This window comes from Leptopilina boulardi, unplaced genomic scaffold (genome assembly GCF_019393585.1).
Source record: "Leptopilina boulardi isolate dan_hultmark-lab unplaced genomic scaffold, ZJU_Lbou_2.1 LbouV2_352, whole genome shotgun sequence".
Taxonomy (NCBI): domain Eukaryota; kingdom Metazoa; phylum Arthropoda; class Insecta; order Hymenoptera; family Figitidae; genus Leptopilina; species Leptopilina boulardi.
The window spans coordinates 1122290-1266468 of record NW_026137921.1 but is presented as its reverse complement, the minus strand read 5'-3'; the positions used below and the strand labels follow the sequence as shown (position 1 = coordinate 1266468).

Here is a 144179-nt window from a genome sequence, read left to right as displayed (position 1 = left end):
TTTCTTTTCTTGAATTATGTAAAATACAAATTTTTTCCCTCGTTCTGAGGTGAAAACCTGGTAGAAAAACCACCGGAGAACCCGTGACAAGACAGACTTTTGTCGCTGACAAAGATTCTTTACAGAAAACCAAATTTAAAAATCCTACTTTCTTTCTTTTCTTGAATTATGTAAAATACAAATTTTTCCCTCGTTCTGAGGTGAAAACCTGGTAGAAAAACCACCGGAGAACCCGTGACAAGACAGACTTTTGTCGCTGACAAAGATTCTTTACAGAAAACCAAATTTAAAAATCCTACTTTCTTTCTTTTCTTGAATTATGTAAAATACAAATTTTTCCCCTCGTTCTGAGGTGAAAACCTGGTAGAAAAACCACCGGAGAACCCGTGACAAGACAGACTTTTGTCGCTGACAAAGATTCTTTACAGAAAACCAAATTTAAAAATCCTACTTTCTTTCTTTTCTTGAATTATGTAAAATACTAATTTTTTCCCTCGTTCTGAGGTGAAAACCTGGTAGAAAAACCACCGGAGAACCCGTGACAAGACAGACTTTTGTCGCTGACAAAGATTCTTTACAGAAAACCAAATTTAAAAATCCTACTTTCTTTCTTTTCTTGAATTATGTAAAATACAAATTTTTCCCCTCGTTCTGAGGTGAAAACCTGGTAGAAAAACCACCGGAGAACCCGTGACAAGACAGACTTTTGTCGCTGACAAAGATTCTTTACAGAAAACCAAATTTAAAAATCCTACTTTCTTTCTTTTCTTGAATTATGTAAAATACTAATTTTTTCCCTCGTTCTGAGGTGAAAACCTGGTAGAAAAACCACCGGAGAACCCGTGACAAGACAGACTTTTGTCGCTGACAAAGATTCTTTACAGAAAACCAAATTTAAAAATCCTACTTTCTTTCTTTTCTTGAATTATGTAAAATACTAATTTTTCCCCTCGTTCTGAGGTGAAAACCTGGTAGAAAAACCACCGGAGAACCCGTGACAAGACAGACTTTTGTCGCTGACAAAGATTCTTTACAGAAAACCAAATTTAAAAATCCTACTTTCTTTCTTTTCTTGAATTATGTAAAATACTAATTTTTTCCCTCGTTCTGAGGTGAAAACCTGGTAGAAAAACCACCGGAGAACCCGTGACAAGACAGACTTTTGTCGCTGACAAAGATTCTTTACAGAAAACCAAATTTAAAAATCCTACTTTCTTTCTTTTCTTGAATTATGTAAAATACTAATTTTTTCCCTCGTTCTGAGGTGAAAACCTGGTAGAAAAACCACCGGAGAACCCGTGACAAGACAGACTTTTGTCGCTGACAAAGATTCTTTACAGAAAACCAAATTTAAAAATCCTACTTTCTTTCTTTTCTTGAATTATGTAAAATACAAATTTTTCCCCTCGTTCTGAGGTGAAAACCTGGTAGAAAAACCACCGGAGAACCCGTGACAAGACAGACTTTTGTCGCTGACAAAGATTCTTTACAGAAAACCAAATTTAAAAATCCTACTTTCTTTCTTTTCTTGAATTATGTAAAATACAAATTTTTCCCCTCGTTCTGAGGTGAAAACCTGGTAGAAAAACCACCGGAGAACCCGTGACAAGACAGACTTTTGTCGCTGACAAAGATTCTTTACAGAAAACCAAATTTAAAAATCCTACTTTCTTTCTTTTCTTGAATTATGTAAAATACAAATTTTTCCCCTCGTTCTGAGGTGAAAACCTGGTAGAAAAACCACCGGAGAACCCGTGACAAGACAGACTTTTGTCGCTGACAAAGATTCTTTACAGAAAACCAAATTTAAAAATCCTACTTTCTTTCTTTTCTTGAATTATGTAAAATACAAATTTTTCCCCTCGTTCTGAGGTGAAAACCTGGTAGAAAAACCACCGGAGAACCCGTGACAAGACAGACTTTTGTCGCTGACAAAGATTCTTTACAGAAAACCAAATTTAAAAATCCTACTTTCTTTCTTTTCTTGAATTATGTAAAATACAAATTTTTCCCTCGTTCTGAGGTGAAAACCTGGTAGAAAAACCACCGGAGAACCCGTGACAAGACAGACTTTTGTCGCTGACAAAGATTCTTTACAGAAAACCAAATTTAAAAATCCTACTTTCTTTCTTTTCTTGAATTATGTAAAATACAAATTTTTCCCCTCGTTCTGAGGTGAAAACCTGGTAGAAAAACCACCGGAGAACCCGTGACAAGACAGACTTTTGTCGCTGACAAAGATTCTTTACAGAAAACCAAATTTAAAAATCCTACTTTCTTTCTTTTCTTGAATTATGTAAAATACAAATTTTTCCCCTCGTTCTGAGGTGAAAACCTGGTAGAAAAACCACCGGAGAACCCGTGACAAGACAGACTTTTGTCGCTGACAAAGATTCTTTACAGAAAACCAAATTTAAAAATCCTACTTTCTTTCTTTTCTTGAATTATGTAAAATACAAATTTTTCCCCTCGTTCTGAGGTGAAAACCTGGTAGAAAAACCACCGGAGAACCCGTGACAAGACAGACTTTTGTCACTGACAAAGATTCTTTACAGAAAACCAAATTTAAAAATCCTATTTTCTTTCTTTTCTTGAATTATGTAAAATACAAATTTTTTCCCTCGTTCTGAGGTGAAAACCTGGTAGAAAAACCACCGGAGAACCCGTGACAAGACAGACTTTTGTCGCTGACAAAGATTCTTTACAGAAAACCAAATTTAAAAATCCTACTTTCTTTCTTTTCTTGAATTATGTAAAATACAAATTTTTCCCCTCGTTCTGAGGTGAAAACCTGGTAGAAAAACCACCGGAGAACCCGTGACAAGACAGACTTTTGTCGCTGACAAAGATTCTTTACAGAAAACCAAATTTAAAAATCCTACTTTCTTTCTTTTCTTGAATTATGTAAAATACTAATTTTTCCCCTCGTTCTGAGGTGAAAACCTGGTAGAAAAACCACCGGAGAACCCGTGACAAGACAGACTTTTGTCGCTGACAAAGATTCTTTACAGAAAACCAAATTTAAAAATCCTACTTTCTTTCTTTTCTTGAATTATGTAAAATACTAATTTTTCCCCTCGTTCTGAGGTGAAAACCTGGTAGAAAAACCACCGGAGAACCCGTGACAAGACAGACTTTTGTCGCTGACAAAGATTCTTTACAGAAAACCAAATTTAAAAATCCTACTTTCTTTCTTTTCTTGAATTATGTAAAATACTAATTTTTTCCCTCGTTCTGAGGTGAAAACCTGGTAGAAAAACCACCGGAGAACCCGTGACAAGACAGACTTTTGTCGCTGACAAAGATTCTTTACAGAAAACCAAATTTAAAAATCCTACTTTCTTTCTTTTCTTGAATTATGTAAAATACAAATTTTTTCCCTCGTTCTGAGGTGAAAACCTGGTAGAAAAACCACCGGAGAACCCGTGACAAGACAGACTTTTGTCGCTGACAAAGATTCTTTACAGAAAACCAAATTTAAAAATCCTACTTTCTTTCTTTTCTTGAATTATGTAAAATACTAATTTTTCCCCTCGTTCTGAGGTGAAAACCTGGTAGAAAAACCACCGGAGAACCCGTGACAAGACAGACTTTTGTCGCTGACAAAGATTCTTTACAGAAAACCAAATTTAAAAATCCTACTTTCTTTCTTTTCTTGAATTATGTAAAATACAAATTTTTTCCCTCGTTCTGAGGTGAAAACCTGGTAGAAAAACCACCGGAGAACCCGTGACAAGACAGACTTTTGTCGCTGACAAAGATTCTTTACAGAAAACCAAATTTAAAAATCCTACTTTCTTTCTTTTCTTGAATTATGTAAAATACTAATTTTTTCCCTCGTTCTGAGGTGAAAACCTGGTAGAAAAACCACCGGAGAACCCGTGACAAGACAGACTTTTGTCGCTGACAAAGATTCTTTACAGAAAACCAAATTTAAAAATCCTACTTTCTTTCTTTTCTTGAATTATGTAAAATACAAATTTTTCCCCTCGTTCTGAGGTGAAAACCTGGTAGAAAAACCACCGGAGAACCCGTGACAAGACAGACTTTTGTCGCTGACAAAGATTCTTTACAGAAAACCAAATTTAAAAATCCTACTTTCTTTCTTTTCTTGAATTATGTAAAATACAAATTTTTCCCCTCGTTCTGAGGTGAAAACCTGGTAGAAAAACCACCGGAGAACCCGTGACAAGACAGACTTTTGTCGCTGACAAAGATTCTTTACAGAAAACCAAATTTAAAAATCCTACTTTCTTTCTTTTCTTGAATTATGTAAAATACAAATTTTTCCCCTCGTTCTGAGGTGAAAACCTGGTAGAAAAACCACCGGAGAACCCGTGACAAGACAGACTTTTGTCGCTGACAAAGATTCTTTACAGAAAACCAAATTTAAAAATCCTACTTTCTTTCTTTTCTTGAATTATGTAAAATACAAATTTTTCCCCTCGTTCTGAGGTGAAAACCTGGTAGAAAAACCACCGGAGAACCCGTGACAAGACAGACTTTTGTCGCTGACAAAGATTCTTTACAGAAAACCAAATTTAAAAATCCTACTTTCTTTCTTTTCTTGAATTATGTAAAATACTAATTTTTTCCCTCGTTCTGAGGTGAAAACCTGGTAGAAAAACCACCGGAGAACCCGTGACAAGACAGACTTTTGTCGCTGACAAAGATTCTTTACAGAAAACCAAATTTAAAAATCCTACTTTCTTTCTTTTCTTGAATTATGTAAAATACAAATTTTTCCCCTCGTTCTGAGGTGAAAACCTGGTAGAAAAACCACCGGAGAACCCGTGACAAGACAGACTTTTGTCGCTGACAAAGATTCTTTACAGAAAACCAAATTTAAAAATCCTACTTTCTTTCTTTTCTTGAATTATGTAAAATACAAATTTTTCCCCTCGTTCTGAGGTGAAAACCTGGTAGAAAAACCACCGGAGAACCCGTGACAAGACAGACTTTTGTCGCTGACAAAGATTCTTTACAGAAAACCAAATTTAAAAATCCTACTTTCTTTCTTTTCTTGAATTATGTAAAATACTAATTTTTCCCCTCGTTCTGAGGTGAAAACCTGGTAGAAAAACCACCGGAGAACCCGTGACAAGACAGACTTTTGTCGCTGACAAAGATTCTTTACAGAAAACCAAATTTAAAAATCCTACTTTCTTTCTTTTCTTGAATTATGTAAAATACTAATTTTTCCCTCGTTCTGAGGTGAAAACCTGGTAGAAAAACCACCGGAGAACCCGTGACAAGACAGACTTTTGTCGCTGACAAAGATTCTTTTCAGAAAACCAAATTTAAAAATCCTATTTTCTTTCTTTTCTTGAATTATGTAAAATACAAATTTTTTCCCTCGTTCTGAGGTGAAAACCTGGTAGAGAAACCACCGGAGAACCCGTGACAAGACAGACTTTTGTCGCTGACAAAGATTCTTTACAGAAAACCAAATTTAAAAATCCTACTTTCTTTCTTTTCTTGAATTATGTAAAATACAAATTTTTCCCCTCGTTCTGAGGTGAAAACCTGGTAGAAAAACCACCGGAGAACCCGTGACAAGACAGACTTTTGTCGCTGACAAAGATTCTTTACAGAAAACCAAATTTAAAAATCCTACTTTCTTTCTTTTCTTGAATTATGTAAAATACAAATTTTTCCCCTCGTTCTGAGGTGAAAACCTGGTAGAAAAACCACCGGAGAACCCGTGACAAGACAGACTTTTGTCGCTGACAAAGATTCTTTACAGAAAACCAAATTTAAAAATCCTACTTTCTTTCTTTTCTTGAATTATGTAAAATACAAATTTTTCCCCTCGTTCTGAGGTGAAAACCTGGTAGAAAAACCACCGGAGAACCCGTGACAAGACAGACTTTTGTCGCTGACAAAGATTCTTTACAGAAAACCAAATTTAAAAATCCTACTTTCTTTCTTTTCTTGAATTATGTAAAATACAAATTTTTCCCCTCGTTCTGAGGTGAAAACCTGGTAGAAAAACCACCGGAGAACCCGTGACAAGACAGACTTTTGTCGCTGACAAAGATTCTTTACAGAAAACCAAATTTAAAAATCCTACTTTCTTTCTTTTCTTGAATTATGTAAAATACTAATTTTTCCCCTCGTTCTGAGGTGAAAACCTGGTAGAAAAACCACCGGAGAACCCGTGACAAGACAGACTTTTGTCGCTGACAAAGATTCTTTACAGAAAACCAAATTTAAAAATCCTACTTTCTTTCTTTTCTTGAATTATGTAAAATACAAATTTTTCCCCTCGTTCTGAGGTGAAAACCTGGTAGAAAAACCACCGGAGAACCCGTGACAAGACAGACTTTTGTCGCTGACAAAGATTCTTTACAGAAAACCAAATTTAAAAATCCTACTTTCTTTCTTTTCTTGAATTATGTAAAATACAAATTTTTCCCCTCGTTCTGAGGTGAAAACCTGGTAGAAAAACCACCGGAGAACCCGTGACAAGACAGACTTTTGTCGCTGACAAAGATTCTTTACAGAAAACCAAATTTAAAAATCCTACTTTCTTTCTTTTCTTGAATTATGTAAAATACAAATTTTTCCCCTCGTTCTGAGGTGAAAACCTGGTAGAAAAACCACCGGAGAACCCGTGACAAGACAGACTTTTGTCGCTGACAAAGATTCTTTACAGAAAACCAAATTTAAAAATCCTACTTTCTTTCTTTTCTTGAATTATGTAAAATACAAATTTTTCCCTCGTTCTGAGGTGAAAACCTGGTAGAAAAACCACCGGAGAACCCGTGACAAGACAGACTTTTGTCGCTGACAAAGATTCTTTACAGAAAACCAAATTTAAAAATCCTACTTTCTTTCTTTTCTTGAATTATGTAAAATACTAATTTTTTCCCTCGTTCTGAGGTGAAAACCTGGTAGAAAAACCACCGGAGAACCCGTGACAAGACAGACTTTTGTCGCTGACAAAGATTCTTTACAGAAAACCAAATTTAAAAATCCTACTTTCTTTCTTTTCTTGAATTATGTAAAATACTAATTTTTCCCCTCGTTCTGAGGTGAAAACCTGGTAGAAAAACCACCGGAGAACCCGTGACAAGACAGACTTTTGTCGCTGACAAAGATTCTTTACAGAAAACCAAATTTAAAAATCCTACTTTCTTTCTTTTCTTGAATTATGTAAAATACTAATTTTTTCCCTCGTTCTGAGGTGAAAACCTGGTAGAAAAACCACCGGAGAACCCGTGACAAGACAGACTTTTGTCGCTGACAAAGATTCTTTACAGAAAACCAAATTTAAAAATCCTACTTTCTTTCTTTTCTTGAATTATGTAAAATACAAATTTTTCCCCTCGTTCTGAGGTGAAAACCTGGTAGAAAAACCACCGGAGAACCCGTGACAAGACAGACTTTTGTCGCTGACAAAGATTCTTTACAGAAAACCAAATTTAAAAATCCTACTTTCTTTCTTTTCTTGAATTATGTAAAATACAAATTTTTTCCCTCGTTCTGAGGTGAAAACCTGGTAGAAAAACCACCGGAGAACCCGTGACAAGACAGACTTTTGTCGCTGACAAAGATTCTTTACAGAAAACCAAATTTAAAAATCCTACTTTCTTTCTTTTCTTGAATTATGTAAAATACTAATTTTTCCCCTCGTTCTGAGGTGAAAACCTGGTAGAAAAACCACCGGAGAACCCGTGACAAGACAGACTTTTGTCGCTGACAAAGATTCTTTACAGAAAACCAAATTTAAAAATCCTACTTTCTTTCTTTTCTTGAATTATGTAAAATACAAATTTTTCCCTCTTTCTGAGGTGAAAACCTGGTAGAAAAACCACCGGAGAACCCGTGACAAGACAGACTTTTGTCGCTGACAAAGATTCTTTACAGAAAACCAAATTTAAAAATCCTACTTTCTTTCTTTTCTTGAATTATGTAAAATACTAATTTTTTCCCTCGTTCTGAGGTGAAAACCTGGTAGAAAAACCACCGGAGAACCCGTGACAAGACAGACTTTTGTCGCTGACAAAGATTCTTTACAGAAAACCAAATTTAAAAATCCTACTTTCTTTCTTTTCTTGAATTATGTAAAATACAAATTTTTTCCCTCGTTCTGAGGTGAAAACCTGGTAGAAAAACCACCGGAGAACCCGTGACAAGACAGACTTTTGTCGCTGACAAAGATTCTTTACAGAAAACCAAATTTAAAAATCCTACTTTCTTTCTTTTCTTGAATTATGTAAAATACTAATTTTTTCCCTCGTTCTGAGGTGAAAACCTGGTAGAAAAACCACCGGAGAACCCGTGACAAGACAGACTTTTGTCGCTGACAAAGATTCTTTACAGAAAACCAAATTTAAAAATCCTACTTTCTTTCTTTTCTTGAATTATGTAAAATACTAATTTTTTCCCTCGTTCTGAGGTGAAAACCTGGTAGAAAAACCACCGGAGAACCCGTGACAAGACAGACTTTTGTCGCTGACAAAGATTCTTTACAGAAAACCAAATTTAAAAATCCTACTTTCTTTCTTTTCTTGAATTATGTAAAATACAAATTTTTCCCCTCGTTCTGAGGTGAAAACCTGGTAGAAAAACCACCGGAGAACCCGTGACAAGACAGACTTTTGTCGCTGACAAAGATTCTTTACAGAAAACCAAATTTAAAAATCCTACTTTCTTTCTTTTCTTGAATTATGTAAAATACTAATTTTTCCCCTCGTTCTGAGGTGAAAACCTGGTAGAAAAACCACCGGAGAACCCGTGACAAGACAGACTTTTGTCGCTGACAAAGATTCTTTACAGAAAACCAAATTTAAAAATCCTACTTTCTTTCTTTTCTTGAATTATGTAAAATACTAATTTTTTCCCTCGTTCTGAGGTGAAAACCTGGTAGAAAAACCACCGGAGAACCCGTGACAAGACAGACTTTTGTCGCTGACAAAGATTCTTTACAGAAAACCAAATTTAAAAATCCTACTTTCTTTCTTTTCTTGAATTATGTAAAATACTAATTTTTCCCCTCGTTCTGAGGTGAAAACCTGGTAGAAAAACCACCGGAGAACCCGTGACAAGACAGACTTTTGTCGCTGACAAAGATTCTTTACAGAAAACCAAATTTAAAAATCCTACTTTCTTTCTTTTCTTGAATTATGTAAAATACTAATTTTTTCCCTCGTTCTGAGGTGAAAACCTGGTAGAAAAACCACCGGAGAACCCGTGACAAGACAGACTTTTGTCGCTGACAAAGATTCTTTACAGAAAACCAAATTTAAAAATCCTACTTTCTTTCTTTTCTTGAATTATGTAAAATACAAATTTTTCCCTCGTTCTGAGGTGAAAACCTGGTAGAAAAACCACCGGAGAACCCGTGACAAGACAGACTTTTGTCGCTGACAAAGATTCTTTACAGAAAACCAAATTTAAAAATCCTACTTTCTTTCTTTTCTTGAATTATGTAAAATACTAATTTTTTCCCTCGTTCTGAGGTGAAAACCTGGTAGAAAAACCACCGGAGAACCCGTGACAAGACAGACTTTTGTCGCTGACAAAGATTCTTTACAGAAAACCAAATTTAAAAATCCTACTTTCTTTCTTTTCTTGAATTATGTAAAATACTAATTTTTCCCCTCGTTCTGAGGTGAAAACCTGGTAGAAAAACCACCGGAGAACCCGTGACAAGACAGACTTTTGTCGCTGACAAAGATTCTTTACAGAAAACCAAATTTAAAAATCCTACTTTCTTTCTTTTCTTGAATTATGTAAAATACTAATTTTTTCCCTCGTTCTGAGGTGAAAACCTGGTAGAAAAACCACCGGAGAACCCGTGACAAGACAGACTTTTGTCGCTGACAAAGATTCTTTACAGAAAACCAAATTTAAAAATCCTACTTTCTTTCTTTTCTTGAATTATGTAAAATACTAATTTTTCCCTCGTTCTGAGGTGAAAACCTGGTAGAAAAACCACCGGAGAACCCGTGACAAGACAGACTTTTGTCGCTGACAAAGATTCTTTACAGAAAACCAAATTTAAAAATCCTACTTTCTTTCTTTTCTTGAATTATGTAAAATACTAATTTTTTCCCTCGTTCTGAGGTGAAAACCTGGTAGAAAAACCACCGGAGAACCCGTGACAAGACAGACTTTTGTCGCTGACAAAGATTCTTTACAGAAAACCAAATTTAAAAATCCTACTTTCTTTCTTTTCTTGAATTATGTAAAATACAAATTTTTCCCCTCGTTCTGAGGTGAAAACCTGGTAGAAAAACCACCGGAGAACCCGTGACAAGACAGACTTTTGTCGCTGACAAAGATTCTTTACAGAAAACCAAATTTAAAAATCCTACTTTCTTTCTTTTCTTGAATTATGTAAAATACTAATTTTTCCCCTCGTTCTGAGGTGAAAACCTGGTAGAAAAACCACCGGAGAACCCGTGACAAGACAGACTTTTGTCGCTGACAAAGATTCTTTACAGAAAACCAAATTTAAAAATCCTACTTTCTTTCTTTTCTTGAATTATGTAAAATACTAATTTTTTCCCTCGTTCTGAGGTGAAAACCTGGTAGAAAAACCACCGGAGAACCCGTGACAAGACAGACTTTTGTCGCTGACAAAGATTCTTTACAGAAAACCAAATTTAAAAATCCTACTTTCTTTCTTTTCTTGAATTATGTAAAATACTAATTTTTTCCCTCGTTCTGAGGTGAAAACCTGGTAGAAAAACCACCGGAGAACCCGTGACAAGACAGACTTTTGTCGCTGACAAAGATTCTTTACAGAAAACCAAATTTAAAAATCCTACTTTCTTTCTTTTCTTGAATTATGTAAAATACAAATTTTTTCCCTCGTTCTGAGGTGAAAACCTGGTAGAAAAACCACCGGAGAACCCGTGACAAGACAGACTTTTGTCGCTGACAAAGATTCTTTACAGAAAACCAAATTTAAAAATCCTACTTTCTTTCTTTTCTTGAATTATGTAAATTACTAATTTGTTCCCTCGTTCTGAGGTGAAAACCTGGTAGAAAAACCACCGGAGAACCCGTGACAAGACCGACTTTTGTCGCTGACAAAGATTCTTTACAGAAAACCAAATTTAAAAATCCTACTATCTTTCTTTTCTTGAATTATGTAAAATACTAATTTTTTCCCTCGTTCTGAGGTAAAAACCTGGTAGAAAAACCACCGGAGAACCCGTGACAACACAGACTTTTGTCGCTGACAAAGATTCTTTACAGAAAACCAAATTTAAAAATCCTACTTTCTTTCTTTTCTTGAATTATGTAAATTACTAATTTTTTCCCTCGTTCTGAGGTGAAAACCTGGTAGAAAAACCACCGGAGAACCCGTGACAAGACCGACTTTTGTCGCTGACAAAGATTCTTTACAGAAAACCAAATTTAAAAATCCTATTTTCTTTCTTTTCTTGAATTATGTAAAATACAAATTTTTCCCCTCGATCTGAGGTAAAAACCTGGTAGAAAAACCACCGGAGAACCCGTGACAAGACAGACTTTTGTCGCTGACAAAGATTCTTTACAGAAAACCAAATTTAAAAATCCTATTTTCTTTCTTTTCTTGAATTATGTAAAATACAAATTTTTCCCCTCGTTCTGAGGTGAAAACCTGGTAGAAAAACCACCGGAGAACCCGTGACAACACAGACTTTTGTCGCTGACAAAGATTCTTTACAGAAAACCAAATTTAAAAATCCTACTTTCTTTCTTATCTTGAATTATGTAAAATACTAATTTTTCCCCTCGTTCTGAGGTGAAAACCTGGTAGAAAAACCACCGGAGAACCAGTGACAAGACAGACTTTTGTCGCTGACAAAGATTCTTTACAGAGAACCAAATTTAAAAATCCTACTTTCTTTCATTTCTTGAATTATGTAAATTACTAATTTTTTCCCTTGTTCTGAGGTGAAAACCTGGTAGAAAAACCACCGGAGAACCCGTGACAAGACCGACTTTTGTCGCTGACAAAGATTCTTTACAGAAAACCAAATTTAAAAATCCTACTATCTTTCTTTTCTTGAATTATGTAAAATACTAATTTTTCCCCTCGTTTTGAGGTGAAAACCCGGTAGAAAAACCACCGGAGAACCCGTGACAAGACAGACTTTTGTCGCTGACAAAGATTCTTTACAGAGAACCAAATTTAAAAATCCTACTTTCTTTCTTTTCTTGAATTATGTAAAATACTTATTTTTTCCCTCGTTCTGAGGTGAAAACCTGGTAGAAAAACCACCGGAGAACCCGTGACAACACAGACTTTTGTCGCTGACAAAGATTCTTTACAGAAAACCAAATTTAAAAATCCTATTTTCTTTCTTTTCTTGAATTATGTAAAATACAAATTTTTCCCCTCGTTCTGAGGTGAAAACCTGGTAGAAAAACCACCGGAGAACCCGTGACAAGACAGACTTTTGTCGCTGACAAAGATTCTTTACAGAGAACCAAATTCAAAAATCCTACTTTCTTTCTTTTCTTGAATTATGTAAATTACTAATTTTTTCCCTCGTTCTGAGGTGAAAACCTGGTAGAAAAACCACCGGAGAACCCGTGACAAGACAGACTTTTGTCGCTGACAAAGATTCTTTACAGAAAACCAAATTTAAAAATCCTACTTTCTTTCTTATCTTGAATTATGTAAAATACTAATTTTTCCCCTCGTTCTGAGGTGAAAACCTGGTAGAAAAACCACCGGAGAACCAGTGACAAGACAGACTTTTGTCGCTGACAAAGATTCTTTACAGAGAACCAAATTTAAAAATCCTACTTTCTTTCATTTCTTGAATTATGTAAATTACTAATTTTTTCCCTTGTTCTGAGGTGAAAACCTGGTAGAAAAACCACCGGAGAACCCGTGACAAGACCGACTTTTGTCGCTGACAAAGATTCTTTACAGAAAACCAAATTTAAAAATCCTACTATCTTTCTTTTCTTGAATTATGTAAAATACTAATTTTTCCCCTCGTTTTGAGGTGAAAACCCGGTAGAAAAACCACCGGAGAACCCGTGACAAGACAGACTTTTGTCGCTGACAAAGATTCTTTACAGAGAACCAAATTTAAAAATCCTACTTTCTTTCTTTTCTTGAATTATGTAAAATACTTATTTTTTCCCTCGTTCTGAGGTGAAAACCTGGTAGAAAAACCACCGGAGAACCCGTGACAACACAGACTTTTGTCGCTGACAAAGATTCTTTACAGAAAACCAAATTTAAAAATCCTATTTTCTTTCTTTTCTTGAATTATGTAAAATACAAATTTTTCCCCTCGTTCTGAGGTGAAAACCTGGTAGAAAAACCACCGGAGAACCCGTGACAAGACAGACTTTTGTCGCTGACAAAGATTCTTTACAGAGAACCAAATTCAAAAATCCTACTTTCTTTCTTTTCTTGAATTATGTAAATTACTAATTTTTTCCCTCGTTCTGAGGTGAAAACCTGGTAGAAAAACCACCGGAGAACCCGTGACAAGACAGACTTTTGTCGCTGACAAAGATTCTTTACAGAAAACCAAATTTAAAAATCCTACTTTCTTTCTTATCTTGAATTATGTAAAATACTAATTTTTCCCCTCGTTCTGAGGTGAAAACCTGGTAGAAAAACCACCGGAGAACCCGTGACAAGACCGACTTTTGTCGCTGACAAAGATTCTTTACAGAAAACCAAATTTAAAAATCCTACTTTCTTTCTTTTCTTGAATTATGTAAATTACTAATTTGTTCCCTCGTTCTGAGGTGAAAACCTGGTAGAAAAACCACCGGAGAACCCGTGACAAGACCGACTTTTGTCGCTGACAAAGATTCTTTACAGAAAACCAAATTTAAAAATCCTACTATCTTTCTTTTCTTGAATTATGTAAAATACTAATTTTTCCCCTCGTTTTGAGGTGAAAACCCGGTAGAAAATCCACCGGAGAACCCGTGACAAGACAGACTTTTGTCGCTGACAAAGATTCTTTACAGAGAACCAAATTTAAAAATCCTACTTTCTTTCTTTTCTTGAATTATGTAAAATACAAATTTTTTCCCTCGTTTTGAGGTGAAAACCCGGTAGAAAATCCACCGGAGAACCCGTGACAAGACAGACTTTTGTCGCTGACAAAGATTCTTTACAGAGAACCAAATTTAAAAATCCTACTTTCTTTCTTTTCTTGAATTATGTAAAATACAAATTTTTTCCCTCGTTTTGAGGTGAAAACCCGGTAGAAAATCCACCGGAGAACCCGTGACAAGACCGACTTTTGTCGCTGACAAAGATTCTTTACAGAAAACCAAATTTAAAAATCCTACTATCTTTCTTTTCTTGAATTATGTAAAATACTAATTTGTTCCCTCGTTGTAAGGTGAAAACCTGGTAGAAAAACCACCCGAGAACCCGTGACAAGACCGACTTTTGTCGCTGACAAAGATTCTTTACAGAGAACCAAATTTAAAAATCCTACTTTCTTTCTTTTCTTGAATTATGTAAAATACTAATTTTTTCCCTCGTTCTGAGGTGAAAACCTGGTAGAAAAACCACCGGAGAACCCGTGACAAGACCGACTTTTGTCGCTGACAAAGATTCTTTACAGAAAACCAAATTTAAAAATCCTACTTTCTTTCTTATCTTGAATTATGTAAAATACTAATTTTTCCCCTCGTTCTGAGGTGAAAACCTGGTAGAAAAACCACCGGAGAACCCGTGACAAGACCGACTTTTGTCGCTGACAAAGATTCTTTACAGAAAACCAAATTTAAAAATCCTACTTTCTTTCTTATCTTGAATTATGTAAAATACTAATTTTTCCCCTCGTTCTGAGGTGAAAACCTGGTAGAAAAACCACCGGAGAACCCGTGACAAGACAGACTTTTGTCGCTGACAAAGATTCTTTACAGAAAACCAAATTTAAAAATCCTACTTTCTTTCTTTTCTTGAATTATGTAAAATACAAATTTTTCCCCTCGTTCTGAGGTGAAAACCTGGTAGAAAAACCACCGGAGAACCCGTGACAAGACCGACTTTTGTCGCTGACAAAGATTCTTTACAGAAAACCAAATTTAAAAATCCTACTTTCTTTCTTATCTTGAATTATGTAAAATACTAATTTTTCCCCTCGTTCTGAGGTGAAAACCTGGTAGAAAAACCACCGGAGAACCCGTGACAAGACAGACTTTTGTCGCTGACAAAGATTCTTTACAGAAAACCAAATTTAAAAATCCTACTTTCTTTCTTTTCTTGAATTATGTAAAATACTAATTTTTTCCCTCGTTCTGAGGTGAAAACCTGGTAGAAAAACCACCGGAGAACCCGTGACAAGACAGACTTTTGTCGCTGACAAAGATTTTTTTCAGAAAACCAAATTTAAAAATCCTACTTTCTTTCTTTTCTTGAATTATGTAAAATACAAATTTTTTCCCTCGTTGTAAGGTGAAAACCTGGTAGAAAAACCACCCGAGAACCCGTGACAAGACCGACTTTTGTCGCTGACAAAGATTCTTTACAGAAAACCAAATTTAAAAATCCTACTTTCTTTCTTTTCTTGAATTATGTAAAATACAAATTTTTTCTCTTGTTCTGAGGTGAAAACCTGGTAGAAAAACCACCGGAGAACCCGTGACAAGACCGACTTTTGTCGCTGACAAAGATTCTTTACAGAAAACCAAATTTAAAAATCCTACTATCTTTCTTTTCTTGAATTATGTAAAATACTAATTTTTTCCCTCGTTCTGAGGTGAAAACCTGGTAGAAAAACCACCGGAGAACCCGTGACAACACAGACTTTTGTCGCTGACAAAGATTCTTTACAGAAAACCAAATTTAAAAATCCTACTTTCTGTCTTATCTTGAATTATGTAAAATACAAATTTTTCCCCTCGTTCTGAGGTGAAAACCTGGTAGAAAAACCACCGGAGAACCCGTGACAAGACAGACTTTTGTCGCTGACAAAGATTCTTTACAGAGAACCAAATTTAAAAATCCTACTTTCTTTCTTTTCTTGAATTATGTAAAATACTAATTTTTTCCCTCGTTCTGAGGTGAAAACCTGGTAGAAAAACCGCCGGAGAACCCGTGACAAGACAGACTTTTGTCGCTGACAAAGATTCTTTACAGAAAACCAAATTTAAAAATCCTACTTTCTTTCTTTTCTTGAATTATGTAAAATACTAATTTTTTCCCTCGTTCTGAGGTGAAAACCTGGTAGAAAAACCACCGGAGAACCCGTGACAAGACAGACTTTTGTCGCTGACAAAGATTTTTTTCAGAAAACCAAATTTAAAAATCCTACTTTCTTTCTTTTCTTGAATTATGTAAAATACAAATTTTTTCCCTCGTTGTAAGGTGAAAACCTGGTAGAAAAACCACCCGAGAACCCGTGACAAGACCGACTTTTGTCGCTGACAAAGATTCTTTACAGAAAACCAAATTTAAAAATCCTACTTTCTTTCTTTTCTTGAATTATGTAAAATACTAATTTTTTCCCTCGTTCTGAGGTGAAAACCTGGTAGAAAAACCACCGGAGAACCCGTGACAACACAGACTTTTGTCGCTGACAAAGATTCTTTACAGAAAACCAAATTTAAAAATCCTACTTTCTGTCTTATCTTGAATTATGTAAAATACTAATTTTTCCCCTCGTTCTGAGGTGAAAACCTGGTAGAAAAACCACCGGAGAACCCGTGACAAGACAGACTTTTGTCGGTGACAAAGATTCTTTACAGAAAACCAAATTTAAAAATCCTACTTTCTTTCTTATCTTGAATTATGTAAAATACTAATTTTTCCCCTCGTTCTGAGGTGAAAACCTGGTAGAAAAACCACCGGAGAACCCGTGACAAGACAGACTTTTGTCGCTGACAAAGATTCTTTACAGAGAACCAAATTTAAAAATCCTACTTTCTTTCTTTTCTTGAATTATGTAAATTACTAATTTTTTCCCTCGTTCTGAGGTGAAAACCTGGTAGAAAAACCACCGGAGAACCCGTGACAAGACAGACTTTTGTCGCTGACAAAGATTCTTTACAGAGAACCAAATTTAAAAATCCTACTTTCTTTCTTTTCTTGAATTATGTAAATTACTAATTTGTTCCCTCGTTGTAAGGTGAAAACCTGGTAGAAAAACCACCCGAGAACCCGTGACAAGACCGACTTTTGTCGCTGACAAAGATTCTTTACAGAAAACCAAATTTAAAAATCCTACTTTCTTTCTTTTCTTGAATTATGTAAAATACTAATTTTTTCCCTCGTTCTGAGGTGAAAACTTGGTAGAAAAACCACCGGAGAACCCGTGACAAGACAGACTTTTGTCGCTGACAAAGATTCTCTACAGAAAACCAAATTTAAAAATCCTACTTTCTTTCTTTTCTTGAATTATGTAAAATACTAATTTTTCCCCTCGTTCTGAGGTGAAAACCTGGTAGAAAAACCACCGGAGAACCCGTGACAAGACCGACTTTTGTCGCTGACAAAGATTCTTTACAGAAAACCAAATTTAAAAATCCTACTTTCTGTCTTATCTTGAATTATGTAAAATACTAATTTTTCCCCTCGTTCTGAGGTGAAAACCTGGTAGAAAAACCACCGGAGAACCCGTGACAAGACAGACTTTTGTCGGTGACAAAGATTCTTTACAGAAAACCAAATTTAAAAATCCTACTTTCTTTCTTATCTTGAATTATGTAAAATACTAATTTTTCCCCTCGTTCTGAGGTGAAAACCTGGTAGAAAAACCACCGGAGAACCCGTGACAAGACAGACTTTTGTCGCTGACAAAGATTCTTTACAGAGAACCAAATTTAAAAATCCTACTTTCTTTCTTTTCTTGAATTATGTAAATTACTAATTTGTTCCCTCGTTGTAAGGTGAAAACCTGGTAGAAAAACCACCCGAGAACCCGTGACAAGACCGACTTTTGTCGCTGACAAAGATTCTTTACAGAAAACCAAATTTAAAAATCCTACTTTCTTTCTTTTCTTGAATTATGTAAATTACTAATTTTTCCCCTCGTTCTGAGGTGAAAACCTGGTAGAAAAACCACCGGAGAACCCGTGACAAGACCGACTTTTGTCGCTGACAAAGATTCTTTACAGAAAACCAAATTTAAAAATCCTACTTTCTTTCTTTTCTTGAATTATGTAAAATACTAATTTTTCCCCTCGTTCTGAGGTGAAAACCTGGTAGAAAAACCACCGGAGAACCCGTGACAAGACAGACTTTTGTCGCTGACAAAGATTCTTTACAGAAAACCAAATTTAAAAATCCTACTTTCTTTCTTATCTTGAATTATGTAAAATACTAATTTTTCCCCTCGTTCTGAGGTGAAAACCCGGTAGAAAAACCACCGGAGAACCCGTGACAAGACAGACTTTTGTCGCTGACAAAGATTCTTTTCAGAAAACCAAATTTAAAAATCCTACTTTCTTTCTTTTCTTGAATTATGTAAAATACAAGTTTTTCCCCTGGTTCTGAGGTGAAAACATGGTAGAAAAACCACCGGAGAACCCGTGACAAGACAGACTTTTGTCGCTGACAAAAATTCTTTAGAGAAAACCAAATTTAAAAATCCTACTTTCTTTCTTTTCTTGAATTATGTAAAATACAAGTTTTTCCCCTGGTTCTGAGGTGAAAACATGGTAGAAAAACCACCGGAGAACCCGTGACAAGACAGACTTTTGTCGCTGACAAAAATTCTTTAGAGAAAGCCAAATTTAAAAATCCTACTTTCTTTCTTTTAATTCATTTCATTCTTTTTCATTTTAAAAAATTATTTCTTTAAAAATCGTTTATCATAAACGTTGCGTACTTCAGCTTCGTAATTATTTATTAATATGTCCTTAAATTTTAATATATACTGAAAAATTGAGTAAAATAATTGATTGCTTACCTGTTATGATATATTTATTTGTGTCAATTAACCTCCATGAAGATGGCTTCGATGCTAAGCATCTAAATTTTTTTTTTTTTTTTTCGTAGGATCAAAAAAATTAAATAATTTTTTCAAATATTTTATGTGATTTAATTATAGGTATACAAGAGTTTAAAATGTGCAATAATACATATTGTACCTAAAACCTTTTGTAAAATGATTTAATGTTTGGTCCTGTTAACCCCTTGATTGTCGATGGCCCATATATGTCCAAAAAAAAGTCGCGCCACCTTTGTGATTGAGTCAATGTGTATACTAAGGTTTTCGGGGTCGCTGAATCCGAATTTGAGGTCAGATTAAAAAAATTCAAATTGGCGGACCCAATATGGTGTCCAAAAAATTTTTAAATTGACTTGTTTTTCAAAAAAAATGGTTTCTTAAGGGTTTTTGAGGTCGCTAAATCCAAATTTGAGGTCAGATTTAAAAAATTAAAAATGGCGGACCTAATATGGCGGAAAATCACGTATTCCTAAAGAAGTTAAATATGGAAATATATGTGCAAATACTAGTGGTGATATTGCTAATTGTTTTTGCTCACATTTTAGCTTAGTTTACAATCCGCCCTCTACTGGTATCCCCATGACTAATTCAAGTTACTCAAATAATTCTAATATTAACACTCACGAAATTTTAAAAGAAATGATATTATTAAAACTAAAAAATTTAAAAATCAATAAAGGGGCTGGACCTGATCACATTCCTCCCAATATTTTAAAGTCATGTAGCTCTGTTTTTGTTTATCCGCTATACATTTTATTTAACAGATCCTTAAAGTTGTGTGCATTTCCATTTGAATGGAAGAGAGGAATAATTGTACCGGTTTACAAAGATGGAGATAAAAAAAATGTTACTAACTACCGTCCAATTACCTTACTAAGTGCTGTATCTAAGGTCTTTGAGAGTATATTTTTTGATATGATCTATGAGCAAGTTGAACATTTGATAATTGATGAACAGCATGGATTCATGCGGCGTAGATCAGTATTAACAAACTTAGTTTTATTTACTAATTTTATATCATCGAATCTTGAAAAGGGAATACAAGTTGATACTGTTTACACTGACTTTTCTAAAGCCTTCGATAAGGTTGATCATGCTATTCTAGTGGGAAAGCTTGTATCTTTGGGTTTTTCTTGTAATTTAATTAGTTGGATAAAAAGCTATCTTACTGACAGATATTCGTCAGTGCGTATTGAACATGAATTTTCAAATGTTTTCCTAGCAACTTCTGGTGTTCCCCAGGGATCGAATCTTGGGCCTTTATTTTTTCTACTTTTTATAAACGACACAAACACTATATTTAAACATAGTTTATTCCTCTTGTTTGCTGATGACCTTAAATTATACAAAGCAATAACATGTGATCAAGATGCTCTTGATCTCCAATCAGATCTGAATGAATTAACAAAATGGTCAATAAATAACAAACTTCTTCTCAACATTAAAAAATGCAGTATAATTACCTTCAGTAAACTTCAGCTAATTAAAGAGTATCAATACAATATTGGTATTGATGTTCTCTCTAGAGCATCAGTGGTGCGTGACCTGGGAGTTACACTAGACTCAGAATTGGATTTTGGAAAACATATTTTAAATGTTGTCAATAACGCGACTAGAGTGTTGGGCTTTGTCACTAGAAATGCATCGCGATTTAAGAATATAATAGCGTTAAAGGTCTTATATTTTTCATTAGTTCGACCAATACTTGAATTTGCTTCATTGATTTGGTCACCTTACCAAGAATACTTATTGATGGCACTGGAACGGGTGCAAAATAAATTTATGCGTTTTGTTGCTAGGCAGACGGGGATACCATTTGATAGATTTAGTCATGACTATACTGAACTGAGAAGGATTCTGGGTATTCCTCTATTAAGAAACAGATTCTTATTTACTGATTTACTATTTATGTTTAAAACTATTAACGGCATTATTAACTGCCCTCCACTCTTATCTTTGCTAAATTTTGCTGTTCCTTTTAGACCAACCAGAAATCCAACTCTGTTCAGACAGTCTTTTCAAAGAACAAACTATGTAATAAATTCTGTTATAAATAGGATAACAAGAGAAGCTAATGAGTACCATAACAACCTTGATTTTTATGGTATTTCTTTAAGTAAATTTGTATGTAAGCTACGCTCTAAAATTTTTGATACTGCTTGAGAAATAACAAAACATTGTTTCGCACTGTCATTTTTCTTATGTTCTTTTTTTTTATATACTTTAGTACTCTTGTACGAAAGGGCATTGCCCGTATATATATGTAAATAAATAAATAAATAAATAAAATTTAAAATTTATTCGATTCGTTTGAAATTCGGTTCTCGGGGGTTTTTCTGATCGCTGAATCCAAATTTGAGGTCAGATTTGGATTCAGCGACCCAAAAAAACCCCCAAGTACCGAATTTTAAACGAATCGAATCAATTTAAAAATTTTTCCGATATATTGAGTGGACATATTGGGTCCGCCATTTTAAAATTTTAAAATCTGACCTCAAATTCGGATTCAGCGACCCCAAAAACCTTTAATATGATGATATAAAATTTTTTTGGACCGTTTTGGGCCCACAAACGATTTTTCTCCTCGACTGCGAAGGGGTTAAAAAAACTTTTTTGACGCTGATCGTCGAAATCATATTCATAAAGGTGTTAATTAAATAATTTAGTATACGATTCCTGGAATAAGTGTAAATTATGAAAAAAATTTTACATTACATTATTTGAATATTTTTTAAAATGTTAATCACAATTTTTTATTAAATATTGAAATAAAAATATTTGTATAAAAGAATATTAAAATTTTTTTGAAAAATTAAAAAAGTAATGGACACGTCATTATTAAAAACAAATTAATTAAATATTTATTAGTTTATTAAGAATTTAAATAATCTGCTTTTTATATCTTCAAATTGAGGTATTTAAAATTATAATATATAATAACAATAATAATAATAATATAATAATAATAATAGTAATGAAATGATATTAAACAATAATGAAATTATGTAAGGAGTGTTTTTATTTTTTCGCCAATATATGAACTGAGTTACATGATAATAATTGAGGCTTCTGTACATGTATATAAATTTTTTTCTACGGAGAAAATTCTCGGCCTAGTCTCGCAATATTAATAATAATAATAATTAATAACGATGACCATAAATGTTGTTAAGTACTTGGAGCGAGACTCCACCGAGTCTTTTTTTGATTCGATTATTATTATTATTTTATAATTTTAATTCTATGCGAAGACTACTTTGCGGACGGTGAGTGATAACAAAAGTGAGATTATTTAACTAAAATTCAGTGGTCGAATTAACGAACCAAGAATAACAATCGATAAACTACAAAAAACATAACTCTACTGAGCTTTTAATGTTAATTTTTGACAAAGTGAGAAGCGGACGCTTCCTTTTCAAATCTCAAACTTTTTTTTTTCATTCTCCTTATTTTCCATATTTTATATTATTATAAAGTCGAATCGTTAAATTGGAATGAGTTTTATCAATTTTTATTCTCCTCAAGACTAATTATAATATAGCAGTAAAAATTTTTTTTTTAATGAAGTAATTAAATATATTGATATTTTAATTGATGTTTTTATAGATAAATATTCATTCCAATTGAAAGAAATTGAAATTCTTTTTTTCTTACAGAGACTTTTGGATTTATTTACATTCGACGTTGATTTAATTTGAAACCTGAAAGACATAAAAAAAAAGGAATAAGAAATATTAGGTTTTAACAATTTATTACGGATATTGAAAATAAAATTAAAAAAAAATTTATAAATCATTGGACAAAAAGTGAGTCTAAGGTGAGTTAATTAATTATTGCATTAAAATTAATTATTTAAAATAACCACATTTTTTAAAAGTAAGAACAAAAATTTAGTGAAACTAATTTTTTTTTTAGATAAAATTAATTTGGTTTAAAATTATATCATTCGAGTCGAATTTATCCTCAAGTCATTGATAAAACAATCAGAAAAAAAGTATTATTCTGTTTTATTCTTTATGAGCAACTTTTTTCTCGGTGTCTGATTATTATTATTAAATAAATAATGAATTAAAATCATCTTTTGAACATCACTCTCTAGATAAGTAAAATTTCGAATTCTAAATTACAATTATTTTGAGTGTTTTTTTTTTTTTTTTTTTCTTGACAAAAGATGAATAATTAATTCTTTAAACTTACATACATTTATATATAATAATAATTATATATTGCAAAAACGTTATAATAAGTTTCGATTTGTCAGAAAATACGTTTTCTAAATTTTCTTTTGGTACAATATATATATAATTTAAAAATGTTTTTATTTTTTCACGTGAAATTAAATTGAAATCTTTTTTTTGTGAAAAGCTCATAAAGTTTAAATAAGAGCTAAATTTTTTATGAATTAAATTTGAAAAAGAATTTTATTTTGATTTATAATTGAAAAATTTAATTTAAAATAATATTGCATAGAAAATAAAAACAAAAATATTTTAAAAACTGCTTTCTTTTCTCGTGCAATATAATAATAATAATGATAATAATAATAATAATAATAATAATGCAATAGTAAAAAGTGAAAATATAAAAAAACTTGGTGCAAAATTGGAATGTTTAAAGCCACGATTTTTTTTCTATTTTTTTTTTTTAATAAAATAAAATTTATCCAAGTACTTAATATTGTAATTTCCACGTAAACAAATTCAGTGTTTTTTTATTAAAATTGACAGAAACTTTTTTCAATTTAAAGAATTAGATTCTATGACATATTTTTTGGACATAAATTCGAAAAAAGCTTTGTCAAAAATTCATTTTTTGGAATTTTTTTTTTAAAAATTCTATTATCTCAAATTAAAAAATAGTTTATATATGTGGAATTAAATTTTATATAATTTTTTTTTTGCTCTTATAAAATGTTTTTTAATTTGATGTTTTGTTAAAAAAAAAAAGTAATTCATAATGTGAATTTTGAATTTGCTTACGTGGAAAATATCAGAATATGAGTGAAAGACAATAAATAATTGAATTACTGTTTTGTTATACCAAGGGGTTTTACGGCTTTCTACAAATATATTCAAACTTATTATGGATTATAATAATGAATATTAATATCTCGTAACGAAATTCAATTTTTTTTTGTTTGTTACAAGTAATATATTCAATACTCCTTTCTAAATCTAAAAAGCGTTTGGGAGTCACTGATGATGATAGTATACAAATCTCATTACCAAATTTAGCGAATATAAGGACATTAACATGTGTACAATATGTTTCAATGTATTTGCTGCATTAATTCTATAACATATTTATTTACCACAATGACCATATGTTTATTATTTATTTATTTTTTTTTTACTTTTTTTTCGTGTATTCCCTTTTTTTCTCGCTCGCTTTATTCTCTCATTATAATATACCTAAATTTTCACCCATAAATGAGTTTTAATTTAATATTTTATAACACTGCTGTTTACGGGCTCTTTAAAGATTTTCATTTTTTTTTCTTTTTTTTTTTTTTTTATTCTCTCTGTTAATTAACTACGCAAAAGCATGTTTTTTTTCGCTATTAATAATAGCGAATATTTAATTGAATATGAAAATTTGCTACACACATTATCTTCGGATCTCTACGTGCTCTGGCTTTTTTTTTATGGTGTGCATTCACTGATAAATTCTACTAAAAGAGACAAAATATAACTGTTATATTATATATATATGCTGTTATATTTTTTATATATAACAATCAGATGAAAAATTGTTAGGCAGTTGCTACTGACTAATTTATTTTGTATTTTTATTATACTACATTTATTCAATTTTTGGTTCGATCAGGAAATTATGTAATTGCATATATATGTATGATTTTAAATAAAAGAGAAAATCAACATTTATCAAAATGTTTATCTTCAAACTGAATTAATAATTTATATATACTAATAATATTTCCAAAAAAAAGATTTTAATAAGAAAAATAATTTGATTATTTGGTAAAAAAAAAAAGTTAAATAATAAAATAAAATTTTTCTAATCAAAAAAATTATTAACATTTTTTATTTTTATTACCATCATATTATCATATTATTTATTACCATTACATATATTAATTAAAATTAGATAAAAAAACTCATTGAATTTTTTTAAAAATATTATATTTAAGCTTAATTGGAAAAATATATATATTTTTTGCACTATTTTAAGCAAAATATTTTTGAAAAAATTCCAACGAGATGGAAAATTATAAACAAAAATGTAAAAATTAGATGACAAAAATAAAAAAAAAAATTTGAAAAACAAAATTTTTAGATAAATTTTTTTCTTGTTTAAATGTTATGAGAATAAAAAATAATTTTTGAGATTAAAAAATTAAGTGTCTTCGAGCGTTAAAATATATATTGCATCTAGTACCTGAACTATAGTAATAATAAAAAAAAATTTATTAATTTATTACTTGGAATAAGTAATAAAATTTTAAATTACTAAATACTGAAATATTATTTGAGAATTAAAATTATTATTCAGTTCCAAGATTCCGTATGGTAAATGTTTTAATAAAAATAAAAAAAAAATTGTAAGAGACGCACTTGAATGTGACTGACCCGAAGGCAATCGGTGCAACACAAATATAATTTTATACGTAGGAAACAGCAGGGTTAATTTAAAAAAAATTTTAAATTATAATGAGTATTTCTTGTACGTTTAGGATTATTAATAATAATATGACATAATTTTATGTATCATATGGAGTGTATATGGGTGATTCTCCAGAAACAGGTCACTTTTGATTCTTTGATTAATTAGTTAATAAATATTATCTAGAATTGGTTTATTTTTTTTTTAATTTCTTCATTTTAATGATCTTTAATAAACTCATTATCAATATAATGATATTTTACTTCCCAAAATTTATTTTGTCATCTAAAATATGCTAAAAATATACTTTTGCTCGTTCCACACATGGATTTTGCTATTTTTGAATAAGATTTTTGACATTAAAATTAAAAAAATAAAATTTGTCATTATAGTCATTTTAAAGTATTGCTGAAAAACTGTTATTCCCTAAAAGGGTTTTTAATTTTTCGTCCATTTAAATAAAAAAATGTTTATTTATAATGTTTCTTCGTAAATTTTTTTCTGGATCCGGAGTTGAGAATTTGACTAGTTTTTCGAGGTTTTGCTTGTTATTTTCATTGTAACTAAAGCAATTTTTTGATAAATATGTGTAAAAATCCCAATTGAATAAAAATCAACGGTACTAATTAACTAATTAACTTTTAAATTTATATTATTAAACAATACAATTTGCGTATTTTTATTATGTCTCAACTCCGAACCTGTTTAAAACAATCGTTTTTCAAAATAATTTTGAATTTCAACCTATAGTATCGATAAAAGTAATAAAATTGTATAAAATCCCTAAAGGATTTTTTATTTAGTCCTTAATTAACAAAGTAATTAATGTTTTTCATTTGTTTCTCAACTCCAGCTCTCTCAACTCCGGCCCCCGAAATTTTATTGAGCATGCGCAAGCTTCGCGCGAGCAGAAACGACACTCAACTACAGGGCCGTCATTCAGCTTTTCAGTTCCCTTGCGTTTAAGAAACTTAATTTTTTTTCTCTATTTTTATAAAAAAAAGCCGAGATAAATTTCTACAAAACAATTAATTTTTGCAAAGAAATTATTGTTTTGTTCTCGAAAAATTAAATATTAAAAATTTAATTACATGTCTGCGCAAAAACAATGGTGCCTGGGGCCCCGGCCGCCCTTGCTACGCTATTGCGCTGAAAGTACTACAATACATATTTATCGTTAAAATTACATTAAAAACGGTTTTTAAGCTCAAATATTTATTAGAATCACTTGTTCCAATCATAATTAATAAAAAGGATGCAATAAACATGTATTTTTAAATAATTTTGAAAAAAAATTCCTTATTCAAAAGTGACCCGTTTCTGGAGAATCACCCATATAATACGTCTTCTTAAAATCATTTTTCTTTTTGTCATTTTTTCCGTTCATTCAATTTTCATTTATACTCATACATTGTTTTTTTTCATCTTACACTCTGCGATTCTCTAATTTTACATGCTTGTATTTTTTTTTTTTAATTGTATTTTCTTTATAGACAAATTACGCATGGAGGTATCCCGATGGGTACAAAAAATTCTCCAATGTGAAAAAGTGTTTTTTTTTTTTTGGAAGAATTGCGTCAATGCGTTTCATATGAATGAAAACATTTTTTGCAATGTGAAGAAATGCAATGATTTAAGTGCGAAAAAAAAAATTGCATTATTTTGTCAATCGTGCTTATAAATATGTGGAACGGTATATGAGAAAGAAAATATATATGAAAAATTCTATATATTTATGTATATAGAAAAGGTATGTAATATATGTATATAAACTTGTAGTAATTTCTGTAGAAATTTTTTTTTCGCGAATGTAGGAAAATTGTTATAAAATTATGTAATGATAAATATATTTTATCCAAATATGCTTTTTCTTTTAAACACAAATTTAATTTTTTTTTTCGAATCAGGAAAATTATATTAATTTAAGTATTTTTTACATTGCCTAAACGATAATGAAATATAAATTCAAAAGTGATTCGAAACATATTTTAAATTTATATTTCATTATCGTTTAAGTTTATGTAAAAAATACGTAAATAAAAACGGAAAACGAGTATAAAAAAAAAATGATCAACAAAATTATATTAAAATGTGACTAAAATTATATACTTGGTGCTTTTATGACACAATAAGTAAATTAAAAAAAAAAGATATATTAATATTTGCAAAAAGAAATTATTTTTCATATAATTTTCGTGCATTCGCTTAAATAAAAAAAAAAATATTGGAATTTTTTCAGTAATGTTCCTTTTTTTTGTAAGGGATTTTTAAAAAAATAGTTTTTAAGTATTTTCACCATGTTGTAGTTATTAATACTGTCGAACTTTCTGTGTATGGGGTTTTGTAGATATAAGAAAATAGTTTCTAGCAATAGTAGCTTGTTAAAAGTATAGTTATTTTGCGTGAATTGTCAACATAGGAGATAAAAGAAGTATATTTATAGTTTTTTTATAATCATCGATTCGATGTTATTAGGCGCATTGTACATATAAGACACCTCCAATTATAATAGCAATAATATAAACGAGGCCAGCCAGTTAGGTAGACATTTTGCTCTATTGCAAATTGTCAATGAAAAAATTGTCCAATTACTGTGCTTGGCATCAAAAATTTTTTTTTGAATATTATAATATAACTAAAAATCGAGGGTTTGATCCGCTGATCCTTCAAGATCTTGGATCGAGTCTTCATCGTCATCTAAATCTACACCATTTGTCTTGAGTCCACCATTATTTATCTTGTTTATAATTGCATCTGCAAGTAGAAATGTTTTATTGAAATATATGAAAAGTTTCCAGTGAAATACACTTATATTTCAATTTTTCAACTTCCCTCAACGAGAAGCTGAGGATCCTATATAAATTTACCGTAGAATTTTTTTTTTTTGAAAATATCTATAATATTAATTTTATTTGCAAATTTTTGTGATTGATTCTTTATTTATTTACTTACCACAATCTGGCTTAGTGCCATGAACTCTTGTGCCTGCAAATTCAACTCCATGTAGATCAACACACCAACAGAGACCAAGTCCTCGATGACATTGAACATTTTTGTAATAACCTCTGGAATCACATGTGGGTGCAACGTCTGGTGCAAGACGCTTACGAACTGCTGCACAGGGTCTCTCAGCTTTTGAAAAACATCCACACCATTCTGGACCACTTATGAAAATGTCCCTGGAAAAAAAATTATTTTTAATTCACCTTTAAATTGCTAGATGCCAAAAAAAATCACGTTTACTGCTTTCTCGGTCTGTCAGACCGGGAAATGAAATCCCTACGGGTTAGTACACTGACTTTCATCTAATAGTGGTTGCGACCAAATTTTTAAAAAATCTAGTTTTAATATATGTGAAACTCGATGATTCCCTGAGTTCATTAACCATAATATTATGGTAAAAATTTTATTCCCTTTAAAAATATTAAATATCAAAAGTAGGAGGTTCACAATGTGATTTTGTAACCTTAAATTTTTCAATTTTTTTAAAAACCCTATTATTAAAAAACTATTAAAAATTAGATGTTGGAACTCACCAAAAACATAAATCACTTTATTCTGCACAGAGGAACGAAAGAATTATTGCAAAAATTTATTATTTTTGGATGATATACGATTTTAAAAAAAATTTTATTTAAATATTCTCAAGATTTTTATTTACTTATAACTTTTTTGTCGGTGCTCCGAAAAAATTGAGGTTTTGCACAAAGATTTTTTATAATATTATTTACCTTTCTTTAAAATCTTACGAAGGTGTTTTGCTTCGTTTTCGAGATATTAATTTTCAAAATTTTTTATTTAAAAAGGTTAATTAAAAGACTTGAAGTCAACTGACCAATTTCAAATCGCTACACTTTAATATATTTTTATAAAAAATGGAGCAGTTTGAATTTAGTTAGTTAACTTCAAGTCTTTTAATTAACCTTTTTAAATAAAAAATTTTGAAAATTAATATCTCGAAAACGAAGCAAAACACCTTCGTAAGATTTTAATAGAAGGTAAAGAATATTATAAAAAATCTTTGTGCAAAACCTCAATTTTTTCGGAGCACCGACAAAAAAGTTATAAGTAAATAAAAATCTTGAGAATATTTAAATAAAATTTTTTTTAAAATCGTATATCATCCAAAAATAATAAATTTTTGCAATAATTCTTTCGTTCCTCTGTGCAGAATAAAGTGATTTATGTTTTTGGTGAGTTCCAACATCTAATTTTTAATAGTTTTTTAATAATAGGGTTTTTAAAAAAATTGAAAAATTTAAGGTTACAAAATCACATTGTGAACCTCCTACTTTTGATATTTAATATTTTTAAAGGGAATAAAATTTTTACCATAATATTATGGTTAATGAACTCAGGGAATCATCGAGTTTCACATATATTAAAACTAGATTTTTTAAAAATTTGGTCGCAACCACTATTAGACGAAAGTCAGTGGACTAACCCCTACACATTACTAGAGATTTTTAGTTATATCTATTTATTATAATGATAAATATGTACAGAGTTTTCAAAAAGTATGAAAACTTGTAAATATCTCGAAAAGTACGAATTTTTGCAAAAAAAAATTTCAAGACAAAAGTTGTTCCAAACAAAAAAAATTTTTGTGTTTAAATATGTAGATCTTTTTGTTGGCAACAACTTTTGTATTGCACATTTTTTACCAAAATTCGTATTTTTCGAGATATTTACAAGTTTCCATACTTTTTGAACACCCTGTATAATAATTGTTTACTGTATTCTATTTTCCGTTCGCGAATATTTATTCTGCGTTAGCCATAACCAAAGTTTTGTTATTATTATTATTATTAAATTTATAATTCGAATAAAATCTCAAGTCTGAGAATGTAATATAATAATGTAAACTAAGGATAACTTCAAATAAAAATTCTTAATTATATTCAAAAATCAATGAAGAAAGCTTTTTAATCTTCGAAACTTTAATATTTTTATTAAAATAAAGAATTCTTTTGAAGTTATCATTATTTTAGTTTATTATATTTAATTCTCAAGATTTAGTCGACTTTCAATCGCAGCGCCTACATTGGTGGCGGATTCAGAAAGCTTTTTTTTTGCTGCAATGCGCGCGCCTTGACTAAACCATCTATGTATATTCTATGTCCTCGTTAAAACTATGTTTTTGATTGGTTGGTAATATTTCTTAAAAATTTTTTAGGTATCAGGAGAAGAAGTATTATTAAAAATGTGAAATTATTTTTACCATAAATCAGAAGAAATAATAATAAAAAAAAAAAAAAAACTAGAAAAATAGTGCCCGATAACGAATAATAAAAAGTGCCGAGAATTGGTTATATACGAAGCCAACACAACAGGTAAATATGTCATAACAATTTTCGTATCCTTTTCTTCATTCGTAATTTTTTTCATTTTATTTATGTATGTGAAGTTTATAGTATATCTATATATATTTTGGAAAAATTTAATCATTCACGCGTATAAGAAATACTTAAATCTGAGATAATTGATATAAACTTATTGATATATTTATTATGATATCTTTATAATATTTTTTTTTAATATCCATAGAAGTTGATTTGTGAAAGAAATCTATACTACACAAAAAAAAATACTTTACAAACTTTTTAAATCTTGAAGCATTTAGCTGTATAGCTATTTACGCAGATTTCATTTAAATTAATTTTAGAGCATAAAAGAGATTTTTAGTAAATTTTTAGAAGCCATTTTGTTGGTTTCCATATTTTATAAATTGAGTTTCACTTACTATTAACCGCCCCTTGACTAAACATAATTTGAATTGAGTCTCAATGTGTATACTAAGGTTTTCGGGGTCGCTGAATCCGAATTTGAGGTCAGATTTAAAAAATTCAAAATGTCGGACCCAATATGGCGTCCAAAAAAATTTTAAAATTGATTTGGTTTTCAAAAAAATGGTTCCTTAAGGGTTTTTTGGGGTCGCTAAATCCAAATTTGAGGTCAGATTTAAAAAATTCAAAATGGCGGACCCAATATGGTGATCCAATATGGCGGAAGAATTTAAAATTTATTCAATTCGTTCAAAATTCGGTACTTGGGGGTTTTTGGGGTCGCTGAATCCAAATTTGAGGTCAGATTTGGATTCAGCGACCCCAAAAACCCCCGAGTACCGAATTTTGAACGAATCGAATCAATTTTAAATTTTTCTGCCATATTTTTGGAAACTTTTTTTGGACCGTTTTGGATCCACAAACAATTTTTCTACTCGACTGCGAAGGGGTTAATTAATTTAAATTTTTCCATAATATTTGTAAACTAAGAAAATTATAATTTTGTAAAATAACATAAGACTAAAATGGAAAATAAATCAAAAATTAAATTTAATTAATTAAAATAGGGTAAGTGTACCAATTACGGCGCGTTCATAAAAAATAACTATTATTGCTATTCTATTTAATATAACTGTTGCCAAATAATTTAAAAAAATTCTTTCAATCTTTTTTTGATACAGTTACTTATAAAGATGCACGTTTAAACAATTATTAATTTAATTATTTGAGATTAAATTTTTTTCCGCGCCGCAATTGAAACATTTTTCAGATTTCCATTGGCTCCAATTTCGGCGGGCAAAGTATCATCAAAATACACGTAATTTTGGTCACCGAAACTGATACAAACACGCCGCAATAGAAAATTACGGTATTAGTTTTAATTTCACATATTTGTTTAAATAATCGCTTTTTATAAAGTTAAATTTTTTTTTTATATCTTAATAACATAAGCTTTTAGTTTAATAAATCTTAAATTGACTTTATAAAATAGAAATGTCGAATTTTCTATTTCAAAGGTGTTTTGACTCGAATCGCGCCGCAATTAGTGCATTTACCCTAAAAGGATTAAAAGAAAAGAATTAAAAAAAAAAAATTCTAAATAATTTTGTAGAGAAGTTTTAAGTAATTTTTTTTTTAAATTTCAAGAAAATTTTCAATTGACTTATTATATTTGAAAAAATGGTTTCCTAGTGCTTTAAAAATGCATATTACAAAGTTTGTAAAAAATAATTCCATATTCAAAAAATCATATTTTTTAAACTTTCTTTTTAAATAAACAATTGTAATTTTTATCAATTTTTTACAATGGAAACCTTATTTTTTGTTTGTTTTGGTTAAATAATATTTTTTTAAAAAAATATAAAAATTAAAAATTTTATATGCTCAATAACTTTTGAAGAAATCATTGTTAATAAAATTAAACAAACAAAATTGTATTGAATCTTTCAAAAAAATAAAATAAGCTATTATTTGTAAAAAAAAAAAAATTGGATAAAACTCATAATTGTTTATTAATTTTAAACAAAAGAATCAAAAATTTAAATAATTATTATTGATTTTGATTCAATTTTTTTTTTTAATTGAATAATTGAATTTTCCTATTTATTTTATTTTAAAGGTTTCTTTGTAATTAAAAAACTTAATTTTCCTCTGCCTTGTAAAATTAGCAGTAAAAAGTTTTTTTAAAAAGAATTAAATATACATTTTTTTTAAAGAATTATACGATTTCCATTATTAACTTTTGTAAGAGGGAGAATAATCATTGAACCAACTAATTTCACTAGTAACTTAATAATTATCTAATAATAATTATTTTTATAGTGAAAATGATAATTGTAATGTATATATTTAGTGTTAGAATTTTTTTTTAGACTTTTGAATAGAAATTCTTATGATATTCTAAAAGTATAAAAATAGAATATCGAACTATTTTCTGCATATATATTATGTTTTCGTATTGAATAAATTATATAAACATCAAAGAACTTACCCATCTGTATCACATGAATCAAAGAACGGTTTTAGACAAGGTTCGTTTTGATCGTGTTCTAATTGGTAAAGTTCCGAAAGTGAAATTAGACCACTACTGTCAGAGTCCAAATGACCGAACATCCACCTCACTTCGCTTTGGCATCCTGGTGGGAAATGTCCTATAAATTGAAAACAAAATACGATTTTGTCAGTTACTATATAATTTATATGAAGGGTTTCAGGTGAATTTATTTTTTATTTTAGTATAAATGTTATTTTACGAAATTAGTTTTTTTAGTTTACAAATTATTGAAAATTTAAATTAATTCGTTGTGAGGAAAAGTTAATTTACAAAATATTGAAACTCACAAAGTTGCTTCTACAAATTTTATGAAAAATTTTTTTTGAGCTTAAAAATTAGTTTAAATAAAACTTGCATAAAAAGTGCATCTGAGCTAAAAGTTGTAATAATTTACGAAGCTGAAGTACGCAACGTTTATGATAAACGTTTTTTAAAGAAATAATTTTTTAAAATGAAAAATTCAATAATTCTTTGCCTAAAAAATATTTTTTGTAGTTTTTGTTAATCAACAAATTATAAAAAAAATATTTTTTAGGGAAAAAATTATAAAATTTTTCATTTTAAAAATTATTTCTTTAAACATTGTTTATAATAAACGTTGCGTATTTCAGCTTCGTAATAATTTGTAAAAAAAAATATTTAACTGATTTTAATTTATGTTAATTAACATTTAATATGTATATAAACTTTTTTATCTTAAAATATCTTTTATTTTTTAGAGAATATTATTTTAAATTTATCACCCGGCGGTATTGAATAAATTAAGATGATGATATCGAACACTTCGATTCAGGTTAAATTGAAGAAATAAAAGATATTTTTTTTTTTTTTTAATTTAACCTGACTCTGAGTGATTGATATCATCATCTTAATTATTAATTTTTTAGAGTTTTTTGGAATTTTTAAAATTTGACTTTTGTTTATAATTAGCGAATCAAAAAAAATAAATAAATAAATAAGTTTCAAGCGAATCTGAGTAAATTTTGGAAAAGTACGGCATTTTGAATTTGTGTCATATTTTAAACTTTTGGTAACGTTTCCAAAAACACCTGGAAAATAAGTTTCATTCTTAGTGGAAATTTTTGAAAAATTCTTTTGATCTTCTGAAATTTTTTGGAATTTTGATTTTTGAAGTTATATCTCTGTATTAACATACTCTCTAAATCTGAATTAGTAAAAATTTTAACTAATTTGAATTAATTATTGACTTTTTACTTTCGAATTAATAAAATTGTACTAATAGTAAAAATAAAAATTTTTCTACCAGGGAATTGGTAAAATTTAATTAATTCAAAAGCAAAAAGTAAATTACTAATTCAAATTAGTTAAAAAATTTTCATCTAGTGACCTATATATATATTAAAAAAAAAGTCGCCGAAATTGGAGATAAAATTCGATTCGCTTTGTCATTAATGGGTCAATCCATTTATAAATATATGTTGGTTTTAAAGTTAATATTTAATGTATACACCTTTGTATATTTTTAGACATCAGAAAGTGGTTGCAGATGTAGCTTTTAACCCTTTTAAATTTTTCATTAAGCGACAAATATAGTAGTTGAAAAGGATTCATTTTTGAATATTGTAATATATATATTGTATTCTACGCTAAAGTGTAAGTTCATCTGGAATTGCATCTCCGATTTTTTTGAGATTTTTTTTTCTTTTAGTACTAATTGAGACTAGCTTCCATGAATTTTTTCAAATTTTTTTAGCAAGCCGTTTTCGAATTATGGAATTTTGAAAATTGGAGAATTTTCATGACTTTTAATTTTTGAATACTCATAACTTCCTTTAAATGCATCAATTTTAAAAGTATTTTTTTCAAAATGTGTGTTTTAAAACGTACCTTTCAACAAAAAAAAAATTGAAAATTTTTTTTAAACGATATTACTATCAAATTTTTGAGTTTTAATGATAAAAAGTCATTTTTCTCATTTAACGTACTGATGAATTTTTTTCAAAAAAACTACTTCTTTTTACGAAACTTTTAAGCCTAGCCCGATAATGGGCAAACGATTTTTACAATATTTTCCGAATTTTTCAAAAATATTTTTGGTTTTTTTTTTATACTACGTACTTTTTTGTATTTTGATGCGCTGATTACGAAAATCATAGTGACAATACCCAATAATTTGATTTTTATGGTGAAAACCATAAAAAAAGTCCATAAATTTATGGTTTTTTTTCGTTTATTAGGAAAAATATGCAAAATTAAAAAAAAAATGCATCAGATATAAAAAATGTATTTTAATAAGATCTATAACTTTTGTTTGAACATTTTTTTTTAATTTTGCATATTTTACCCAATAAACGAAAAAACCATAAATTTTGGAACTTTTTTATGGTTTTCATTATAAAAATCAAATTATTGGGTATTGTCAGTATGATTTTCGTAATCAGCGCATCAAAATACATAAAAGTACGTGGTATAAAAAAAAACCAAAAATATTTTTGAAAAATTCAAAATTAAAAAATTTTTGAAAAATTCCGAAAATATTGTCAAAATCGTTTGCCCATTATCGGGCTAGGCTTAAAAGTTTCGTAAAAAGAAGTAGTTTTTTTAAAAAAAATTTTGAAAAAAATCGATCAGTACGTCAAATGAGAAAAATGACTTTTTATCATTAAAACTCAAAAATTTAATAGTAATATCGTATGGTATGGTTTTTATTACCATTTGTTACTACCATTAGAAATTAATTTATTGTTAAATATGTCAGTAACCATATTTTTGTCCAAAGAAAGCAGAAATAAGGTTATTAAAAAGTCAGGGAAAAATCGAAAAATGTCAGGGAGGAGTCAGGGAAAAGTCAGGGAATTTTTTTCTCAATTCTTATTAGACACCCTAATATATATCTTTTTGGTGAATTGTAATTCACAAAAAAAAAAATTATAGAAAAAAAAATCGATTTACCTTTTGGTTTTGAAAAGGGACGACGATGTTGTTTTGCGTCAGTCATTAGAACCGAAAACCAATCAAGAAGACGATTGGCCATTGCCGGTTTAGAAGCAGGCGAGCAATCTTCATCTTTTGTAAAGTCCATATCATAAGCCGGTTTTAGAGGCGGTAATGATGTCTTTTCCGTAATCTCGTTGCTCGTAAACTGCTTGTCGTCGTATCGTTTCATTGAAGCGAGTGCCTGTAAGTCAAAGAAAAAGTTGAAAAGCTTTATTATATCTTCCCTCATTCTTTTTCTCTACTTTCAACTTTTGACAGAAAAGAAGACTATATACTTTCTTCTACGGTAACTCCATCATAATTTGACACAATCCTTCTCTTCCTCTTCTTCTTCTTCTTCTTTTCATTCTCATCGTAATAAAGACTTACACGTATATATATATATATATATATATATATATATATATTTCTTATTTGTGATGTAGTTCCGGATATTATTTTTAGAGTAGCTGTTTTCCTCAAGATAAAAAAAAGAAAATAAAAGTTATATGTTCCTCCATGATATCTATAATTATTCAACGTCATTTTGGAAGGAAAATTGAAAATATATTTCTTATAGCTTTAGAAAGTCATTTCATTAAGATCAAAGAAATTTGTTTTCTTAGTTTTTTTTTTTTTTTTTTTAATGGGTGCAAGTGTAATCAATTTTGGTGAATTTTTTTAAGGCATAATTTTCAGTATCAGTACAAAAGGTCCAATACTTAGAATGTCCAAAATACAAAAAAATATATATAATGTATATTTTTAAATACTGTGAATTGTAAACAATTTTTCATATATATTTAAGAGGAGGGACCACTGAAATTTCAACCTTTCGAAATTTTATTATTTTTTAACGATAATTTTTTTGTAGGCTTTTTTCATAATTCTGAACAATTATTCGTATGAATTTTTAAAGATTGTAATATTTGCAAAAAATAAAATTTCTAAAATGGTAAAAAAAATTTTTTTTTAAATTTTGACAATTCACAATAATTTTAGATCCCAAATAATGCCAGAATAAAAATTGACACCCCTTAACAACATTAATTTCGATGAATTAAAATTACACCGGTCCCTCTCCTTAAATGACAAAAATAGTTTTAAAAAAAATTTAAACCCTTCTTTTTTAAAATTAAAACTATTTTAATTGTTTAACTTAATTGGACAATAATTTTTACTCTTTTTTCTGTTTTTATTGGAAAGCTGAGATTTTTGTGATTAAAAAGTATAAAAGTTAAAAAGTTATAAGTATGATAAAAATTTATGTATTTTTTAATCTTTTTTCGAAACCCAATCGAAATTCCAAATACATCTTTATACATATATTTTATTGGATAAAATCTCAGCTTTCCAATTAAAGTAAAAAATTGAAAAAATATTGTTCTTTTGGATCAAAACTAAAAAATAAATACTAAAAAAAAGTTAAAAAGTTCTTTTTTACAAATATTTCTCTATAAAGTATTGAAAATTACATAAAAAAGTTTACAAAAAAATAAGTTATATAAAAATAAAAAAAATAAATAAATTTATGTTAATCATAAGATCCGAATATCTGTAATATAAATTTTATTGATTTTAATTTTTATCGAGTTATTTGAAGGATTTTTCAATTTTACGCAATCGGACAATATTTTCTTTTTTTTCTTTATTTCCATTCGAAGCTAATATTATTTTTAATAACATAATGTATAAATGAAACTGAGACGGTAATGAATTTGCGAAAAAATCCAAGGGAAATATAATAAAAGCTTTAAGCGAAGGGACCAGTGAAATTTTAATTCTTCAATTTATTGTTGTCTATTTACAACAATTTTTTTCTGGCATTATTTATGATCTAAAATTGTTTTAAATTATTGAAATTAAAGAAAAATATTTTTATCAATCATAGAATTTGTATTTTTTTTAAAAATTGAAAATATTAAAAACCCATACGAATGATTGTTTAGAACCATAAAAAAGTATATATAAAAAAATGTCAGTGAAAGATAATTAAAATTGTAAGAGAAGATCAAATTTTAAGTTTTTAAGAATTTCGAGTTCTATTTAAAAAATTATTAACTGAGTTATATGTTATTTTAATTTTTCATAACATATTATATTTTTAAATATTCAATATTGTCAGAAAATAAATTAACAGCCCTAAACAGCATAAATTTCGATAGATTGAAATTTCACCTGTTTCTCTCCCCTTAATTTTTTACACATTTGATTGAAAAAATCTCAGCTTTCTAATAGAAATAAAAAAAAGTTAAATTATTTGTCTAATTGGGTGAAAACTGAAATATAATTCGATAAAAATTAAAATCTGTAATTTATTATTTTTGTCATAGTTATATGAATTTGTAAATGATTGTGTCACTTAAAACGTCAAAACTTTAACCCTATTATTATTTTCTATAATTTTTTTTTAATTTATTAATATTTTTGAAATTTTTCATCCTCACATATAGGGAAGAGATTTACCAATGTTTCAAGCCAATTCAATAACTTTTAATTTTCAACTGGTATACGTTTGAGAAAAATTGTCCCATATATTATGTTTTTAATGCTTTTTTATTTAGTTTCATAAAACTCTTCTATTTTTTAGTTTAAAATTTTCGGTGAAAATTATTTCAAAACTGAAAAAACCCCGGGGATTTTAAATTATTTAACTACTAAATACAATTTCCAGTCAAAAAGTATATATGTGAGGCAAAATTTCTGAAGTGATCCAACTTTAAAATTGAAGATTTTCAGATCGGCCTGAAATTTGCACAAACTTTAGTACTATGAGTGAGTACTTCACCCACAAATTATTATTAAATTTCATGCAAAACTGTAGAGGGGGGAGAGGATTACAATTTTGGCATTGCATTTTTTGAAAAATCATAACTATTGTATAACAGGATGAAAAAAATTTTCACCTGTATGATTTCGAAAGATTTTTTCCTGCTCTTTCGAATGGTGGAAATTTTTTTTTTTTAAATTCAAAATTTACCCTTTTTTTGAAAATCAAAAATATTTCTAACTTTTTTTAATAAAGAACATTATTTTTTTTTTTGACCCTCAAAATGAAGCTTAATGAAATATACTTTCGATACCAAAAAAAAACAAGAATCACAAAAAAAACCTAGTCTCATTTTTGTTGCAACTCAAAATGAGCTAATGCTAAACGACATAGACAGTGGCGCCACCAACCTAGTACATTTTTGTTGCACTTCAAAATGAGTAGCGTACCGTACTCATGTTGAGACCAGGTTTTTTCTGTGATGTCGTTTTTTTTTGTTTTCGAGATATTAATTAATTAATTTTTATAACAAATGATGTATTTTACAAACAAAGTTACCGTAATTCTGAAGTTACCAATTGAAAGTTAACGTAATTCCGCATCCAACGAGCCCTATATGTTATGATTTTTCAAAAATGCAATGCTCACATTTTGGCAATTGGATCACTTCAGGAATTTCGCCCCATGTATAATTAATAAAGGGTCATAAAATAAAATCTTAATTTAATGTATAAATAATAATAAGAATTAATACCCTTGATAATCGAATTTTGCATAATATTAATAAATTTTGTACTTCATAATTTATGTCAAGACAAAATTGTGGATGATAATAGGAATCGTAACTGTTAATTTGATTATAGTAGTTATACATACTTTAGAACTTCTAAAAATTTAACATCCTAAAACCTTTGAATATTCAGATTCATTGTCGAAATGGATATTGCTCAGTCAAATTGAAATAGATTCCTGTGGGTCGTATATATATATATATATATATATATTCCCCAATTCTCGCTTGACAAATTATACATTTGTCTGAATTTACATTTATCTGAATTTTCATTTGTCAAAAATTATATATATTATATTCGTTATAAACATTTTAGTGTGACTTTAAAAATTAACTAATTACAATTTTCATTAATTTTAAAATTTCCTTTAAATTGCTTATCTATACGCTAAGAAAAATATGCTATTGAATCAACAATATTTCTGCTAAAAGTATAAAAAAATATTGTTTCAAAAGCACATGACATGGAATATATATCATGTTTTCTATAGAATATGCTTTTCAATCAATAATTTTATGCCTTTGGCGAAAGAGCTTTAGATTCAACAGCATATTTTTCATTTTGAGTTATGAAGTTATGAAAACCCATATTCTAGTACTAAAAATTTTCAAATTCAATTTTTTTTTATATATCCATATTTTTTGACACCAGGAACACAAAAATCACATTTTCAAAAAAATGTTATATTTATACATTAATTTTTCATAAATATCTCGAGTTCCTTAAAAGCTAAAGGAGTTATTTTTTTTTTAAATTGTAGGTCTCTCTGGGGGAAGAAAAAATGAGAGTATTTTGATCCCGATTAATCAAGTATAAATATATATATTTTTTTTGAGCTTCTCATTTCTCGAAAAAACGTTTTTTGACTATGACTAAAAAAATGTTTCTTCCATGTTATACAATTTTTTGAGACGCATCTTTTGATCTGTTACAGCCATGCAATCCAAAGTTATTAATATTTTAAGAATAATAAATTGTGAAAAAAGCGACTGAATTTTTTTGTCATTAAATTTTGATGTAAGTTTAAATATATTGCATACATTTTATAGACGCTTTAAAAATTTATCGATTGACCTATTTTTCAACTTTTTTTGATCTAAAATTTATTGACTTAAAAATTTTTTAAATAAGTTCCATTTTTAAGAGTTTTAGTTTTTATTTCTTATTTAAACTTTAATATGATTAAAGAATAAAAAAAAAATCTCCATGGCGAAGTAAAGTGTGTTTATGAAACGAATACAAAAATTCATATTTCAATTTGTTATCAATTTTTGAGATTTAGGTCAAAAGTTTCAAATTTTTTAGTCATTAATTACTAATTTCGAGTCAGGTTTAAAAAATTCAATAAGACGTATCAGATTATTTCTTTGTAATTTTGAATAAATGAAAATTCTGATGTACAGAAATTTGGGACAAATGAAATGTGTTTTGGTAGTATACATCTTATTCTAAAACGAGAAAAGATTTTTATCTAAAATTTTCAGGGATGATAGATTTGGGTACAAGGAATCTCACTGTTCTCCGAAAAATACATAATTTTGCGTTAAATTATTAAAAAAATGAAGTTTAAAAAGTGGCATTTTTAAACGAAAATGAATGAACTATGATAAAACACATTATTTTACTATTTATTGCTTTTTTTATTATTTTTGCGTTAAGTTGTAATAAATGAGTAGAACAGCGAGATTCCTTGTACCAATTTCTCCAAAATTTTAACAAAAAATTATTTTTTATTTCAGTGAAAGTTTCAAACCACAAAAAAACGTCCTTTGCCCACATACCCTTAATTGAAAAAATTACACTGTTACAAAAAAAAATATGACTTCAAAAACTTCTTATCGGACCTAGTAGAGTTTGTAGAGCATACAAAACTGAAAAGAATGGTGTATATTTAATTGCTTATATACATTCTCAAAATTTGATTTTAGAGACGAAAAACCATTTGTTGTTAAAAAATCCATGTAAATTCCTTATTTTTTGCCCTATTTCAAATTTTCTTTTTTAATTTTTAAGCTGAAAAACAGATCTTTGCCACTGTATAAAGGATTTTTGTTATATCTTCTCAATTGATGACGATAAAGACCAAATACTTTAAAAAATTTCGATTTTTTATTGATTTTTCAACTTTTTGTTCAATTTGTAACTGTTATCTGATGAAATATAGGGAGACTGGGGCTATTTTACGCAGGGGTTGCTTGGCGCACTTGAGTTTATTCAAAAGTGTTAAGTTACATTAATTTTTCTCTTTATTCTGCTTAAAGTACTTGATGAACTGTAAGTTTGTACAAAATTTCATTAATATTCATTAATTATTGTGGAGTATAGATTAAAATAACTGATTTTGGCACTCCAAAGTAATTTTTTAACCTCTTCATTTTTTTGTGATATCTCTTTAAAAAATTAATTTTAGAAGAGCTCAAATATTAAGTTTTGAGCTCTTTACATTTGTTATTAAGAAACAAAAAAAATTTTTTGATTTATATTAATAGTTTTTATAAAAAATTAATAAATATTTCAAAAGTACATTCGGGGTTAGGGGCCATACTTTAATTACGTAACGCTTTTTCTTTGAAAATTGAACCCCCTCCCCCCGTATGTAATAGATTTTTGTATACATTAGCGCCATTTTTTTGCTGTGTGTAACAACTATAGCTTGACCCCCCCTCCCCTAAAAAGCGTTACATAATTAAAGTATGGTCCCTTAGGTGGCGCGGTTATCTGAAAATTTCGTTAAATATTATAATAAAATGAAGTTTATTATATGAAATTTACACATTAATGAGCACCAATAACAATCCTATTCAAAAAAATTTAACCAAATAATGGTTTTTAAATATTCACAGCGTTATTATAAAAAAAAATATATTTTTTGGTAATTTTACGATTTAATTTAAATGAAATTTTCTAATTTTTAAATTTAAAATAATTTTATTGTAAAATTACAGTACAATACTTATTTTGTTAAGTCTTATATTATTTAAACTTTAAATCATATAATTTAATTTTAATTCCACACCTGCGCCATGCAATCCCGGGCCGGGGTTTTTCACAGCTTCAAATAAAGTGGTATAAAAATAAAAGTATTAAATATATTTCAACTTTCTTTTTTTTTTAATTAAAGCTGATATGTTACAACAAGTTTTCTATGCATTAACTTTTTAAAAAAAGCAAAAATGAGTGAGTTACACAACAAAGAGTAAAAAGTGCGCCAAGTAACCCCGGTCGCCCCTACCTTCTTTCCTTTTACACATCGAAAGTGTAGTCAATTCTGCTTCAAATGACCCCTAATCGGTTAGAATTAATTAAAATTTGTCTAAGTTAGCAGACTTTTTATTTTATAGTCACATTAGGTTTCATGCGTGATTTATAGTTTTTTTTAATTTTTATAAAATTTAATAGATGTGACTACAAAATTAAAAGTCTGCTAACTTAGACAAATTTTAATGAATTCTAACCGATTAGGGGTCATTTGAAGCAGAATTGACTACATTTTCGATGTGTAAAAGGAAAGAAGGTATATTTCATCAGATAACAGTTACAAATTGATCAAAAAGTTGAAAAATCAATAAAAAATCGAAATTTTTGAAACTATTTTGTCTTTATCGTCATCAAAATTCTTTATACAGTGGCAAAGATCTGGTTTTCAGCTTAAAAATTAAAAAAGAAAATTTTGAAATAGGACAAAAAATAAGGAATTTACAAGGATTTTTTCACAAAAAATGGTTTTTCGTCTCTAAAATCAAATTTTGAAGGTGTATATAAGCAATTAAATATACACCATTCTTTTCAATTTTGTATGCTCTACAAACTCGACTAGGTCCGATAAGAAATTTTTGAAGTAATATTTTTTTTGTAACACAGTGTTTTCTAAGCATGAGCACCCATCTGAAATGACACGTTTTTCTTTCACCTTGATTTCACTTCACATGAAATCCCCATATATAAATGATTACACATTGTATCTTTCGAATAATTATAAATTTTTTAATTAATGGAATTATTAACTATATGTTTTTGTTACCTTGGCACGTTTGGAGTATTTGAGGTACTTATAATGATGATTGTCATAGTTGAAGTCACGTGGCGTTAGAGTGATGTCACGATCTCGATTCATCTTGCCAAGTAGAGATTGCTTTTGTAGTTGTAATTTTTGCATTTTCTTCAAGTGTGAAGGCAATGGATGGACGGACTCTATAGTTAAAGAATAATTACAAATTTATGTAGTACATGAAAAATCTTTTTGTATATATATATAAATATCAAAAAGAAAATTTTCTATAGCTTTTAAAGCCAATGTTAAACATTGAATTTTTTCATTTGAACATTTTTTTTTTTTGTTTTATTGTTTGAAAAAAAAGATACCTTTACACGGACAGAATCCTTTGCAACCCAAGTAAACATATGTGCGATGTATACAATTATGATATTCTATACGACAAAGCGAGCTGTAGGTTCGATTGTCACTACCGCAGATGAATGAGGGCTTCACAACGGGACAATCTTGACACCTAAAAAAGAATGGTGTAAATAGTTATTGTTTGGGAATTTCAAAAAAATAGAGCTGATTTTTTTTTTTTTTTTCTTTTTGTAGTCGAAATCAAAATATTTTGATATATGTATGAATATTTTAATTAATTAATTTCTTATTATTAATTTTAATAAAGAATTATTATTAGGTTGATCATTTTTATATAATATCTGAAATAATTTTAATTATTTTTAATGAGGCATTAGTCTCATTTCTCATTTTATAAGTTAATATAATATTATGAGGAATTCTATTTTAATCGTTCCGTTTTGTTGAACCTTTTTTAAAAAAATTGTAATGCTTATATTGAAACCCACATTGGGAGGAAACTAATTAAATAAATTTATTATATATAATTTTTATAATTCGAATTATATATTTTTTAGTAATATTAATGAATAATGAAAACTGTTTTACATATGAATAAAAAGAATATTAAATTAAAAAGGCAAAAGGAAGGATTTTTAAAAATAATAAAGTATTAAATCTATACTTGATTATATAATAAATTTTTTATATATTCAGAAAACTTAGGGGAGGGATTCACAATTTTTTAAATTTATATATTTTTTTAATTTTCTACTTTAAATGTAAAAAAAGTTCTTTTTTGTAAATTGTAATTTTTATATTAAAAGGTTCAATTAAAAGACGATTGTAGGGAGAACGAAATTTATTTATTTATTTTTTTTTTAATTAATTTTATTTTATAACAATGAAATTATTTATAATTTTTTAAACATTATTTCGAAAGAGAATTTAATACTCTTTGAATTGCTATTCTAACATTTTAAAATTTTTCTCAATTTCATAAAGAAATTCTAGTTTGAAATTTAAAATACTTGATATCTCAAAACACTCTTCTCCCCTATTTACTTAAAATCTATATAAAAAATAAGCTTTAGATTTTCTAGTTTCTAGTTCCATATATTTTATTATGGACATTTTCGATGATTGAAACATTTAAATGATGGAAATAAGGATTTTTTGAAAAATTTCACAAGTTGAATTGAAGTTGAATTCCAATTTATGTCCAAGTCGATTTTCATTGTATTTTTTTATAATTTGGAAACGAAATACAATCTGTATGAAAATAATAAATTTACAGAGAAGAGAAATATGAAATCAACTTTATTCCACTATTTTTTTTACAGTAATTCTGGTAGATTAAATTTCAAATTCACTGTTCAAAATTAATTGCCTTTTTTTATTGACAAAATGAATAAAAAAGAGCCGCTGAAATTCGACTCTGGCGTAGATTAAAATTCAAAAACTCCTTTTTTTGGATCATTTATAATTTTTGAATTATTTAACATGTCTAGAATAAATGGTATGAAACTAGAAAATAGAAAATTTAAAGCTTCCTTTTCATATAAATTTCAAGTAAAAGGAGAAGAAAAGTATTTTGACATATCAAGCATTTTAAATTTCAAACTATAATTTTTTTTATGAAATTGAGAAAAATTTTAAAAAGTGAAAATATCCATTTAAAGAGCACTAAATTCTCTTGCAAAATAGTATATAACATATTATAAATAATTTCATTTTTATAAAATAAAATTCAATGAAAAAACGTTCTCTTTGCAATCGTCTTTTATAGATGAAACAGTTTGATATAGAATGCCTTATATATCTTTAAAAAATAAATAAATAAAATAATTTTAGATATAAAATTATGATTCTTACTTTGATTCGTCTTGATCTTCTTCATCATCCTCCGAATCAAAAAATGCATCATCATCATCCTCTGTATCTTCTGATGATTCCGTTCGCATTCTTCGTTCCTGAAGAACTCGTGATTTAGGGATCACTACATCTCTGAAATATATTGAAAAATTGGTTAATTTTAAAAAAACATTATTATAAAAGATATAGATACGATTGGATTAAAATTTTTTAAAATAATTTTTTCATATTTAGTAGGATTTTATTTTTTTTATTCAGTTGACCTTCCAAAGGTCTAAGAATTTCTAAAATTTTTAGCAATTCACTCTGCACAAAATGAACAGAATTGTTCTTTCGCTTAAGTTTATTGAAACCAGAATTTTCTACATTTTGGTATTCTGATTAAAATAAAAAAAAAATTCTACCGTTTCATTAAATTGAGACGCACGAATAAGTTGTAAAAATTATTTTTTTTTTAATTTTCAATTGACAAAATTTTATTACCTAAAATTTACTTTTAGCAGAATTTTTATTTCTTCGAATTATTATTTAACAGAAATTCCATTTAACCGAATTATTATTTAACATAATTTTTAATTAATTAAATGAATTTTCGGTTCAGTAAAAATTCATTTAAATGGAATTTCTGTTAAATAATAATTCGAAAAAATCAAAATTCAGTTTAAAGTTAATTGTAATAAGTATAATAAAATTCTGTATTTTGAAAATTCTACCAAATTATTTTTAGAGTTTATTTATGCGCCTCAATAAATTTGGGGCGCATGATTATCCAATAAAAATCATTAGTTAGAATTTTCATTTTCAGCAAATTTATTAGATATAATTATTTTTTAGACAAATTTTCATTTTTCGAATTAGTCAGAATTTATTATTTTTTTTTAAGAATTTTTAATTAACAGAATTTTTAGGCACCGAATTTTTATTTGGTACAATTCTTAAAACGCCAAATTTTTATTTGTCGGAAATTGCAAATGGCCGAACAAACAATCGACAGAAATTTTCGGCGCGATTTATAAAATCCACCAATCACAATTTTCTTGACAATTTTTGATTGGTGAATTTTAAACATCACACCGTAATCTTTCTGTCGATTATTTGTTCGGACAAATAAAAATTCGATTCATAAGAATTCTATTAAGTGAAAATTTGTTAAAAAAAAAATTTTGTCAAATGTTAATTGGAAAAATAAAAATTTGTCTAAAAAATAATAATATCTAATAAAATTATTTAAAATGAAAATTTTAACTAATGATTTTTATGGGATAATTTTGCGCTCCATAAATTTAAGGCCATGTGGGAAAAATACGTTTTTCAGAACTCAAAAATTTTCTCTAAAATAAAAAAAGATTATGGGTTAAAATTTTTGAGGAATGATAGAGAACGGTAGCAGTAAATAGTGCGGGGCCCTTTATCAAATGTATTAAAAAAAAATTTTTTTTAATAAATTTAATAAAAAATAATTAAAATAATTTTTTTTAATTTAAAAGTAAATATATAAAAAATTTTATTTAATTAAAAACTTGAAAATTGGTTATAAATTTTTGTTAAGCATTTAAAATAAAAAAAAATTAACATCCATTATGTAAATTGTTTTTTTGTAGACGTATAAAGTGAAGAAATTTTTTGTTTTATATGAAATATTGTTTGATAAAAATTATATGTATGTAAAACATCAAAGGAAAAAATAAAAACTAGTTGACTGTTATATACATATATATATACAGTCAATAAATTCTCAACATATTCCGAGTTCTCAAACATTGGAAAACTTTAGTCGAATACAAATTTTATTTTGAAAAACATAGTTTACCCTGATTTGTGAAGTTCCTTTTTAGAGACGCATACTGCTGTGAATGAGTCTGCCAAAAGGCAAATTTCCTTCTTTTTACAGTTGAGCGGACGACAAAGTTCACCTGATTTATAAGAAAAAGAAACAAAATTCGTTACATCTTGTATGAGTTCAGTATTTTTTTTTTTTTTTTTTTTTACAAAAACGATATTTCTGAAGTTTTAAAATTTTCAAGTGAAAATAAAAATTTTCACAATATATAATTTTGTATAATTTTAATAAGAATTTTATAATAAATTTATATAATAATAATTTATATAATATATAGATTATAATAAATTTATATAATAATTTTAATATAAATTTATGTATATAAAATATAAATTTTTTTTTATTATGAGTAATTTCATCAACATTAGAACTCAAAGAATACCAAATATTTGTAAAAAAGAAAACTTTTTTTTGATAAACTAAATTATTTGGAATAATTATTGTTCAAAAAGTTAAAAGATTAAATTTTTTTTTTAAATTGTAATTTTTTTTAAATATTGAAAAATGTTTAATATTTATATTAGAAACTTTTTAAAGTTTATAGTACTTTATAAATGTCAAATATTATGTTTCCTTTTCAAAAAACATGAATAATCGTTAAATGTTTGTAAAGTTTGAATATATAGAAATTTTAAGTTCTTGACATTTGCCAAGTAAAGTTATAAGAAACAACTTACTGTTTGGATCGTATATCCATCGTTTTTTATCGCCTGATTTTACAATTCGTGTATCATCCTGAAAAACATAAAAAAAGTGGTTGAATACAAAGTGACTGGATTTTATTCACTGTAGATGGATCAATGTCGTTTTATTGTTGTCTATATTCTAAAAATACTTTACAATAAAAAAAAAATGACAATCACAGGAGAAACTCTATAGACAATTTTTTGTTTGCATAAACGATGACACAATTTACATTCACATGCAAATATTAAAATTAACTTTTAAATCCAATTTTGTGTGAAATTTGACAAAAAAAAATGTATACATTATAAAATGAAGAATGTACGTTTTAAAATGTTTTGATTCACTACGGTGCACCAGAAGGAGGTTTAAATAAAAATGAATTGGCACCTAAAAATTCTCTTTGATTATGGTTCTAAGATGAATAAAAAACTTTTCTTAATAGGTTTTAAAATCAGCTTACGTGCCCAATTTAAAACAAATTGAGTTTTAAATATTTAAAAATAGTGTTTTATGAGGAACCAGAATTTATTTAATGTATATTTATATGCGTATAGATAATAGATGTTTTAGATTTGGGTTCATATAAATTTATTAACAATGAAGTTATTTTCTTGTTTCGTTTTTATATTTATGCATTAAGAGTGTCGAACGGTATCTGAAATTCTTTGGCAAGAAGAGAGCTTTAATTATCGCTTTCAACGTGAAATAGTATTGATTTTAAAATACTTTTTTCTCGAAACACGAACACTTTTAACAAAATCGGACAAAATCCTCATCTTATAAATTTCCTAAATCCAAAAGACTGTACGAATCCATAGAAAAACATGGTTGCAAAACAAAAAGTAGAAAAGTAATCTAATAACAGCTGCGACTTTGTGCGCCCTGCATGCTGCTGCCATCTGACGGCGGCAGGAGGTAATGAACCCCTGATTATATTACTTTTCGTTTTGCAATCGTGTTTTTGTATGAATTCGTATAATCTTTCGGATTTAGGAAATTTATATAAAATAAGGATCTCTAGCTGCTTTTGTAAAAAGTGTCCGTCTTTCGAGAAGAAAGTATTTTAAAATCAATGTTTATCATTTTCACGTTTAGTGCCGTATTTATAGAGCGATAATAATTAAAGGTCTCTTCTTGCCAAAAAAATTTCAGAGATCATTCGACTCTCTTAAATAAATTTTATCACTCTTAAAATCGTTCTTTTAACATTAAAATTTAATTTTTCAAAATTGAACACAAACACTACAGCAATATAATTATTTATATGTAAAATTGAAAATAAGTAATTATTTTATCATTTATTACAGTATTTATTAGATTAAATAAATTCTGATTCCCCATTATCATTTGTCCGAATTTGCAAATGTCCGAACAAACAATCGACAGAAAGATTTCGGCGCGAATTTTAAAATCAACCAATCAAAAATTATCCATAAAATTGTGATGGGTTGATTTTTTTAAAATCGCGCCGAAATCATTCTGTCGATTATTCGTTCGGCCATTTGCAATTTGGAATAAATGAAAATTCTATCAATTAGAAATTTTGTTAAATGATTTTTTGGTTAAGTAAAAATTCTGTAGTATGAAAAATCGGTTATATGGAAATTATATGAAATAATAATTCGAACAAATGAAAATTGATCTGAAAGAAAATTCTATGCAATGAATTTCTACCCAAATAAAAATTCTTTAAAATGCCTATTACGTTAAATGAAAATTTGAGCAAATAAAAATTCTGACAAATAAAAATTCAAACAAATAAAAATTCTGTGAAGTGAATTTTTGGTTATATAAAAATTCTGTAATATAGAAAATCGGTTTGATGAAAATTCTGCACAATACTAATTCGAAAAAATAAAAATTCGGCTCATAAATAATTATGATAAATGAAATTCCATAAAATGAAAATTCTAACGAATGATTTTCAGAACATAATCATGCGTTCCTTTATATAAGGCTCATATGCGATAAATTTTATTTGATGTATTTCCTATTTGACATAAGTCATATTTGGCATAAAACTCACTTATCACAATTTTCATTTGAAATGAATTTTATTTATCTTGACTTTTATTTTGACATAAATATTAGTTGTTATAGTAATAACCTATTTGCCATAAACGTATTCATATAAATTTATTGCAACTAAAATTTATGTCGTTAGATAAGTTTTATGTCAAGTTACATTTATGGATATTATCGTGATTTTTGGTAAATTGAGTATTAATACTAAATATAAGTGAGTTTTATTATGTCAAATAATACTTAAGTTGAAAATGTTTATGTCCAATGAGTTTTATGTCAAACGATATTTATGTCATATTAAATTTATGTACCGAATAAATTATGTCAAATGATATTTATGCCAATTAAAATTCATGTCAAATGAAATTTATGCCGAATAAGTTATGTCAAGTGAGAATTACGACAAATGATTTCTACACTAAATAAAGTTTATGTAAAATATGATTTGTACCAAGTGAAATTTATGCTAAATTAGACTATTGCTAAATAAATTTTTATGTCAAGTGCGAATAGTTTCAAATGAGATTTATTTGGGCGCACATGAATTTCACATAAAAATTGTTAATTAGAATTTTTATTTTAAAGTATTTTATTAGAAATAATTATTTTTTTTAGACGAATTTTTGAATTTTCGAATTAAAATTTAACATATTTTCTTTTTATACAAATTTTGACATAACAAAATTTTTAGGTACCAAATTTTCATTTGTCAGAATTTTTATATTACAGTCATTTAATTTACATAACTTTTTATTTAAGAGAATTTTTATTCAACAGAATTGCTCATTCAATCGAATTTTATGTGATTCGAATTTTTAATTGACAGAAATTCCAATTCACCGAATTTTGAATTTGGCCGAACAAACAATGGACAGAAAGATTTCGGTGGAATTTTAAAAATTGACCAATTGATAATTATTATAATTTAATCCGTGATTGATCAATTTTAAAAATTGCGTCGAAATCTATTTGTCGATTGTTTGTTTGGTCATTTGTAATTTCGGACAAATGAAAATTCGGCGTCTTAAAAATTCTATTAATTAAAAATTCGTAAAAAATGTAAATTCAGTGAATTGAAATTTCTGTCTTTTAAAAATATTTAAATCACATAAAAGTTGATTGAATAAAAATTCTGTTAAATTAAAATTCTCTTAAATAAAAAAAGTATGTAAATTAAGTGACTTGAAAATAAAAATTAGTAAAATGCTGATACGCCTCTTTGTCATTCACAGCAAAAAGAGAAATTAGTTAAAGGATGAGAAAAAAATTAACACACATTTTCTGCTAAATTTTCAAAAATATCATTAAGATGAAAATTAAAAAAAAAAAAGAAAACTTTTGTAATATTACAAAACAATTAAGAAAAGAAATTTGAAATTTTTTATTTTATTTTTCAATTAACAGTTACATTTTTAATGATTCGTTCTAGTAAAAGATAAAATTGGTTTATAAGCTTTCACGAAAACACATTTAATTAGAAAACTTGAGTTCTCTTTGCAGAGTTGTTATACGTTTCACGTGAATTCTACAATATAGACATAGAGTAATTTATTTTGAAACTGGAAATTGAACTTTCTTCGCATAAATATGAGAATATTAATATTGATGAATTTTAGTTTGCCATAGTTTTTTTTTATTTTTACACACGATTTATTTACCTCGAAAAGGTGAATTTTTTTTTTTTTTTTGTTCACTTGTTCTAATATTATTTTTTGTTTTTAAAGAACAACTTTATTTTACAAAATGAGATGACTAATTTAGTCATAAATTCTTTAAAGCTTTGCTGTACGTATGTATTTAATATTTATAAACTTAAATACATGCTAAGAACTTTTAGTTAAAATTTTAGTCTAAGCTCATAACGCTCTGATTATTTAATGTCTGTTTTATCATAAGACTTGAGTATTTAAGACTTTTATCTGTGAATTTTTTTATGAAAAAAAATTTGTTAAAATCCTGTTGTTATAAAAATTTGCTTTTAGACTATTTTTGTTTTAAATTTTTTAATTAAAAATTCCTATTTATTCAATTCCGTTTTGAAAAGTTAGTGAAGAAAAATTCTGTAAAATAAAAAAAATTACTACCTAAAAATGTTATTAAGTGAAAATTTGAAATTCTGTCAAATTTTAATTCGAAAAATGATAATTCGTGTAAAAAATAATTATATCTAATAACATTATTTTTTTTTTGTAAATGAAAATTTTAACTAATGATTTTTGTGTGAAATTCATGCGTCTCGCAGATGAATGAGAATTTTTAATTTTTCCTCCAAAGACATGTGCCCCTTTAAATATGAAAATTTCATTATTTTCAACTGCAATCTTTCAACTTTGAAACTATCCAAAGTTGGTAAATAATTACGTATCGTCACGTACATTAGATATACCCATAAAATGTAATACAATCTGACAATTTCATAATTTAAGACATTAAATTTATTGGATACTCAAAAGTGGAACTTACATATATATATATGTGTGTGTATTGTTCTGTACTTTTCTTTACGAGGTCATAAAATAATAATGAAAATGTCAACTTTTATGTTTTTTTTTCCTGTTCTGATACCTGAGGGATTATGTTCCAGTAGAGGGACAAGGATAACTATTATTTTATAGTCTGCCCTTACTTTAATTTTAAAAAAAGAAAGTAATTACAATCAAAATTAATATAGATTTTGAAATTTAAATTCAATCATATATATAGTAGTAGAAAATTGCACAACGCAATGAGAAGAGATGTTGGAGTTGAAAACGATCGATAACAAACAGCTCGGACCCCTGCGACGCCAAAAACACAAACTAACCCCTGAAACTTTCTTCAAAATTTTTTACGTTACATTTTCTTTCATTATTATATTTAAAGATAAAAAAAAATTTACGCCTCTTAAAATAATCTTTACGTATTTAAGAATAATTTTACTTTTTTTTTTTTTTCGTTTTTCGTACTGATAAATGTATACCTATAGTGTATATAATGATGTGTATAACCATATACATATATACATATATAGCGAGCAAACATGAAATGTGTGTTGAAGGAGACTCACTAATTGCTGCCTCCTTTGTTTATAAAGGCACATAAAAAGTGTAACTACCCGTTTTTATTTTTTTTTGCTTTTTATACTCTGAGCAAAGATTTGATTACACAGAAAATAGACGTGAATTTTATTTAATGGTGCAATTAAAACTTATTGTCAACCGAATGGGGTCATATATGTAGAATTAACACCTGGAGAAAAAAAAAGAACATTTGTTTCAGAGAGTTTGAATATATATTTGGATTTCAAATAAATTTTAATTTGAATGCAATGAAAAATATTAATTCATAGAATATAATATAATTATGTTATTATTATTATACAAAGTGCGTTAAAATTTATATAATATACCTAATAATAATTTTATTTTCATTTTATACCTTTTCAGGCCTTTACAATTTCCTTAATCTAATTATAAACATTCTTAAAAAGTAAACTTTACAACATATAAAATTTATAATATATATACCCAAGTAGAAATATCCGTAGCTCGCCGTAATTAAACACCGGCATGGTACTGATCCAATACTGACTGTCGGTATTGACTTTCAGTACTGGCAGTGTACTGACTAATACACCGAATCAGTACTATGTCGGAGGTAAAAAAATATTAAAACCAGTACTGGCTGTACACTGTCATTCACACCGAATCAGTACTATGTCGGTGATAAAAAACATTAAATGAAAAAGTCTTTAAATTATTCCAATAGGTAGAAAACGATGATTTTTTATTTTAAAAAATGTATATTAATTTCTTTCGAATACTTTCACTCAAAATTTTGGATGTAATTGTAATGTATTATTATATACCTATATAAAATATATTTATGTTTTTTTAGTTATTTTAGTATACTCATTGAAATATGTGCATTAAGTTATTTATCATGCATACAATAACAATAAGTTGAGAATTTTTTTCTAATAGTTTTAAAAATAAAGCAAATGTAATTTTTAAATATTATTAATAATTAAATATTAAATTTTAAAAATTTTTCACCATTCATATTTTACAGTCGTCTTTTATTAACTTATTTTTAATTATGTAATTCATCAATCATTTTTGTCTGTTTTAATATTATTTACGGTAAAAATAATTTATTAAAAATATTTAACTGAAATTGATATCCAGTTTTATTTCATTAAATCTTTGTAAAAATTGAAAAAATTTTGTGAGTTTAAAAAATTTAAGAATAAATTCATTTTATTTTCGTGATCAATAGATAATACAAACTTTGAAATCAAAACTTTTGTATTAGGTGAACTACTTCAAGTCAGCACTTCAAGCCAGCGCGGCTGTGCGGTATGCGTATCTGACTTGCGTTCTAAGGGTTTAGGGTTCGATCCCCCATGCGTGCGAGATTTTTCGTTCTTAGTTTTAAGTGTTATAAGTACAATATTTGTTCATGTGTAATATCAATTATTAAATAATTATTAAATGAAGTATAAGTGCAAAGTAAAAAAAATTAAATATTATGAATTTAAAAAAATAAAAAAATTTACAACACAAATTATTTTTTGTAAAATAATTTATTAAAAAAAAAATAATTTAATTAATATAAATGATAATTATTATTTTAATTATTTATTGTTAATAATATTTTATATATTCTAAATAACATTAACTATTATTGGCTTCACATTACCTGTTCGTGGTAAAAATGGGAGTAATAAGCTAATAAGGCTGAAATTTGCATTGGAAAGCGTGTTTTAGCATTTTGTAAAAAAGTGAGATTTTAAGTCCGGATGAGTACTTTGCCAGTATTATGCCAGTATTATTCTAGTACTACGTTAGTACTGGTGAGCGGGACAAAATCAGTACTGGACAGCGTTACCAGCCAGGGTTGGTCCACTACTGGCCCAGTACGGCAGTCAGTACTGTTATACTGACTGGCAGTGTTGGGTCAGTACTATGCCAGTGGCACATTTCTACTTGGGTAATATTCAATTTTATTTATGTCAAATGCAAAAATTGGGACGCATGAATATTCCCTTCATTAGACTTGACGGAATTTTTGTGGTGTCAAATTTAAAATTATCGAATTTACATTCAGTAGAATTTAAAAAAAAAGATTTTATAATGAGCCTAATTTTAATAATGAAAAATTTCTATTTAACAAAATTCTAATTTTGTAGAATTTCTATTTAACTGAACTTAGATAAAGCAGATTTTCTTATATATCGAATTTTCAAATAACACAATTTCCATTTAATAAAATTGATATCTAGAAAAATTTTCATAAAAAAGAATTTTTATTTATCAGAATTGATTATTTGTCGAATTTCTATTTATCCGAATATTAACTTAAAATTATTTTAATTAACAGAATTTCCAATTAAAATAATTTCTATATAACAAAATTCTCATTTAACAAAAGTTTTATTTAAAAAATTTCTATACTATCTAATTTTTTTTAATAGTATTGTCATTTAACAGAAATTCTTCTTAGCTAAATTTTTAAGACAGAGAATTTCTATTTCGCCGATACTTTATTTGACCAAAGTTTCACTTATCCGAATTTTCATTAGATAGAAATGTTAAAATGTCGAATTTCCATTTGATCGAATTTTCATATGATTATCCACTTGGTATACAAATATCATCGGGAATTTTAAAATCAACCAATTAAAAATTATTAAGAAAATTGTGATTGGTTGATTTTAAAACTCCCGCTGAAATTTGTATACCAAGTGGATAATCATATGAAAATTCGATCAAATGGAAATTCGACATTTTAACATTTCTATCAAATGAAAATTCGGAGAAGTGAAACTTCGGTCAAATAAAGTATCGGTGAAATAGAAATTCTCTGTCTTAAAAATTTAGCTAAGAAGAATTTCTGTTAAATGACAATACTATTAAAAAAAATTAGATAGTATAGAAATTTGTTGAATAAAACTTTTGTTAAATGAGAATTTTGTTTTATAGAAATTATTTTAATTGGAAATTCTGTTAATTAAAATAATTTTAAGTTAATATTCGGATAAATAGAAATTCGACAAATAATCAATTCTGATAAATAAAAATTCTTTTTTATGAAAATTTTTCTAGATATCAATTTTATTAAATGGAAATTGTGTTATTTGAAAATTCGATATATTAGAAAATCTGCTTTATCTAAGTTCAGTTAAATATAGAAATTCTACAAAATCAGAATTTTGTTAAATAGAAATTTTTCATTATTAAAATTAGGCTCATTATAAAATCTATTTTTTAAAATTCTACTGAATGTAAATTCGATAATTTTTAATTTGACACCACAAAAATTCCGTCAAGTCTAATGAAGGGAATATTAATGCGTCCCGAAAAATTTTATTTGTACTAAATGTAAAATTTTTATTAGAAACAAATAAATATGTTTTTTAGATCTGAGATAAAAATATATTTGGGACGTATATAAAAATACTTTTTGTATAATAAACGAATTTCTATTTAGCAGAATTTTATAATGTTAACTTTATTATTCAACCGAATTTTCATATCGAATATTTTTTATTTAATAGAATTTTGTTTTATATTTAGCGAAATTTTGAATTAATATTCCTACTTATCTAATGATTTTATTCCTTTACAAAAACATTTTATATTTTATTTATTTAATATTATACAACAAATTCAATTTAAAATTTTTTCAATATAAAATCTTGTATTTGTGGTACGCTCTACTATCCGAGTTTGGCCGTGAGGATTCTCATTGAATTTTAAAACATAAATTGTCGTAACTTTGACAAATATTAATGAATATCCTTGAAATTTTGTGTACATACGCATTTGGATCCATAGAAGGTGACAAAACTATAAAAATGTTAAAAATCATTCATTGTTTTATAATTTTTAATTGCAAATAGAGTTATATCGGTAATTTTTGTTTTCTTACGTTTGTCGACAAAAAGTCTGCAGGGAAATTTTATATAGTTAAAAAAAATTTCCGATAATAACATTTAATTATATATTCATTAATATTTGTCAAAATTACGAAAATTTATGTTTTAAAATTCAATTGAATTTTAGAATAAAAATCTTTGGCCTTTTTAATTTCTTATGGTTTTAAAAATAAAAATTTCGAATTTAAATTTTTTTCTCCTATTTTGTTTGTTTGAAGTTTTAAAAGAAAACTAGTAATACTTCTTTTCTTAAAAAAAAAGAGAAAAAATACTGAATGGAAATTTTATGACCTACAAATCCTGAAAATTTGTAAAGAAAAAAGTTGCCTATTTTAGGAAAACAATTTTTTAGTTTTCTTTTTTTAAATCGATTATTATTATCGTGTGTTAAAAATTGTAGAAGTTATGAGATTTTTAAGAAAAATTTGAAAAAAAACTATTTTTCAACTACAATCTTAAAATATCCATAAGAAAAATGTATTTAAAAAATTCTGAACACTGTTCGATGGGAAAAAACTAATTTAAAATTATAACTTAAATAAGATTCCTCATTAATGAAATTAAAAATATAAAAATACAATATATACAGATGATGTAAATAAGAACTTGCTTTTATAGGTTAATTATACTTAAATTTTTTATACATAAAGGAAATGGAAAATTTTGACATGCACTTAACTTTCCTTTTGAGAAAATGTATCGCATACCTTGGATTTTTGCTTTATAAATACTGATATGCTTCTATGAAGTAATTAGATTTAATTATTTAAAAATAATTAATTAAATTAGTTATAAGTTTATTTACAAAGCGCACAGATTCACAGAATTTTTTTTTTTTGTAATTTTTCCAAAATATTTAAAAATTAAAATGCCATTAGATGAAAGAAGCTTTTAAATATTTCTCGTCAACTTCATTATTTTTCCGCTCAACATTTTTTTTCATTATATATTTTCCTTTGAATACCGTTGAAAGTTTTTTTAAAATTAAAATCGTATAATTAGCCGCAGTTTTTCTTATTAAGCGTATATAGTTGAAGCAATATCATTTCAGTAACTCTAATTTTCACATTTTATTTTTTGAGAGTTGCGAACAAAATTGCATTCTCTTTTTTCTATATAAAAAGAATATTTATGATATATGTGCCGTAGGGATAAAGTGTATATATATCTTTAAAACCAAAATTAAAAATTATTTTTCCACATTAACATATTTGTTTATGTTTTTAGTAGTTTTTCTCCTAAAAATAAAATTCGCCACTATGTATTTTTTAATTTAAAAAAAAAATTAAAAATATCTCTGAAACAAGTGGTTTTTTTATAATAAAAATATAAAATAACCGTCTAGATACGGTTAAGTGGTTTGTTTAAAATTAAATTTCGGAGTTAAGTACACAGCTACAAAGAAAATAAGTTAATGAATCGCAGCAAAATAATCCTATTCAACTACTTTATGACGTGGTTGTGGTGAACCTCAGAAAGTCCAGTGGAGGTCGTATAAGGTGTGGAAAAGTACGTCTACACCTTGTTTTAGTAATGCTATATCTATATAGAGGACTATGACCGAAAGAGTATTATAAAAGTCTAATATATGAAAAGACAGGATTTCTTCGAAATACGATCCCCACTTTTTTTAATACCGTAAAATACTGAAAGACCACATATATGTATAACATGACTTAATTTCAAGTATAATAGTAATTTTGTTTTATCTACGCTTAAAATAAATTTATTTGATTCAAATAATCGGTTACTTGACTATTATCAAATAAATATTTATTTTATATCAATTACACTCGAATCTCGTTATAACGAATCTCGATACAACGTTCGCTTCTTATTACGAACACCAAAACTCTTTATATAACGACAAAAATTTGTCCCCTTTACCCCCACCAATTTAAAAAAAAACACGATCGAATTTAAATATGTAAGCTATTAGATTCATCAATTTAAAAAGTTTTTTGTTGCTCAATTAACTTGTATGAGGTTAAATAGTAACCAACTACATACTTAATTAGTTTAACCGCAATATTTCGGTAATTACAAACAAATATTTATTTTTTGAAACCTTGTAATTTCACTTATAAAATAATCAGAAATTACTTACTTTTTTATCCGATTCCATAATTGGAAATTAATATCATTCGTATATGTATACACTAAAGAATGTTTATATTAAATGTCAAACAAATTTGACATATTGTAAAGTTGGTTACAGATAAATTCACGTTTTTAAATAGAATGTGAAGTGGGGGCCCCTCTTGTCATCGTTATATCGAGATTTTAAAGTCCCGACCTTGTCGTTATAACGAGATTTAAGTGTAAATGTTATTTATTTCAAATGCAGAAATTATTGTTCAAATACAATTTATTTAATTCAGACACTGTAAAAAGAAAGTACTAAAATAGTAGCGATTTTAGGTATCAAAATAGAGCCAAATGACAATTTAATACCTAAAGTCGATATTAAATTAATACCTTTCGTTTTACAGTGGAATAAAAATTATTTTATTCAATTAAATATACATTTGATAATATTTTTAAATGATCCAAATTACGACCGAATGAAGAGAATTTATTTATTTGTTAAATCGGTTATTGAAAGAAGAAAGAACCCCGCACCATTTACATGGAAATTTGGGGTCCGGTGAAATTTTCTGCAACTTTATAATTTTGTAGTTTTTGATCTCCTGAACAAAAAATGTAAATGGCAAAATTCAAAAAAATGGACAGATTTTTTAAAAACACAGGCACACAAAAAATAAAAAGTTGTTTGGCCGAGACACTACACTAGTCTATTTTCATGTATTTTTTCACGCTGAATCCGAATCCGAAGTCAGAATTATCAGATTGGCTCTTATTTTTCAGATAAACTCAAAAAACTGCTCAGAAAGAAAAATAAAATCAAAAAGTTAAAAAATTTTTGAATGTCACTGCGATAGTGTAATTCCATGTATTTTTTGTCGCTGAATCCGAATCCAAAGTCAGAATTGTTAGATTCGCTCAAATTTTTGAGATAATTGCAAAAAAACACAAGTAACAAAAAACTCAAAATACTCAAAATCAGTTTTTTGGAATTATCTTCAAAATTTCAGCCAATCTGTCAATTCTGACTTCGAATTCGGATTCAGCGTGAAAAAATACATGAAAATGCACTATCGTAGTGACATTCAAAAATTTTTTAACTTTTTGATTTTATTTTTCTTTCTGAGCAGTTTTTTGAGATTATCTGAAAAATAAGAGCCAATCTGATAATTCTGACTTCGGATTCGGATTCAGCGTGAAAAAATACATGAAAATAGACTATTGTAGTGTCTCGGCCAAACAACTTTTTATTTTTTGTGTGCCTGTGAAATTGAAGTTTAAGTTTAAAAATATAGTGTTACAAGCGAAAAAAATTCAAAAATGAGTAAAACCAAAAGAAGTAAACAAACTCTCTTAAAACTCGCTACTCGAGGGTTTTCGGGGTCGCTCATTACGAATTCGATGTCAATTTTTGAAAATCCAAAATGGCGGATCCAAAATGGCCGACGATTTTTTTTTAAATACATTGAATTCCCTTAAATCTTGTTACTCGGGGGTTTTCGGGGTCACTAATTACGAATTCGATGATAGTTTTTCAAAATTCAAAATACCGGATGCAGACTGGCGAAAAAAGGTTTAAAAATTATTTTTTTAACGAGTTTTAAGAAAGTTTGTTTAGTTGTTTTGGTTTTACTCATTTTTGAATTTTTTTCGCTTTTAACACTATTTTTTAAACTTAAACCTCAATTTTTAATAAATCTGTACATTTTTTTGGAATTTTGACATTTACATTTTTTGTTCAGGAGGTGAAAAACTACAAAAGTTCAAAGTTGCAGAAAATTTCACCGGACCCCAAATTCTCATGTAAATGGTTCGGGGTTCTTTGAGATTGTAATTTTACGCTGTATTAACCGCAACTTCTTTGTATGAACAATTTGTTCTTGAACAAATAAACATATATATATATACATTTGATAATAATCAAATAATTGATTATTTGAATCAAAATAAATTTTGTCTCAGTGTATGTGAATGCAAAATTATGAAGCAAAATTATATTAATAATAATAATAATAATAATAATAATAATAATAATAATAATAATTAAAATAATAAAATATTTAAAAATCCACATTTTATTTTTATAATTCTTATTAAATGAGCTTTCGCCCGTCAACGTCAGGCCTCATCAGATTTAAATACTGAAATTATATTTACATTTTTTGAGTTTGTTATAAAAATAAAATTTAATTAAATTGATAAACATAACCTCAAACTCACCAATATGGATTTCCACTCTCATTTAATAATTTTAAATAAAAAAATAATAAAAATTATAATAGAAAAATTTTTATTATTTTTTGATTTAAAATTATTAAATGAGAGTGGAAATCCATATTGGTGAGTTTGAGTTTATGTTTATCAATTTAATTAAATTTTATTTTTATAACAAACTCAAAAAATGTAAATTTAATTTCAGTATTTAAATCTGATGAGGCCCGACGTTGACGGGCGAAAGCTTATTTAATAAGAATTTTAAAAATAAAATGTGAATTTTTACTAAAAACAAATAACATCTTGACTAAATAATAATAATAATTAAAAAAGCTTTAATTTAATTAAGCAATCAGCTAATTTTTATTTAGGAGCATTAATATTTTATAAAATATAACATCATTTTTTTACAGTTGTATAACTCGTTTGCAGAGTGCTTTAATCAGGGAAAATTGAAAATTTTTTTTACTCAATATATATATATATATATATTTTAATTTTCCTACATTACTAACCCTTTGGGGAAAGTTATTAAAACTTATTACGAAGCCCTATGGCTATGACATAGAAAAGTCTCGTGCATTAGTTTTAATTTTAACTTTAACACGCAAATTTCCCGCAACTTTGCATCGTAAACTTGCCACTAAATTACATTTTTCTATTTGACACAATTTTGAATGTTCTATGAAATTTTGAAAAATTTTTCATTACAAACTTTTCTCAAAAGCTAAATTATTTTTATGTTCTAAACAAGAATAATATGGTCGATGAATTTTTCAAAAAAATGTCGTAAAATAAAAATTCAAAGTTTTAAGAATTCTGTAAAATGTATAGAACAAATGAAAATTCATTTAAGTAAAAATTCTGTAATGTAGAAATTCGGTTAAGTGAAATTTCTGTTAAATAGTAATTAGAAGAAATTAAAATTCGTGTGTAAGTAAATTCAAGGTTATGAAATTTTGTTAATTGAAAATTCTAACAAATTAATTTTAGAGCTTTCTTGTTCAGGCAATTTTAATTTTTTTGGATATGTGCAATTAAAATAATATTTTTAGAATTGAGATAAATCGATATAAATGGAAGTAAAAAAAAAGCCAAGGTAGTTTTCAAAAATTAAAGAAATTGTAATATAATTGATCACGTATTATGACCAATTTCTTAAGAATTTATTTTTAATTTAGTTCTTAATTTTTTTTTAGCCAATTATATTGCTAATAAATAGAGATTTAAAACTATTTGCTTTTTAAACCAATAATACTGCAGTAAATATATATATTACCTACTTACACACATTTATATATATAATATTAAAAGACGATTACTTCCACTTTCATACATTGACTTTTTTTTATAATTGGGTTTCATAATTCCACTTCTTTTATAGATTATTGAGTCTTAAGGTGGATTTAAAGATTCAAGATGCTGACATGTATATATACATCCTTTGTTCCTTTTCATTCAATTTCTTCTGAACACGCTTAAATGACAATTGAATGTACTCTGGTTTCTTAAGAAACTGTTGTATACACGATCGTTTAAAATTTCATTTCGTGCAAATTTATTGCTTATATAATAAATATCTGTTGTTTTTATATCATTAAGTTTCATTAGCATTGAAATATGAATGTTTCTATTTTATTTCATTATTAGAAGGGTTTTGTTTAAAAAGAAAGAAAAATTATACATTTCGTAATTTGGTTTTTGAATTGAAAGAAATTTAATTTAGTAAGTGAATATTTCGTAAAATAATTTTATTAGTTCGTGGCATATGGTTTATACATTGTTTACATTATAGGCCATAAACTAATAAAATTAACATATAGACGTGTCACGAATTTTTAAAATGTCGTCAAACCAGAAGGACGGAATTTATGCAATTGATTGTACATAATGTACCTTATTCAAAGTTATTTGTTAACGTTTCATTTAATTTAATAATTTTATTAATAATTTAAGTTTATCAGATTGTTATATTTATTTACATATTTATAATCTAATATTTTTAATGTAAAGTGAAGTTTCTTTTGGAGTGCATTATCAAATTTAATATTAAATAAAAAATTTTTACTAATTAATAAAAACAAGAAAAAGAAATTGTGGAATGAAATATTGGTACAAAATGAGGTTATTTGTTTTTACATTCTAAATTGTTAGCATGAGAGTGTTAATTTACAATATTGAGTTATCCAATTTTCTCTATATAGTAGTTGATTATGATGTACTTTAAATGATCACTTCTGCTAATAGAGTTTCTGTAATAAACGTAGTAAATGGCTATTCCTAGAAGCATATATTACAAACTACATGTTTAGCACAACCGCCCACTTGTTCAATTTATCAATGCTATTTATTTACACTGTTTATAAATAATAGAAAATATCTAACATTGGCATTTCTCATAAATTAGATTGGAAAATGCAACATTATAAAGAACGACAAAATTTTAGATTTCGTTTTTTTTTATATATATATATATATATATATATAAATCACAATGAATTATTTACAATGATACTGCTACTCATGTATATGGCTACAGTTCAAACAAATTCCAATTGAAGGGTTAGTGTCTGATAGTCAACTTTGGCACTGTTCCCTTGGACTTGGATGTTTGACAAAAATTCTGGTCCAGCAACATTTGCTAAATCTTTCGAATTTCTCTGAATATCATCCGAGAGAATTCTATTCTCATGTTTTTCAATTGATTCGCTTAACAATATACTGTTTATTTCTGTTGTTTTTGAGTGTACATAAATATGCTAATCATTTTTTTTTCCTATTTTACTGTTAAATAATTTCCATTACTAAAATGGCAAACAATTTTAGGATTTTGGAACAAGAAAAAAATATACGTACGACATTTTTTAACATTTTGAAACCGATTTCCTCATCAGAATTCTTATTAATCTATAATAATAAACAGTTTAATTTTTTGTCTTTTACATTTTTGAAAGATACAATAATTACACCGTTCAATTCTGACAATGAAAATTTTTTTTATCTGTAATTGTATTTTTCAAAATTTAAAAGACAAAATATTAAAATTTCTATTATTATTGTAGATTAATAAAACCGGTATCGAAACGTTAAAAGATGTCGTACATATATTTTTTTCCTGTTCCAAAATGCCAAAAATTTATTAAAATAATTATTTATTGATTGGGACAAAATACTGATGAATAAAAAATAATTTCCATTATTAAAATGATAAACCACAATATTAGACGTAGAAGTAATTTTCAGATACTAAAATGACATACAACAATATTAGACGTAAAAATAATTTCCACTACTAAAATGACTAAAAATAAATAGTTAAAAATAAATTTTGATTTTAAAATCAAAAATGATTGAAAACAACTAAGAACAAGTGTATAAAAGAAAGTTGCATACAGCAATTCATCATGCACGCACGAGATATAGTTTTCGGATGACTGAACTCGTAACAAATCGAAGATAAAATGAAAAGGATTGTAAGGTGCGCACCCCCATTGAGAAAAATAATGTTATGTTTTTGAGGAACATGCTTACTAACAATGTATATAGTTCTCTAAAACGAACTACCCATGCTTTCTCAATGGGGGTATCATAGTAGATTATACATATATATATAAACACACATATACACAACCAAAATTGGTATACTCAAGGTAATTTTACGCAATGTTGTGTGTATAAATATATTTCGGAGAATGAAAAAAAAAAAAAGGAAATTATAAAAATTTATATATTTATAAAACCGACCTCGTCGGCAAACTCGAAGTCACCATCAAATTTCCTCTTGGTTTTTGTTGCAATTGTTATTGCAATTAATAAAGTGATGATTGTAAAAAGAAGCGAGGATAACCGCATTTTTTTTTTTTTTTTTTTTTTATGCTCTCTTGTATATTTTGCCTCACTTTAATATATTGTCACACACCGTCAGGAGGCACTGAACACACGATAGTATCGATTGTACGAAACGCGGCGCTCTACGCGCGACGCCTCGTACCTACAAATTCGTTTCTTCAATTAAATTTTTTTTTTGCTTTTCTTTTTTTTGGTGGAAAAAAAATTGGCACCAACAATTTTATTGTTTCTTTTTGGGGGGGAGGGGGGAAATCGAACAATATCAAATAAAAATTGTGTCCACTTTATTATAAAATTATTAAATGATGGTATTTAATTTAGAAGAAAGTTGTATAGAAATCGCGATGTGATGATGGCTTATTATATGCACGTTGCGTGCGCGTGTGCAACGATATCAACGTATACTGGCACTGTCTCGGCTCTTTTCAACTATAGCCTGTTTACATGGACGTGTCTCTCGTTGGATTTTCCTCTACTATGTTCTGTGAAAACATATATATATATATAGAGAGAGAGAGGAGTAACAACTGCGCTTGAGCACAAGTTAGGAGACCTGTGCAGAAAGATTGGTACGCGGTAAATATTCTTTACTGCCACTACTACTACTACTAGTACTATTGGTACTACTGTCGTGGTTGCGACGCCATTGGCCGGATGTTGGCAATGAAGAGAAAGAAGAAGGACATGTCCAGACAAGGCGTCGCCTTATGCAATTTTCCAATGGGAAAGTCTAAAACAAACAAAAATAATAGCTGGGGATTGGTTATAACAAACAGAATATTTAATAAATTATGAAAATTATCATGTGTTTTATAATCACAATTGCTATTCTTCTGCAATAAATTACAATAAAACGGAGAAATTTTTTTAAAAATTGATGTTTTTTATGAAATTTAGTATTTACGGTTTTTTGTTTTACTTCAAGAAACTGTAGATACCAAAATTCTAGTTAAAAATCTATGAATTTTTCAAAAGTCCCTCATATTGAGTCCGCTATTTTGAATTTTTAAAATCTGCCTTCAGATTTGTAATCAGCGACCCTAAAAACCCCTTCCAAGTTTTATAAAAAAAAAAGTATCAATTTTTAGCAAAATTGTCCAACATATTGGATCCGCCATTTTGAAAATCTGATTTCAGATTTGTAATCAACATCCCCAAGTTACCCTAGACACCAAGTTTTATGTATATCCATTAATGTTTAAAAAAAAATTCATTTACGACCAAAAATCCGCTGTTTTTTGAGGTTAGGAAAAAATCACGACGTGATAAAGTAAAAGAAACTTTAGATTCGTGTTTACCGGCCTAAAATACATAGAAATAGAATGAGTCTCAGAATGAAATAAATGATTATTCTTTTTAAATTATTTGGTTTAAATAAAACTTTCATTTCTGCTAAATTACATTTTTTAGTTGAAATAAATTAAAAATTATTAGCTCTGAGACAGATATATCTTTTATGTCATTCAAATAAATTTTATTTGTGTCAAATAAACTAAAATAAAAGATTTCTCTGGGTATATATATATATAGAAAGAGACGAGAAACTGTTTATGAATTTTTTATTTAGAACAAAAATGGTCCCTGAAAATAAAATGAGCATGCATTTTCAATTGTTGAAACGATGAACTTGATACATATATATATATATTCTAGACATTTTGTTGGAGAGTAAATATTCTCAAAATGTTGACTTTTAAATTTATATCTATATACTCGAAGTCAGAGACGAATATAATTTATTGGAATGATTTGAATTGAATTTCACTGTTTTCTTAATGAATCCGCAATGCGGTGAAAATTTGGGATTGAGACTTTTAAGGATTCGTTGATCCAATAAGAAACACTACAAGTTTCATGTATATCATTATAATGTATTTAAATATGTGACTCGAACGTTGGAGAAAAAAATTTAAATTTATCGCATTGACTTGAAACTTTGGTAAACCTATTATTGTCCCAGTTTCTTTAATATATAAATTATTTTATATTCAAAAAAAAAAATTTCAGCTTTTCAATAAAAATAAAACAAGAAAAACAAATTGTACATTTGGGTAAAAATATATGAAAATTTAAACTCATGTTAGATTGTGCACTTTTTTAATGAGCTAGTATTTTAGAAATTTAATTGCAAGGTAACAATTTACAAAAGTTTCAAATCAATTCAATAACTTTTAATTTTTTGGCATGAAACAGTTGAGAAGAAATTCCCTATATATGCGGATATGTGAGGGAAAATGTTAGTATCCAATCGTTAATTACAATTCGATGCATTGTTAAAAATTATTTTACATACATTAAATGATTATCTGATATAAAATTTCATATTATCCGATATTTATAATAATTATTATTATTCACATATTTTGTGCAATAAAATTAATATAATAATTAACTCACTTTCAGGATTATATCTGGATGAATATGAGTATTTATGCAATATAATTAAAAAAACATTTTTATAATGTAATATTTTTTTCAGTTTCATTTTGACGTCAGTCATCATAATTAAAAATTTTATTTGCTTTTAAATTAAAATTATTAAAATGTATTTTTATACATTTATTATTTGTTATTATTTATACTGGTTAAATGAGTCATCCACAGTATTAAAATTTTAATTCAATTTGGAATATTCAGTTTTTAAAGTCGAGAAACGTTGACCCATATAGTTGTATGGGAAAAATACTACTGAAATTGTCAGACTATTTTAGAGTTGTACTACTGCGAAGATTCTACATAGTCTGGCTGTACTACTGTCACTACTAATAACTAATGTTTCATCTTTTATTCAGAAAAATTTTATTTTGATAAATTATAATCAAAATGAAATGATTATGATAATAATTAATTAAATTAAATTATTTAAATAAATTTTTTATACAAAATTTCCGTATGTATAATTAATTTTATTTAATAATTATAATTATAAAATAATTATTGAATTTTTTCACTTTAATTTCAAATATTATTATTCAATAACATTATATTAATTAAAATTTTTCTAATTCATTAACTAATTATTGCACTGATCTCATATTCTGAGTTAGCTCTAATGAATTTAAATTTAAATATAAACTTTCTTTTAGATTAGTTGAATTTCATTTGCTTAGAAATTTTTAGATAAACTTCAAATAAGTTCGTATTATTTCTTTAGATAAATTTAAACTGAATATTTCAAAGGACTGAAAATTTGATAAGACTAATTGTATTAATCGGTATCTTTAGATAATCTACAAATCGAAAATTTCTGTCGTTAATTTGATTTATTTTAATATTTACTAAGAATATGATATTTTTGAATTAAACCTATTTTTAATTGATTTAATCATTATAATTAATTTTATTTAAGTTCATTGCTCTTAAAAGTTTTCTATAAAAGAAAATATATGAATTATATTGCTAATAAAATAACTGTAATTAATTTAATATTTGAAATATAACAATTTACATAAATTTTGTAATTAAACACAAGTACTGACTTTGATGTGATTTTTTGTTTCAGGCATTACCTTTATCTGCACGAAAATGTCTGCAACAAGATCAGCTGTCGGTAAGTCATTTTTAATAACATAGCGACACAATAAAATGTTTTATTTAATTTTCTTTGTATTTCAGGCACAAAGTGTTTGGTATTTCATACTTGTTGTTATCTACTGCTCTGTTGAATATCATCAGAGAGTTAGGGAGAGTAAATTTATTAATCTGCAAAACCATTGTAAAAGATCCCTTAATAATTTTATCAATAGTTTTTCATGGGTAATACAATTTTTTCCAAACTTGGTAGTTTAGTAGAATATAATGAAACAAAACACCTTATAACATTTTTTATTAATACCATCTGAAATTATTAAAAATTGAATTTGCCATTATCGTTTTAAAGAAAATTTAATTATTAATATTATAATAAACAAAATTTGGTAATACTTGAAATTATAGTTTAATTATGCATATTTCTCGCAAAATCAAAGGTATTTTAAAAAAAACTAGGTAATATATTTTAGAATTATTTCTCCAAAATACTATTTTTGCATATCTTCTGATTTTGTATGTCATTCCTCCGATCGGTTGGATATTATCCAATATTTTTTATCGGTGAAATTGTTTAATAATAATCTTGTTGAGTAATTTTATTAACACCTCTATTATTAATTTCAAAAGTCTATTATAAGAAGATATTATTACTTGAAGAAAAGATAGAAATTGAACTATAATCTCATATTAATTCAAGATCTGAGGCGTCATTCCTCCACCTCAAATTAAAAACACAAGATCAATAGATATAAACTTTTTGCAATATTTTAAGAATAAAATCATCAATTATGAATATGATAAAGAATTTTAAATTTTAAATTAATTGTTTTATATTAAATAAAATTACGAAATTATTGAAATCGTCATTCATCCCAGTTTCTCAAATAGAAAATCAATTAAGGTTACACATTGATAAAATTATCAATTATTTATAAACTTTCAATGAAAAATCAATTCAAAAATCTTAAAACGTGATTATTAATTACTTAATAAAAACTTTCAAACCGAAAAGTAATTTTTAAATGTTAATAAAAAAAAATATTTATAAATAAATATAAATAAATATATAAAACTTTTGATTGTGTCATTAAAAATATTTTATTAAAACGATATGCACAAATGCGTCTGTTGTAGGTGACTAAAAAAACAAAAATAAAATATAAATTGAAGTCATAGCTATCGTTGGAACAAAAATTTATCATTATACAGCTATAAAAAATTTATAAAATGGTGCCACTTTAGAGTGTAATTTCTGTTTTTCATTCTTTTTTTTGTAAACAAATGGCTGTGAAACAAACAAAAACAACTTTTATTCTCTTATTCTGCTTGGGGCGATAGATACATATGATACTGAATCAGATTTTTGTGTAATGGAGTTTTTTTTTAACAAAATCTGTATTCAATATGAATTTATCTTTAACAGAATTTCCATTTAACTATATAAATTAAAACTTCTATAAAATCAAAATAAATTTTATTATTTACTATCTATACATTTTTATAAAATGAAATTAATTTTCCAACTTTCATTTAAAAATTTTCTAGTTAACTGAATTTCATTTTGGGAAAACAGAATTTTTTTATTTTGAAATAATATTTTTTAGAAAGAATTATTTTTGTGTGAATGTTTATAACATAACGTTAAGTATTTTGCATGTTATTATAGTGTCGCTATGTTTTTTATTTAGTGTGAATGTTTTCAGAATTAATTATTTTTCATACAATTATGATTTTATAATATTTATTATAATTGTTCTTATTGATATTTTTATTATTGTCTTTTTCATTTTTAACTGTTTTAGTATTTTCTTTTTAAGAAAACTAAATAAATTAGTTGAAAGAAAAATGCTTAAAATATATGTAATTGTCAGTGATCGATAAATCGGGATTTTCCTAGAATTTCGAGACGCATGAATAAGCTCAAAAATTAATTTTTTTTAATTCATTTAAATTTGAATTTCTAGAACAAAAAAAATTGTTACATAAACGAATTTTTATTTAACTAATCGAATTTGAATTTATCAAAAATATAATTTTCTCGAATTTTCATTGCGTAATTAAAAATTTTTTTAATTATTAAATCGTTTAAGTCAAACTTAAAAGTATAGTTCACGATGTGAAATTAAATTTATAAAAATTTTTTTTAATTTACTTGATTTTAAGAGTAATAGCAGCATTTAATGAGGATGCTAAAAAATACAAGATCCAGGTTGTCTGCTTCATTTTAGAATGTCCCAAATTCAGTTTTGAACTCGTTTTTCTTCAATTAAGAATTTCAATTTGTGGAAGGAATTTAAATTTAAATTGAAAAAGATATTAAGCTAAAGTAATAAAATCTAAAATCGATAAAAGACGCTTCTGAGATATTGCATTCATTTAAATATACACTAAAGTAGTTCTTCTATTGATTCTCGTGCAATGCCTCAATTATTCTCAATCGGATTATTTGTTACTTAAACGTTGCACACGTATATATATATATATATATATATATATTCCATAGTTTACGTAACAAATCAAATTCTAGATAGTATTAATTGTGATAATTTTTTTTTAACCTTTTAAACTTATTTTTAATTAAAAATTTTTTTAAACAATCAATGGAATGTTCCATCAAAATTTAAAGAAAATCGATTTTTTTGAAAAAATTCTAGCCATCGAATATCTTAAAATTGATTTACTGATTATCAGAAATTTGAAAAAATATTTAATGAGATAATTTAAAACTATTAAAAGATTTAATATATAATAAAAAAAAGTTAAAAATCAGGGAAAAGAAATTAAAATTTTTGAAATGAAAAACCACATTTGTACTGTTGTAACTGGCCAATAAGTATTTGCCACTTTTTCTTATATTATCATTCTATTTTTCATATGTACAAATAATATACAATAATTGCCTTTAATATATACGTATTATTAAAATCTAATCTCAATGATGTTATAGAAGTTACATGAATAGAAACTTGACCGCAACTAATTCATATAGTACGCCATAGGTCTGCCACAGAGAAAAATATTTTTGCTTTGAAAACAAAATATTTTATTCATATTTGTGAATAAAAAAAATTCTTTTTTGTTCTCTCAACTGTATTTTTGTTGACTCAACTAATATTTAAAAACAAATTTTTAATTTTAATTGAGGTAATAAATTTTTTTTTTTTTTCTTGAATTAAGTAACATTTTGTTGAGATAATCGAAAAAAAATTTTTGTTTACACAAATAAATATTTAGTTGACTAAAATATTGTATTATTGTCAAAACAAAATATTTTACTCAGTGTGCGCTTTAAAAGTATAAATACAAGTTTTTTTTTTTTTTTTTTTTAATATATATATAAAATTTGTATAATCTACATGAATCACTTGAAGTATATCTCTTCCTTTAATCACAAACGATTATAAATGTAATAACTACCACTCGAGCAAGGGGTCGTGGCCTGTGCCACTCTGGCAGTACATTATTTAAATAGGCACGTTTCATTCAATTTCATTTCTCATCGATCATCAATTTCATTCGACAATAAAAATTGTTCATTACTTTCTTTTACTCGAGAAGTCTCATTTTCACGCACAGACATATTTTTGAGAAATTTCTCTTTTCTTTTTAAATATATTATATTGAAACTTTCTGATTTTTAATTGTGAAAAGAAAATCAGAAAGCATTCCTTAACAAAAAAAACAACCTTAAAAGATATTTATACTCAAATGATATTTTTCAATTATATGATTGTCTATTTTTTTTTTTATTAAAAAATTAGTATAAATATCTCTCTGTTAAATTTATTTATAATAATGGCAGTTTTATTAAAATTATATTACAATATATGTAACGAATATTATATTCGTTTGTCTGCGCGTAAAAATGATTGACTTTGATTAAAGTGAGATTTATCTTCAGAGATGCATTAAGTAGTTTATTTTCGCTTATTTTGATTTAATTTTTAAGATACGAGTCAACTGATAAATTGACATCATATAATAGACCTTTTATCGGCAATTGTATATTAATAATAATTAATCAACAGCCGGGACATTTTGTTGTTGTTGTTGTTGTTGTTGTTTCTCTTCAATTTATAATGACATTTTTAAAAGATTGTTAACGATGTGAATCAAAAACTTATTCCAAATATTCACTAATAAAAATCGAAGAATTTTCGATGTCTTTGCAACATTCTTATAGAAATCGTTGCGCGCTAATAAAATGATTCATTTCTCAAGAATACGAGATGCCCCCTTGTTTTAAGTTTCTTTTTCTTTTGGCCCCCTTGTAAACAGGGTTAAAACCTACACTTCAATTATTTATTATACAAAATGTAGGTTTTACTGTACAGTTTTAAATGAAACCTGGATTTTTGCGCTATATGGACATATTTACCTTATTATTATTATTATTATTATTATTGTTATAATTATTTATTTTTACAATTACAATATCAAGACCTTTTTTGTCTGTCGTCATTGCTTCCTTAGGTCCTCTAATTTTTTTTCGAGTTTCCTCCCATCAATATAGTGCCTCTATGAATAATACTATTCTAACTATGTCGTTTATCGTAAAATTTTTTTTTTCTCTTTTTTTTATCGTAGGAGAAATATCTTTGCGCGATTATATTTTATATATATATATATATATATCATCCGATTTCGGCGTAATTCGAATTTTCTTCGAATATAATAAACTCTCCCGAGATATAATTCTCCATTAATATTATTGTTATTATTTTTGTTTGTCTCTCAAAAAGAAACAAACAATATTCACTATTTTTTATATAAATATGCATTGCATTATAATACCCTTATCGCGAGTTCAAAAAAAAAAAAAAAACTTATTTACAGACAGCCACTGTACAGACGTGTTTGAATTTTTTTTTTTTTTTTGCGATGTAGGTCTTAAATAGGCCTTTTATTGTAAGTAGAATTAGAAATAAAGACCAATTGAAAAAAATTTTCATATCCTGAATATTAAATCGAGAAAGAAAATATTATTTCAAGGAAATCAATACTGATAATAAATTGATGACGAAACGGACGTTAAGGTAGTTCGTTTGTGATTATTTTTTATATTATTTAAAAAATCATGTTAGAAATTTAGAAATTTTTTTTATCAACGGCTCTGCCTGATAAGAAAAAACTTTTCTTTTTTTTTTTATCTCACAAAAATAAAATCAACTTTTTTTTTACTCACTTACGAACTACCTTGAAGATAATTTGAATTTAAATGAACATTGTTAATTATTTAAACTTATTTTTTTAATCCAAAAATTTATAATTTTTTGATGAAAAATAATAATTTATGACATTTTTAACGTTCCAAGTGGGGTCTTTATATCTCAGCAAATAACATTATTGCGTTCTTGTTACGCTACATTTAGAGGTCATTGTTCTATTTCTAATATGCCCTAGTTTCGTCAATAAGATTATTATAATTAGAGCTAAAGTTGTTTGTACCATTGTTTAGGTGAGAGCACCTTTAGTAATCGTCGTGACATTTCTTTAATCATCAATAATAATTTTATGTATAGCTGACAAAAAAAAAAAAAACAAATTTGCAGCATTAATGACTTGACGATCACATTATTTCCACTTGCAAGAAACTTTTACAGATGGTAAGGTTCTTTTTTTTTTGCTTTTTTTTCTTAACCCTCTCGATGGAAGTTATTGACGATTTTCAACTTCCAACAAAGTGTAATTTGTACAATTAAAAATTAAATGCGTTTACAATTAGTATACGCAATGTCAATATTGATTTGAAAAAGAAATCAAAACAAATTCGATTGTTTACAGTCTTTGTATAAAATAGATTTCCCTTAATCTTTGGCAAAAAAGAAATTGAAAAGAATATTTTCTCATGATAATAAATTCAATTCAAATATATTGACGATTTTAATATAAATACATGATACGTGAGCAAATAAATAATAATAATAATAATAATAATAATAAAGAAATTAAACCGTCTTAAAAAGTTTCTCGCTCTTGGCTTTTTTACGATGTGAAAATGAAAACGTCCTCAAGACGTTTTTTTATAACCATCTTTTTTTTCTTAAATTTTCTTCAAATAGTAATAATTTGATTAGGTTTTCTCAGCGGCAATTGCGCGCCATTGACAATATTCTTACTCAAAGAGTGCTAATATGTCGTCACTCGACGATGGATTTCCACTACTGGCTCCACTACTTGGTGGTGTATTTAAATCCGGTGGATCTAGATATGAGAGTAATTCCATTGGATCCACCACGTCATCTGGTAGTAACTGTAAATTATAATAAGTTTACAGTTAATTTCACATTTGAAAAAAAAAAATTAAAATCAATGACACTAGAATATTTTTTAAACTCTCTTAGTAATTCCAATTTCTATTGAATAAGAAAGTATAATATTGAATTTTGGGACGCATAAATATTCCCCAGATTAAACTTGTCGAAATTAGGGATGTAAAATTTCATGAAATATTTTAAAGTTAGCGAGAAAATTTAAATTACATGTAATATAAAGTTATTTTTAAGTTTTGTTATGGCTAATGTATTATTATTATTATTATTGACCTAAATAAATAATAAAAATAAAATTTTTAAATGCAATTAGGAAGTTAATAGTTTTTCTTTCAATTAATTTATAAATGCTATCCATTTCAATTAATTAATTTTAAATATTAAAAAATTAAAATTTTCTTTAAAAATTATATTATGTATAAGAAATATTGAATTTTCAAAATCTATATAAAAATTAAACATTATAAATAACTTTATAAACTTTATAAAAAGGGAATAATAATATACATTTTTTGTAATTAACTTTATTACATTTCGCATTTCTGAATATCTTATTTTATTACAAGTTTTCCTCTTTCTTTAATAAAATATCGTATTTATGAAATTTTTAATATCAATCATTAAAAATATTTATCACATTTTTAACATAAAAATTGAACTACTTAAACTCTTAGTAACATTGAAATTAATACTTATATCTAATTTGGTTTAAAAACTTGTAACAATTTTTACAAGTAAATCTTTTTATCAGTTTTAGTAATATTTTTGAAAAACAAACAAAAGTGATTTGTTTACTAATTCAAAATAGAATAAAGTAACCTAACCTTGTATAGATTGGAGCATGCGCGTTAAAATTTGAAAATATTTCATTGAAATTTATATATCACTGCAATGAAAAATTGAAATATTTCAATCTTGCATGAAATTTTTCTTCGCTTACATCCCTAGACTCGAAATTTTTGTGGTATCTAGTAAAATTTTGCTATTTCACTGAAATTCTATGTCTGCATTGTAGATTTTTAAAAATTTAATAATCCTATTGGAGAATTGTTATTCAGACAAATATTCATTTGGCATTACTTTGCACGTAGGGGAAATTTATCCTTTGAGTTACCAATCTATGGTAATGTAGATAATAGAATTTGGCGCCAAATTTAAATTGCTATATATCGATTTAAATTTGGCGCACAATTTTATTAACCTCCAGAACGATAGATTGAAAAAAAAAATAAATTTGCAACATATCAAAGAAAATAATGGATTATAATATAAGTGAATATTCATGTATTCCAGTTAATTTTTTACTTATGGGAAATTAAAAATTTCTTTCAATTAAGTATATATTATAAAAAGAATGAAAACTTACATTAAGAGACTCTTGTCCAGTTCCTTCGCCGTCAATAACTGCAGCTGGATCGAAATTTAGATCCGATGGTAACTCGGCTGAGTCATTATTAATATTTGTACTGGTATTGCCAGACGTATTGTGATTACTGTTGGACTCTTGGGACGATGGTGGAACGCTAGGAGGGCCACTATTTCCTCCACCTGGCGTGTGTGGAGTATGAGGTGTGTGCGGCGTATGAGGTGTATGTGGCATCTGTAATTTAATCGTTACAATTAGAATATTTGTCTATTAAATTCTTCCATCAATAACAGATATTGTTCAGCTTATTTCTTTGATGAGAAAAAATTTTCTTCAATAAATTCTAATTTTGTTTCGAGAAAAAAATTTTTTTTTTTTGTTTAAAAATAATCATCTTACCTGATCGTTTAGAGATTTTTCCATGGCATTTAGAGGATCGAGAGAATTAACGGAATCATTTAAATGTGTCAATGGACCAGTGCCATTTGTATAATCAGAATTTCCCGAAGTATTCGTTCCAGAATTAATATCGTATGAGCCACCAGAAGAATTTCGATGATTAATATTATTGTTCCCGTAGTTTGATGGTTGATTTATCATCGAACCACTGACGATACTATTCATATCGGGAGGTATATATGGACTCATTGCTTGATTCATATCCCAATTATTCATTGTTGGCATATTCATACTACCCGGTGACATTGCTTTAATCATTCTTTTGCAATCGTTTTCCTCCTCAGATTTTATACTATTCAAAACTTTAGCTGGCTTCCAATTAGCAGCTGAGTCTATTGTCACTTCTTCGATCTCCGGTGTACTTGACGTCGTATTTAAAATTCCCCACATGTATTGATCTACTTCTAAGCCTTCAAGTTGAGCTGGTTTCCTATATATTAATAAAAGAAATTCACGATTATATTATAAACTCAATATCATTATTTATTATTTGGTTTTTTTTTTTTTTTTTGAAAATTATTTTTATTACTATAAAATTGTCAATAATTTAGTGATTAATAATTTAAATTTCATTATTAAATTGAAAATAGTTATGAACAATTTTTTTGAATTTAGGAAAAATAAATTTGATTTATTATTCGTGCTTTTGTATTGAAAAGAATTATTTTACTTTTTTTTAAACTTACATGCAGACTGAGCATCTCCACGAACCCCTTTCACAATTTAATTGAAGATAAGACTCGAGGTCGAAGCACTGAACGTGTTTACATTCATGACCTCTAGCTGGCAACGTAATTCGCTTGAAAGTAATCGGGCATTTAAGCGACACCTGAAAAAAATGCTAAATGTTAATTTTTCTATTCAAGAAGCTAAAATCATTTTTTGGAATATAAATTATCATTACTAAAAATATCGATTTGAATCTTCCCACTTTTAGTGATAAGAGCGAAACTTCTTTTACCGACACATAAAATTTAGTTTTAGAAAATTTTTTAAAAATTAACGCAGAATATTTTTGAGGGTTTTTTTTGCGATCGCTGATTACAAATATGACATTAAAATTCATCTTGTTTCTTCGATAATAGAATAAAATAGTACTGATTTCTCTACCTTTAATGCTGTCTGTTCCACAACATCAGATTCCGATTTAATTCCATTGTTCGATATCGTGCTGTTGAAATTCCTTTTGATTTTAGTTATACAATGCTCGGCCGTAAGCAGTCTTTTGCGTAGTAATCCTTGTAATACACTTCGTACACTAGGTCGATGCACCAATTGAAGGACAAATAGATGCGACTGAAATTATAAATTCCAGATTAGAAAAAAAAATTGCTAATTTTTTCGATTATATAATAATTATTTTAATGATTAAAATTGTGTTTTATACTAGATTTAAAAGAAATACTTACACAGCAACACGCTGAAACGGTGATTTGAACAGTATTACGTCCACCCTGACAAACATCTTTGAGGTAAAGTGGCTTATGGGATAATTTATTTTCTCCTCGATCAATCATAAGTGGTGTTGCATTAACTGATACTTGCACACTACCAGGCCAATTGGTGCTCATTTGTCGATCCTCATGATGAAAGCACTTGAGTTGCAATTCAAGATCCGATCGCCACATTAGTGTCTCGTGAACAGTTGACTTTAGATGGAATACATGATTGCTCACTGCCAAATTGTGTTCTAATCTAAAGGGTTGTAGGATAATACCGTCTCTCACGGGGAATGTTAATCTTAATTCATCTTTTTGCATATTGACTGAAGGCTTATTGAGTTCATTAAAGTTAGGCTTAATATCAGAATTTGGACTAATGTAAGGTGATATACTAGCGGCAGGAGTTAGGGGTGGTGTTGGATTTCCAGGAATTGGACTATGTTGATAGTTCATATTTCCCGCTGGCGTTGTTCTCATTGGTGATACAACATCCTGTTGATATTGATTGTTGGCCGCGACATATGACGAGGCAGCAGCACCATAACCACTATTTGTTTGATGTCCACCGGGATGTCCAACAAATTGATTACCAACTGTTGTTGGTCCCATAGTTGCAGGTACATTTGCATTATAGTATTGATTTCCTTGAGCCGGTGAGCTATACGATGGTGTTGTTTGCCTAATTCCCGATGTTCTAATCATTGGATTCGTGGGAAATCCAGTCGTTTGCGAATTCATTGCCGGTACTGGTTGATATTGCTGTTGAAAATTGGGTCTCGTGGCTGGATAATTTTGATGGGTTATTTGGTTGGGATATTGGGGTACTTGGCTCGTGGGCATACTATTGAAACCGGGTTGCATTGCTGCTGGATTTGCTCCCGCGTATGGTCCCTGTTGCCTTTTTTGCGCCATGTGCATTGCAGGATTTGGATAAGGAGTCAACCTCCTTGGGTAACTTTGCTGTTGTTGTTGCTGCTGCTGTAGTTGTTGTTGTTGCAGTTGTTGTTGTTGCTGCAATTGTTGTTGTTGCTGAAAATCATTATAATTATTATTTTGAACTGAAAGTTAATAAATTTTTTTTTTTTGGATAGAAACTTACCTGCATGGTCATTTTATTCATTTGCATGGTGTTGGGTCCCATGACGTTGTTCATTCCAACGTTTCCCATGTTGCTCATAGAGTTCATGGAGTTCATCGAATTCATGGAATTCATTTGGGACATTCCATTCATACCATTCATATTCATTGCTCCCATGGACATTGGATTCATGGAGTTCATGCTACTCATGCTATTTAACGAATTCATAGAATTCATAGAGTGCATTGGAGCCATTGAACCCATGTTGTTAAAATTATTCATTCCAATAGATCCCATTGCTGTCATTGGTCCTCTTTGGCCATAACCTGAGCTATACGATTGATGGGGCATTCCATGTTGACTCTGCATTTGCGATAAACGCATTAGATTAGGTGATTCGTTATAGAATTTCTGCAATGAAAACATAAACATTTTATTCAGTGTTGGATTTTTTTTGGGGTTTTAGGATTCCTTTTTCGTAACAAATTTTGAAACTTGATTTACTTCAATTTAATGGAAAGTTAAAATTAGAATTTGTTTTCAAATTGAAGATGTAATATTTTTGGGGCATTGATGGAATTTTTTTTTTAATTTACCTGATTGAATTGGGTGGGGATATCTTGGCGGTCCTGCATGGCCACCACGCTAGCAGTGGCGGTGGCCGTAGCGGTGGCAGCTGCCACCATTGCCGCGGCACTGAACGTCGAACCACCACCCCCACTTTGGGGTGGTGTTGTGATATGATAGCCGGATGATAACTCGGGTACTTTCCTTTCAGCCAATAATCGCGGCCGTCAAGTGTCTTGGTTTTCCCTTGGAAATTAATGAAAGATCTTGTCGATCACCAATATTCTGAAAAGGACAATTTTTTTCTATTATTTCAATTTTTAAAAAAATTCTTTTAAAGGGCTAAGATAATTATGTCAAAAGTCCCGCTTCTTGTAGCTTGGAAACATTGCTCCTTATAGATTAATATATCCAAGAAGCGGAAAATTTTTAAAATATATATATTTTCTTTTAAAACGGGATTTTCCTTAAAACTTTCCATTGGCAAATTAAAATTATTTTTATCAAATATGAAAATAATTTTAAACATAGAGAAATATTTAGATCTTCTTTTATTAAACACAATAGATAATATAATGTCTTTAGAGCGTGCGACAAAAGACAAACTAAACACCGACCTATGAAAATCTTATCTACTTTAATCTATGAAAACATATTTCCTCTGAATAAGAAACCTGCGACTTTTTGTTAGTATTTTAAACATACTATACAAAAGAATAAATTATGTGTATTTAAAACTTAATTTTGTTTTTATATTTTAGTGAAAATATTTTCAAAAATTGTAAGTTTTAAAAATTATTCAAAAATCTGATGAAGGATAAATAAATATGTATATATATATATATTTTTCTTGGTGCTTTTTAAGAAAAAATATTGTGGTGAAAAATAGTGATGTTTTTAGAAAAATCTTCCCCCTCATCTATATAATATCTATAAGGGTTTTGGTTAGAATTTGGAAGATTTCCTCAGAAATCCTTTATACCTGCCGCTTAACAAAAATTCTTAGAATCTATCGTATACAAAAATCCAGTGATGGAAAATTTGGTGTTCTTCTGGACCTTACAAAAATTTTCTTGTATATAGATAAAAATCTTGTTTTGGTATATTATCTTTGAAATTTTTAATTTCATCAAAGAATGTGCGACAAAGAATAAAATTTTACTTACAAATTTTATATTTTGTTAATGTTTACGCTAAAATTGAATATATTTTCTTTTAATAATAAATAGTAAAATTTTTACTCGAATTAGTGACAGGGAAATTAACGTTAATCTCAATTTTAATTAATATTTAGAGAAAATTGAAGGAATTATTTTCGGATGAGAATTTTTTTGATAAATTGTTTAAGAATATATACGTATATATGTATATATTTGTATACAATGATGGCCCATACTGTGTCGTTTACGCCACTGGCTCGATCCCGAGACTTTACCCCGACCCGTCGTTTCTTCCCAGCTGGCCATGCTCGTCGAAGTCCCTATTGCTTTTCTGTGGGAAATGCACGTGCTCGCTATTCACACACCGTGCACATAATACACACATCCCTACTGCGTTCTACACATCGCGCCGCTCGAGTCGAAACACCGCAAACGGTCTTTAATGCATCAGACACAATAAAGCAAACGAAAAACTCTGATATGTATACCAACAAATGTTCAGAAAATTTATTTTTATAAAATTTAATTCATTAGTTGAGAAAAAAGTTTTCTTTCAACAAAATTTACCATTTTTTTTTTTTTGTAGTAAATACAATTTTTTTGTTAACCAAAAAAAATTTCTTTGATTCAAACAAAATTTTTTTGATTCAAATAGTTTTTATTTTGTTTATTAATAGTTTAATTTATTTTAATAAATTTTTCGAACGAAGAAAGAATTTTCAGCGAAATAAATTGTTTATTGATTCAACCAAATATTTGGTTAATTGTGGAGCAATAAATTTATTTGTTTGAAACAAATTTTTTTCTGAATGTACAGTATCGTCTTTAGATGAAATTGCACCTAGGGCGAATATAGTTTTTTTTTTCAAATTTAAAGATTTCTTTTAAAAACTGTTTAAACATTTTTTTGAACTTAATTATATTAAATATTACGAATAACAATTTTATTAATTGTTCATTTAGTAAGTGTAGAATAAAAAATGTACCTAATTTTTCAAAAATATGTCAATTAGATTTTAATTTTTTTTTCAAATGTTAACTGTTTGTATTGAGTTTTTGAAGCACTTTTAAAGTTTTCTAACGTACACGAGGAAGCTAAAAAAAAAGAGAGTGAGTATAAAAATAAATTGTGAACAAAAGACCCTCGAAAATAATTCAATATCATGGTACAGCGTGTTCAGGGGTTGACGTCACTTGCGCGTTTTTACCCCCTTACTTTTCATTCATGCTGAATGCAATCCACCTATACCTAACCTCTTATTTCTCTTTTCCCCCTCGAACAATATCCCCCCACCCCACCCTCTTCTCTTCTCTTTTTTTTTTTTTTTTTTTGGCTTTGGTTCTCCTTCCATTGGGTCAGACTCCATCCATCCACACACATATATATATACACACACATACTACGGGTTTCTATTCTTGGATGTCAATATTTCGTCAACTAGAACCCACTCTTGCACGCAACAAAGGCCTTGTAACTTGCGCCGTCGCGCAAGAGAAGCTGTAAATTATTGACGACTTAAATCCTGACAATGGCGATCACTACGATGCCGACTTGTATACACATCTATATATGTATATATATTTCTAATACCAATAATTTCCAGTGGATGAAAGTTCTATTGTTATCAAAAAAAATTTATGCTTTTTTGCTCGTGCTTGCGCCCCCTTTAATGATCCTACTACTGTTTACCAATAAATTTTCATTGATTTTCAAATGAGAACACATACAGGTCAAATTGAGAATCATTATATTTCACTTGGATTCGCATTTATTATAAATATATATATTTACCTCTTAGAACTAAATATTTATTTATTTCAAATATAAATTTTATCTTGTTGAAATATATTAACTTCATTTTGTTCAAATATAAGTTTTATTTCGATCAAATAAATAACTATTTGTGACGCGTTCTGAAGAAAGGGACCTTAGAAGCAAATGAATTATAGGTTATGTTTACGACAGTTTTACTTGAACTAAAAGTTTATTTTTGTAAAACTGAAATCAGTTTTTATTGAATATTTTGGATGTAATGAAGACATTATTAGTTTGCATTACGAGTTGAACTTTTTTGTGTATTTTCACTTTAAAATTTCAAAACCTAATCCATAATTTTTTACTTCTAAGGTTCCTTTCTTCAGATCGCGTCACAATATATAAAATAATTATTTATTTAGAGGTTAGATTGTAACAATTTAATTGGAGTAAGAAAAAAATTTCTGTGGGATTAGAAATGGAATTTTAGTCGAGTAAAGAAAATTATCTACAAAATTTTTATCACGTATTTATAATTATATATCATTCTATATTGCTTATCGAAAGAATTCAATAAATTTCTATATTAGAATTCTTTTGTTTACATGACTTTAAAACTTTTTTGTTTTTGTTAGTTTTTCAATATAAATTTATTGACTAAAATTCAAAAGTTTCGATATAACTAATCAAAATATTATGTCACTTAGTTTGCGTCTGAAGAGATTAAGTGTGAGAATATTCTAAATCACTTTATAGCTTAAAAATTATCTTTTTCACTGCTATTAACAATTTTAGTATTAAAAAGATTTAAAGACGAATCTGAAGTACGCAACGTTTATGATAAACGATTTTAAAAGAAATAATTTTTTAAATTGAAAAATTCTATAATTTTTTGGTTAAAATTTTTTTTTATAATTTGTTGTTTAATGAAAACAATGGTAGAGAAAAAAAAGCTACTTTTTTTTGCTATGTTCATGCAAAATTAAACGTTTTTGAAAATTTAAATATCTCTGTATAATATGATGTATAATTGTGATTTAAATAGTGTAATTTCTAATGATAATTATTTTTGTATGTCACAAAATTAAAATACAAACATTAGTACAAATTTAAATGAAAATAAAATAAATTTAATGATGTGATAATATGGCATCACTTTGTGTGTCCCTTTAAAAATGAGGCTTATTTGAATTTTAAACGCAGAGACAGTGTAACCGACCGCGAAGTGTACAAAATAGTCAGGTTAACACGCACATGCTTTTCATGCTTTTAAATTACTATCTATATTATATATATATATATACTGGTAAAGATGATATCTCTCCTAAATGACTAACAATGTTTTACGCGCAATTATCTTTTATTATATTTAAAATAAAAATTTTCACTTATTAAATTCATGTAAATCGTAATATAAACATAAAAAAAAATACACAAATTGAGTATCGAATATATATATATATATAGGAATGTAAAAGATAAAAATATAGTTAATTTTCTCGCACCGCACTTCCTATTTCTGTATGGGTAACTTTTTCCTATATACTATAAATAACACTTTCAAAACATAAAAATAATTCAAATTTTTCATTTTTTTTTTTTCAAAAAGATGAAATTTACTATTTAGGATACTAAACATATGTGATGCAGGAGGTTGTCGCTTTAAACGGAAGTAACATCTGTCTAACCCACGAAAATTATTTAAAAAAAGGATAGGGACGCGGATCAGATGTATTTTAAACGTCGATATATTTAACGTCAACTTCCGTTCGTTATCTATTAATGATTTTACGTTAAAACGATAGTACACCCAGAAAAATTTTTTTTTGAACCAATATTTGAATTAACAAAATATATTAGTTTTTTTTTTTTGGAATTTAAATATTTAAAAATATCTACGTAATAATTTTATTCTCGGTTACTATATGCATATATAATAATCTACTGAAACAAATTTAAGTATACGCGCTCGAAATCAGTGCTGTAATTGGTCTGCGGCCAAGGTCCGTCAATAGCCAAAGACTAAATTTAAGTCAGCATATCTATTTCCAAACCAGCGATTCGCAGTGAGTTTTTACCGAAATTGGAATTTTCAAGAATTCTTTTTTTCATTTGTTTTCCTTAAAATAAAATCGATACTTTTCCTTGGAGAGTAATTTAGATTTTCAAATGTTTTTCATGGCATATGTAAATAATTTAATTTTTAACATTTTGAATAATTAAAATTTGTATTATATATATAAAAATTACAATGTTTTGATAATAGAAAACAATTTTGGTGACATAACCTAAAATTAAACAATTGTTTTTATATTGTAATAAATTTTTAATTATTATTATATTTTCATACCATTTTTTTTCTCACAGTTATTTGCCAGATTAAAGTATATAAATATTTTCCTAAATTCATATGCATTTCAAGAGTAGATTATTAATTTTGAAAATACAAATTTCATTTTACTTTTTTTTACAAATTATTTATTTCGATAAATAATAATTTATGAATTAGTTATTAATAATTAATTATTAATTCAATATTTGTGACGCGCTTTGAAGAAAGGGACCTTAGAAGCAAACGAATTATATAGGTTATGTTAACGGTAATTTTACCTGGATTAAAAGTTTCTTTTTACTTTTTGTAAAATTAAAATCAGTATTTATGAAATATTTTGGATGTAATGAAGACTTAAATATTGAGAGTTAATCCTCTTTGTGTATTTTCAATTTAAAATTTCAAAACATAACCTATATTTGTTTTTGCTTCTAAGGTCCCTTTCTTCAGAGCGTGTCTTTAGTAAATTAATAATTAATATTAATAACTATTAATTATTAATAAGGTAATAATAAATTAGTATTATTAATTATAAATAATCTAATAATTATTATAAATATAGTAATATATTATAACATTGCTTGATTTTGGAGAACATTTGTAAAGTGCAAAAACGAGGGTAAGAAATAATCTATTTTCTGCACTGTTAATCCCTGGAATATATTTCTTTCACGTTGTACTCTTTTAGTCTGACTCGAGCGGTCTGTAACTACTGAAACACTTGAGATTCGTCGCCCCTAACTACTAAAATATAAATGTCGAATAAGAAATAAAACAGTATAGTCTATACTATATATATATATTAACTACGCACATTTTATGAAACGTTATCTTTTTTTTTCTGTATAGCATTACATTTATATAATACAATAAAAATATATACATTATATAGCATAAAAATCTCAACTATACTTCTTTTTTTTAATTTTTAATAACCACTTCATAAAATATTTATCTTTTTCTTAGTTATTAACTAATACAAATCCAGTCATGTGTAAATTATTATTGATTTATAATTTAATATTTCTACAATCGCACAATTTAGAGAAAGTCCCTTTGAGTAATCAATTTCCTGAATTTTATTATTATTTTTCATTGTTTAATAATAATTTTCAGAATTCTTTAATTAATAATTATTTCCCCATTTATTTATTATTAAGAAAGTTTTTAAATTAATAAATAATTATTATAATTTTTAATAAATTAAATCATTTATTTTCTTGTTATTACATAATTCGTGAGTTGATTTTTTCAATTGTTATAATGTAAATTAATTTATTGTAGATATAAATTAAAATGACTGTATATAGTAAATGAGAAAAAATATATATACGCTTTTGTGTAAAAGTTTATTTATGAAATGGTAATTTTATGTAAAGAATTTTTGATTTGCATCCCTTGGAGAAAAAAAGAGCAACAGAGTGCACACACGTGTTAAAGAGCACGCGACTCTGCGTGTAAATGACATCTGACAGGTGTCAGTCGATTTACGCGACAGAAGAACAAAGTAGCATTCTCGAGAAGAGAGACTAAACTTTGAGTGCTCATTTGTTAGATGATGTATTCTCAAGTTAACCATCCTTTACAAAAACATTCAAGCGTTCAGTAACGGATGATGAAGTTCACTACCCCTCATCGTTTATATAAGATCCTTTAAAAAAAAACTACTAATTCAATTCATTTTTTTTTCATTCTCAATAGCTACTCTAAATTTGATTTAGTGAGAATTCGTTCACTAATTCAAATTAGAACTAATTTTTAGTAAAATTTTAATTGTTTAGTAATTTAGTAATAGTATTTTTAACTAAAATTTTAGTGAAAAATGACTAAAAATAAGTAGAAATTTTAACCAATTCAAATTTAGAGAGTACTGAGTTTTTTTTTAAAGGGGGTATTATTATTATTATTATGAGAGAAAATCAGTCGTAATAATTGTAAAGTCAAGTTGTACCCTATACTGTGAAATTGAAGTTAGATAAGAGAAAAGGATCGTAAAAACAATGAGTTATTAAGAGGTGGTTTATATATATAAGAGAGAGTATATTTTAGAAATCTTTGAAAGTCGCACGAACGTAAAAGAATATATTGATTTCGCGAATGTTTGGCACTTCCTGATATAGATATATATTTATTTTATTTCATTTTTTGTTCTTATCAGCCATCTTTGAAGGCGTATATATATAATGCGACCAGATATTATGAAAATTTAATTACTTCCTGACCTTGCATCAAAGCGCATAAGAGAATAATGTACACGAAGGACGCTTATTGTCATCCTGTTGTGCACGTCACCAACATGAGTCGCGCGCGCGGCAAAACAAATGTTTCATAACTTCAAATGGAATTCATCGCGTGTAGAACGTTTATGCAATCAAGACCTCTTGGGTTTATCCTATAGTCTGTAAAATCTGTTCCATCCAACTAACTTTTACCATCGCATCTATAAAATAAGCCATTTATATAGTCACACACTATATGTATACTATCAAATTTCAATTTTAATCTTATTTGCACTATCGAGAGGAAAAAAAAATATATTTGCCTAAGTAGCTAAATAAATATTTATTTGTTTCGAGTTTGATTCAATTTTTATTAGAATTTTCATTTAACATCATTTTTTAATGGAATTTTTTAGAATTTTAATTTAATAATATTTTTTAACTGAATTTTCTTGTTCGAGGAGGATTTATATTAAATTTTCTATTGGAAAAGGGTGGGTTAATAGTCCTAAAGACCAAACGCAAAGAAAAACTGACAAAAGAAATTTTGAAAAAAGTTGATTTTGTCATTTTTAAAATTAAAAGCCTACGATCGTTTTGTTACTTAAAGTATCTTTAATTTTTTTTTCTTTATCTTATTCCATCGTGTAATACTCGATTAACAAATATATATAAATAACTACACAAGTCTCTACAAGGAATGAAATTACAACATTCATTGCGTATTATACTCTCTCTCTCTCTCTCTAAATTTGAATCAGTGCAAGATTTTATACTGATGAAATGTATTTTGTAAATAAGTTAAAAATTTAAAACTTGAAAAAAGTAGTTAAATCTGTTTTATCAGCAATTGGTTAAATAAATTTAACTATTTAAATCAATAACAATTTCAATTGCAGGAAAATAAAATAAATATCAAATTTTTATATAAAAGTATTTTACAAGTCGTGGGAAAACATTATATTTAACTAATATAATTGATAAGAAATATATTACTATTTGAATCAGTGATTTTTTGCTATTAAATGTGTTATTTTTAACTAATTCAAATTTAAAGAAAGTTTATAAAAGTTTTTATAAATTTTTAAAAATTTTTATACGAAAATTTGGCTTTTTAGCCAATTTTAACTCGTATAGCAAAAAGTTTTTAACTAATTAAAATCAGTATAAAATTTTTACATCTTCAAATTTAGAGAATATATTTTTTCTCATGAATTAATAAATTATTATTATTATGATTATGATTATTATGCAATTACAAAGATTTCTCATCAATTAAAACTTAAAAACGTAGAAAATTTTACCCAAAAATTGGTATAAAAATTAAATGAAACAAATTTTATTCTAGTTGAGGGCGCCACTGTCTATGTGAATTAGCATTGGTTAAAATTACCCGCAACAAAATTTATCCAGCATTTTTTTTTGTGATTTTCACTTAATTTTGGTGCTTTGGAAAAAAAATTTCGTTAATAAATTCTATATATTTCATCAACCAAATTTTCAATGATTCAAAAATTAGAGAGCAGACAAAATAAATTGACATATTGGTCTAGACAAATTTATCTGTCAATAAAGTAATCTATAATATATGTGTATTATATTAATAAGAATATTTAGCATTTTTACAAGAATTATTCTATTGATTAGATCAAAGATTGAATAAAAAAAAAAGAAAAAAAAACGACAAACCTATGTCATTGACCTACATAACTATTCAGTTGAATTCCATTTATTTTATTAAAAAGTTTTTGCATGATTCATATATACAAAGTAGGTAAATAATAATTTTATTATTAACATTTTTCCAATGATTTTCTGGAAAATTTTTATTAAATAAAGCAAATCAAATTTTTTACACGCGCAAAAAAGAAGTTTGCTGTGGCAGTGAAGTTTTCTATTGCTATCACAGCAAAGTTTATATAAATTTGCTACGTGGTTTAATTTTTCGATTTTTTTCTAACAATTTTTAGCAACTTTCGTGTAGTTTAAAATTAATTATAGGTATTATTAATTATTTTAATTAATTACATTTAGTATTTTAATTAATATAAAAAATAAATGCATTTTTTTTTCTAAACATGTATTTTGAGTAGAAATCAACTTTTGCTAAAGTTATTTAATTTCAAGTGGTAAAAGTATGTGAAAGTAGATTTAGAAAGAATGCTCTCGTTGTTCAATAACTTCTAGAAACATAAAGGTCTTAAGATTTCAATACTTTCAACTAAAACTGTGTATATAAATATAGGAGGTATTTAAAAAGTTAACATACATTTGCATCTTTCAAAAAAGAAATTACAAAATACTTAATCAATTTCTAATAAAATTCCCGTTTTTTTTTTACTTTTAATTTCAAAATCATTTCATTGCGTGATTAAAAAACAAAATAAGATGAAAAAATTTATTTAATTTTACGACAAAAATATATTACTTTTTGCCAATGAAAATATACTTATTTCTACAACAAATTCAGATATAAAAAGAATTTTGAAAATATCTGAAAAAAATTTTATTTGATTCAAATAATCGATTTTTATTAACAGTTAAATAATATTTACTTGAACCAAATAATTTTTATTCTGAATTAAATAAACTGTATTTGAACCAATAATTTTTGTTTTTGAAATAAATACCATTTAATTGACTCAAATATAACAATTATTAAAAACAAATAAATATTTATTTGACTCAAGTTATTTACTTTTTTTTATTTATTTATACTCAAGTAATCGATTATTATTTGAAACAAATAATTTTTTTTTCTCAATGTGATTATATATATATTTGTGAATCGAAAATTTCAGACAGTTGGGAATCTGTCTCTAGATGGCATTGACCAGCAAAAATTTAGCAAAGCAAGGAGGAGAAATGAATTGTCAAGTCCTACGCAATATTATAGTGCGCTAACGTGCCAAGTTAAATTTATAATATTCTGTATGTCATAATTCTTTGCCAGTTAAAGCATTTTAGAAGTTGCGACCTTGAAAATATTTTTTATATATATAAGTACTTTAAGAACAAAAAAAAAAAAATACCATAAGTTATTTTTCTTCTCAATTTTTGAACCCAAAGAATTTTTTTTATTCCTCATTGTTATTATTATTTTATTTAATATATTTGAATTAAATAAAAATATATTTTTTTCATAGCTAAATAACTATTATAGTTTTAAATAAAAATTTAGTTAAAACAAATAAATATAACAAATTTTTTTTTTTTTCTCCAAAAATTGACAATAGTTTCAAAAAATTGTCAATTTTTTGAGGAAAAAAAAATATTTATTACAAAGCTAATTATATTTATTTGTTTTAACTAAATTTTCATTTAGAACTTATATATATATATATAGAAGCATAAGCGAAAATTTTCATTGTTTTGTGATTAAATATCTGTATGATGACTAAATAAGCATTTCTCAGTATATAAGTATCATCGGCTGGGATCAGTCTCTGAATTGAGGGAGGATCAACTCTCGAGAGTGCGGCACCGGTCTGCCGCACTCTTGGGTTATCCCCACCACCAATTCCTAATAGTTTCTCGCTTCATGACCCCCCTCTTCATTCCCCTCCAACAAGAGAGCATCACCATCTCTCCCTCACCTCTCTTCTCACCTCCTCTGATACACACCAATCCAACTATATACACAGAGATCACGAAACGCGTATCGAGAGTACGCTTATTTTAACATGCCTATTTCTGATATTGTATCCCACTGGCGGTCTGTCTTCGGATTAGAAGTTTCTATATAATACTCAAAATACACTCCAGAAATATTGCGTGTGGCTTTTCTAAATTCATATACATCAAATATTATAATTCCATCGTTTTTGAGAAAATAATTCAAAAAAAGAAATTATAAAAACTAATGAAAAAAGTCTCTTTTATTATTGGGAAATTTTAACATATATTTTTTTTTAATTTAGAGTAGATTTTTTTTTTAATTTATGCAGGAAAAAAATTTATATAGTTAAAATTTTTCTACGCAAAAAAAGAGTAATCTCAATTTAAGAGGAAAATTCCTTTTCTGATGACTTTGTTTTTTTTGTATTTTTAGGTTATGTTTAGAAATAGCTATTTTTAGCCGTTGGGCACTAAAAATAGATTATAAAAATAATTGACATATGACTTTAGAATACAGGGAAAAAAAAAGATTTACCTGGAACAGTGAAACGTTTTATTGTAGTAGCAAAAATTTTACTTGTTTCAGTTAATTCTTTCGCTAATCTAGTGAAACCTTTCGCTGTTTCAAGTAAATATTTTTTTTTCCATTTATGTACTTTAATAGCTTTAATATTCGTATTAAAATTAATTGTACGTAATGAAAAAAAAAATTTATTTGATTCAAATAATCATTTCTGTTAATATTTATGTTTACATTTATAATAAAAATTAATATTTTTCATAAATCATTATTTTTTATTTACAAATTTCATGAAGAAAAGTTGTATTTAATGCAGTATAAAAAAGAATTAATGATTTGAATTAATTTTTGCGAAACTAGTTTCTTTAAAAATAAGAGAAGTCTTAAAAAATTACGAAATACAAATTGCAAAAGAAGAATAAAGTGTACATACTTTGTAAAGAAGCCGAGAGAGAGAGAGAGAGAGAAACTCAGTTTACAAAGTAAAAAACAACTTATACTCACATGTGTTTTTGTATGCTTTCTGTCTTTTTTAATTTGTATTTTATTGTAATTTTTTTATTATCATTTATTTTCATATGGAAATTTAAAAAAAAAATTTTAATTTTCTTTATTTAATCAAAGTTTTACTTATGAATTTTTTCATTTTGCTTGTCAGAAATGTTATAAATCAATAAATATTTAATTCGTATAGAAGTATTCGAAAATAGGTATTAGAATTAATAATAATAATCAATAATTAACTTACGATTTTTTTCCTCTCTATTAAAAAATAACTTCTTTTTTTTCAAATATTTAAAAGAAAATTTTCATTTCTAAACAGAATTAAAACTTTTGAAGTTTTTTTCTCCAAATTTTTTTTTTTTTTTGCTAAAAACACGAAAAATTTTCGAATAATTTTACATAAAAATTTTTGGATATTTTTTCCAAACGCCTTAGGTAAAAATGCCAAAAAATTTCAAATTGTTTTACATAACAATTTTTGTCATTTATTTCCAAACGCTTTAGTTAAAAAATACAAAAAAGTTTGTTGAATTTTGGTTTGTTTTTTTTGGTTACTTCCAAAATGATTTAGTAAAATTTTACCATAAATAGAAACTTTATAGTTTACATAAAAATTCAGAGCAAATTTAATGTATTAATGTAATTTCAAATCAATTTCTAATTGTAAAAAATTAAATCAAAAAAAAAATTTTTTTTTTGACAATTTATACATAAAATTATTAAACGAATTTATAATATTTTTTATCATATATATTTTGTCGTGTAAAAATCTTCTAAATTATTAAGTATATTAAATTTAATAAAAGAATATCGACCAGACTATTTTATTCCAATTAAATCAATTTACACGAAAAAACTTGATCTCGTAAATAAATAATAATTAATTCGCGGTTTAATTGAAGCATCATAATTATATTGGATTATTAATATTATAAATTTACTATTTTTCAAGCAACAGGCGCGTACAAAAAATTATTTTGTTTCCTTATATCGATCAATATAATCGTAAAGAAAAAAAAAAAATTTTTTTTTTTTTTGAAAAAGATAAAAAAAACATTAAGAAATACATTAATAAATTAAAAATAATAATTGTCAATGTCACGAAATAGAGGAAATATCTTGCTTAAATATATTTTTCAACTCGGGATTTAATTCCCCACCTTGTCAATTGAGTGGCACGAGCCAGTGTCTGTTTCCTATCGAACACATACATACATATACACACACCTCCCCTCCCCCATCCCCTTTTTAGTTACGTCACTGACTCTCCATTGCGTTGCCTGTCGAGAATTATATACATATTTATGTATATCCTTTTTTTTTGTGTATACATATATTTAACGTGACGAAAATTCGAAAGCAAATGCGAATCTTTCTTAATCCAATTGAAATAATAATAAATTGTTTCTTTTTAAAATTGATAAGAAGCCAATGATTATTCTCTTATCATTTTAACAAGAAATTGCGTGCTAATTTTTTTTTTTTTTCGAAAAAAAAAAAAATTATTTTTTGTCATGTACGTAATAAGGCATTACATGTGTTTTCAATCACCTGCACGACAAGAGTTTTATAAATTATTTATTAATTCATTCGTTGAAAGAAAAAGGAATTGCTATGAAGGTCGTCGTGCGCAAAGAGAGAGAGAGAGAGAAAAAAAAATTGGACGTGTACATGATGGCAGTTTGACAGAAGCGTTGAAAGTTTCTGTTGACAACGTCACTCGCACGTTCCAAATTTTTGTACCTTTTTTTTTTTTATTTTTTTGCTCACAGACACGTTATTTACAAAAATTATTTTCATTATTTAATTATAGTCAATTAGGCCCCCGGATTCAATTAAAGTAATTGGCATTTAAATTTTTATACGGTTTCCATTATTATAAATGCAAGGGTAAAAAGTTAAATAAAAAATATAATAATCAATATGAAATCGAATAGTAAATTTAATTTCAAATTTATTTTATTAAAAAATGTATTTTAAATAAAATTAATGTAATTTATAATTGATTTTATTGAAAAATTAAATTTATTTTAAAAAATTAAATAACATAATTTTTTTTTTTTTAAAAAGTGATAAGAAATCTTTTCAAGGATATTTGAAATCAAGTTTAAATAAAAAAAGTACGATGGATAAATATACAAGATTAATGTTTAAATAAGATAATAAGTGAATATTAATAATATATTTCACTTGTCTTAGTGTTAAAAAAAAAAAAAAAATGTTGAAATCGCAAAATTTAAATAAATTTATCAAAAGATGATGACTTTCTGTTTAGCGTCTCACGTCAATGAACTTCTTTAAGGCAATCGTTATCTTCTCCGAGAGAGAATGAGAAAGAGAGAGAGAGAGAAGGAATATAAATTGGGACAAAGAAAAAAAAATTGGAAATTTAAAAAAAAAATTTTTTTCGAATTTGATTTATATTTATACACTGTTAGTTTAAAATACAAATGATTTAATTACGCAACTTGACAGTACATATGTATATATATATATACAGTTAACAGGAAACATTTTCGCAGAGATTTAGCAACACGTTTATTTGAAAACAATTGGTTGGGTTTCACTTGGGAGAAATTTTAATGAAAATCGTTTTTTAGTTTTTAAAAATTTAACAGGTAGTTAAAAAAAATTTTTAATTAATATTTATTTTTAATACAAAAAATATAAAAAATATTTTCTAAATTGTAAAAAAAAAAATTGTGTTTTTGTTCTTCTGTTACAATAACATGGTGTACGTGACTTTTTGCATTGCTTTTCCCTACTCCCATAAACAGACTCTTGGATATATGATTCACTTGTGTATAGAGCACGGGATGAAAGCGACAAATCTTTAGAACAGTTAAACCATTGTGAAAGCGTGCGCGATATGAGAGAGCTTGAGGCAATAAAAATGTATATATGTATATATACACACTGCCTCCAAGACTTGATGACAGAAATCTCCTTTAGTTCCACAACCCCGAGAAATGCAAAAAAAAAAAAAAAAAATTAAAAAGAAATTGTAGACTAAACACTCGTTCTTATCGTTCAAAATTTAAAGTTGACGTGAAACAAAAACTTTCAAAAAAAAAATTAAAACAAAGAATGGATTTGATTTTAACATTTCCTGTATATTGTCACAACTATTTCATATTTTTTCTCTCCCAATGGAAAATCGGCGCGAAGTTCAAATCACTTCCCGCGGTCGTCACGTGTTTTTTTTTTTTTTTTTTTTAATCCAAATAAAAAGCGGGGAAAATTTAATTTTTTTGAAAAAAAAACTTACCCTAGAGATCAAGGACAATTTGCATTATTCTCCAGAGATAAGATAAGCACTTGGTAAAGTTAATCCAAAAGTGGATGATGTCACAATATGCACTTAATTTGCCGCACAGCACAAAAAATTAATTTCTTTTTTTTTTTTTGTATTCACGTTAATTGTCACTGTACACAATAAATTATTGAGAACACTGAGCGGAACACTTTTAAACTGTAAACATCACCGCGTCGTTGTCGGTGACCGACTAGTTTGTAAGCGAGGAGTTCTCTCTCTCTTTCTCTCTCTCTCTCTCTTTCTGGCTCGGAGAGTAGTAGAGTAGTGAGCGGCGAAACGAACGAGAGCTGATTGTGAGCGTCGGCGCTTGCTGTGTGTCAACGTAGTAATGTGCTCTCGAACTCACATATAGTGTAGAGAGAGAATCCGAAGAGCAATCGACGGCCTAACGCTCGGGGTCGAACGCGCGCGGCGCCTCATTGGACTCGCCGGAAGAAACGTCAAACCACGTTCCACCTCTCTCTTTCTACTGCCCTCTCTCTCTCTCTTTCTCTCTCTTTTTCTCTCTATCCTTTTCCCTCCGTCTGTTAGTTTGCTATATCGTTATTCGTCTCCCTTTCTCTTTGCTTTTCCTCTTCTTAAAACTTTATTTATATCCGGTGCTCGCGCTCCTTGTTGTTCAGTTCGTCTGTCACGGGTGCAGTATGAGAACGTAATCGAGATAGAGAATATATATGCATATATAAGATTTAGAATTACGCTTCTGATCAAGGGTTCTCTACTTTTCGATTTAGCACTCTTTCGTATCTCGCAATAATAGCAATATTATGTTTGAATTGTCTCTAATTTAAGGTTATGTTAGCCTACTGTTTTGTTAGTTTACTGTCTTGTTAGTCTACTGTCTTGTTAGGGCTAATTTCACCAACTCTGGTTAAAAGTTAATCAGCGATTAAATCCCTAACCGACCAATCATGAGTGGTTAAATTGGCTTTAATTGCTGATTAACTGTTAACCGGAGTTGGTGAAACTGGCCCTTAGTCTACTGTTTTGGTTAGTACAGCCAAGCGCATGGATGCCGCTAAAATAACCCAACAGTATTGTAACAAAACCACTAATACAATATTTGGTTGGATTAGCAAGAATTATGGGGATATTCAAAAAAAAATTTAATCTCAAAGTAGAGAGGAAGAGAGAAAGAAAGGTCGTTGGAAGTCTCCTTTTTTTGTCGATACAAAAATACTCTGTCGTACTGTTTAAAAAAAGTATCTATCCTATGTAGATAGTAATTTTCTTCAAATGTATGACATACCCAGGTGGAAAAGTTACCGGTAGTCATTACCGCTCCCGCTACCGGAATATTCACAACCGGTAATTTTTCCTAGACTACCGGTAGCCACTATCGGTAATTTTTCCGGGACTACCGGTAATTCTTCCGGTACTACCGGTAGTTAATACCGGTAATTTTTCTGGTACTACTGGTAGTCACTACAGGTAATTTTTTCGTTACTACCGGTAGTCACTATCGGTAATTTTTCCGGTAGCCATTACCGGTAAATAAAAATTTATTACCAAATAACAAATTTTGATTGTAACTCCCGGAACAATTACCGGTAATGACTACCGGTAGTCCCGGAAAAATTACCGATAGTGACTACCGGTAGTAACGAAAAAATTACCGATAGTGACTACCGGTAGTACCGGAGGAATTACCGGTAGTAACTACCGATAGTACCGGAAGAATTACTATACTGGTAATCTAGGAAAAATTACCGGTCGTGACTACCGGGAACTTTTCCACCTGGGTAAGGTTTCGTACGAAGAAAAAATTTAGTTAACTCTTATACACACAAAAAACAAATACTGAAACCGTTAACATCTTAAAATCAAAATGTCTGAAAACTAGCGTAATTTTTATCTTAAAACTATAGATTAAGTCAATTTTAGGATTTAAAATCATACACTAGGATCGAATTCAGTAAAAATGGTTCTAATGTTAACATTTTTGGTCAAAATTGAACTGAAAGAAACTATTATTTTTTTTGGTGTGTATTAGGACGATATTTGCAGAACAGGCTGCACGAAAATCATCCTTAGGGTACCGATCATAGCTCAGCTGTAGCTAAGAAGGGTCGTTATGGAAACGTATATAGGAGTGAGAGAAATGAAGAATGTTCTTATTTCTCTCACTCTTATACGATTACCATGACAACCCTATTTAGATACAGTTGAGCTGTTGTCGTACCCTTATTTGACAGGTATTCCACGGGTAGAACTGATTAGATTACTGCGATTTATTGTTAGCTCAAATTGTTCAGTCGGATATTCTACCTCCAAAAATACACAACTAACCTAAATTTTAAGTTCCTATCTCATAAAAAAGGCTCTTAATCGTTCATTTAGTAAAAATTGACATCTTTTTCGAAAATAAGTTTAAAAAATCCATTTATGCTTGAAAAAAAGGAAAATTTTGATTACAAAAAATTGTAAAAGAATAATGCTTTAGAATTCTTTATACAGAATATCTTTTAACAATACTGCAAAAAGAAGTATTTTATTTTAAGATGTTTTGGTAGCTTTATTAAGACATTAAGATATTTAAGATGTCTCGATGCCTTGAAAACGCTACAAAAACATCTTAAAATAAGATATACTTCTTTTTGCAGTGAAAAATTCACTTTCTGCTTATGCTAAGACACGGAGAAAAATGGAAAAACGAATAGAGTAACTTTTACTATACTTTAAAAGTAAAACCGGAATTGTGAGCAGTTTCTGAGCAATTCTGGCAATTTTTACTCCAGAAATAGTAAAAATTACTCCTGAAATAGTAAATTTTACTATTTTTAGAGTAAAAATTTCCTGAAATGCGCAGAAACTGCGGACAGTTTCATTTTTACTTTTAAAGTAGTAAAAGTTATTTTATTCGTTTTTCCATTTTTCTCCGTGCACTCTAGCGTCACAGAACGTAATTCTCAAAGTTCTCACCAGGCGTCCAGTAACGATAACGGTCACTAGTTATAGCAGAGAGTTACTAAACTGTTTTATTGATGATATCAAATTAATACCTGATTGGATCAAATTGATGCCAATATTTGAATTAAATCACACGGAGAAAAATATAAAGTAACTTTTAATATTTACAAAGTAAAACCTCTGAATTGACCGAAACTTCTGCGCATTTATGGCAACTTTCGCTTCGGAAATAGAAAAAATTATTCCAGAAATAGTAAAATTTACTTAGGAATATTACTATTTTTTTTTACTATTTCCAAAGCAAAAGTTGCTGGAGATGCGTAAAAATTTCAGACAGTTAACGTTTTACTTTGTAAATAGTAAAAGTTACTTTATTTTTGTTTTCCATTTTTCTCCGTACATGCGTTTTATGCTTCAGATATTTGTATCAATTAGTTACAATTTGATAGCTTTAAATTAACAGCTGTAATTTTACACAAACTATCCAAAACAAATGATAAATTGCAAAAACAAATATGTAATGCGATTTGAAGAAAGGCCGGTCTAAGGTACCAGTACCTTAGAAGCAAATGAATTATAGGTTATGTTTACGACAGTTTTACTTGAATTAAAAGTTTATTTTTGTTTTTGTAAAACTGAAATCAGTTTTTATTGAATATTTTAGAATGTAATGAAAACCTAAATATCATTACTTTGCATTTCGAGTTGAACGTCTTTCTGTATTTTCACATTAAAATTTCAAAATGTACCCTATAATTTTTTGCTTTTAAGGTCCCTTTCTTCAGATCGCGTCACATATAAAAAATGCATTTTTTCTAAATTTCTTATATTTTATATTCTTAGTGTTAAAATTTTTTGTACTGTAAAATAAATTTCTAATTAAAGTTACTAGATGCATCTAGTCAATAAATTTCTCGTTATACATATATGTATTAACAAGAAATAATAATTTAATAAGAGTATGTACAGTTCTAGATAAATAATTCTGTTTAATTTCTCATGAGATCGACTATAGAATACAGTATATGTAAATAAATATCCAAGCCATTTTTTTAGTAGAAAAATTCTGATTTGTTTAACAAGAAATAATGGTTAAATTCACGAGTAATGTAACATAATTCTACTGTGCTGATTCGTTCATTAAAGAAATTAGTAACTATTTTGACTAATTCATTGTCAAAAATGACTAATTGATAGTACACGGAAAAAAAATGGAAAATCGAATAAAAGTAACTTTTTCTATACTTTAAAAGTAAAACCGGAACTGTCCGCAGTTTCTGGAAATTTTTACTCCAGAAATAGTAAAAATTATTCCGGAAATATTAAATTTTACTATTTCTGGAGTAATAAATGCCAGAAATGCGCAGAAACTGCGGGCAGTTCCGGTTTTACTTTTAGTATAGTAAAAATTACTTTATTCTTTTTTCCATTTTTGTCCGTGTAGAAAACTATATACTTATTCATTTAGAGGCCCTTTTCACCGTGTGGATAAATTTAATCCTCCGAGAAGTTAAAGGCAGTAGATATATTCTGCGTCTGCGCAGAATGTTTGTATACAGCTCCTGCGCAGACGCAGAATATATCTACTGCCTTTAACCTCTCAGAGGATTAAATCTATCCACACGGTGAAAATGGCCTCTAAATTAGTACAGTTTTCTACAAATTAGTCATTTTTAACTGAGAATTAGTCAAAAGTGACTAATTCAAAGGACCCCGCACTAAATACACAGAAAATGGCTTACGGTTAAATTTTGCTATATTTTGAGAATTTTTAGTTGAAAGTGTTCTGATTGAAAAACCAATTGTCCAGAGGTCAATGAATTAATTTTTTTAATATTCACTTTCGAACAAGTGATTTGCCCACTTAGATACGTAAATTCATTAGGCGTAGCGTTGTTTCGACATTTTTTTTAGCTAAACTATTCATTCAATGACCTTCGAACAATTTTTTTTTTCAATCAGGACACTTTCAACTAAAAATTCTCAAAATATAGCCAAATTTAACCGTAAGCCATTTTCTGTGTATTTAGTGCGGGGTCCTTTAGATCCTTCTTCATGAGATAGAGACTTAAAATTTTGGTTAGTTGAATATTTTTGACAGAATTGTCCTGAAAAATTTTGAGCCAAATCGTTAATCTCTTTTTTCTTCGTAGGATAGAATATCTTGGTTTTGTTTATAGTGATAATTATCATGAGACAATATTGATAAAATAGTGTATAATAATAGAAAATTTAACTCTTTTAGTAGTGATATGGTTTATGTTAGTAGTGACATTGGTATACAATAGTAAATATAGGTATGAGTAGAAGTTTGTTGTAGTAGTAGCAGGAGCTTTGATACTGTAGTAGTATAATATCATTGGCACATGTTAGTGTGGTGGTGGTGGTGGTAGTAGCGACGTCATGATCATAGTGGTAGTAGCGTAAACCTTTTGGATGGTAGTGGTAGTATCATTAGCATTGTAGAGGTTATGGTGGTGGTAGTGTGTATAGTAGTCAGACTCGTGACGAAAGGGTGGGAGGTTGCGCGACATACACAGAAGAAGATAAAGAGAGAGAGAGAGGGAGAGAGATACGCGACGAAAGCACAGGCACACAAACACCGTGACAAGCCGCACGGCGGCTATTCTCCTCTTCGAGTGGGAGGAAGAGAGGGAGGGGGGGGAGGAATAGCAGCCTAGCTGTCGACGACGACGACGGGGGAGGCTGTGTGACTGGCTATAAGAGGGGAGGGAAGGGCAGTCACGTTGAGAGAGGGGAATGAGGGGTCGCACGCGGCACCACGGATGAGATCCAAGGGGTTGCCGAGAGCCAGGCGTTTGAGGGTGGTGGTGGTGGTGGTGATGATGGTAGTGGTGGGGGGGTTTGACCTGAGCTAGTTCCCCTCCATTCAATCCAACCACGGCCACACAATATCGGTTATAGCGAGAGCCACTGTTGCCAGTGTTGCCAGTGCCTCAACGGCAGCGTGTGGGTGGAGCCAGGCGTCACTGAGGGAAAGGAAAGGTCCCCTTGTACTGCCGTTAAACATGCCGCTCGATCTGCAAAATCCGCACGCTTCTTGCCCTCCGTTTTCTACTCTTGGCGTGTGCCTGCCACTGCCACGCTGCTTGTGATGCCCCTGCAGCAGCAGCATACCTGAGGTTTCCTTGGTGTTTGTCTTCCTTGGGTTAGATTTTTTTTGCAAATTCGATACTTTTCTTTTAACCTTTGAACTCTTAACATTAACATTGTCCAGTTGATTCTTTCGTAATTTCATATATACCACTGACGTAGGTGGCCAATAACCTTTCTATCAAGACTCCATTCTCTTCAAATACATTTTCACTTGAATTACCGATTTAGGACTTGATCTGAAAAATCTCACGCTCAAACAAGCAGCAACTTTCCTTTCAACATGTATAATGACAGAGGAATGTGGCACACATTCTCTTCTCTTCGCGCAACAGACAATAGGTATTTCCGAAAGTTTATTCGGAGATTAAAAACATGAAAAAGAACTAAATCGTACTCTTTTAACTTATATATATATATGTGTTATCTTTTTGAGATGTATAATACAAAGTTCCAAATGGAGGAGGATTTCAATGTGGACCTTGATCCAAAAGAGTTAACTGTAAAGCAAAATTCAGTGCTTGGTAATTTGTGAAGAAATCCCATAGTTGTATATATTTGGAAAATTTCCAATCATTTAATTTTTAAAAATCATCAAGGGTACATGTGGGCAATATCTGCGCGACAATCATATTGGAAAATTAAACACATCATGTCTTGATTCATCGAATACATAATAGCAAAATGTTTTAATTTTTATACTGATATTGTAAAAAAATTATATATTATATAATTTTCCAACAATAAGTTATTGTCTTTCATTAATTGGAATTTTCCATTATATATATGTATATGCTATTAAAGCAATGCAAATATAGTTTCTTGAAAATTTCAAGATAAATACTCAACTCAATGCTCCAGAACATTCATATATATATATATGTATATAGTAACTATAGTTGCTTGAGAATGCTTATATGCTATATACGCGCGTATATACATATATATAAACTCAACGTGCTGCGCACTGATGTTCATGCGATATACGTAAATTGTCGCATACCAGGTATTTCCAGTGCGACTGTACCTAAGCTACCTATATGTATATATGATACCTATATGTATCCTATCTTACACATATACTCATGTAATATAATATATTCACATGATGTGTGCTTGTATTGGAGAATGAGAAGACTACGTCCCACAGTCGTTATATATACATATATATATATATATATATATATATATATATATATGTATGCGCGTTTCACGGATATTCAGCAAGAAACACTTGTATGTGTTTTTTCAGACAATCACGGTCGTACAGGAGGGTCCTTCAAAGGTAGCCTCGAAATGTCGAGGATTTCGGTTCCGATTCTTCGAACTTTGTATTACATATATATATGTATATAAAATATCCGTTTAGTAATATATTTCTTTTATTTTTGCATTCATCAACTAATTTACGTCATTAAAATTAAAAATTATATATACATTCCACTTATTAGAATCATTAAAAATAAATACTATAATATACCTGTTTTAAATAACCTCAATATTATTATTTCCTGTGCAGAAATTAACGGGCCTCGGTAGAGCCCCAAATCCGCATATATGAAACATTAAATCCGGTCGGAGTCATAGAAGGAGTCCTTTTTCAGTCCGATGAAAATCGGGACCTGATCAGAGCCTGATTTGGCCCCGATCTGGTTCCCTATTTCATCCTGGTTAGGACCAGATTGGCGAATTTCTGTACGGGTTATAATATATATATGTATAAACAATAAGTACAAATGTAACAGAAACACTGTGAAATAATACTGTAAAATTGAATTGAAATAAATGATGACAGGGCTGTGAACGTCTATATATATATATATATATATATATATATATATATATATATAGTAAACGGGAAATAGCCGCGGGAATTTAATTATAACTGTGGGAAAAAACCGCATTATTATAGAGGAATTTTTGGTTAAACCGGGAATTTTTATTAAAAATATTAAATTTTTAATGCAATTGTTGTTACTCACGGGGTTTTTTTTTTTTTTTTTAGATCAGTGATTATATGAATCTGGAATAAAATTTTTGATTAGCGACCTAGTAAACTTCCAAATAAATCCGATAAATTAAAAAAAAAAAAATTTCTCGATATTTTGAATTTTGAAAATACAGAAATCTTAATGTACTGCAAAAAGAAGTAATATCTCATTTCAAGATGTTTTGGTAGCGTTTTTAAGATATTATGATGTTTAAGATGTCTTGAAAACGCTACCAAAACATCTTAAAATAAGATACTTCTTTTTGCAGTGTGTGAGCCTTGTAAAGTAATTCATCAGGTTTAACTTATGTCTAACAAGGCCCTTGTCGGAATAGCTGGCTAGTGCCTTACAAGGGTGTAAAACTTTTTCCAACTAAATCTCCATTTAGGAAAAACTGACCAGGACCTGGCCAGTTTTCTATATAACTACCCTAATTTATAATATAAAATTATCTATATTTCTAGTATTCATTAAAATTATCATTAATTGAGCACCTGGAAATAAGAACTCGCCAAGCGCTCGGCTGCACGCTACAAAGCCAGTCAAACATACAAAAATGATGAAAAAATAAAATTCGAAATTTTTGATTTTTGAAAAATGCTATCTTGTAGGAAATGAAAAGGCGCATCTTTTTTTCCTCTGGATTTTTCTCGTCAAATGAATAGTTTAATTAATAAATGTAAAAAACTAATAAATTTTTATTTCCAAATTTCATTCAATTTTTAAACATAAATCATCGTATCTTCGACAAATATTAATCAAATCCAATGAGATTTTGCATACTTCCGAGTTTGGGTCCATAGATAACGATAGTCTAAAAAAAATGTTGAATTTTTTTCAATTGTTGACCAATTTTTAATTATAAACAAATACCTGTCGGTAATCATACTCAGTTATCTTCGCCGACAAAAAGTCTGTGGGGAAGTTCATAGTTGAAAGAACTTCCAGTGAGACATTTGTGTATTAGGATATAATGAAGTTTTCTGTAAAGTTTCAAATAGATTAATTCAATAGTTTAAAAAATATTGAATTTGTAAGATTGCGCGTGTGGCGCGCCAACGAGTAGGCAAGTGGATAGAATCGCTGAGCAGTTCATTACATGAAAAATGACCACTTTCTCACATCTTTTTTCTCTTAATTTCATTATTATTATATATAAATTGTTTTAAATTAAGTTAAACAATTGAATTTATTGCTACTGGGTTAAATTTATTTTATGTTAATGTGTTAAAAACATACGAATAAAATAATATTTTCAAAATTATATGAAAATTTTTGCAAAAATTATTAAGATATTATTTAAATAATGTGTTATGTGTAAAATTTTGCAATTAGCTAATTCTTTAAATAATTTTTTAAGTACATTTTCTAATTTTGATTTTATCAGTTGAATTCATAATTTATATTGTCTATTTAAAATTTTCTATTTACAAGTTATTGTTGATAGTTTGTAATTGTTTGAAAAATGTAAAAAAAATTTTGTTAAAAAAATTACATCTAATGTCTAATTAACTATATTGTTAAAAATTTTGACTACTTATAGTTATTAATAATTTGTATTAATTATATGTACATTTTGAATACTTATAAGACATTCTAATTTTTATTATTGAGTTGTATTTTTAAATATAAACAAATAAAAATATATATATATATATACACATGATAAATACTAAAAAAAATATTATTTATAAAGTCAATTTAAAACAATTTATATATAATAATAATGAAATTAAGAGAAAAAAGATGTGAGAAAGTGGTCATTTTTCATGTAATGAACTGCTCAGCGATTCTATCCCACGGTGGGCTTGGATTAAGTTCAACCCAAAAGTCTTTGCACATCACCGTTTTCTTTTGGAATTACTTCGGGGATGTCTTCTGATTATTTTAAGACAAAAATGAAAATAATCGGTGGAGGGAAACTGAAATTATCTTGATATTTCATTTTTTTTATAGGTTATTCTATGTAATTTCTTAAAAAAAAGGTTTCCTTCAATTTTTTTTTCTACAAAAGTTGTATTTCGGATTCAGTAAAGAATCTCTATGATAGTTAATGAATTTAAAAAATTTGAACTATTAAATTTGTTAATAAATATTGTAAAAACATGGTTTTTCATTCGTTTTTTGAAAGTAACTCGTCTTGTAATTACTTTACACCAAAATTTTTAAAAGATAATTTGAAGTACATAAGATTCTCTGTAAAACTGAAAAAAGAAGACTGTTCTATCTTCTACCGTTCCTTAGATATGACACGTTGAAGTTGCCTTTCAATGAGAAATTTAAACTTCGGAGCTTATTATTCGATGAATTTTTTTATTTAATATCCTAATATAACAATTATAATAAAAATTATTCAAGGGAACTCTTTTTCGAATAATTTCAGATAGACAAAATTGATTTATCTCTAATGGTATTATTATTATAGGTATTTCAAAAACACATTTCTCTCAATAACTGGTTATTTTGTATTTATTTTGAAGATTCAATGAAATCATATTACAATTATTAATTGTAAAACATATACATTTTTAAGACATGTGCAAACCAGTATCCAGTGATCATTCAGAGTATTCAAACCGACTACTACGAGCTGTTTGCCACACACGCGCAATCTTAAAAATTCAATATTTTTTAAACTATTGAATTAATCTATTTGAAACTTTACAGAAAACTTCATTATATCCTAATACACAAATGTCTCACTGGAAGTTCTTTCAACTATGAACTTCCCCACAGACTTTTTGTCGGCGAAGATAACTGAGTATGATTACCGACAGGTATTTGTTTATAATTAAAAATTGGTCAACAATTGAAAAAAATTCAACATTTTTTTTAGACTATCGTTATCTATGGACCCAAACTCGGAAGTATGCAAAATCTCATTGGATTTGATTAATATTTGTCGAAGATACGATGATTTATGTTTAAAAATTGAATGAAATTTGGAAATAAAAATTTATTAGTTTTTTACAATTATTAATTAAACTATTCATTTGACGAGAAAAATCCAGAGGAAAAAAAGATGCGCCTTTTCATTTCCTACAAGATAGCATTTTTCAAAAATCAAAAATTTCGAATTTTATTTTTTCATCATTTTTGTATGTTTGACTGGCTTTGTAGCGTGCAGCCGAGCGCTTGGCGAGTTCTTATTTCCAGGTGCTCAATTATTTAACTTTTAAAAAAAGTGGATAAATATTATATATTTTGATTAAGCAGCATATGTAAAAAAATAATGTGTGTCTCGTGTAAAAATTTTAGTTAAAATAATAGTTACTTAAACGACGTTTAATTAATTTTGTTAATGATTAGTGTAAGTATTTATGATATATGGTACGTGGTTAGAATTTCATGAAATCTAAAAGAGAAAAATCTCAAAATAAATAATTTTAAACCAAATTTAAACCGGTGTTTTTGAACGTCACTTCTGTTTATTTTCTAAATTCACGTGTTTATTATGTATTTCTTTACAACTTTTTCTGTAAATTTTACTCTTTTAGAATTCCTATTATTAACAAAAAAAAATTATCAAATAAAAATAATCAATATCAATTTTGTAAACTATTGGCGATGTCCAATAGTTAAAAATTGATAATATATTAACCCTTAACTGGCACAATTCCGCGTTCGAACGTAATTTGCACGAAGGGTCTGCTAGACCCGACATATTCAAACATGTATTGTACAGCCGGTATTGAATATTTTTGAACAAAAATTTAATCTGAGGTAGTTTATCATGTGTTTTTTAAAATTTAATTAGTTTTACAGGGATTAATTTACTTTAAGTTAGTTAAAAAAAATTGCGAAAAATAAAAACGAAAAATTGTGTGTTTTTTACTTAAAAATTCATGAGTTATTTAAATTTTAATATTATGACTCCAAAAATTTAAGGTTATGATGCATTATTCTTTAAGGAAAAAATTTCCACAACAGCAGGACTTGCAAAAAAGGTATTTATTTTGCAGAATAAAATGTAACTTTTTAGATTAAAATTAAAAAATTTATAATTATTAATGTTTGAAGCTAATTTATTCTTTTTGTATCGAATTAGTTGTAACAAAAAAACTTAGAAAATTACTAAGAATATGTCAAACTAATATATATTAAAATATAAAAAAATATTCAAAAGGTACACATTCAATTAATTTGAGCTCGAAAAAAATCCTCGGGTCTACTGGACCCATGGTGCTAGTTAAGGGTGGAAAAAGTTGTTACCAAATTATAAAATTTTAGTTTTTAAATTATTGAAAATTAAACTTAATTTGATAATTATAAATTAATTTATTAATATAATTTTATAATGTATTAATTACAAAACAATTATTTATAAAACAAAATTATTTGTAATATTTTTTAAATTTTGAAATAAGAAAAAATCTTTTTCTCAGTTTATACAACAAATAAATAAATAAATTTTGTGTTTATTTTACAATTAAATTAATATAATCACTTAATGAAGAAGTATTAATATTTTCAAAAACATATTATAAGCGTGTGAAGCTACTAAACGTATCATAAAATGTTATATCCATTTGTGGTAAATTGACCATCAGAAATGACAAGTTTTTCAAAAATAACATCTTTTTAAAATTTTAACTGTACCTCAAACATGAAAAATCTCTATTATAAAGCTATAGCTCAGTGTTCAGTAAGCTGTTTATGGGTGTTGAACGGTTTCGAAATTATTGTTTAGACATCTTTAGCAAATAGTCAAAAGTGCAGTGGAAGAAAAATCAAGGCTTTTAACGTATATATAACTACTACTACTACGACTACTATGTAACGGTGTATATATGCCTTTGCTTTCTACCTGTGCTTGTCCCTGAAAAGAAATACTAATAGGAGGTCGGTGGCTTTGCACCAACACAAATTTCATATTTTCCTGTAATTTATTACCAGTTCAAGCTTTAGTCACTCCGCATTATATGTATATATATATATATATATACAGAAAATTCCTTCCGGGTGGGACTTTCTTTTTCTCTTTCAAAAAATTTTTCCTCTAGAACAAAATATTTTACTTTTACGATTTACCGTGTTCATCGGTCGAGAGACACAAATACACACCATGCAGAAATATATATATGTTTCTTTGAATTAAAAAGAAACTTCTCGAGGCAGAATTTTTTTTCTAAAAAAAAAAAAAATATATTTTTCGCATTTGTAGGTATATATTTTAGAAGAATATATATTGAACAAGTTTCTTTATAATAGAGAATGTATTTTTCTTTTTTAAATGAAACATATAAATAAAGTAGAAGAAAATATTTTTAGAATTTAATATGTTTATTATTAAAAAATTTTTTTTTTTAATATTTAATTTCTTAATTTAATCATTTTTGAACATTTCTTTTTGAAATAATCGCAACATAACCTCAAACTAAAAATAAATTTTAACGCAAACAAAATATATTAGAAAAATTAATGTTAATCAATTTTGGAAGATTTACATCACTGTACCATTAAAGTTTTTTTGGGGTCGCTGATCACGAATCTGAAATCCGTTTTTGAAAATTCAAAATGGTGGATCCAATATGGCGGACGACTTGATAAAAAATTGATCGGATTCGTTTGAAACTCCTTACTCGGGGGTTTTTGGAGTCGCTGATTACGAATCATGTATCTGTTTTTCAAAATTCAAAATGGCGGATCCAATATGGCGGATGAAAATATTGATCGGATTCGTTTGAAACCTGAAATTCAGGATAGTTTTTGGGGTTTTTATAGAACGAAATTAATTATTTTTATTAAAATCGAATGAAAAGTAAGAGCTTTTTATGGCAAAATATTGAAGAAAAACTCTTTTCTAAAATAATTATTATTATAATATCTTGTTTGGGAAAAATTTCTTTCTTAAATCGTATTGGTTTTTTCAAAATATTTAAAAATTAATTTTTATTATTTGTTTCTTTTACAATACAAAAGCAATTTTAGTTTGAGGTTATGTTTCACCTCCTCTATAAAAACAGATAAAAATTATTTATATTTCTGTAAAAATTTTCAATAAATCATGCGCATGTATTAAAATATCGTAAAGTTCAAGTATATAATATTCCATCTCTTTAACATTTTGATTAAATCTTAATAGAATTAAGTATAAAATATACAAAAATTAAAAATATACATATTCCTTAAGTCCAAGGTACATATTTATATATTACAAATATAGTAATACCTTTTGACGTCCGCATAGTACATCGGGATAAGCAAAAAGCTTAAACAATAAACATTCAGACGATCAACATTTTCAGCAAATGTTATCGGTATTTTATAATGTTAAACAGTTTATGATCACGTGACATGAATTGCGTGGGTAATGTGCTCTCTTACGCAGTTGAACAATACTATTGTGTTGTACGGTCATAAAGATAACATTATAAAACTAAGGTGAAACTAGTGAGGGTATATATACATATCTCTCTCACAAACACATTTATATACATATATATATATAGTTCGAAAAAAGTTAAAAATTTCCTTACAACATTGAGAATGATTTAAAATTAAAATCTCGAAAGTACACAATTATTTTAGTTTTAAATGACCATATTATATATATATAGGTGTTTTAAAAGTTTCATCACATTTTCTTGTTTAACAATTGATTTTTTTTCCCTCTCAAAAATTTATGTGTTTTTGAAAATTTAACATTTTACAATTTATGAATATGAATATTGCATAAAATATTTTAAAAATTAGTTTTTTTTTCTTTCTTTTTTATTTCATTGAACGTTATAATTTTCTAAAGATATTAAAGTTTATGAAAGAATTATAAATGACGTTTTAGTACATGATGTTCTTTTTTTTTTTTTTTTTTTTGTAAAAAATGCAAAAATATTTAAATCCTTTTTTCTCTTTCTTTCTCTCTGCATCAAGAAGTAGAAATATGATTTCAGAGAAAATAACTTAATTTACATAAAATTATTGAAGCCAATTTTCCAGGTTGCTTTATTAGCGACAGTATATATATATATGTATGTATAGTTTAATGCACGCAAGTCTAATAATTCTTAATCCACTACTGCGTATCGCCTATGCGATAAAAGTTTATATGAAAAGAGGGGACGCTTGGTAAAGCGTGAGATGATGATTCAAACACCCCACCACTGGACTTGTTCACCCCTATGAATCGTATAAGCTGTCCATTCAACAAGCGTTGTTTCAACAGATTCTGAATTCGATCAGCATTTCAGTTATATATTATGTAAAATATATATATGTATTTTTTCTTTATTTTTATCGAGTTATCTCAAATACATATAGTATATGTAATTCATCGACATTATGAATAAGTTAAAAAAAATTTTAATCCGTTTCTGATTGATTTTTTTTTTTTTTAATTAAAACTTAATTCTAATGAAATAATTAAGACTTATATTGATTTCAGATATATTGACGCAAAGACTTTTTAATATGTAAATTTAAATAAAGGGGAAATATCTAGCATATATATAAATGTATACTTTTGTATTCGAAGTTTTGCTTTAATTTTACATATATGATTTTTCTTTTACAAACCAAAATTCACAATGTGAATATTTTAAATTTTTAACTAAAGGATCAATATGAAGAAATAAATTTTTTATTTTATTGAAAATAATTAAAAATTAACTGTATTTTTAGATAAATTTGATAAATAATTTTTTGATTTTAATTAATAAATGATATGTTTTTATTGTGATTAATATTTATAATATATAGATATTAATGTCTAAATTGAGAAGACTAACCGTGCTGCATATGAGTGCCAATCACTAACGTTACCCTATGCGAGAAGAGGGAGTAACGAATTGTGATTGGCAATGATGTCTTACCCCTACTTATTTCATGCAGCGCGCGCAGTGTTCTCAACTTAGATATAATCGCATCATGAAGTTATGTACTGATTCTGAGAAAATTATAAATTTAAATTCACAATAATTACCTAAATTAAATATTTCATGCCTTAAAACTTTTTTTTAATAAAAAAAATTAAAACAAATTTTAAATATACTCTAAAATTTTTTTTATTACAATATACTGTAATTATCTCATTGGTAGAAAAAGGCATTTTTATTTAAAACGTTCTAATATAAGAAAAGAATAAAAAAAAATTTAATCGTAAGTTTTGGAAAGGACTGAATTCTGAAAATCGTAAGAGTCATTTTCACCTATCAATTGTTGTGCGAAAATGATACTTACGCTTTTTTCGAAATTCACAATTCAATTTTTAAATATTTAATTATGCTTTCTAATTAACATTAATTTTTAAAAATTATTTTGAGAATAATTTTCAGTAGGTATAATTTTGCTAAATGTTAAATTCTCTTTTTTTTAACTATGAAAATCAATTTTTAAATCAAAATAATTTAATTAACTAATTAATTATTACGCGATTTTTTTTTAAATTAACTTAATAATTTTGAAAATAATCGATAAAAATTAATTCTTATTAAAAAACATTATAACTAAACATAGAAACAATAAATTTAACATAATTATAGTTTTTTTTTATTTTCTTAACATTTGTATATATATTAAAGCATTTTAAATAAGTGCGCCTTTTTCCGCCAATGAGGGAGTTGCAGTACAGCGCAAGCGCAGATGCGTTTAGTAACGGTCGTTGTCATCTTTGGGTAACTGATTACGCATTTAAAGTAAGTTCTTCAAAGTTCAAAATAGCGGTTTTTTGAAAATTCTTTTTCTTATATCCACTATTTTGAGTTTTGAAAATTGGAATCCAAACTATTTTTCAAGAATCCACCTTCATATTAGATCGGCCATTTTGAATTTTTTAAAACTGGACGAATCTGATGTTTGTTTTTCAAAATTCAAAATGGCAGATCCAATATGGCGGACTAGTATTTAAAATTGAAAGCGACTTACTTGGCAGTTTTAAATACGTTAAGTTTTTTTTTAAAGTTGTCCGGCATATTGGATCCGCCATTTTGAATTTTTTAAATCTCACTCCAAATTCGTCATTAGCGACCTCAAAATTTATTATTTTTTTTACACATAGTAGTGTCCATGGGTAATAGAAAAAAATTTACCGCTTATTGATTCCTTTAATTTTATAAGAATTACATCAAATGTAAATTAATGGGCACACTGAGAAAAATATACTATTGAATCAATAGCATTTCTGCCAAAGGTATAAAAATTATTGATTCAAAAGCATATATGCTATAGAATCTATAAAATATTTTACAAATTTTATAGCATATGCTTTTGAATCAATAATTTTTACACATTTGGCAGAACTGCTGTTGATTCAATAGCATATATTTTTCTCAATGCATATATATGTCCTGGAGGTACGAAAGGGTTAAAATAATAAATTAGGTTACAATTTACTTATAAAAAAATGTAAAAAAAATTGTATATCACAAGAAACTAGGATCTAGTGTGGCTCCGGTCAGGTTCCTAGTTTCATCCAGGTCAGGGCCAGATTAGCACGTGAAGTTTAACAGTACACTACGGGGGTTGTTAACAGTAAATAAGTTTGATGTAAATTATTATTATAATTATTTTTATTATTATTAATTTTTCCATTATTTAAAACTAAAAATATTTAACAAAAAAAAAAATTCCGCATATTGTTTAAAATTTCAATAAAAAATTTATGCAAGCCAAAAAAAGAAAAAATACAATATACTTTACCATAGAAAAACTATTTTCAAAAAAAAAAAGAACGAAACAAAATGAACAACAAGAGAAAGCGGAGAAGAAATAAGGCTTTTCGGGAGGGAAATAAACGAGTATATGCAAGGGGTTGAGAGTGAGGAGGTGAAGAGAAGGGGGCGAGAAAAATGGAAAAGAGGTAACGGAAGCGCAAAAGAAGTGAGAAACAGAAGCGGGAAAAGATAAAGGCAGCAGAGGTTGGTATAGAGTGGAACCTGCGAAGTGGCGAGCGGGGATGGAAGGCTGTCTGATGCGAAGAGCAAAGAGGGAAACTTCTGTTAGGTTAGAGTTGGTAGGGGTGCGGTTTTCGGTTCGGGGTTCAAATAACGGAGAAAAGCCGACGAGATGGGGGTGAAAGAGCGAGATGAATAGCGGATAGTGCGCAAAAGGGAAAAAGAGAGACAGAAAGAGAGAGAGAGAGAATTCGAGGAAGAGTCTGTGCAAGGGTGAGAAGCGAGTGGGTGAAAGAGAGGGAGTGAGAGAGAGAGAGAGAAGAGTGACATGGATCACTATATGTGTTGGCTGAACTGGACTATAGGTTGCTGACGCAGAGCGCAATCGTGAAAATATAATCATCAAGATTAAGCTCTGCTTCCATTACAATGATCTCATCCTATCCCTGATTGACTGAAAGTGAGTTATTTTTCCAGCTGTCGCGAAAGCTCTTGTAGGGTTTTTACTCTATGTACAAATTATATCTTTTAAATAATATAGATATAATATATATATTTAAAATACCGGACATAAAATTTTTAATTATTTTTAATATATTTAATATTTTTCAATTATATGTTATTTAAAATACTCTCATTTTCAGTAAATGCAAAATTTTCCAACATAACCTATAAACTGCTATAGCGATTTCTGAAAACCGAGTTATTTAAATTGAACATGTACTTTAAAACTACTTATTGGATTTATGTTGGATTTACATTGAATCAAAGAAGGACACCTACTTTCAACCTATTTAGAAACTACTCGAAAACTATCTTGAGCCTATTTTGGACCAACATCGAACCTAAATTAAACCTGTATTCAAACTATATTGAACCTATTTTGAATCTCTATTTAAATAGAACATTTGATCTACATTGAATTTTCATTCGTAAAACATTGAACGTAAATTAAACTTTCTTTAAACCTATTTTGAACCTATTTGTACTCTACATTAAACCTATTCAGAAACTATATTCAACCTATATTGAATCTACTTTGAACCTATATTTTAAGTTACATTTGATTTTCATTAAAACTACATCGGACATTATACATCTAAATTAGACTTATTTTAAACCTATATTTCACCTATATTTAACTTATATTTAACTTATATTTAACTTAAATTTGACCTTCTTGGACTCTACATTGAACCTATTAAGAAACTATTCAAACTATATTGAACCTATACTTTAAACCTGAATTTAAAGTTATATTAAATCTTCATTAAAACTTCATCGGACAATGAACCTAAATTAAACCTACCTAAAATCTACATTTGATCTATATTTGACCTACTTGTACTCTACATTATTAAACCCATTTAGAAACGATCTTCAAACTACATTGAACCTACTTTAAACGTGAACTTAAAGTTACACTTGATCTACATTAAAACTAAATTATTTGATATTGAACCTAAAGTAGACCAACATAAAACCTATATTAGAACTATATTGAACCTATATTGGACCTACTTGGACTCTACACTAAACCTATTCAGAAACTATATTTAAACTATATTGAACCTATTTTAAACCTGTATTTAAACTATTTTAAAGTAATATTTGATCTACATTAAAACTAAATTATTGGAGATTGAACCTAAATTATACCTACATAAAACCTATATTTGACCTATATTGAACCTATATTAGACCTGCTTGGACTCTACATTGAACCTATTCAAATACTATTCAATCTATATTAGACCTACTTCGAACAAATATTTAAATTACATCAGACTTACATTGAATCAATATTGGATCAATATATTTAACCAAAAATAGACCTATACATTAAAATTATTTTTGACCTATATTGTATCTATATTCAACCTACTTTAATCCTACATTAGACCTATATTGTATACCTAAATTGAACCCATATTGGACTTTCATTAAGCTCGCAACCTTTATTCTCTGTAACTAAAAAGTAGTATTAACATATCTGGAAAAATAACAGTCAAACAGACCTGGAATAGGAATAATGAATGTTTTTATCAATTAACCCTATTTTTGAAGGTCTAACAGACCGAGAATAGATCTAATGGATGTTTTTTTATTCTTTAGAAATTACTCAAAAGTAATCCGTCTTTCGGTCTAATAGACCGAGTGTATGACTAATGGATTTTTTTATTAATTATAGCAATTAGTTGAAGGTCTAAGGGCTACGTTACCAATATTTCATTCTTTTTAGACCCGATCCCCCCTAGTTACCATTGCGTTAAAAGCATTTTTATAGATTTTTTTACCCCCTCCCCCCTCTAAAATAGGTAACATAGTTTATGGATAGTTACATAGTTTATGCCCCTAACAGACCGAAAATAGGTCTAATGAATGTTTTTTTTTTATTAATTAGCAGTTAGTCAAAAGTAATCTATATTTCGGTCTAATAGACCGATAGTGGGATTAATGGATTTTTTTTATCAATTAGCAGTTATTTAAAGGAATTATATATTATAAACATATTTATATATAAGAAAAATATTTTAATATTTAAATACTTAAAAAAAACACGTAAAACACATAGTAGAATTCTTAAAATTTTCTCTAAATTATTGCGAACACAAGAAAAAATAAATGAATGAAAATCATTTGTGAATGCATCATGAGAATGGATACAAAACTTTGAATATAATGTATATATGTATATATTTATCTATATGTATGAGATTGGTCACACAGAAGGAAGAGGCAATCAAGTTATAATGTTACTTTCACAAATGTTCTAAAATATAGGTAGACAAAAGTAGGAGTGGGCGGGGCCATAGAAATTAAGTTGTTTCGTCAATTTATGTATTCTACATTTGATTCCCACTCTTATAAAATATATTGAAACTCTTCAATTGTTATAGAGAAATATCTGATTGATTTTCACTAAAGGAAAAAGGCAAATTTTTCAATTCAATGTTAGTTACGGTTGTATTGATTTTATTTTTATATATATATAACTTTCAAAATTTATCAAAATTATAATATCTAACTATAGTGTATTTAATGACCTACAAATATATGTCGTGACCTACTGTGTGTTGGTGTTTGGTGATACGTGACCAAATATAAACGGTGACCTACTGTAGGGTGATCTCCCTTAATTTTTTTCTTTGATCTGATTTACACCATATAGATGATAAAATATGATGTGAAAAAGAAAATGAAACGCATGTGATAAAGAAAGATAGTTACAAATGACCTTGGTTCTTGCCTGTATACTCTATGTTTTAATGGATGTTTGCCATGAGTTTACTGAAACCAAAACATTACATCACAGAGAGGGGACTGTTATATGTGTGGCCTAATTTGGGTAACAGTGAAATGACGCTCAACAGGGTACTTTAACCACAAACTCAAGAATGAAAATCGCGTCAAGATTTTAGCTTTTCTGTGTTTAATAATTTGGTTTTTGATGGGAGAAAAAATTTGTTAGATTAGAAATGATTTATTTTTGTTTTCAAATAAATACAATCCTATAATTATGGGATATGTTTCTTAAACGATATGTGAAAAATAGTTTATAGGAAGGAACTTAAGGAACTTGTTCAGAATTTCATCAAAATTTTCTATATAGAGTTTAGATGCAGAGAAACGTTGACGACGTTGAAGCTATAAATATCAACCCCTTTGTGTCTTTCTTTCTCTCTCTTTCTCTGACTCCCTCTTACTCTTCTTCGACATCTTTTCTGTCTGCTCAATTTCCCTTTCTTCGCGTCCCCCTATTGGTCTCTCATCTTCCATGATGGTCTTTTCTTTAGGCGAAGTAGTAGCTCGTTTGGTTATATACTCCCTCTCTTTATAAGATTTCTACTCTGTACATATATATATATATATATTTTAAAATAGCTACTGCTGCAAAATAACTGAAATAACTGAAAGGGCCGATGATCCCGAGGCACCTACTTCCTGGAAGCATATTTTACTGATCTCAAACTGGCGATGGAGAAGCAACGATGCCTGTCGTCGTCGCCGTCGCGACGCAGGGCCGGTTTTTGTAGGGTGATGTGTATATATATACATACTTAATAAAAAAAAAAAGAAAACAATTTTACACTCGAAACATTTTAAGCTAAACTCTGATGAGAGCTTACAACTCATCATTATAAGTATTATTTGTCATCAGACAAATAATAAACAAACAAAAAGTTTTGAGACAAACAAAAAGAATGAAATCCGTGTGGGAAAAATATGTCAAGAAAAGTAAAAATATTTTTTTTTTAAAACTTAGTGGGTATGTAACGTTGTTTTTTAAGAATTTTTAAGCAATCTTATAAATATAGTTTGAAAACATCTGTTTCTCATGATGGCAATTTGTCGAACTCGATTATGGCATTTGAAGTTGTTTAAATGAAAACAAAAAAAAAAAAAAAAACCAAAAGAAAAACAAAAAGAAATTTTACTATCTGGAGTATTTTAAGTTTTTTAACATCTTTAATCCGTTGAAGCTCAGCGGTTTACCAGAGTATCAACTTCTTTTTTTGGGTTTAACTTTTTTTTGGGGGGTTCTAAAATTGATGTTGGAAATAAAGAAAAACATCCATTAGTCACACTCTCGGTCTATTAGACCGAAATATGGATTACTTTTAATAAACTGCTAAGTAATAAAAAAAACATCCACTAGTCCTATTCCCGGTCTGTTAGACTGTAATATGTAATACCTTTAACTAACTTCTAAGTAATAAAATAACATCCATTAGTCCTATTCCCGGTTTGTTAGACCTTAATTCAAGTCAACTAATTGGTAAGTGGTAAAAAAAACAATCAGTATCTCTATTTTCGGTCTGTTTGACCTGAATATGTGATAACTTCAACTAATTGGTAAATAAATTTAAATCAAGTAAAAAAAAAGTTATATTTATTAATATTGGAATTGAAAATTTAAGGAATTAAAATATTAAAAAATATTTTTTTTTTACTTGATTTAAATTTATTTACTAATTAGTTGAAGGTATTACATATTAAGATCTAACAGACCGAGAATAGGGCTGTTGAATGTTTTTTTACCACTTACCAATTAGTTGACTTGAATTAAGGTCTACCAGACCGGGAATAGAACTAGTGGATGTTTTTTTTATTACTTAGCAGTTTATTAAAAGTAATCCATATATGATTAATAGACCGAGAGTGTGTCTAATGGCGATATTTTTCATGTTTCGTTTATTTCAATAAATTTTTCGAATGAAAATGCAGTTTGATTGAACCAAACAAACTTTTAGTTGATTTAACTGAAAGATTGGTTAACTGTATATCAATATAAATATATATATTTATTTATTTGGTGAATTTAACCCAAAATTTGGTTGTGTCAAAGGAATTTTTTCTGAGTGTGGTTTATTTGGTTCAAACAAAACTTTTCTTTGAATACAGTATCAATGTATACGGAAAATCCTATAACGGTCCAACAGTCCTTGAATAAGACTAATGGATATTTTTTATTCTTTAACAATTAGTTGAGTGTATTACATATTACGGTCTAACAGACCGAAAATAGGGCTAATGGATGTTTTTTTTACCACTCAACAGTTAGTTAAGGTATCACATGTTACGGTCTAACAGACCAAGAATAGGACTAATGGCAATTTTCTATTATTTAACACTTATTTGCAAGTATTACGGTCTAATAGAACGAAAATAGGGTTTGTGAATATTTTTTTACCGCTTAGCAGTTAGTAAAAGGTATCACATATTACGGTCTAACAGACCGGGAATAGGACTAGTGGATGTTTTTTTTATTACTTAGCAGTTTATTAAAAGTAATCCATATGATTAATAGACCGAGAGTGTGTCTAATGGCGATATTTTTCATGTTTCGTTTATTTCAATAAATTTTTCGAATGAAAATGCAGTTTGATTGAACCAAACAAATTTTTAGTTGATTTAACTGAAAGATTGGTTAACTATATATCAATATAAATATATATATTTATTTATTTGGTGAATTTAACCCAAAATTTGGTTGTGTCAAAGGCATTTTTTCTGAGTGTGGTTTATTTGGTTCAAATAAAACTTTTCTTTGAATACAGTCTCATTGTATACGGAAAATCCTATAATGGTCCAACAGTCCGTGAATAAGACTAATGGATATTTTTTATTCTTTAACAATTAGTTGCGTGTATTACGTATTGCGGTCTAACAGACAGAAAATAGGGCTAATGGATGTTTTTCATTACTACTTAACAGTTAGTTAAGGTATCACATATTACGGTCTAACAGACCAAGAATAGGACTAATGGCAATTTTTTATTATTTAACACTTATTTGCAAGTATTACGGTCTAATAGAACGAAAATAGGGTTTGTGAATATTTTTTTACCGCTTAGCAGTTAGTAATAGGACTAGTGGATGTTTTTTACCACATAGAAGTTAGTTAAAAGTAATCCATATTTCAGTCCAGTAGACCGAGAGTGTGACTAATGGAGGTTTTTCTTGTTCGGTATATTTAAAAAAATTTTTCGAACGCAAAAACAATTTGATTGAAAAAAATTAATTTTGTTTGATTCAACTAAAAGTTTAGTTAACTGGTATATAGCAATACATATATATTTATTTGATTAATTCAACCAAAATTTTGTTGTTTGAAACGAATTTTTTTTCGACTGCAATTTATTTGCTTCAAACAAAAGTTTTTCTATGAGTGCTCCTCAATATTAAATTCCCATTGATTTTTCTACGTAGATTTAAAAAAAAAGATGTTCTTTTTGAATACAAAGTTAAATCTGATAATATGTCTAGATATATTCGCATGTTTCATTATAAACTTGAAGGCCGCCGCACTGAAGAATCTTGCGATTTCACTGAAATCGTCTCTCTCTCTCTCTCTTTTCTGCAAATTGAAAGATTATATTGAAATCCCCTTTTTTTCTAAATTAAATACACAATATTATCAATGAAAGCTTATATTATAAAAAAAAAAATAAATAAAGGAAGACTCCAAAGAAGCATATCGTTATATATCGTGTGACCGTATTGACACGAACCTGCGTGAGCCAAGCTTGCTCAGAATTTTTGAAATATTTTATATATACCTTTTTGTATATATATATATACGTATATATAATGTATTTTCTGGTCTCTTGAGGAAGAAATGGAATATACATACACAGTTTGGTGAGAAGGAAATATCCCATAAGAAAAGGGGAAGATTATTATCACGTTTTAAATAAAAAGTAGAGGGGAAAAAGAAGACAATGCAATTATATATTTGCATTCAAAAATGGAATATGTAATGAAAATTTATTTTTTTGTTTTTTTTTTAGAAATATATTGAAGGCTTTTATCCAGACGCGCTTGACATTTAGATTTAGAGGCCATTTATAATGAATGTAGACGGTGACTGTCATTGGTCGTCGTGCAAAAGCTTTATTTCTTATTTGTAATTTCACATTTTTATATACAAATATGCGTGTGATGGACTTTACTTGGCTCGAGAACTCTCGCTAAGGCAAGCAAGGCGGGAGGAAGAAGAGTTATATGTATATATACAAAGAATCAGAAAGAGTGAGAAGGTTGGAGTGAAAAAAGAGTGAAAGAGAAAGAGAGAGAGAATGAGAGTAAAGAAGGCAGTAAAGGGGGGAAGAGAGAAGAAGAAGAAGAAGAAGTAGAAGAAGAAGGGGTGGGAAAAGAAGGCGACGGACTAAAAGAGGGAAGTGAGAGGGGGAGGGGGGGACAGAGAGCGTATATAGTGAAGCCAAGTGAAGTGGGGCCACGGGACGGACGCTGTGGCATTGACCCCGTAATCGTAAATGCGAACAGCTCACGCTAAAGTAAATGTTTCCCATCGGATACTGTTCAGTCGACCCTCAATCGGTTGGTAGGTGGGTTAACTCGGGGTGGACAAGTTGAAAATATTCCCTCCCCCCCTCCTCCTCCTCACTCGTCTTCCTTTTGACGATTCTTAGCTTTCTTTATATAACAATAAATTTTCATTTAGAAATTAATATAGGTATACTGTTTTTTTTTTTTTTTTAATTTCCAAGGAAATGCAATCTTTATCGAAGGTTAAAAATGCTAATTCGATTAAGATCAGGTCAGGGTGCAAGGGAAATAGATGCTTCAATAAATAAAAATAAAAAAACTAAACAAAGAGTTTTCACTTTGAATTAAACTATGTTAATACTTTTTATTTAACAAAAAAAAAAAGTTTCTAATTTTATTAAAAAAATTTTTTCACTCTCATTGTATATGAGTTAGAATTTTTCAAATCATCTAAAATTAACAAAATTAATTTTCAATGTTAAATGGTATTTTTACTAAAATTTTCCTAATCAGGGCCACAGCAGGCGCGGCGTTTCATTCCCCAATAGGACAGTCTGATCTGGGCCCTAGAACACGGAGAAAAATGGAAAAACGAATAAAGTAACTTTTACTATACTTTAAAAGTAAAATTGGACCTGTCCGAAGTTTCTGCGCATCTCTGGCAACTTTTACTCGAAAAATAGTAAAATTGACTATTTCTGTAGTAAATTTTACTGTTTCCGTAGTAATTTTTACTATTTCTGAAGTAAATTTTACTATTTTTGGAGTAAAAGTTGCCAGAGATGCGCAGAAACTTCGGACAGGTCCAATTTTACTTTTAAAGTAGTAAAAGTTACTTTTTCTTTTTTTCCGTGAAGGATCGAATTTTTTTTTAATTTTCTGTATAGAAAAAATTTTGGAAGGGAAATATGAAAAACAAAAAAAAACTTTCCCACCAAAAATTTGAGTACAATATTGTATGTTTTCCATTAGTTGGAAACAATAAATAAATTCTGTCAAATTATTACATAATGTTATATAACTATTACATGACAAGGTATATTTGATATATTTCCAAGTCAATTTATTTATATTGTACAATTTTCCCATATATAATAAAAGCCAAGAGATTTTAAAATTGTATTTTACGCTTATTTGAAAACAAACCACTTTATATAGTTTGAGGTTAAGTTATTGTGATCTCTTTATAACAATATTTGAAATTATCGATTGTTTTCTACTTTTTTTGTTTAACAATATATTCTTCATAGGTATTTGAAAATGACAAATCGGTAAAAAAAAAAAATTTATTGACAACGTCTGCAAGGTGGGTTTTCTGCTGCGTTCAGCGAAAGGCTCAATATATATACTATATATATATATAGTTATTACCGAAGCAGGTCTTTCACTTGTTCTTATAGGGTAAGGGAACATGGTATAACTATATAGTTTAAGTATTGCTTTACTTGCACCTCGTTAAATCTGTATCTGTTTGAAATCTAAAATAAAGGTTGACAAGTGAAAGTAAAAAAAAGACGTTTTCCAAAAGGAAGTTGTTTCTTAAAGTGACACCGAAATAATGGTTTCACTGCGAAGTCAATCGATTTCCCCGCTCTGTAAATGCACCCTTCACTGATTTATTCGTATTTGTGAAATTCCTTCGTGTGGTAAAATTTATGACTCAATGATTTTGAATTAAATATATAGCAGAATTTATAAACAAATATAATATTTATATAAAATAAAATTATATTTTACAGGAAATGATTAATTATTTTCTTTATATAATAATAATTTTTAATAATAATAATAATAATAATAATAATAATAATAATAATAATAATTATAATATGTGATGCTCCGCGACAAAACGTACCTATAAGCTCCTAAAATTTTTAGGTTATATTTATATTATAGTGATAGTTTTACCTCAATAAAAAGTTCTTTTTTTAATTAGGCAAAATATAACCTACACGAACAAAAAGAAATTGCTTACAGATGTTAACTAATGTTTGCTGTTGGATCTATCAAAATTAGTATAACCACAGCTAAATTTTTTGCTATGCCAACGAAAAAGTTTGCTGTGGTAAACAATATCAGTCTTAATTTTTAAAAATTTACTGTCACAGAAAACTTTTTTGACCCCACAGCAAATTTTGTTCGCTGTCCCTATATTGGCTAACGTAATTTGATATGTGACAGCAAATACTTTACTGCCACAGCAAACTTTTTCTATATCATCTTTTTTCTTTATATTATTGCAATAATAATAATAATAATAATAATAATAATAATAATAATAAACTATTTAACTATTTTTTAATGGGGACTGAGATTAGATTTTTTTTTTATAAAATTGTTAAATTATTATAACAGAGTATATATATAGTTATTCTATTTAACATAACAGGAATGTTGTTATAATATAAAGAAAATTTATTTCCTAGTTTATAAATTAATAAATTTTGTGATAATATTTATATAACTTTTATATATATTATACACACGTATATATATAAATTGAGCAAGGGAATAAATTTTCTGTTAAACGGTACCGATTTGTTCTACTTATATGCATAAGGTAAAATCTAAATTCCTTTATACTTCCTTGAAAAACATTCTAATAATTAATGCTGTGAAATTTTGTTGGAATTTCTTTTTTTTTTTTATAATAATTAGAAATTGAATAACATTTATTAAAAAAAAATAAATTGATTTTAATCTATTATAGTTTATTCATGACTCTATTGTATAAGATTTCAATTTAAGTTTGATGACCTTTACTCATAACCAAATATCAGGGTTCTAGAAACTTGAAATATAACCTAACATTTTTTAATAATATTGAATTTCATTACACAGCCACACAAAAAAAAAAAAGTTCTGATCTGGGGGTCTGACTATATATTTTCTATGTCTTTTGGGTCGCTGAATCCGAATCCGAGGCCCATTCAACCCCATCACATCAGGTTTTTGAAAAAACCTCAAAAAACCAAAATGGCGGACACTTTTTTGGAAAATTTATCGGATTCGCTTGAAACTCGCTACTCGGGGGTTTTTGGGGTCGCTGATTACGAATTTGAAGTCCAATTTACAAAATTCAAAATGGCGGATCCAATATGGCGGACATTTTTTTGAAAAATTTGCCGGATTTGCTTGAAACTCGCTACTCGGGGGTTTTTGGGGTCTCTGATTACGAATTTGAAGTCAGTTTTCAAAAATTCAAAATGGCGTATCCAATATGGCGGATAATTGTTTGAAAAATGCTGGATTTGCTTGAAACTTGCTACTCGGGGGTTTTTGGGGGCGCTGATTACGAATTTGAAGTCAGTTTAAATTTATCATATCAGGATTCGGACATAATCTAAAAAAACCTACAATTTGTGCTATTAAACGCGCGTAATATCTTTAGTTTCAATGTTTATGTTATCACGTCTATTTTACTATATAATGTACCGTCGGCATTTGCGTTACCCAATGTACACCACGTGGAGGTGCCCTGGACGCAGGCACACGCAAGATACAAAGTAAATACGGGTGAATTAAAACACTCAAGTTTTTGATTTCTCAAAAGAACATCTTTATTGGATTCGCCATTTTAAATTTTGTAAATTGGACTTCAAATTCGTAATCAGCGACCCCAAAAACCCCCGAGTAGCGAGTTTCAAGCGAATCCGATAAATTTTCCAAAAAAGTGTCCGCCATTTTGGTTTTTTGAGGTTTTTTCAAAAACCTGATGTGATGGGGTTGAATGGGCCTCGGATTCGGATTCAGCGACCCAAAAGACATAGAAAATATATAGTCAGACCCCCAGATCAGAACTTTTTTTTTTTTTTGTGTGGCTGTGTTATTAATTATAGATTTCATTTTGTTTACCCAATTTGATTCGTTTATATATTTTTATAAATTATTAATTGTTAATAATGGTTATAAAAGTTATATATAAATTTTAATAATTGATATATCTGAATTTTCAAATAGTTTATGCCAAAGAAATAGGTTACAGCTCCATTTAGAATTAAAATAATAATTTGTGACAAACTTACCCTAACCATGGGGCAAGTGTGGTACAAAAATTAGGTTTGAACAGTTTTATAATTTTAAAGCAATTTGGAATTTTTATTATGAAAAAAAAGAAAAATAGTATTTTTTTTATATTTATATATAATATTTATATATAATATTTAATATTCATTTGTTGATGAACGATAAAATATATAAAAATTATATTTACCTTTTTGTATCTGCGTTGAAAGAAAAAAACCTAAAATGATTTTGTATTTTGATTGACAATTATAAGATTGTATCCTATATATATAATATGTATATTATATTTAAACACTATATATATGTATAGTAATACATTATTTGAGATATAATTAAATTGAATGTGTGGAGATATTACACCTGATTATATCTTCAAGTTTATCTTATATATATATATAGTTGAATATCCTGAGTTAATCAGAGTGACTGACGTTTGATTTGATTAGTAAAATATTGTGCTGTATTTACAGTATAACAGTTATCGTTAATAGAATATTAGTGCTTTTCTCTCTATAAAATAAACCTTAAAAAGAAATTGAATTTTATTATATAATTTTTTTTTATTTAATTAAGTATACAATTTAATTTCTTTTTGAGATTTAGTTTAAATACTTGTTTTCTGTGAAATTAACAATAATTTTAGATTAAATTCAATTAAACCTATTTTGATTTTATCTTTAATCTATAATTGACCTATTTTGACCCTACCTTTAACCTATAATTGACCTATTTTGACCCTACTTTCAACCTATAATTACCTATTTTGACCCTACCTTCAACCTATACAATTGACCTACTTTGATCTATATTCAACTTATATTGAATCTATATTGGACCTATTTTGCTCCTGTTTTGGACCTATTTTTGACCTATATCTAAATCTTACATTGGAATTACTTTAAAGCATCATTGAATCTAAATTTTGAATCAATATTTTACCTACTGAAAACTTAATTTGAACCTTTAATTAGACTTACTTTAACCTACATTAGACCTACTATGATCAACACTGAACCTTCATTAAGCCTTCATTGAAATTACTTTGTCCCTATATTAAACCTACTCTGACCTTGAAGCGGTGTACGACGGACGGACAGATAGACAGACAGATGGGCAGACAGACTTCAAAATATGGTTAGAAGGATTTTTGCCTCCGGCTACGAAACCCTTAAAATGATTCCAAAAATTTGTAAAATTAAATTTTAATGTGTTGAATTAAAATGTTTTTATTTATTAATTAAAATATACTAATTAACAAAATATATATACAGGGTGATTTTTATGTTTTAGACCCCCTAAAAAATTTTTTTTAATCTTATTTTTTTCCTTATTTAAACAAAAAAAAGGTGGAATTAATGAAAAAAATTTATTTAATTTATTATTATTAATTTAATTAATTTTTTTAATAGTATACAAAAATTACATAGTAGTAAATATTTTTAAATAACATAAAAATAGTGACTAGACTGAGAAAAATATGCTATTGAATCAACAGCATTTCTGCCAAAGCTATAACAACACAGGCACACAAAAAAAAAAAAGTTGTTTGGCCGAAACACTACACTAGTCTATTTTTATGTATTTTTTCACGCTGAATCCGAATCCGAAGTCAGAATTATCAGATTGGCTCTTATTTTTGAGATAAACTCAAAAAACTGCTCAGAAAGAAAAATAAAATCAAAAAGTTAAAAAAATTTTGAATGTCACTGCGATAGTGTAATTCCATGTATTTTTTGACGCTGAATCCGAATCCAAAATCAAAATTGTTAGATTCGCTCAAATTTTTAAGATAATTGCAAAAAAACACAAGTAACAAAAAACTCAAAATACTCAAAATCAGTTTTTTGGAATTATCTTCAAAATTTGAGCCAATTTGTCAATTCTGACTTCGAATTCGGATTCAGCGTGAAAAAATACATGAAAATGCACTATCGTAGTGTTTCGGCAAAAAAATTATCTGTGCCCCTAATTCAGAATTTTTATCAGTTTTTGGCGATTTTAGCTCAAAGAAAATTTTTTTTTGCCGAAACATTACGATAGTGCATTTTCATGTATTTTTTCACGCTGAATCCGAATTTGATGTCAGAATTGACAGATTGGCTCAAATTTTGAAGATAATTCCAAAAAACTGATTTTGAGTATTTTGAGTTTTTTGTTACTTGTGTTTTTTGCAATTATCTCAAAAATTTGAGCGAATCTAACAATTCTGACTTTGGATTCGGATTCAGCGACAGAAAATACATGGAATTACACTATCGCAGTGACATTCAAAAATTTTTTAACTTTTTGATTTTATTTTTCTTTCTGAGCAGTTTTTTGAGTTTATCTCAAAAATAAGAGCCAATCTGATAATTCTGACTTCGGATTCGGATTCAGCGTGAAAAAATACATGAAAATAGACTAGTGTAGTGTCTCGGCCAAACAACTTTTTATTTTTTGTGTGCCTGTGCAATTATTGATTCAAAAGCATATGCTATAAAATTTGTAAAATATTTTACAGATTCTATAGCAGATGCTTTTGAATCAATAATTTTTATACCTTTGGCAGAAATTCTATTGATTTAATAGCGTATTTTTCTCAGTGTATAATACATATTATAATTTTCGTTGTAATTTTAAACGCACATAATTCAATTCTAAACAATATGATTTCAAAAAAATGATAATAATAATTCTCAACGAAAATACATTCTCACGCACTAAAAAAGAAATCTAAAGACGGAAAATTGAAGAATATATATCCCATCATCGTCTCTTTGGTATTCTCTTTGTGTAGCATGTATAGCAGCAGCAGCATTAGTAGTAGGAGTAGTATAGTAGTAGGAGTATATAGTGGAGTAAAAATAAACGAATCGTTGGGAAGCATATATATATATATATACACACTGAATCCAAGAATTTATAAGGGTTAAAAGGTGAGAGCTAAAGGCGAGCGAGTTGAAACTTGGAAGCTCTCGTTGGTTGCTCTCTGTGCGCGACGAGCTGAGAGTAGATCTCATCGTGTTGCGTTCATTCATATAGGAATTTTACAGATCGTTCGACCTGTCAGGTAGGTCTGACCAGCCTTTGTCAAGAAAAGTAAAACAGCTGCTTTGAGATTTGTCTTCCAAGACATACACACACACACACATAGACACAAACACCAAACCGGCGCGAGAACAGGACGACTTAAATACCTGTGGTTTGGAACGTGCGACGGTGTATGTGTGTGTATGTATATGTTGGGAGAGACTTGATCATGTTGCTACGCGTTTACGATGACGTGCCTATATCTTTGCTCCAATATAGCTTCCATATATTCATCTTCTTTATTTTCTTTATATATATATATATATAGTATAAGTGTAGACAATCTTACAAAATGATTTCCAAAGTTGAAATAACGGTTTGTAATTGTTACAAGAGTATAATCAAATATTTATAATTCTTGAATATGCCTTTCACTACGGAAATGGGAATCAAAATTTATGAATGAATTTTTAAAGCTTTCTCAAAGAATAAAAAGAAATATTATGTATATTAACACATTTACACTGTTCAAAAAAAAGTATAGCCGCACTAATTTTTTTAATTTGAGAAAATTTACTTCACAACTTTTTTGGATCAAGCACTGTAAAACGAAAGGTACACAGAGAAAAATATGCTATTAAATTTCTGACAAAGGTATAAAAATTATTGATTCGAAAGCATATATGCTATAGAATCTATAAAATATTTTACAAATTTTATAGCGTATGCTTTTGAATCAATCATTTTTATATACCTTTGGCAGAAATGCTGTTGATTCAAAAACATATTTTTCTCAGTGATATTAATTTAATACACGGAAAGAAATTTTCTGTAGAATTTACAGAAACTCCTGCGCCATCTACTGATGTTTCTCAAAATAGAGAAATTTGTAGAATCATTAGCATTAAAATCTGTTAATTCTACAAGTTTGAGCTGCAGTTGTTAAAAACTGTTGAGTGACCAAATTATGTATAGTATATGGGGATAATATATATTTGGTAGAGTATTTCTTATAGGTTATAATCTCCTCCGAATACATTAAATTCGTGGAACATTATTGTATAAATTAGTATAACTTCTATGTAAATAAATTCATCCTTCAATAATTTTCTAACAAAAAAAATGAGGAGCAAGTTTTCAAAACTTATGATAAATCCACTTTTTCTTATGTCGAGAAATTGAAACAAACGACTTTTCTCACTTAATCACTACAGTTAATTTTAAAATAAAAAATTTCTAATAATTTATTTCTATAATAATGTTTATATACTTAAGACGTTTCCTTTTTAATTAAACTTTCTTGCCGACACTATGATAATAATAAAAACACTAAATTCGCCTTAACCTCTCGCACTCAATCGTACTCAGCCTTAGTCGAATCACTGCATTGTTTTCGCGCATGCGTTAAATCCTTACAGAAAATATCTGTAGAATTAACAGATTTAGGAACATGTAAAATCTCCAAATCGATGTTAAAGAATTACCAGAAAATTTTTTTTCGTGTATACTAACCTTAGTTACTAAATTGTTATTTGGTTCTATTGTGATACCTAAAATCGGTACTATTTTAGTACTTTCATTTTACAGTGAGAAAATATTGAATCAAATAAGGAACAAATACATATTGGTTTTCTTGATTCTATGCTATTTTTTCCCATTGGGAAACATACACTGAAAAAAATATGCTATTGAATCAATAGCATTTCTGCCGTAAGCATAAAAAATTATTAATTCAAAAGCTGTAGAATTTTTAAAATATATAGATTCTAGTATATGCTTTTGAGTCAATAATTTTTATATATCTTTAGCAAAAATGCCGTTGATTCAAAATAGCATATTTTTCTCAGTGTAGATTTAAACCGAAGAAAAATATTGTAAACATTTTTTTTTTCCGAATTTTGATTTTTGGTTATAATTTGAGAATGCGCGTGGTTATTATGATTTGCTGTTAAAATGGCCATTTGTAAGTTTTTAGTTATGTGCGCACGATGCAATTCAATGGAAATCCATTCAACACTTGAAGAAATAAAGAGGTCATCTCTTGCACCCTCCTACCAATCTCCTCTGCTGGTAGACGATTTTCACTTATTTATGCTTCAAGTAATTTTCTGGGTCATGATTACAGATTCATTTCTTCTTCGGTTTATATATATATATATATATATATATATATATATACAATAAATTCCTCTGTCTTATTGTAACAAATGAAAATTGTGTGCAAAAGCTTTCATTATATCATAATTTGTTTTTAATTTTATAAATGAAAAACTGTATATGGTGATACATTGCCTATACAAAAACCTCAATAGCTTTAACTTTAATATATTTACAATTATTATTACCATTAAACAAAGAAGATTATCCATCACAAATCATTAAAATTTAAATTAAGGACTATTTCCAACAAAAAATTAATGTTTATAAAAACAAATATAAATATTTAATGAAAACACATGAAATAATTTTAAAAAGTTATTTACCTCTAATAATTCATATCGACTGTAGTAATTTTTATGTTCCGGACCCCCTAAAATTTTTTTTTAATCTCATTTTTTCGTTTTTTAAACAAAAAATTGTATTGAAAAAAAATTTTTTAGTGGGTCGGAACATAAAATCACCCTTTATATTTTGTATACATTCGTTAAAATCTTTCTAACTTTTAATGAAATATATATGTAGGGTCAGTTGGGGTAAATAGGGACAAAATAGCTATTTTTCACAAATTACGTAAGTTTCTTCCTTCAAAAAGGTAATATTTGCGGGTTTATTTTTTTTTAAGTTGTTATTTACGTTCCCAGGATTAATTTTCTGCAGCAGAAAAAAAATTTAGATAAGCTTTAAACGCATGAAACTGACTGTCCCCATTTACCCCAAAATTTAGAAAATTTCATAAAATTTGGGGTCAATAGGGACAGCATAGTTTCTAAGAAAGTTTTAAGAAAAAAGTTTCCTTAAGTATATTACTGTATTAAGGGATTTTTTATTTTTTTTTTCAATTCAGTATTTTGTCTTGCATTTGAAAAAAACAGACTTAAAAATCATACCAAATTTTTTTCTTATTCCTTATGACTCCCATAACAGAAATTCACTTGAATTTTTGATTTTTGTTAATTTGGTTAATAATGACAAGCTGTCCCCATTTACCCCAAAAATTTGAAAACTCAGGGTAAATGGGGACAGTTTGTCATTATATTAACCAAATTGACAAAAATCAAAAATTCAAGTGAATTTCTGTTATGGGAGTCAAAAGGAATAAGAAAAAAATTTGGTATGATTTTTAAATCTGTTTTCTTTGAAATGCGAGACAAAATACTGAAACAGTTTGACTTTGATTTTCAAGTTTTTATGCATTGAGCGATAACATTTTTTATCTTGCTGCCAATTGTCAAGATAAAAGCTTGGCAATACTCAAAACCTCTTGCAGGTGATCTGAGGTTAAAATACTGACGTTGAACTTCATTTTAAAACTGTAAATTAAGTTCCAAAACCTCTTGTCCCCATTTCCCCAACTGACCCTATATAAATTAATTTCTTCTATTTAAAAATAGAAGAAATAGTATCAAGATATATTACGTGTATTTTGCCGCACAAAATCAATAAAAGATGGATAATATTTTGCCCCATAAAAAAATTCTGCGTGGTCAGATTTTCAAATTCCAAAATGTAGGACACAATATAGCGGATGATTTTTTTAAAAAAAATAGTTTAAAAAAATTTTTTTATTTAATTTTTTTTTAATTTTAATTTGTTTTTAAGGTCACTGTTGACAAATTTGTAGCAAGATTCGCATGCAGAGACTTCAAAATACCAAATTTCATTTTAAAATCTAATTTTTTTTTAAATTTAAAAAATCATCCGCCATATTGGATCCGCCATTTTGAATTTTGTGAATTTGACTTCAAATTCGTAATAAGCAACCTTAATATAACCCCCGTTTAACAAGTTTTAATCGAATTCGATGAATTTAAGAAAAAAAATTAATCCACCATATTGTATCCAACATTTTCAATTTTCAAAATTTGACTTCAAATTCGTAATTAGCGTACTTAAAAACCCTTATATATACGGAGTATAGAAAAAATCGAATTTGTATGGAATTAATTCAGGTTTTGAAGGCATAAAGTGGTGTTGAACAAATATTTATTTAGATTTAAGAAATTATTTGCAGTTTATGAATCTCTGTTCACAATTTACTTAGTTAATTTTTTTAAAATTTAAATTTATTTTTAAAAATTGTTCGAAATGCTTGGAAACTTGTTACTCGAGGATTTTCGGAGTCACAGATTACGAATCCGGTGTCAGTTTTTCAAAATTCAAAATGTCCGATCCAATATGGCGGACATTTTTAAAAAAAATCGTGCTAAATACTTTAACCTTCGCCGGACTGGATACTTTTTATATACACGGTTGACAAGATCCCACCCAGGGTGGGCCAAATGTTTTCTTTTTTGTATATTGCAATAAAAACTTAAAATCATTCAGTTTTTTTCCAAAATTGTTATATGTTACCAAATAATATATTTTATTAATGTTTTGTTGATTTTTTATTTGTTTAAACAATTTATTATTAATAATTTATAACTTTTTCAAATATACATACGACAGTAGAAGAATTTTATAAATTTGTTACCTTTTCTTCGTAGTTATTAATTCAAAGGTTATAAATAAAATAAAATATATAATTCAATTTGCAACAACTATTATTATAAATTGTTTAAACAAATAATTGTTGCTATTTATTAACATTCTTCATAATATTCCTAGAAAATTGCAATTTTTTTCTAATTTTGCAACTTAACAAGCACAACATATTAACACAAAGATTTTATATGAATTTACTATTTAACCAATTGTTTAAACAAATAATTGTTGCTATTTATTAACTTTCTTTATAATGTTCCAAGAAAATTGCAATTTTTTTCTAATTTTGCAACTTAACAAGCTCAACATAATAAACATGAAGATTTTATATGAATTTAGTATTCAAACGATTGTTTAAACAATTTATTGTTGTTATTTATTAACTTTCTTGTAGTGTACCTAGAAAGATGCAGTTTTTTCCTAATTTTGCAATTTATCAAACCGAATATAATATAGCCAGACAGATTTGACATAAATTTACTAATTTAACAATTGTTTAAACTATTGTTGAATTTACAATTTTACATCAAATCTATCTTTTATTATATTCGGCTTCATGAGTTGCAAAATTAGAAAAAACGGCAACTTCCCAGGTGCCGTACAAAAAAAGTTAGTAAATAACAACAATAACTTATTTAAACAATTGTTGAATTAATAATTTTACATCAAATCTATCTTTTATTATATTCGGCTTGATAAATTGCAAAATTAGAAAAAAACTGCATCTTTCTAGGTGCAGAACAAAAAAAGTTAGTAAATAATAACAATAATTGTTTAAACAATTGTTGAATTAATAATTATACATCAAATCTATCTTTTATTATATTCCGCTTGATAAATTGCAAAATTAGAAAAAAACTGCATCTTTCTAGGTGCAGAACAAAGAAAGTTAATAAATAATAACAATAAATTGTTTAAACAAATGAAAAATACAATATAATATTTTTTATATCTATTATTTGACATCATAAAACACTCACAGTGAAAAGTCTGCATGATTTCAAGTCTTTTTGTAAAATAGAATTAAAAAAATATCTGAATCATCCCGGTTATCTCCGTACATACATTTATAAAAGTTATAAATAATCAAGAAGAAATTTTTTTAAAAAATTTGTTTTTACATTTTTTGAAAGTTCTTAAGATTTTGTTCAGTGACTTAAAATCGCGATTCAATTAAGGCAAAACTTTAGAAGATATGGCAATTTCAATTTGTCTGGCCCACCCTGGGTGGGCATCTTGTCAAGCGAAGGTTAAAACTTATATGTTACTCGCGGGTTTTCGAGATCACTGATTTCGAATCCAATGTTGGTTTTTGAAAATTTATTTTTTTATTTATTTGCTTATAACTCGTTACTCGGGGGTCTTCGATGTCATTAATTATACAAATTTAATATTTAATATCAGATTTGTAATTAGTGACAATGAAAACCTCAGAGTAACAAGTTTAAAGGAAATAGAAATATTGGTTAAAAAATTTTTTTTTGACCGCCATATTTGATCCGCCATTTTAAATTTTGGAAAACTAACATCGAATTCGTAATCAACGACCCTTAAACATCAAAAAACAACTTTTTGCTTTCTTTTCATAAATGCTTAGTTAGTTTTTGGAAAGAATTAAAAATTGTTTAAAATTTTAACAAATTGATGATTACAATATGAAACATAAAATATTGTTACAATTATTACTTTAGTATATATCTTTTGTTTCCACTAATTCTGAGAATAACCCAAACTTATAAGATGTTTGACTAGTTTCAAAAAAATGCCTTTGTCTTTGTTATTCTTATGTGCAGAAGTTGCACCTGTTCTTCTGTATGGCTCACGTATATATATATTAGCTGCGTGCTAAAAAATATCAGTTTCTTTTTCATTAAGACAAAACAAAATCGGCATTTCTTTTCTTTTTCACATCAAAATTGGATGGGTTTTTAAAATAAAATTTTTTACAACTTTCTAATAGGTTTGCCACTTTTTCTTTATTAAATGACGTCTTATATATATGATATACTGTATAGCAGTTAAGTTTTATGTTTCAAAAATTATTTTAAAGACACGTCTGAGACGTATTTCAAATAGTATACGTTTTATAGGTTGCTAAGATATCATTTACTCTATTTTCTAATGAATTCTTATATATAAAGAGTGAGAGAGCGAGAGAGAGAGGGGGGGAAAAACTGTGGTCGTATTAGTTATCATTATCGACTCGCGACTGTGTGGTAAAGATCGTAAATTCTGTCGAGGTCGATGTGTGATGATGCTGGCCCACGAAACGATTTCTATGGATGGTATAATAATATACTATAGAGTATAGTATGGATTTAAATGGCGCCGCGTATGTCAGTGTGAACTAAACTAACTCCTTGAAGAAGTTTACCAACACACAGTTGTAACGCATTTGTGTATATATAACATATACAAGCTGAATGTCCGAGAGTTTGTCGTGGTATTTAACTATGTATATGCAACAGTCTGAATCTATAGTTTGACCCCGGCGTGTATCTTATACTATATATATATATATATATATGTATACACGTAGGTGTGAGAGCCGTGTAGGTGGCTGGTAGGAGGAAAGTTGATGCGAATGGAGTGATGATATGGTTGTGCGCGGAGAGAGGTGAGGACCCCCATATAGTCGTTGATGTGGTCAGCACTGAAACTACTTGCTTCTGCGCCCAGGACTATATGTATGTGCTCTGGAATGTACGATAGCGGATTTCACTATATATAATAGCTCATCCAATTCTCTTTATACATATATATATATACATGTCTATATAATTTTAAATTCACACACAAAGTGAAATTTCATGTAACATAACGTTTGTTCAACGAGAAGCACAATTTTCTGACAAAAGAAACTTTTCAACATAACCTTAAAATTCTTTTTGACCCTAGATATACGTGTGAAATCAATATTTTTGCGCTTGCGCTAAATGCATTTTAGGTTATTTTTCCATTAAACTTTTAAAAATTTATTAAATTTATTAAATTTAATAGCTCAATATTACTGCGTTTGCGCAGAATAATTTTAAGGTTATTTTTCCATGATTCTTTTAAACATAACCTTAAATTTCTTTTTGATATACTGTAAATACGAGATATTTAACAACTCAATATTTCTGCGCTTGCGAGAAATAATTTTTAGGTAACTTTTCCAGGAAATTTTTAAACATAACCTTAAAATTTTTTTTCCTCCCCTAAATACGAGACATTTAATAGCTCAATATTCCTGCGTTTGCGCAGAATAATTTTAAGGTTATTTTTCCATGACACTTTTAAACATAACCTTAAATTTCTTTTTGATACTGTAAATACGAGATATTTTACAACTCACTGTAAAAAAAATTTTGTGTCGATTTACACGCCGAATGTAAAATAACTTATTCAACAATGTTAATTTATTATGCTTTGTAAATTTATAACGTTAAACATTTTAATTTTACACTGCTGAACGTTGTGAATTCACACGGTTGTGTAATTTTACAATGTTGGACATTGGAAAGTATGGCCACATATGTATGGCCATACTTTCCAATGTCCAACATTGTAAAATTCACAACGTTCAGCAGTGTAAAATTAAAATGTTTAACGTTATAAATTTACAAAGCATAATAAATTAACATTGTTGAATAAGTTATTTTACATTCGGCGTGTAAATCGACACAAAATTTTTTTTACAGTGCTCAATATTCCTGCGCATGCGTGGAATAATTTTTAGATGACTTTTTCATGAAATTTTTAAACATAACCTTAAAATTCTTTTCGGCTGAATACAAAATATTAAACATAATTCAATATTTTCCTCAGTTTTTTTAAACATTATATTTCCGGAACCTTTTAATATAACCTTAAAATTCTATTTGCATCAAAATCAAATGTTATTTAAAAATTGATGGTGTGATTATTTGAAATACTTTCATATGGGAAAATATTTAGAAAACAATAAAAAAAATTGTTTAATGTTAGATTCATTGTTTTTAGGTTATAATGTTTTTCAATGAAATTTTTTTTTTTAAATTATTTCAAAGTTATTATTAAGTGCGAATAATTTTAAGTCTTAACAAAGAAAATATGTGATTTGTTATGAGAAAAGATATTTTAGACGCAACAAAATCTGTTTTTATTGAATATTTTTAATCTAATGAAGACTTAAATATTAGTACTTCGTATTAAGTGTTAATCCTCTTTGTAGATTTTCAATTCAAAAATCACCAACATAACCTAAAATTGTTTTCCTCTAAGATACCTTTTCTCATGGCACGTTACATATATGTTTATTCATTGCAGTTATTATAATTATAATTATTATTATTATTATTATTATTATTATTATTTATAAATTTAAATAGCTACTTTAACAGTTAGAAAAATATTCCTACTTGAAATTAATCGCAAAATAATTGATAAAAATTAATTTAATTATTCATTTAATTAATTATTTAATTAATTAAAAATTAATCTAATAAACATAACTAAATATATAAACAATAAATTTAACAATTAAAATTTTTTATTGTTGTTTAAACATCTTTTATATTAAAGCATTTTAAATAAGAGCGCTTTTTTCCACCAATAAGAGAGTTATAGTAGCGCAAGCGCAGTTGCGTTTGGTGACGTTCGTTGGCATCTTTGCCCTAAATTCGAGATTTGTTGAACAGTTCAATGTTTCTGCGCTTGCGCAAAATGATTTTTTAAAAAAAGATTTTGAGGTTATGTTTCTATTTCTTAATCGCTTTCATTAACTTAAATGTGAAAACATATTTTTAAAGAAATAAAATTATATTCAATATGAATATCGGTTTTCAAAAAAAAAAAAAAGAAATTAGCATTTTTAAGACAGAAAAGAATGTAATTCTTTTGAATAATTGCGAGGTTAGAACGTCAAGTGTCAAGTGTGTATTGCGATAGAATTACATTCATTTTTTCTTTTTGTTCAAATAATCTTTATATATTCTAAGGTCTTCTTTTTTTTGCCTTTAGGGGTTTACGAAATAAAATTCTTCTTTAGTGAGATCAAATCATATATATATATTCTAGATATTTCGAATACAATTGAGAGCCTTCTTCAATTATAATAAATAATTTTCTAAAATAATAGTATTAGAAACAACGTAGTGAAAATAAACATAACTTAATAGCATATTAATTTTCATATATTACTCGCAATTTATTGTATTTATAAATTAAATTCATCAATAAATTTAAGGTAAATATTAATTGTAAAATTATTATCATATTATATGGGAATCGCAATTTTCAATATAGGTTATATATTTACGTATACATTAAATTTATTGACAAAATGTATATATATGTTTATTATAATGTGTCGAACGAAAAATCTCGACGCAGTATGCGTTGCCTCTATATTTTTTTTATGGGAGCAAGGGTCAAAATATGTTACATAACCTTAAAGTCTACAAAAAAACACACAAAAATTTTATATTCATTTAAATTTTTATTTACTTACGAGAGTTCCCTATCATATATATATATATGTAAATCTCTGTAACACATTGTATATGAGGTTAAAGTCAAAATGTTACATAACCTCAAAGTTTAAAAAATATTTTGTTGTTGTTTTAAGAATTATGACGCCATAAGTAAAAGTTTTTGTTTCTTCCATATAGAAAATCTGGACGAGAAACTTGAATTTTTATTCAATTTACCTTTTCAAGATCATTATTATATTTTTACACGTATGAATCATGAAAGGCGATGTAATTCTAATTATTTACACTGAAAAAAAAATTTATTTGACTCAAATAATTTGTTACTTGACTATTATCAAATAAATATTTACTTGAACCAAATAATTTTTTTTTGAATTAAATAAATTTTCAATTAAATGAAAATATTTTTCACCAATAAATTATTGCTTCATTTATTAAATAATTAAATATATATATATATATATAACAAGCTATATGAGAAATTTATTAATCATAACTTTAACGTCCGAATAAATTATTAATATAGGTTATAATAATAAAAACGATGACATTTTGACAAATAGATTATAATAAAAATTTTTCGAAAGATAAAAAAAATAATTAACAAAACTAAATATAAATTAAATTAATAATAACAAAATTTGACAATATTACGAAAAAAAAGTTAAAAAAACCAAAAAACTAAAGCACACAATAGATACAAAAATGAAAATATACAGAAAAATAATAAAATAAAAAAACAAAAATATCAAAAAAAAAAAAAAAAAAAAAAAAAAAAAAAAAAAAAAAAAAAAAAAAAAAAAAAAAAAAAAAAAAAAAAAAAAGATGAACATAAAAATTCAGTAGGTCGTTCTCACAATCCTCATGATATAAAAATTGTCATATAATAAACATCAAAAGACACCCAAACATTGGAGAAATATAGTATTTGTTCAGAAAAATTTAGATGAATAAAAAAATAAAATAATAAATAAATAACGAAAAAAGGAGTGTAAAGAATAATTAACTAACGAGGGGGAATTTACTAGTTAAAACGTGTACACTTGACTACCGGTATTACACCTCATATTACCCTTATTACTAAGTATTACACCTTATTACAGAGTATTACACATTATTACAGAGATATTACAGCACCGTAATAACGCATTATTACACGGTATTACACGTTATTACACAAGTATTAAAGGAAGAGTGTACACTTGACTACCTGAGTAAATTTCCCCTCGTTAACTAAATAGTTTTAATTGAAAAATAAAATAAATAAAAATTTAAAAAAAAATATAAGCAATTGAATTATTTATTTTTATTTTAAATATATTCACATTAAAGTAAATTATAATTTTCATTATTATATTCACTAGACAAGAGCGTCAAAAATCGAATATTTAATTAATACACAATTATTAACATAATGATTATTTTAATTAAACTAATTTAAAATTAAATAAGGAAAACAATAACCTACATTTTTTGAAATGTTCCTTTTTTTAATTTTGTTAATTAATTTATTACTTGATATTATTATTTGATTTGAAATGCAATTTATTTAAAATTATTAATTAAAATGAAAACAATAGTAAAATAAAAAAATTCAATTAATTATTAATAAAACTATTAATGTAAATTAATATATTAGAATATTTAATTGTCTTGTGAATATAAGAAGAGAAGGATTATATTTAGACAAATAATATGAATAGAGGAAAAATTCGTAATAATCGATTGTTTATGTTCGTTTTCCAGGAAAAGGAGCCTCTCAGGGCCTTCTGTTTACATCTCTCGAGGTAGTGTGTTGACGTTTGGTTTGAGAACTATAATAGACGCTCGATTCCAATAATGCGGAAGGTCATAACCGAGGATAATTAAAATTCATAAATATAATATGAAATATATTTTAAACTCAGTTTAAATTTGCGAATTGACCTGTTAACAAGTGTGAATAAATTCTCGTCGAGAATAAATTCAAGTCGCAAACGTTTAGATTTAACAAAATTGTGTTATAGCTTCGGGAGTGTGCGCATATTATCTTTTTAAAATCGTAAATGTTTTTAGAGTTTTCTTTTTAATATATTTTTATTTAATTTTTTTTTTCAAAAAATTATTTTCATTTCGGGAGTGTTCGCATTTAATTTAAATCGCGATCGTCTTTTATTTAGTAATTAAAAAATTTTTTTTCTCTTTTTTTCGATTTTAATCTCCACGTGGTCTCGGGAGTGCTCGAATTTTCTTAAAACCGCGTTTGTCTGTTTTTTTGTCAAATTTGTAAAACATCGAGTGACTCTTTGGGGAAGGAGATCGGTCATATGGGCAAATGGAGTTCAAGGTAAGATTTGTCGTTTTATTATATTTAGAATTACAAGAAATTAGCATCTAAAAATATTAATAATTATTGATTATATTACTATTATATTATATTTTACTGGTATTCAATTTATCTAAATATTAACTGGAGTTGGATGAATTCGATACTTTTATTCGGAAGTACACTTGAAACTAAAAAAATAGGGCCGTACGTAGAATTTTTTCCACCCTTTATGCAATGTATGTATTTTTAATATTTTTTTTTCTTAATTTTTAAATACTTTTTAGTATCTTTTTTTATTTAACTATTAAAATTAATTTGTGTCGCACTCCGAAGAGAGGTACCGAAGAAGCAAAAAAAATTTTAGGTTATATTTTAAAAATTTGTGAGTAAAAACAAACAAAGACTTTCAATACAATTTAATTATAATTAAATCTTCGTTATATTATTTAAAATATTAATTAAAAATTTATTTTGATTTCATATAAAAAAGAAGCTTTTAATCAAGTTAAAACTGTTGTTAACATAACCTATAATTCGTTTGCTTCTTAGACACCTTCACTCAGAGAAAACATTTATTTAACTTAATTAAACAGTTTATTTAACCTAATTTGTTTGAATCAATAAGAAAGTTTTGTTAATTCAAATAAATATTTGGTTGATTGTAATAAATACTTGGATTTCATTTTATTATCACAAACAAAATTTTTTATTTAAAGTTGTTTGTTTTATTTAACCAAATTATTTTTTTGAATTAAGAATACTGTTTGGTTAAAAATCAATTGGTCCACACAACAGAAATATTTATTTCATTTGACAAAATGATTTAATTAAATTTAAAGGTTTCCTAGTTTAAAGAAACTTATTTGGTTAAAACAAATAAATACGTGTGTCAAGCGCATGGCCAGCTTGACGCCGTGCATGCGCACTCACTTCAATTTCTCGTGGAACACGTTTCGTTGAACATGCGGCTCGAAACACGTCTTAAATGTGCGGATCATTTTTTTTATACATTAATAGTTGGTTGAAGTGTTTTTTTTTCAAAATGTCAGAAGTAGTGTCAGTGTCATCTCAGTGTCATTTCATGCAATCACAGTGGAAAGTTTATGCAATAAATTTCCAACTTCTGTTCACAATTCAGCAAACGGAAAATTTTTTGTAATTTATAATGACAGTTAAAGTTAAAAATCGTGTTTATAGCGTTTAAGTGTCTTTTAAAGGCTAATATTTTGTTCATTATAATCTAATTAATCTATTTAATAAGTCAAAAAAATTCTCAGTTTGTATTTTCTAAATAATTTATAATAAATAAATTAAAAATTGAAAATACCATCTTGTTTTTATATATATATATATATATATATATATTTCTTAATGTAATATTTTACATTTACTTTATTATAAATTAATAAATAAATTGAATAGAAATTAATTCAACCAAAATATTTATTGAAACCAAACAAATAAGTTTAACAAAACTATTTTTTTGAATCAAACAAATTTCTTTTCTTGTGAAGAACAAACTTTTTTAGTCAAATGAAATAACTCATTTGGTTGATTCAAATAAAAGTATTCAACTAATTAATTTGGTTGTATCAACTAAACGTTTGGTTAACTGTATAGCAATGCATTTTTTTGGTTGATTCAACCAAATTTTTGTTATATCAAAACAAATTTTTTTCTGAGTGTATTTTTATGAATTTTAGACAAAATGTCTATAAATTACCGCATAAATTTCCATAAATAACCTCGAAAATTTCCGTAGATTACCAAAAATCAAAATTTTTAATTGTCGTTCGCGCTATAGGGTAAGTCCGGGGAGTTGGCCATAGTTTTTTTAAAGGTCTGTAAAAATAAAAAGAAAGTGATTTAAGTATTATCTTTTATTGATAATTAAACATTGAATATTTAACTTACAAAAAATGATAGAAATGAGAAATTTTTTAAATGCAAACAATCTTAAAATTAATATTTTTTAAAAAACGCGTTTGGCCATCTCTCCCGGAATGTACGGGGGAGATGGTCATAGGCGTACGGGAGAGATGGCCAATACTTTAAAATCAATTTTTAGCTTTTCGCTTTATCAAAATTTTTAATTTAAAGGGATTAAAGTCTTTTTTTCTTGTTCTGACTACATTTCGAACATTTATGATTAAATTCAGTGCAATTTTCATAAGCGCTGTCTGTCTGTCTGTCTCACCAACACAACAAGGCTACAAGGAAATTTTATGAGATATCAGAGTGGTTTCTAATTTATTTTTGTGTCCTGAACATGATTCCGGGTTCTAAAATTACGTATCACGTCAGGATTTTGAATAAAGTGGGGGTAAAGTCTCCAAAAATCGTGTTTTTGAGTGTTGTCAGTATTTTTTTTCCCTTAACCTGACGTGATAGAGACTTTTATAAAGGCTTAAATTAGAGCTCATGTCTTACACTTTAAGACACATACGTATGCGCAAGATAAAAAAAATTGAAAATTTGAAAAAAATTAGGTTCAAGTCACTTAAAAAGATTTTTGGGGCATTACCCCCATTTTATCAAAATTTCAAAAAAAATTTTATTTTGCGCATATGGGTCTTAAAATGTACGTTTTAAACTTCAATTTAAGTCTAGATAGAAGTCTCTAGCACGTCAGGTTAAGGAGAAAAAAATACTGAAAGCATTCAAAATATGGTTTTTGAAGACTTTACCTCCACTTTACTCAAAATCCTGACTTCATACGCAATTTTAGAACCCCGGATCGTGTTCAATACACAAAAATACATTGAAAACCACTCTGCTATATATATATAAAAAGTCTTATTTTGTAGACCTGTGTTATGATTGTTTATAAACGTTTTTAAGATTTAATTACACAATAGTGATTATTTTATTTAATCATATTTAAATTTGAAAATCTTTGTTGGAGTGTCTTGTTGCAATATATGTCATAAAAAATGTCATTTGCCACAGAATTAATGTTTTTTTTAGCGAACACACGAATCTCAAGGGTGCCAATAACTTAAACAGTATGGCCATCTCACCTCGAAAAAACATGGCCATCTCTCCTAATGTCAGGAGACAAATTGACACAACTAAAATTTAAATAAATAAATAAAATTTTTGAATAAATATAAATTTATGACAAAGCTTGGGTCATGTACTTTACAGAAAAAAATAAAATTCAAAATTATTCTATAAAATAACATAACACCAGTGAGAAACATAAACTCATCACTTTTTTTCCGAACTAGTCAAAATAACAAATCAGATTTTTAAATACTTATTCAATATTTT

The 144179-nt window shown here is 27.4% G+C and overlaps 2 protein-coding genes across 2 annotated transcripts; both read right to left on the bottom strand.

The window, feature by feature from the left end:
* Positions 1-27950: 27950 nt before the first annotated feature.
* LOC127286294 (proteoglycan Cow) lies at positions 27951-66171 on the bottom strand. The gene is made up of 10 exons (XM_051312674.1): positions 65580-66171; positions 48583-48640; positions 47876-47978; positions 46066-46197; positions 44217-44362; positions 43876-44045; positions 36267-36492; positions 33291-33450; positions 28467-28693; positions 27951-28268 (listed from the first exon to the last, which is right to left on the bottom strand). The coding sequence occupies exons 1-10, from the start codon at positions 65685-65687 to the stop codon at positions 28150-28152; spliced, it is 1449 nt and encodes a 482-aa protein (XP_051168631.1). The 5' UTR covers positions 65688-66171; the 3' UTR covers positions 27951-28149.
* Positions 66172-72022: 5851 nt separating this feature from the next.
* Positions 72023-96219, bottom strand: LOC127286290 (zinc finger MIZ domain-containing protein 1). The gene is made up of 9 exons (XM_051312669.1): positions 95777-96219; positions 80429-80684; positions 79854-80243; positions 78722-79783; positions 78423-78608; positions 77999-78141; positions 77253-77742; positions 76854-77087; positions 72023-75468 (listed from the first exon to the last, which is right to left on the bottom strand). Exons 2-9 carry the CDS (start codon positions 80516-80518, stop codon positions 75331-75333), a joined length of 2733 nt encoding a protein of 910 aa, XP_051168626.1. The 5' UTR covers positions 80519-80684; positions 95777-96219; the 3' UTR covers positions 72023-75330.
* Positions 96220-144179: the final 47960 nt, after the last annotated feature.

Coding starts and splice junctions, on each gene's coding strand:
- LOC127286294 (XM_051312674.1), bottom strand. CDS start 65,687: ATGCGGTTATCCTCGCTTCTTTTTACAATCATCACTTTATTAATTGCA. Junction 48,641..65,579: donor ACTTCGAGTTTGCCGACGAG/GTCGGTTTTATA, acceptor TATGTTTTTCAG/GATGATACACGAATTGTAAA. Junction 28,694..33,290: donor GATTCATGTGATACAGATGG/GTAAGTTCTTTG, acceptor TTTTTTTTCCAG/GGACATTTTCATAAGTGGTC.
- LOC127286290 (XM_051312669.1), bottom strand. CDS start 80,518: ATGGTGGCAGCTGCCACCGCTACGGCCACCGCCACTGCTAGCGTGGTG. Junction 78,609..78,721: donor CCGTTTCAGCGTGTTGCTGT/GTAAGTATTTCT, acceptor TTATAATTTCAG/TCGCATCTATTTGTCCTTCA. Junction 77,088..77,252: donor AAAAATCTCTAAACGATCAG/GTAAGATGATTA, acceptor ATTAAATTACAG/ATGCCACATACACCTCATAC.